The sequence below is a fragment of the Plecotus auritus genome (genome assembly GCF_963455305.1).
Source record: "Plecotus auritus genome assembly, chromosome: 9".
Classification (NCBI taxonomy): Eukaryota; Metazoa; Chordata; class Mammalia; order Chiroptera; family Vespertilionidae; genus Plecotus; species Plecotus auritus.
In genome coordinates this window covers 153,542,764-153,680,140 of record NC_137783.1, presented here as the reverse complement: position 1 = coordinate 153,680,140, position 137,377 = coordinate 153,542,764, and the positions used below count along the sequence as shown (strand labels likewise).

General features: G+C 61.1%; 5 protein-coding genes across 19 annotated transcripts in view; 3 read left to right on the top strand and 2 right to left on the bottom strand.

Moving 5' to 3' along the window:
- CPSF7 (cleavage and polyadenylation specific factor 7) overlaps positions 1 to 8,893 on the bottom strand; it is a 26,645-nt gene extending 17,752 nt beyond the window's left edge. For 4 of the 6 annotated variants that reach the window (XM_080641496.1, XM_080641500.1, XM_080641499.1 and 1 more), the window contains exons 1-2: positions 8,076 to 8,174; positions 7,344 to 7,452 (exon numbers count right to left, since the gene is read on the bottom strand). In XM_080641496.1, the coding sequence (XP_080497622.1) occupies positions 7,344 to 7,397 (54 nt within the window). In that variant the 5' untranslated portion in view covers positions 7,398 to 7,452; positions 8,076 to 8,174. Of the gene's footprint in view, positions 1 to 7,343; positions 7,453 to 7,794; positions 7,813 to 8,075; positions 8,175 to 8,875 lie in introns of those variants that run through there. The other 2 variants (XM_080641497.1, XM_080641498.1) reach the window with 2 other exon arrangements.
- SDHAF2 (succinate dehydrogenase complex assembly factor 2) lies at positions 7,599 to 17,632 on the top strand. Its single transcript, XM_080641502.1, has 4 exons — positions 7,599 to 8,346; positions 11,115 to 11,338; positions 11,452 to 11,561; positions 17,127 to 17,632. The coding sequence occupies exons 1-4, from the start codon at positions 8,311 to 8,313 to the stop codon at positions 17,255 to 17,257; spliced, it is 501 nt and encodes a 166-aa protein (XP_080497628.1). The 5' UTR covers positions 7,599 to 8,310; the 3' UTR covers positions 17,258 to 17,632.
- A 16,166-nt stretch (positions 17,633 to 33,798) lies between these two features.
- Positions 33,799 to 41,399, top strand: SAXO4 (stabilizer of axonemal microtubules 4). The gene is made up of 14 exons (XM_080688497.1): positions 33,799 to 33,826; positions 34,356 to 34,492; positions 34,915 to 35,032; positions 35,283 to 35,436; positions 36,363 to 36,491; positions 37,289 to 37,352; positions 37,935 to 38,047; positions 38,679 to 38,738; positions 38,818 to 38,904; positions 39,290 to 39,394; positions 39,475 to 39,569; positions 40,398 to 40,562; positions 41,025 to 41,106; positions 41,286 to 41,399. Exons 2-13 carry the CDS (start codon positions 34,384 to 34,386, stop codon positions 41,092 to 41,094), a joined length of 1,269 nt encoding a protein of 422 aa, XP_080544623.1. The 5' UTR covers positions 33,799 to 33,826; positions 34,356 to 34,383; the 3' UTR covers positions 41,095 to 41,106; positions 41,286 to 41,399.
- Positions 41,400 to 55,605: 14,206 nt separating this feature from the next.
- Positions 55,606 to 57,602, top strand: LRRC10B (leucine rich repeat containing 10B). The gene has a single exon (XM_080640904.1). It carries the CDS (start codon positions 55,836 to 55,838, stop codon positions 56,712 to 56,714), a length of 879 nt encoding a protein of 292 aa, XP_080497030.1. The 5' UTR covers positions 55,606 to 55,835; the 3' UTR covers positions 56,715 to 57,602.
- Positions 57,603 to 60,082: 2,480 nt separating this feature from the next.
- On the bottom strand, positions 60,083 to 124,193 carry SYT7 (synaptotagmin 7). 10 transcript variants are annotated; one of them, XM_080687236.1, is made up of 13 exons: positions 123,813 to 124,193; positions 99,513 to 99,616; positions 94,865 to 94,944; positions 92,152 to 92,283; positions 91,032 to 91,256; positions 87,126 to 87,443; positions 83,302 to 83,424; positions 78,563 to 78,698; positions 73,316 to 73,586; positions 69,153 to 69,322; positions 68,898 to 69,012; positions 68,205 to 68,404; positions 60,083 to 64,667 (listed from the first exon to the last, which is right to left on the bottom strand). In XM_080687236.1, the coding sequence occupies exons 1-13, from the start codon at positions 123,841 to 123,843 to the stop codon at positions 64,563 to 64,565; spliced, it is 2,010 nt and encodes a 669-aa protein (XP_080543362.1). In that variant the 5' UTR covers positions 123,844 to 124,193; the 3' UTR covers positions 60,083 to 64,562. The 10 variants fall into 10 exon arrangements, with proteins under 10 accessions (XP_080543362.1, XP_080543360.1, XP_080543363.1 ...); XM_080687234.1 differs by having other exon boundaries at positions 87,126 to 87,494; positions 123,813 to 124,192; XM_080687237.1 differs by lacking the exon at positions 92,152 to 92,283 and having other exon boundaries at positions 87,126 to 87,494; positions 123,813 to 124,192.
- Between the last annotated feature and the right edge of the window lie 13,184 nt (positions 124,194 to 137,377).

Here is a 137,377-nt window from a genome sequence, read left to right as displayed (position 1 = left end):
GGACACACTGACTGTTGATATCAATGAGGTTAGCTTGTAAACACCACGTCTAAGACACACTATAATGGAAATGTCAGTATCTTATGCACTTTCAAAATCAAGAGTTACACAAACATTATTCTATTTAATAGGAAATGGAGAATATTTAGGAATAGAAAGCAGGGAAAAGGCATGTTAAAATGAGAACCAAAACATAAAAAATAATGGGAATTACTGGTTTAAATTATTTGATTTACACAAAGATTTAGGGAAGCTCTAAAACTCAGAGTACACAATCCCATCTTTCTAATAACCGTCAAAAAAACATTAAAAAATAAAGTAAAAGGAAGTTAATAACTCTGGGGGAATTTCCCCTCACTAAGTTCTATTTCCCAAGTGACACACAGATCCAGTATTGTACCACGACGCCTACAGAGGAGATGTCTTTGAGCAACACCAGAGATGTTTAATGGTACAAGGACAAGTTCTCTAGAATGTAAGGCTCAGCAGAGATGTATCCCTACCAGGAGCTCCGTCACAGTGAGCACGTACAATATAAATGTCTATTCTGGAAGACAGCGGTCGCCAACCGGTGGTCCGAGGACCACTGGTGATCCGTCAGGTCCGAAGGTCGGCGAGCGCTGCTGTAAGATGCCTTCTGCCTATGTGATACGTTACTGTATGGACTGAATGTCTGGGTGCCCCGCCCCCATACGTTACTGTATGGACTGAATGTCTGGGTGCCCCGCCCCCATACGTTACTGTATGGACTGAATGTCTGGGTGCCCCGCCCCCATACGTTACTGTATGGACTGAATGTCTGGGTGCCCCGCCCCCATACGTTACTGTATGGACTGAATGTCTGGGTGCCCCGCCCCCATACCCCCATACATTACTGTATGGACTGAATGTCTGTGTGCCCCGCCCCCATACGTTACTGTATGGACTGAATGTCTGTGTGCCCCGCCCCCATACGTTACTGTATGGACTGAATGTCTGTGTGCCCCGCCCCCATACGTTACTGTATGGACTGAATGTCTGTGTGCCCCGCCCCCATACGTTACTGTATGGACTGAATGTCTGTGTGCCCCGCCCCCATACCCCCATACGTTACTGTATGGACTGAATGTCTGTGTGTCCCGCCCCCATACCCCCATACGTTACTGTATGGACTGAATGTCTGTGTGCCCCGCCCCCATACCCCCATACGTTACTGTATGGACTGAATGTCTGGGTGCCCCGCCCCCACGCATACGCTGAAACCCTGCTCCCCAGTGGGATGGTATGAGGAGGGGGGCCTTTGGGAGGTAATTAGGATTAGACGAGGTCGTGAGGGTGAAGCCCTCATGGATGAGATTAGGGCCCTTGTAAGAGTCAAGTGAGACACTGTTTGCTCTGCTCTCCATAGTGTGAGAATGTAACTGGCAGCCCACAACCCCGAAGAGGGGCCTCACCAGAACCCAAACCTGATTTTGGCCTTCTAGCCTCCAGATCCGTGAGAAATAAATTTTTGTTGTTCACAGCACCGTTTTTATTATTTTGTTATGGAAGCCCAAGCTGACTAACACTATACATCAAAACCCTAAAACCACAAGAACTCCTATCAAAGTATCTTAATTTCAGATTTTGCAATGTCATTATCTCAGATCTTTTCTTAAAGGATCAGAGAAGTATTTTTCCAGCTAACACTCTAACATTCAAACAACGCTAAAGATTAAGCTGCCAAAATGACAGAGACAGAATTTCAAAGTGTTTCACGGAAGCCACAGCTCATTCGTGCCATTGCTGCCTTTTAAAAAAGGGAATACAGGAAAAACCTACATGAGGTAACTTGTCTAGTTCCCTGAAGAGTCATTTCCTGTCTGAAGGACTCAGGACAGGAAACTCCAATGACTGTCTCCCTTCAATATCAACACAAGAACTGCTGATTCTCAAATGAGACTAGAGGTGAGACTCACCACAAAAATCACTGTTTAAAAAGTATGTTTTTATTGATTTAGATCGAGAGGAAGGGAGAGTTAAAGATGGAAGAAACATCAGTGAGAAATCATCGGCTGGCTGCCTCCTGCATGCTCCCCACTAGGGATCGAGCCCACAACCCAGGCCCTGACCAGGAACCCAACCGGTGACCGCTTGACACGCAGCCTGAGAGCCACACTGGCCGTGCACAGACTCACTCAGGCCTACGCACCATCACACGCTTTTGGAAACCGTCTTTCATTTTCTCAGCTTATCTGAAGTACAAGGGAACATGCACACCAACATAACAGTGTTTTGCTAATGAAGGGGAAAGGCTCTACCTCCTGCGGCATGTGAATAATTTCAAAGATCACAAAGACCCTAAGACAGCGGTCACCAACCTTTCGGACCTCACGGACCACCAGTGGTCTGCGGACCACCGATTGGCGACCGCTGGTCTAAGAAACCCCACGGGGGAGGAGTCTAAACCTTGTGAAAATGTCAGGAAGAGAATGGCGAGAGGAACCTTTCAGGGGCAGCTTAGCAGCAAGAGAAGGAATCAGTCAGGCAAGCACTGGAAGACTGTTCCAGGCAAACCAGGAAGTAAGTAAGGATCTTGCATAAAAATGGGTGTGTGCGGAAAACAGACGCTAACGCTGCAGAGTGCGGGTGGGTAACAGACTGAATGAGGCAGACAAAGCTAGGGCCACGCTGACAAATATTCTGTGTGTAAATATTTTATAGACCTTATGTTCCAAACTATACCAACTCTATATAAATCACTTAATTGTTCCCGTACCAGCTATGGCCATTCACCCCTGTGGTTAAAGACAGAGAAAGCACTTGATCCTCTCCAACGATCTAATCCTTGGAGAGCACTGCTTCATACTAGGTTGCCTTCTTTTTATCAAGAATTTTGAAATGGCACTTAAAACACACCATCTTGGCCGAAACCGGTTTGGCTCAGTGGATAGAGCGTCGGCCTGCAGACTCAAGGGTCCCGGGTTCGATTCCAGTCAAGGGCATGTACCTTGGTTGCGGGCACATCCCCAGTGGGAGGTGTGCAGGAGGCAGCTGATCCATGTTTCTCTCTCATCGATGTTTCTAACTCTCTATCCCTCTCCCTTCCTCTCTGTAAAATATCAATAAAATATATTTAAAAAAACAAACAAACAAAAAAAAAACACACCATCTTGGCTAGTCAGTGGAGTCAAGTTGGAATTCCTTCCATGTAAGGAAGGGATGTGTGTCTAAAAGCTGAAAACAAAAGTTACCACTGGTACGTGGGTAACAAACTAACGTTCAGACTTGGGTAGCTCAGAGGGCAAACGTATGGCCGGGGTGTCCCCGTGTTACGAGCCTCGGCCAGTCAGCTCCTCGCTCAGGGCCCCTCGGAGAACCAGGCTCAGTCCCGGAGGCCCAGCTGCCCGGGTCGCCTCTCCGCTGCACGGAACACCAAGGCTTCAGCAAGTGCAAAGCTGTCCCGAGATGCACGTGGGTCCCCCGGGCCACAGAGCCTCGGCTCAGAGGGGACGGAGCTGTTCCCACGCACAGGAAGGCCTGCTGGGGGTCGGGCTGAGGTACAACTTTACTGAAGAAACAAGCTATCCATTTGCATTTGGATTTAAATCTGCTAGTGACATCAATTCTTTCTCCTTCTGGTTGGAAAACAAGGAACAGATAATGACTTCAAGTTGTTTCTCGTCACCAAGTAAGTGAATGATTTACGCAGTGATGCATTAGGTTAGGCAAACCCTAATTCTACAAATTAACAAAAAAAGAGATAAACAAGCCAGCCTGGCCAGTGTGCCTCAGTGGTTGAGCTATGAACCAGGAGGTTACGGTTCGGTTCCCGGTCAGGGCACATGCCCAGGTTGTGGGCTCAATCTCCAGTGTGGGGCGTGCAGGAGGCAGCCGATCCATGATTCTCATCATTGATGTTTCTCTCTCTCTCTCTCCCTTCCTCTATGAAATCCATTAAAATATATAAAAAACCAAAAAATTTTTACCTAAAGAGGCAGTATTTAATACTGGATGACCATCTCACAAAGAGCTTGGTGTTCAACAGCACAGAACTGTGATGATCTCATGAAGCTTCCTGGTTAACAAGAGAACTAGCAGAATTTTAAATTTAAGTAACAATTCCTCATCTGCACGCTCACCTCCAGCCCCCTTTCCTCCATATCTGAGGGAAGTACTAAAGCCCAGGATTTATTTTTCTCAAAGCGATCTGCTTGCCAGCATTGCTTCTTTTCATTGTAACCAAAGCTAAAAAACTCAGGTTTTATAACTACCGTCTCCACAGTTCTCACCTCCCAGCCTCCGTCCCTGTCACTCTCCATTACCCTCACCCACCAGAAACCCCTCTGGGAGCACACGGATGCTTCCTCCCTTTACCTCGCTAGTCCCACCACAGGCCTCGCAAACGGAAGTAGCTCAATAAACACCTGCTGATGGAAGTGAAGACGAGAACTGGGCCGGCTGCGCCAAGCGCCTGCCTGTCTTTTTTTTTTTTTTTTTAAATATATTTTATTGATTTTTACAGAGAGGAAGGGAGAGGGATAGAGAGCTAGAAACATCGATGAGAGAGAAACATTGATCAGCTGCCTCCTGCACACCCCCTACTGGGGATGTGCCCGCAACCAAGGTACATGCCCTTGACTGGAATCGAACCCGGGACCCTTCAGTCCGCAGGCCGACGCTCTATCCACTGAGCCAAACCCGTCAGGGCACGCCTGCCTGTCTTGCACAAGGAACAGAGAAAACACTCAGGAGAGAGGCAGCTCGCGGCTGCTGTTCCCCAGCTCCTCTCCGCTGCCCAGGGAGGAGCTGTGGGTCTCAGACTCCCTGGGAAGCAGGAGTCTTGTAAGAGGCTTTTGGCAGCACAAGGAAGGGATCAGGGAGTCAGCACCGCAGGGCTCCAGCTAGGAGATGCATTCATTTTCCCTGGGGAGCAAAGTCCCCGGGATGGAGTTTCTGAGCATGGGTCAGTTTGGGGTGAACCAGAACATTCTCAAAGCACTCTAAAGCACTATCTGTCCCGACTGCCTTCACGCTAAGCCGGCTTCTAACAAGTCCGGCCAGACAGAGCTTTCACTCTTTCTTCAGCAGCCTCCGAAGAACACTAAAACCATTTCTGCCCAAAATTAACTCACTGATGGGGGTAAAAAGCACTCCTCCCCCAACCCTCCACAAGACATTAAAAATCTACACTTCCTTCAACTTGCAGAACATCAAATGTTGTCTGTTTGGTATAAATGTCTACTAGATCCCACACACCATCTTTGGCTTATCTCAGACTCAGAAAAAATTCCTTTTAGTAAGAGGTCAGAGGACACCAATTGTTGAGGCCAAGGACTTCCACTCTGACAAAGCAGTGACCTCTGGACAAGGCCGGTGTCTTGTCTCTGACCTACAACTTATACTGTTCAGGAAATAATGAAATTCCGCTTTCTTAGGCCAACTGTGGCTAGACCTACGGTCAGGGACCCCTTCCTGCCCCCTTCCCAAAGAGGCAGCGCTGTTCCCCACCCACAGAAGGGAGCCAACTCCACGCAGCGAGTCTTCTTTCTTTCTATCGTGCATTTAAAAACAAACCGTAACTTGTTGAAAGGTAGTAAAAGTCTGCCTCAAAGTAGCATGGAAAACTCAGGGAAGCAATGGTTTATAAGCTACTTATCATATTAAACCTTTCTTTTTATCTATAGTATTTGACTTGTTTGAAATTAACAAATTTTTTTTCATGTATTTAAATCAATCAACACCCACATGCAGACGCATCCAGTTTACCTGAGACACCAGAAAACGGCTATTAAAAAAAAAGTATAATTGGTGCCGGGCTGGCGTGGCTCAGTGGTTGAGCATCGACCTATGAACCAGTAGGTCACGGTATGATTCCGTCATGGCACATCCCCCAGGTTGTAGGCTTGATCTCCAATGGGGGTGTGCAGGAGGCAGCCAATCAATGATTCTCTCTCTTCATTGATGTTTCCCTCTCTCTCCCCCTTTCTGAATAAAATTATATTAAAAAAAAAAAAAAAAAGTGTAACTGGTGCCCGGCTTGTGTGGCTCAGTTGGTTGAGCATCACCCCATGTACCGAAAGGTCAGTGGTTCAATTCCCAGTGAGGGCACATCTGGGTTGCAGCTCAATTGCACGCGTGTGCATGTATGCGTGTGTGTATGCGTGTGCATGTATGTGTGTGTGTGTGTGTGTGTGAGCGCGTATGCGCGCACGCGTTGCAGGTGGCAGCTGATCGATGTTTCTCTCTCTCCCCCTCTCCCTTCCTTTTTCTCTAAAATCAACAAAAAACATTAAAAAAATGTATAACTGGTGAAGCTGTATAATGGGCCCAAGGTCATTACATTCTTATTTTGTGTTTTAAAATCTCTATGTTAAAAAGGCATAATACTTTTACAAGTTTTGTAAATGTAAATTTATGCCAAGTGGAAAAAAACCAGCATGTATTTCAACCTCTTCTGTTGCCTCATACCCCAGCCAGAGTCCAAGCAGCACACTTTCCTTCTCCAGTTTGTTCTTCTACCCTTTCCCGAGCCCTACTGTGCACCCATGGCGATGCCAAGGGAAGAACCAGCTTACTCGGGTAGAACGGTGCTGCAAACAATCCAGGCAAGACACGAAGTTTTAAACAGAGACTTTGCAACATTCTGAGATGTGACCTCAAGAGCTCAGCATCAAATTTTAAATATGATGATTGTTTCAAGGAAAATCACTGTATAATGTTCTCTGAGGTAACATAAAAGCAGCAACAAATCCAACTTAGGTATGTGAGTGGGTCTACACTTGCTTTTTAACTGTTTGTCCCAAGCCTCTGCCTCTCCCCTAATCTCCCAAACAATTACATTCATCAAAATGCCTTCTGAAGCCTGGAGTCAAGCTAGTTAGAGGAGATGAAAGCAATCAGAATGGAGCTGAAATGAAATGTTAGAGCATCTTTATATTGTGCCTTTGCACTGCCTTATGGGAGAGAGAGGGGACTAACAACTATTTCCCTGCTGCAGCCTGAGACGATCACAAAGGAACAGATGTCAACATTGTCCTATGAACGCTAAGGAAACAGGACTCCGGGTTGTAAGCGTGGTTAGTCCTTGAGGAGACAGACATCCAACGCTGGCTCCCGGGCAGCGCATTCCACAGGTTGACGCACCATGCCATTAAACCTGACTTTTATTTGCTCTTAAATCAAAGCCTTTCTAATGAAGCCTGAGGATTCAATTAACATACAGAATGGTCAGACGACTTGGAAGTGTGTGCTGGAGGGACCCGAAAGAGGCGTGTTCAGGCAGCAAAACCCCCAAGGGCTGGCATAACTTGGAGCCACCGCAAGTGTGCTGGAGGTGGTTCCCGGCTGATCCAGGAGTCCCCGAGCTCTCCACGACCCCTCACCTGATTGAACTCCTCGTCGGCGTATATATCAATCAAGTCCACTCCTTCTGACATGGCTCCGGAAGGCAGGTCGCGAGCCCGGAAAACGGACAAAGTAAGGAAGATGCCACTGCGATATCCAGAAAGAGGCAAGAGTTAGATGGCATGTGGGTCCCGGGTTGGACGGACGGCAATGGTTGCCAACCTCCCGTCTCCAGAGACGCAGCCTCCGGGCACCCGAGCTCGGCCCCACCCGCCGCGCCCCGCCCCGCCCCCGGCCTCGCGCCGCCCCTCGCTCTCCCAGGCCGCCCAGGCTCGCGGGGCTCGCTGCCCATCACCCTCGGGCCCGACCCGAGCCGCGCCGCAGCTGGCCATGGCGCCGCGGGCACGTCCAGGCCTCCGCTCCGAGGGGCCCGCGGGCGGCGCTGCGAAGAACGCCCGAGGCAAAGCCCGCAGCCCCCGCCCGGCGCACCTGCCTAGGCCCCAGGCGGCCCGGGTCCGAGTCCCCGCGGGTCTCGGAGCTCCCGCCGCCCCCGCTCCCCACCCAGGCCCAGTCCTCGCCCCCAGCTAGGCCCGCCCCGCTCCCTCCCGCAGCCCCGGCCCAGCGCCCGCAGCCCCCTCCCACAAAGGCCCGCGCCTCCCTCCCTCCGCCGACTCCCACGGCCCCCAACTCAACCGACCCCCTCCCCGCCTCGGCGCCGGCCCCGAGCCCTCTTCCGGCCCCGCCGGCCCCCGGCCGCGCGCCCCCGTTACCGGGAATATGGCGGCGGAGGCGGCGAGTCCGGACTAGGCCCGAAGCGCGCGAACCGCTCACGGCCCCCCAGATCCCGCCTCCCCCCTCCCCTCCGCCAGGGGCGTCAGACGCACGGCCACTTCCGTCACACGCAGGGAAGTGTCTTCCGGCTCCGGGCGCGTCTTCCGCGAGGCCGGCCTCCGGGAGTTCCAGGAAGTGGCCGGGGGACCGGCTTCCGGTCCAGGTCGGGGGAAAATGGCACTGGCCGCCGTGTTGCCGGCTCTGACGCGGGTGAGGAGCGTGCAGGTTCTGGGGCCCTAGGCGGGCCGCCGCGGACCCCGAGTCTCGTCTTCCTCCGCAGTCTCGCAGGGGCGTCCCGCTGCTGACGGTCCGGGGCGAGGACAGACCCGAGGACAGACCCGAGGAGAGGTCCTTCTTGCAAAATCGGGAGCTTCAGGTCGCTCCCGCCCTCTCCCGCGCCCGCTGCGTGCCTGTCCCGCAGGGTAGTGGAGCTGGAATAGATCAGCCTTCCTGCCAGACCCCGTGCGGATTTCTCCCCTTCCCCAGGGGGCGCGGCCTCGGGGCGCCCCAATCTCAGTTCTTTAGTCTTGCCTGACACCTCCATGATCTCACGTCGCGTCATACGGCCTTTCTTCCTGTTTCATGTTTCCCGCCGTGTACCTGTCTCAGCGCTCCCTTTTGCTGCGCCTAATCCCAGTTTGTAGGTTGGGTCTGTCCTCTCCCGATAGGTCCTCATTTCCCTCCCGGTTTCTTCTTGGACGCCCTTGAACCATTGGTTAAGTGTGTCGATGTCGCATACTTACAAATGTCGCAGCTTTCCTTCGGCTCTTTCCAGTTTCCTGCCATGGTTGTCAGAAAAGGTCTGGTATAATTTCAGCCTCCGTAGACTTCTTTTGTAACTTGGCATGTAATCTCCCCCGGGGAAAGTTCCCAGAGTGCCCGAGAGGAACCTGTTGCTGCTGCTGGTGGGTGGAAGGTTCTGTCTGTCTGTCTGTCTGGTCAGTTGGGTCTATAGTGTTGTTCAAGTTCTCTGCCTCCGTATTGATCTTCTGCCCGGATGCTCTGAGAGGCATTGAAATCTATCAGTGTCGCTGTTTCTCTATTTGGACAATGTTTGCTTCATATATGTGGGTGCTCTGATGTTGATGGTGTGTGTATGTGTCACGGTTGTATCTTCCTGATGAATTGCCCTTTTTATCATCACATCATGCCCTTCTTTATCTCCTGACAGGTGTGTTTTTTTCCCCTGACAGTTTTTTTACTTAAAGTCTGTTTTGTCTGATATGAGTAGGGTCATTCTGCTCACTTTTGCATGAAATATCTTTTTTTTCCCTCCTTTCATTTCAGCCCCTGTGTATCCTTACATCTAAAATGAGTCTCGTGTAACAGCATATAGTTGGGTCTTATTTATTATTATTTTTTAAATCTTCACCCAAGGACATGCTTATCGACTTTGGAGAGAGGGGAAGGAGAGAGAGAGAGAGATACGTCGATGGGTGAGAGAAACATGGATCGGTTGCCTTCTCATACGAGCCCTGACCGGGGATTGACCCTGCAGCCTTTCCATGTGTGGGACGATGCTACAGCCAACCGAGCCACACTGGGGCTTTTTTTTGTTTTTGTTTTTTAATATATTTTATTGATTTTTTACAGGGAGAAAGGGAGAGAGAGTTAGAAACATCGATGAGAGAGAAACATCGATCCGCTGCCTCTTGCACGCCCTCCACCGGGGATGTGCCCGCAACCAAGGTACATGCCCTTGACCGGAATCGAACCTGGGACCCTTCAGTCCGCAGGCCGACGCTCTATCCACTGAGCCACACCGGTCAGGGCTGGATCTTACTGTTGTATCCATTCAGCCAGTCCATGTATTTTGGTTGGGGAGTTTAATACATTTCCATTTAAAAAGCCAGGAGTTGGGGGCTTTCTCCTGCTTGTTCTATGCAGAGCCAGGGGCAGGGGCCATGGTGGGTGAGTGTGGGCCAGTCCAAACGCTTGCCTTTGTTCTCAGCAGCACCCATCTCCTGCCAGCACTTAGATTCAGAGAGAACAAACCCTAGCCCAGGGGTCCTCAAACTACGGCCCGCGGGCCACATGCGGCCCGCCGAGGACATTTATCCGGCCCGCCGGGGGCCGCTGCCTGTCCTGCTTAGCAGCCGACGCGTCCCGGGCCCGCAGTGCGCATAGGAATTTGTTCATAGTTTGTTTTTTTTTAACTATAGTCCGGCCCTCCAACAGTCTGAGGGACAGTGAACTGGCCCCCTGTTTAAAAAGTTTGAGGACCCCTGCCTAGCCCATCCGGCAGCTCCCCGAGAAGTCGGCATGCTGGGCGTACGTCTCAGGCCCCCCTCTCTCCGGAGGGAGGCGCCAGGGGCTGAGGATTTTCTTCCGTTGCACCAGGCTGAGCCCGGGGAAGGGACCGCGATGAAGGGTCGTCACGGCTTTCCCTGCCAGCTTGGATGCAGCTGCTTGTGCTTGCCTGGGGCTTAGGGGCCTCTTCGCTGGTTTCGGGAGTTCTCGTAAAGGGGACCGGAGTTGTTGGTTTCTGGGAGAGGGAGAGCGGGGGGCTGCCCGTCCTGCCGTCTTGCTGACATGAGCACCTTCTCATGGCATCGTGATAGGCTTTGCCTGTCTCTCGATTGGGAGTCCTTGGAGGGTTAGGGTCCGTGCCGACACTGTAGGCTCAGATTTTAACCGTCAGGAGACAAGAATACACACCGCACCGGAAGGGAAGGGAATGCATCGGAGGGAGGGAGGGTGGACATACATCCGCTGGAGAACTTCCGGAAGCGCACTGGTTAAGGACGTTTGCCGTCAGAGCTGGGTTTCAGGTCTCACTGCAGTTACTCTCGGAGTGACCTTGGTCCGTGCCTTCACCTCCCTGAGCCTCGGCCTCTAAGCTGTAAAGTGGGGCCGGTCTCAGCGAAGCTTCTCGAGGACCGGGCGAAATCAAACGCGCTTCGCGCCTAGTGCGTGTGGGGGGGGTGACAGTGCTGTCACTGGATGTTGAAAAGATGTCCGTGGTCTGTTTGTTCCAGAGGCTTGCTCTGTCAAGGCAACACCTCGGGTCTCCTTTGCCCAGCGTGACGTCGTTCAGCCGTTCCTACAGAGGGAACAGCCCGTCAGATTCCCAGAAAGACATGATCGAAATCCCCCTGCCGCCGTGGCAGGAGCGAACCGATGAGCCCATAGCCACCAAAAGAGCCCGCCTGCTGTACGAGAGCCGGAAGAGGGGCATGCTGGAGAACTGCATCCTGCTCAGGTAGCGGCGGGGCTTGGTGCCACTGCTCTTGGGCCCGAGACGACCGGCCTTTTAACTTCTTCCTCTCTCTCTCTCTCTCTCTCTCTCTCTCTCTCTCTCTCTCTCGTTTTCAGCCTCTTTGCTAAAGAATATCTGCACCAAATGACAGAGAAACAGCTGAACCTGTACGATCGCCTGATTAACGAGCCCAGTAATGACTGGGATATTTACCACTGGGCTACAGGTACTGGCGGGGGGGCGGGGGGGGGGGCGGAATGTGAAAAGTGGGCGGACTTGGGCTGACTTGAGTCTGGAATTATCTCCTGGGCAGTTTCCCCCGCTTTATTCATGCAATAGACCTCCACCCAGATGCTGTTCCTTTTCCCACGGTGTGTGACGTTCGTTTGATGGGTTAGGGTTCTTTGCGTGCGAACGTAGACTCCTGTTGGAGAGGGGGTTCAGTGACATCGCACAGGTCTCTGAGGCCGGTTGAAGAAGAACTAGGCCGGGGCTGGAGTGGAGCCAGACGGGGGCATCCCACCCGTCCTCGCACCCTCTGGGCATTCTGTGTGTGTGTTGCCACTCAGTGCGGGTCACGAAGCAGAAGCCGTTCCGCAGGTTCGTGTCCCGTCTGTCCTGGCAGATTTCCTCGGTACTTGTTCTGTCTGCCAGCGAGCGAGGACTGTTGCGTCTCCATCAGTAATTGCGGGTTTATCGCTCCTATCAGTTCTCTCAGTTTTTCTTCATACGTTTTGAAGCTCTGTTACTATGTGGAGACAATGGGATTGTTGTATCTTCTCGATGAATTGACCCCTTTATCACTATACCAGAGGCCCGATGCACGAAATCCGTGCAAGGGCAGGCTTTCCTTCCCCCGGCTGCCAGCACCGGCTTCCCTCTGGCACCCGGGACCCGGGCTTCCCTCACAGCCCCGGCTTCGTCAGGAAGGTTGTCCGGAAGGACATCCGGTCTAATTAGCATGTTATGCTTTTATTATTACAGATTATTATAGATAATGCCTGTCTTTATTGCTGATAGTGGTCCTTGTTCCGAAGTGCCTGATGGTAATCTAGTCACTCCAGCATTCTTTTGATGAGTGTTTGCACTGTATGTGTTTTCCATCTATATTAGTTCTCTGTTGCTATGGAGTCGATTAACACAAACTTAGTGACTTTATTTTTTTTAAATTTATCTTTATTGTTCAAAGTATTACAGATGTCCCCCCCGCCCCATAGGCCCCTCTACCCCACCACTCCCACAAACTTAGTGACTTGTTTATTAGCTCAGGAGCTGTGCCCAGATCTCGCAGTCCGGAAACTCATTCAGGTTGTGGGGCTGAAGTCCCAGTGGTCTTGTTAGCTGTTGATCTCTTTCAGCTCCTGGAAGCCACTCTCAGATCTGTGCCCTGTGGCCCCTCCAGCTCAGCAGTGCAGCCTCCCTCACAAGGAATCCCTCTCCTGCTTCAAAGCTGCCCGACGGCCCCTCCTGTCACCTCCTGGAGAGAACCCTGCTTTTAATAGAGCTCATGTGAGGAGGTCAAAGCCACTTGGATCATTTCCCTGTCCTAAGGCCAGCTGTGCTGCGGTGACATGACCGGTCGTGTTCACGGGCGGGGATCTCACAAGGCTTGTGCGCCGTCCTTTTACTTTAAACGGAGCCTCTTGCAGACAACATAGTCTTTATTTTTTTGTCCAATGTTATCATCGCTATCTGTTCATTGCTCTGTTTTGGTCATTTACATATGATTAATTATCAATGCGATTGCATTAAAATTTACCATCATTTTATTTTCTAGTTCTTCCATCTGTTCTTTGTTCCTTTTCCCTTCTACTTCCATGGGTTTTTTTTCAACGAGTATTTTAAATTTTACTCCACTTTCGGTTTATTATTTATACCTCTCTTTATAATTTTTTTAGCGATTGCCCTAGGGCTTGCAGTCTCCATCTTTAATTAATCACAGTCTACCTTCAAGTAATATTCTAGCACTTCATGTATAATGTAAGAACTTTACATAGCACACGCCGGCTCCTCTTATGTGCTATTGTTGTCATACTTTCTATTTTTACTTACGCTGTAAGCCTGCACTACATTTCTGTTGTTTTACTTCAGACAATTATCTATAGAGCAATTTAAAATAAGGAAAAGGATAGAATATATATGTAAAAATTAGAACATATAGTATCTTATATGTAAATATATGGATAACATAACATATAACATTTATATAATATAGAAATTACATTATCCTATATAATAAAAGGCTAATATGCAAATAGACCGAATGGCAGTATGACCGGTCGCTATGACGCTCACTGACCCCCAGGGGGCAGACGCTCAATGCAGGAGCTGCCCCCTGGTGGTCAGTGTGCTCCCACAGGTGGAGCGCCGCTCAGCCAGAAGCCGGGCTCGCCAGCGGGCTCACGGCTAGTGAGCGCAGCAGCGGTGGCGGGAGCCTCTTCCACCCCCGTGGCAGAGCTAAGGACCCCTTGGGGGATGTCCGCCTGCCGGCTTAGGCCTGCTCCCCCAGTTGGACATCCCCCGAGGGGTCCTGGACTGCAAGAGGGTGCAAACTGGGCTGAGGGAGCCCACCCAGTACACAAATGTCGTGCACCGGGCCTCTAGTATTTTATATTTCCCTTATTTTAATCGCCTCTGAGTTCTTCATTTCTTTATGTAGATCCATGTGTCTATCTGGTATCCTATTCCTGAAGAACTTTTTTTACTATTTCTTGTAGTGTAGGTCTGCTGTTACGCATTCTCTCAGCTTTTGACATGTTTGAACGATATTTCCACTGGCTGTAGAATTATAGGCTCACCATTCTTCAGCACATTATAGGCACGCTTTTGGCGAGGCCGAAGGATGAGCTGTTGGGTGGAGCTGATCTGGTTATTGTGGCTTTGGTTACCCTGTGCCGCCAGCTTCCGGTCAGTCAGTGTTACCGTGTGCCGTTTCCTGGTCTGCCTAGTTTTGGGCGTGCGCTCTGCTGGGTCTTTGGTGCTTTGTATACAATGTATCTTTTCTTTCTGAATGTTCCCAGCGTTTCACCTTTGGCTTCCAGCAGTTTGTATATGACATGCTAGATGCTTGTGTTTGGTGTTCACCCTGCTTTGGGTTCTCTGGGCATGTGGGGTCCAGTTGCACTTCCGTTAGACTGTTCATCTGATGCCATAGTTTTGGGATTCTGTTCTGTGCCTCTCACTCTTTTCCTTTACGTGCATCCGTTTGGGTAATTTGTGTTGGGTGATATCTGTTGACCTGTCCTCAGTTCACTGATTCGTTCTCGACTGTCAGGTCTCAGGATGGACCTGTTGAGGTCATTCTGCGTATTTGCTTATTTTTATTTATTTATTAAGTGTGTTTTAATTGATTTCAGAGAGAGAAGACGGTAGAGAGAGAGAGAGAAACATCGACGTGAGAGAGAAACATGGGTTGCCTCTCACACGCACCCCGGCACCCTGACCAGGGACCGGACCCACAACCCGCACATGTGCCTTGACCAGTGACCCTCGGTGCCTGGGACGACCCTCCAGCTGAGCCATCCGGCCAGGGCTGCTTATTTTTATTTTTAACCTTCCCATTTCACTTTTACAGTTCCCAACTCAGCTGGAGTTCCTCACCGGTTCATAGATTTTTGTCTCCTTTTTCCACGAGGGCCTTTAACATGTTGGTCACAGCGGCCTTAGATTCCCTAACCGTCTGTGGGTCATCCCTTCGTCTGTTTCTGTGGATTGCTTGGTCCCTTCGCCGTGTGTGTGTGTGTGTGTGTGTGTGTGTGTGTGTGTGTGTCTCGTAATTGTGTGTTGAACGTCACACACCGTGAGGAAGACAAGGAAGACTGAGGCGGGCTGTGCTCATGCCCAGAAGTGGCCTGCCTGGGGCCGGCTGTCAGCAGGGGGTCCTGTCAGGCTGCTCAGGAGTGAAGCTCACTTTGGACCTGTTCTTGCTCTGGCTCCCTCCGGCGCACCAGCCTCCTGCTCCCCTGCGCTGGGAGGGGCGGGACTTCCGGGGCCTTTCTCCCACGTCTGTTCACCCTCAGCCTGCAGCCTTCCTGGCATTTCTGTGCCTCAGAGGGAGTCTCCTCCCTGCTTCCCCCCCCTCCCCCATTTACAGCCTTGCTGCTCTCTGCTTGGTGCTTGCTAGTGTGAGGAGCTTCAGTCCCTGTGGCCCTGGGTCTGAGGGGCGGCCTTCTCAGCCCCTGCTCATCCCACAGAGGGGCTTGCTTTTCCCTCACCCTCCCATCAGCCCCTGCTCATCCCACAGAGAGGCTTGCTTTTCCCTTACCCTCCCATCAGCCCCTGCTCATCCCACGGAGAGGCTTGCTTTTCCCTCACCCTCCCATCAGCCCCTGCTCATCCCACGGAGGGGCTTGCTTTTCCCTCACCCTCCCATCAGCCCCTGCTCATCCCACAGAGAGGCTTGCTTTTCCCTTACCCTCCCATCAGCCCCTGCTCATCCCACAGAGAGGCTTGCTGTTCCCTCACCCTCCATCAGCCCCGTGGGCCCCCGTGTGCCCGGAGGAGACAGGGTCTGCTCACCTTCTGGAGGCTTCTGTCTGCCGGCGGCAGGCCTGGGCCGGGCTTCATGCTTTCCTGGCCACGCGGTCCGCGCCCCTCCTCCTGGCCTGCGTCGGGGAGGGAGGCTTTCCCTCCAGCCCCCGTTCTGAACCCAGGCTTGTCAGGAGCATCCTCGGGGTTGAGGGAACCTGTCCGTGGGTGGGACGCCCGTGCCTGTGGCGGGTGCGCGGCGGCTTTGCGAGCTCAGCGTCGAGCCGAGTCTTCGCCTGTGTGTGCTGCCCGCCGCCTCCTCCCGGGCTGGGCTCGGGCGAGCACGTGCTCAGGTCCCGGTTCTCGGAAGGGGCCGCTCCGGTTTCACTCTGCTCCGTGCCTGTGACCTCAGCTCTCTGATGACCTCAGGAGCACTCAGGGGTTTGCCGTCTGCCTGGCTTCTTGCCGGGATGGGGGCAGGGTTCTTTCCCACCGCCAGCACCCTGGGGGGCCCCGAGTCCCTCGATCTGACTTTGGTCATCTGGCCCCTGGGGCGGGCCCTGTGCTGAGTGGGGGACCAGGCTTGGTGTTGAGGATGCTCTCCCGGCGTCGTGTCAGCCTGGGTGGGGGGTGACTCCAGCGCACGCTCCCTCAGCTTCCCCGCGGGGGCTGGGCTTGTCATTTGAACCCTGAGGGTCTCGGGGTGAAGGTGAGCAGCGAGCGCCCTGCCAACCGCCCCCTAGACTGAGGCTGGCCTCCTCGTCTCTGCTTTCCACGCCTTCGTCCCTTCAGATCCGCTCCCGCGGGTTCACGTCCGCTTTGTGAGCCTCCCATCGCCTTCCGACGAGTTCCTTTCTGCTTAAGTGACTTGAGTTACTACTTCTGTCACCCACAACCAAGGACGTTGCCTCTCAGACTAGAAAGAGAAGCACAGTAACCAGAAGCCAACAAACACCGAATGCAGAACAGAGCAGAGCGGTGGCGATAGGACCGGCGAGAGGGCGGGTGGTAAACTCGTTCACAAAGGACCGGACAGGAAAGGTTTCAGCCTCGTGGCCCGGCTCTGCCGTTGTAGCACGAGAGCAGCCGTGAGGGCACGAGAACCCGCAGGAGCCGCTGTCCCAGTCACACCTGTCGCAGGTCCAGGCGCCGTGCCTGCCGCTCCGGGCGCCGGCTGCCATGTGCACTCAGCACTGAGGGGGAGAGAGGAGCCGGCCCCCCCCCCCCCAGGCTCCTGGCCAAGGCCGAGTCTCAAGGCTCAAGATCCCTTTGCCTAACTACTCACTGGCTGACCCAGTTCGTTCTGCCCGCTCTTCTCTTGCAGAAGCAAAACCCGCCCCAGAAATATTCGAAAACGAAATCCTGGCGCTGCTGAGAGACTTCGCTAAAAACAAGAACAAGGAGCAGCGGCTGCGCGCCCCGGACCTCGAGTACCTCTTCGAAAAGCCCCAGTGAGCGCGCCCTGCGTGGAGCTCCGCCCGGGCCTCCGCTGCCGCCGGAGGGTGCTGGATGCTGGCTTCGCTGCCCCTCCTCCTGGGCCCTCCGCTCACGCACCGTCCTGCCCCGGGAGGGCCCCCCTCTCCCAGGACGCTAAATGTTCAGCGTCTCCTTCTGGGCTACTTGTTCAGTCCTAGGCCTCCAGCGTGGTTTAGAGTGTGATACGCCTGAAATGCCTTTCCAATCGCGATTCGCCTCCCACCAGCCACGCTGAACTTCCTTTCCCTGGTTTTTCGGGATCAGGTATTTAAAAAGCAGCGGATTTTGTGTGATTACGTAGATGTGTATCCATTTGACCTATAGCGCACAGTGATTAAAGAAAAACAACATTAATAGTTTTGTGATTACTCCTTCTTAAACATTACTCATGCCCAACAACTGGCTTGAAAATTAGCTAATTAATTAAATATATTTTTTTAAAAGAAAAAAAAAAAAGCCCTAGCTGGTTTGGCTCGGGATAGCGTGTCGGGCTGCGGACTGCAGGGTCCTGGGTTCAATTCCGGTCAAGGGCGCATGCCCAGGCGGCGGGCTCAATCCCCAGTAGGGGGCATGCAGGAGGCAGCTGATGGATGATTCTCATTATTGATGTTTCAATCTCTCTCTCTCCCCCTTTCCCTTCCTCTCTGAAATCAATAAAAATAGTTTTTTACAAAGTGGTTTGTCAGTGTTGCTGGCAGGAAGGCCCGTCTGGGCTCTGGCCGGCCTCTGCCACAGGAGGGCGCTGCAGGGAAGCAAATGTGCCCGCTCAGTGCTTCAGCCAGAGGTGCTGGCAGCGGCCGCGCTGCGGGCCGGCCCAGCGATCCTCCCCTTCCAGCCCAGCGGGGCTTCCTGCCCAGGGAAGCGGATCCAAGAGCCTGGCCTGAGTCTGGAAGGCACAGCGGGAGGAGTGGGTGTGCGTGCGGCGTAACAGCCGACTTCCTCCTCCTCCTCCTCAGGTTTTCTTTCTCTAAAAGGTCACTTTGTGAACAACGATAATCCAATATTGGAGAACGTCTTAAGACGGAAAATCACAATTCCCAGTCCTTGCACAACTACTTCATATAATCCTTAGACATGTGTATAGAGTTCACAAGGTCACAGTCAGCTTTCATTTCCGGGTCACACATAGCCAGTTTTTCTCTATTTCCACAGTCTTCCCATTATTGTAGTTGACAAGGTGACATCAATAGTGTCTTAAGAATGAATTACGTATTTGGAAGTGTTTGGCTCTGGGGCCAGAAGACTTTGGTGTTGCTAGGGGCGGCCGCTAGGGGGCTCGTGCCCTTGGAGCTGTGATTCTGTCGGGAGGGTGATCCTATCAGGATGGCGATGGCGGAGCCCGGGCCTGCCCTGCCCCGGCCAGAGCTGATAAGCAGATGCCTGGTGATCACGAGCTGTGGGTGGGAGGAAGGATGAGCTGTGGGTGGGGCGGAGGGATGAGCTGTGGGTGGGAGGAAGGATGAGCTGTGGGTGGGGAGGAGGGACGAGCTGTGGGTGAGGTTGAGGGATGAGCTGTGGGTGGGGAGGAGGGACGAGCTGTGGGTGGGGAGGAGGGACGCGTTCCCAGCACTGTCGGCCTGCGGGTCCCCTTGGAGCCTCCTCATGGCCCTGCCCACTCCTCAGCTCCTCAGCTCCTCAGCGCCCTGGCTCAGGAGAAGGCGAACCAGCCTGCACCTACGTGATGTCGTTCCTCCAGGCCAGTGGCTCGCGTCCATCTTGTACAGAAGGGGCCTCAGAGAGAGGAGTCTGTTCAAGGTCAGAAAGCCAGTGTCTTGCCTGACCGGTGTGGCTCAGTGGATAGAGCGTTGGCCTGCGGACTGAAGGGTCCCGGGTTCATTTCCGGTCAAAGGCACGTACCTCGGTTGCAGGCCCCTCCCCAGCCCAGGCCCTGCTTGCAGCATGTGCAGGAGGCAACCAATCGATGTGTCTCTCACGTCGATGTTTCTGTCTTTCTCTTCCACTCTCTCTAAAAATCAATGGAAATATGTTCTCGGGTGAGGATTAACCACAACAACAAACAAACAAACTCCCGAGTCTGGTTTAGTCCAGCCTGCCTCCAAGGCTGGTGAACTTGCTCCCGGAACACTTGACTGCCTCACCGCTGGACACAGAAATCTACACTTGGACAAACTGTAGCAAAGGAGCTTGCCGGCTCTGAGGCATGGCCGTGCGTCACATGGGGAGGGGGCAGGACGCGGCCAGGACCTTTCGGGGCGAGCACTCCGTTATGGGTGGCTCAGAACGCGCGGAAGCAGAGCAGCACGGGTGACAAGTTCACACCCTGGCTCCGCCTCTTCCTTGCTGGAGGAGAGGTTGGCCTGAGCCTCGGTTTCCTCATCTACCAGGTGGGACGGTGACGATCCCTCTCTCTCTTTTTTTAAAAAAATATATTTTATTGATTTTTACAGAGAGGAAGGGAGAGGGAGAGAGAGTTAAACATCGATGAGAGAGAAACATCGATCAGCTGCCTCCTGCACACCTCCTCCTGGGGATGTGCCCGCAACCAAGGTACATGCCCTTGACCGGAATCGAACCCGGGACCCTTGAGTCCGCAGGCCGACACTCTATCCACTGAGCCACACCGGCCAGGGCGATGCTCCCGCTCTTAACCAGTGGTCACCATAGGTGAGAGGGGTGCAGCACGCCACGGGCCCCCAGCACACAGCAAGCCCTCGGTAGGTTTCGGGGGTCACCTGTGTCCTAACCACCTGGTGGGTCGGGAAGGTCGCCGAGCTCTGTGCGGGGCAGTCCCATCCGCAGGTAGCGAGCGCGGTGTCTCATCAGCCCGTGGAGGCTGGAGAGAAAACAGACCCTGGTCACGGGACCTTGGATGGAAAAACCCGCAGCGCTCACCTCGGCAGGCAGCGGGCCTGAGAGAAGGCAGAGCAGGGCAGGCGCGAAGACGGATGTCGCCCTGGAACTCGCCGCCGACCCTGGCCATTGTCTCAGCCCCGCTGACGTGGGGAGGAGGGGGCGCAGGCCGTTGGAGGGAGGTCTGGGCTGCTGGCGCTGACGCCATCGACCCTGTAGCCAGCCCTGCGCTTGGAGCTGTTTCCCGGGGCGCTGACCTGTCCTTGTCCCGGTTTTGTCTCACGCAACACACCACCCAGCCGCCGCCACGGCCACCTGCGCCTGCTCGCGCGAACGGGCTCCTTTGCTCCCCGGCTGCTGGCGGGTGTCAGCTCCGAGAGGGAAGGCTGCTAACCTCAGCTGCTCAGTGTCAGGCGCAGGGTGCTATGTAAACAGTTTCCCCTTTATTAGGCATGAAGTCAAACTAGGCCGGCCACGGGGCGTTAAAAATAAAACAACAATTAATCAACACGCAGCCAGGGCCAGCAGCCCCCGAGAGCCCTGGCGAACAGAAGCTGCACTCATGCCTCTCGGTTTGACACATCACCACTCGCTGACCTCATTCCCGCCCGCCCGGGCCCCTGAGCGTCTGGCCCTGCCCGGGCCCATCTGAAGTGGCCTCGCGAGTCCTATCTCCAGGCTCAACAAACTGGGTCAGTCAAGACTGTTCTGCCCTGACCGGTGTGGCTCAGCGGATAGAGCGTCAGCCTGCGGACTGAAAGGTCCCAGGTTCGATTCCGGTCAAGGGCATGTACCTTGGTTGCGGGCACATCCCCAGGAGGAGGTGTGCAGGAGGCAGCTGGTGGATGTTTCTCTCTCATCGTGTTTCTAACTCTCTCTCCCTCTCCCTTCCTCTCTGTAAAAAAATCAATAAAATATATATTTTTTTAAAAAAGACTGTTCTTTTCCCATCGTTTTCTCACTGAGTCATTTGAAGTTGTCAAAATCCACAGCCAAACACCGTTTGCCTGAGCTGTGCGCCTTAGAGGGAGCGTATCCGTCCCGGCCACGGCGGGGCCTCTCTGGCTGGCTCCGGGCACTGCCTGGAGGTCATCTGGTCTGTGTCTTCGCCTCTGGACAGGGTGGCACTGGCACAAACCTGGCTCCTATTCCAAATATCACCAGGGAGCCCTGGCTGCTTTGGTTCAGTGGATAGAGCATCAGCCTGTGGACTGAAGGGTCCCAGGTTCAATTCCTATCAAGGGCACATGCCTGGGTTGTGGGCTCGATCCCCAGTGTGGGGGGCATGCAGGAGGCAGCCGATCAATGATTCTCTCTCATCATTGATGTTTCCATCTCTCTCTCCCTCTCCCTTCCTCTCTGAAATCAATAAAAATATATTTAAAAAATACACTGAGTGGCCAGATGATGATGATCTCTGAATGCATAATCATCTGGCCACTCAGTGTATAGCCTAGATCAGGGGTGGGCAAACTTTTTGACTCGAGGGCCACAATGGGTTCTTACACTGGACCAGAGGGCCGGAACAAAAGCATGGATGGAGTGTTTGTGTGAACTAATATAAATTCAAAGTAAACATCATTACATAAAAGGGTACGGTCTTTTTTTTTTATTTCAATAGTTTTATTCATTTCAAACATTTTAACAAGAAGAATGTAAACACTAATTATTATAATTTGAAACTTCAAAAAATGGAGGAATCATAGCACAATAACATACCTTATATTGAAGATGGCAAAGGCAAAATAAAATTGCCTAACAAAGGAAAGGTACAAAAGCCTTTCAAATTAAACTTAAATATAATAAAATAATTTAAAACTAAAACAAATAGAAAAGAACAAAATGTGTAAACAGTAAATTAAACATTTTCTTTAGTGCAACTTCCAAATGATGCCCGGGATGTAGATGTAGATGGCAATGTAGACTGGGTTGAAAGGTTTTTGGTCTTTAAAACATCAGCTTCAGTGGGAACAGTGTTGTTGGTCTCCTTTTTAGCTAATGCTCTGATCCTGTGCTCTCCAGGGGCGTGTCTCCCTCCATCACCACGATAACGTGTCTCCGCATTCCCAGGGTGATGTCGGGGGACGCGTCCGCGGGCATTCCAAGGAGCCTCTGGAAGATGGAGAGGTTGTTCCTTCTACTGAATGGGGATATAAATCCGCCCACTCAGAAGAAGGAGCTGCGGCCGTGTTTCCCGACGTTGCCATGTTAACACTGCTGCTGGGGAAGGAGCGGAGGGGAGAGCAAGAGAACCCTCTGCTCTTTCGGCTCCGCGGGCCGGATAGAACAGCCGAGCGGGCCGGATCCGGCCCGCGGGCCGTAGTTTGCCCACGGCTGTCCTAGATAATAAAAGGCTAATATGCAAATTGTCCCCTCAACCAGGAGTTCAACCAGCAGGCAGGCCAGCCAACTGCCCATGTCCCCTCCCCCTGGCCAGGCTGGCCGGACCCTACCCATGCACGAATTCATGCACTGGGCCTCTAAAATATATATATATGCATTGAGTGGCCAGATTATTATGCGTTCAGAGAGCATCACAATCTGGCCACTCGGTGTGTATCAGCAGGGAGAGCGATTCCTCTGGGAGGGCGGAGAGCCTCACGTTTACCCTTCAGTCCGTCTGCCGCCGCGGGGGCCGGGCAGGAGGGTGCCGGGCAGGAGGGTGCCGGGCAGGAGGGGGCCGGGCAGGAGGGTGCCGGGCACAGAGCTGGAGCAGCCTCACACGGCAGCAGGTCTCGGGCTGAGCTGACAGCCCCTACGCGTCCAGCCGTCGTGCCTGGGGACGGCGGACCTGCCGTCCGTGGCTGTCAAGTTGGTGCTGATCAGCTTCTAGTCACGCCGCCCGGGGACACCCGTTTCCCGGGAACCCTCTGCACGGTGAGACTCTTCCCCAGGCAGGTAAGGTGACGTGGGGGGCGGGCAGCAAGGGGGCTTCCACCAGGTCCCCCGGAACTGTGCACCCCCACACCCCGCCCAGACTGAGCCTGTTCACTCCTGGCCAGCCTGAGCTTGACCGAATCCATGCACCATCTGTACTAATAGTCACCGAATAGCTTTCTTCAATAAAAAAATTCCCTTTTTTATTTTTATTTTTTTTAAAATATATTTTATTAATTTTTTACAGAGAGGAAGAGAGAGGAGAGGGATAGAGAGCTAGAAACATCGATGAGAGAGAAACATCGATCAGCTGCCTCCTGCACACCTCCTACAGGGGATATACCCGCAACCAAGGTACGTGCCCTTGACTGGAATCGAACCCGGGACCCTTCAGTCCGCAGGCCGACGCTCTATCCACTGAGCCAAACCGGTTTCAGCCCTTTTTTATTTAAACAAATTAGTTTTATAAGGAAACTGTTGATCCTCACTGGAAATGGAACAATTATGTCAACAGCGGCCACGTGCCAAAATTAAAAAGGTAACTGTAAGAACAAATGCATAAAATGTTACCGAGTTTTTCTAGCATTTTGTTATTAAAAATTTCAAACAATGTTGAGTTCTGCAGTAAACACCCCTACATCCAGCACTTCGATTCTGCCGTTAACTTTTTTTTTTAAAATGTATTTTTTATTGATTTCAGAGAGAGAGGGAGAGGGGGAGAGAGAGAGAAACATCAATAATAAGAATCACTGATCGGCTGCCTCCTGCACACCCCCTGCTGGGGATCCAGCCCGCCACCCGGGCATGTGCCCTGACTGGGCATCGAACCAGCAACCTTTCAGGGCACGGATGCCCAACCAACTGAGCCACAACGGACACTGCCTGCCATTAGCTTTTGAACGCTGTTTGATCGATCACACATCTGTCTGTCTGTCCATCCATCTCTCCACCCATAAAAGAATCTACTTTTTTATGTATTTCAGAGAAAATTACTAGCATCAGAACACCTCCCCTAAATCCTTCAGAGTGCAAACTATTAATTAGACTTTGATACTTATGTAAAGTTGTTTGTCTCTTGCTATAAAATATACATGCAATAAAATGCACAAATCTTTTTTTAAAAAATATATTTTATTAATATTTTACAGAGAGGAAGGGAGAGGGAGAGAGAGTTAGAAACATCGATGAGAGAGAAACATCAATCAGCTGCCTCCTGCACACCCCTTACTGGAGATGTGCCCGCAACCAAGGGACACGCCCTTGACCGGAATCGAACCTGGGACCCTTGAGTCCACAGGCCGACGCTCTATCCACTGAGCCAAACCGGTTAGGGCTGCACAAATCTTTTTGTTGTTGTTAATTCTCAAAATGTTTTCCATTAAAGTTTAGAGAGGGTGAGGGGGAGAGGGAACGAGAGAGAGAGAAACATTGATGTGAGGGAGACACATGGATGGCTTGCCTTCTGCACAGGCCCTGACCGGGGCTGGGATTGCCCCGCAACCCAGGTATGTGCCCTTGATCAAAAATTGAACCTGCACCCCTTCGGTGGTCGGGCCGACACGCTAACCAGGGAAACACGGGCCAGGGCTAAAATGCACAAATCTTCAGTACACATTTGCTGAATTTTGATATAAAAAAAGCGCATTTTTAACAACCACACTCCTATCAAGGTACAGAAATTACCGTCACCCTAGAAAGGTCCCTCGTGCTCATCCCATCAGCCCCCACAGCACCCCCCAGGCCTCCCTATCTCTGATCCCCCACGGAAGAGCCTGTTCTGCTCGAGGATTGCATGTAGCTGGACTCGCTCCGTGTGCACTGTGTGCGTGCGCCTGCTTCCACTCAGCAAGGTGTTTTTGAGATTCCTCTGTGTCATCGCCCCATCAGCGTTCACGTTTACTCCACGGCTGACTCGACCACGGTCAGTCCACCCCCCTCCCACCGATGGGCGCCTCAGCTCTTTCCCGTGTTGGGCTATTATGAATGAAGACTAGTGACCCGGTGCATGAAATTCGTGCACATTAAAAGGGGATTAATTAGAGGAAATAATTTAATATTGCTATTTGCCCTTTCTCTATAATAGAAGTGTCAGAGATGAAAGAAAATTAGTAAAATGTATATGAAAACCTTCCTCCTGTCAGGGTCTGGGGCTCACCACAGGACCCAGAGTCAAGTCCCCGCCCACCCACATGCACCTCAAAATTTCGTGAGACCCAGACCCGGCCACCCCCCCCCCCATTGGGCTAGATCCAGATCCAGCCAGTCCCACCCTTGTCAAGCCCCACAGGGCAGGGCACGTAGCCTCAGGTCCCTTGGCCTGGCGCCAGGATGGGGGGTGTGGCCTGAGGTCCCCCAGCCCAGACCGGGGCGGGGGGTGTGCCTTGAGGTCCCCCGTCAAGCCCCGCCAGGTGGGGGGCATGGCCTGAGGTCCCCCGTCAAGCCCTGCCAGGCGGGGGGGCGCAGCCTCCGGTCCCCCAGCCCGGCACCGGGAGGGGGGCATAGCCTCAGGTCCCCCATCAAGCCCCGCCAGGCAGGGGGCGAAGCCTAAGGTCCTCCGGCCTGGCACCAGGGCAGGGCGCGAGGCCTGAGGTCCCCATCAAGCCCTGATGGGTGGGGGGCGCAGTCTGAGATCCCCTGTCAAGCCCTGCCGGGTGGAGGACACGGCCTGAGGTCCCCTGTCCAGCCCCACAGGGTGCTGGGGAGGGCGTAGTCTCAGGTCCCTGCTGATTACTCATTAAGGCTCCTTATGGGAACTTGGCCTCAGCTGTGGGTGCAGCCATCTTTGTGACAGAGTGATGGTCAATTAGCATATTCCCTCTTTATTAGATAGGATACTACAGACAAGTCTTTTTGTGTGAACAAATGTTTTTCTTCCTCTTGGTAAGTATCTAGGCATGGAATTGCTGGGTTGCAGGTAGGTATATGTCTAGTTCAGTGGTCGGCAAACTGCGGCTCGCCGCTCTGTTGACTAATGACTTTGCCGACCACTGCTGTAAGGCATTACCCTTACCCAGAAGTTTTGACTTCAGGTTAAAGACATTAGTACATTATTAAAATGTTTTTTAAGTGTTTTTCCCTAAGGCAGTGGTCGGCAAACTCATTCGTCAACAGCTGCATGTGGCTTGTGAGCTGCAGTTTGCTGACCACTGGTCTAGTTTAAAAGCAGCTGCCGAGCCCTGGCCGGTTTGGCTCACTGGATAGAGCGTCGGCCTGTGGGACTGAAGGGTCCCCGGTTCGATTCCAGTGAAGGGCACGTACCTTGGTTGCGGGTCCTGGTCTCACATCGACGTCTCTCTCTGTCTTTCCCTCTCTTCCACTCTCTCTAAAAATCAATGGAAAAATATCCCTGGACGAGGATTAACAAACGAACAAAATAGCAACTGCCAGAACTTTTTCCAAAGCAGATGTGCTATTTTACACCCCCACCACCAGTGCACGGGAGAGCCAGTTACCCCTGGATCTTGTCAGCATTTGGGGTTGACAGTCCTTCAAACTTCAGCCAGTCTGGGGGGCGGGGACTGGCGCCTTGCTGCGGTTTTAACTTGCCTTTCCCTGACGATGAACGACGGTAAGCACTTCGTTCACATGCTTATTGGCCATTCACGTATCTTCTTCTGTGGAGTGTCCGTCCAAGTCTTTTATCCGTTTTAAAGGCTGCTTGTTGTCATCTTATTATTGAATTGTACGTGTGCTTTATTTATCCTGCACACCAGTCCGGGGCCAGAGAAACGTTTGCAGATATTTCCACCCGGCCTGTGCCTTGCGTCTTCATTTTCCCAGCAGTGTCTCCGATGAAGTTCAATGTATCAGGCCTGACTGGGAATCTCATCGTGAGCTCCTGGGTCACAGGTCAGCGCTCAGCCACGCAGCCACGCTGGCTGGGCCGGTGAAACCTTTGGAGGGGCCCCTGTTCTCCGCCAGCGGTGCACGAGGGTCCCGTGTCTCCACATGCTGCCAGCCCCGAGCGCGTCTTTCTGATGACAAACGTGCTGACGGGCGAGGGGTGACATCGTGTGGTGGTTTTGTTTGCATTCCCTGACGGTCAGCGCCATGGAGACCTGTCCATGTGCCCGTTGGCCGTTTGTGCATTTTTTAAAATATATTTTATTGATTTTTTACAGAGAGGAAGGGAGAGGAAGAGAGAGTTAGAAACATCAATGAGAGAGAAACATAGATCAGCTGCCTCCTGCACACCTCCCACTGGGGATGTGTCCGCAACCAAGGTACATGCCCTTGACCAGAATCGAACCCGGGACCTTTCAGTCCGCAGGCCGACGCTCTATCCACTGAGCCACACCGGTCAGGGCTGTGCATATTCTTTGGGAAACGGTCTATGAAGTCCTTTGCCCGTTTTTAAACGGGGTTATGTGCCTTTGGCTGGCGAGTTGTACGAGTCCCTTATACACTTTGGAGAGCAACCCCTTCCTTCTCCGAGACGTGATTCGCAAACATTTTTCTCCTCATTTCACAGGTCACCTTCCCGATCTGTTGATTGTTTCCTTCGCGGGCAGAAGCTGTGGCGTCCGAGGCGTCCCCTTGGGTGATAGTTGCTTTTGTTGCTTGTGCATTTTGGGGGGTCATATTCACGAAATCATCGCCCAGGTCCACGTGAAGGCGCGTCTTCCCTCTGTTTTCTTGCAGGAATGCTGCGGTGTCAGGCCTTCCATCTGCAGCTCAGCGACAGGCTACGTAAGGACCAGGCCGCGGCTGCCTTGCCACGAGCATCCTCTGAACATCTCAGCAGGCTCCTCACCAACCTGCTTCCCACGTGACGCTGGATTTCATGTGCTACCTGCCTGGGCCACAGAGCGCTCAGACGTGAGGCCCATCACGCCTCCCCATGTCTGTGAGGGCATGTCTGCGGGAGGTTAGCAGCGGGTCCGTAGACGGCGGACAGCAGAGTGCCCTCCCTGCGGTGGCTGGGGGCCCCCCATCAGCTGAGGGCCCGGAGGTCCGATCCTCCCCAGCATCGGACGTCAGCTCATCGCCTGCCTCTGGACTCAAATAGCAACAGCGGCTCTTCCCGGGTCTCAAGCATGTTTATCTTCAGCGGGGACCCCCCCCCCCCCCCCGCCGCCTCCTGGTTCTCAGGCCTTCACACGCAGACGGGAACCCAACCACCGGCTCTCTGGGGCCTCCGGCCTGCTGACTCACCCCGCAGATCTTGGGAGTTGCCCGCCTCCATCATCGCATGAGCTCATTTCTTATCATAAATCTATTTCTATCTCTCCCTCTGTAAACATCCGAGTGGTCCCGTTTCTCTGGAGAGCCCTGACTAACACAGAATCACATCCAAACCTCTCTCCCAGGAAGTGCTCCCACCCCTCAGGCAGCAGGAACAAGAGCCCGGCCTCGGGGGCCCGAAGCGGGACCACCTCCCCGAATGGCCTCCATGTGGGGCCGCAGGGATCCAGGCTGCATCGGCTCTCAGCGCTCGGTCCTTCCATCCCAGCACGGGGTCCCCACCCACAGAGAGTGGAAACCTCATGGCCACTCCTAGTGATCTCAGACTGGGAGCGGCACCCCTCAATCCCTCCCACAGCGCGGGGCGGGGCGGGGCGGGGGGGGGGGCACAGAACTGCCCGCCTGGTCCTTATCGAACTGCGAGGGATTCTGGGAAATGATCAGAAACACTTAGGAGTGCCTCCTCCTGGCCAGCCTGTGCGCTAAGCTCTTAAATACCATTTCCCCCCGAATCCGCAGCCTGAGTGCTGCTGTGACCTCGAGGTGCAGCTAAGGAAATGGCTGCGGGAAGTGAAGGAAGCCGGACACCCCCAGCGCACGGAGGCCGCAGCCTTGACCCCAGAGCTCTGTGCGTCCAGAACCCACCCTGTGGACCCCCCACGCATCGCTGCCCAGCAATCTCCATGCCGTGGGAGGGCCGGGATTGGGTTCATTTTCTGCTTCATCTTATTTCATCTTCCCCGGGAGTCATGAATTTTTAAACCTCGTGCAAGATCAACCAGTTCCCTCAGAGGAGACAGTAAAAGAACAGAACAGGCAGAAACAGAACAGCCATCACATAAACACGTTCTTCCAGGAAATGCAGGGGAAGCGGTGACGCCAGCGGTGGGCGGCGGGGAGAGAGCGCTCAGCCCCCAGGGGCGCCGGTTCCTTTCAGGACAGACAGACAGACGGGCCCTTAGACGGGGGCTCCTTCCGTTCCTGGAGGTGATGCGCAGTGAGCAGGGGTGCCAGGGGCTGGGGGGCCCAGCCTGGCAGTTCTCCCGCCTCCCTAAGGCAGCGGACCTTCTACCGGCCCCAGTCGTCCTGCAGAGAAGCCGGAAAGGGGGAAAACTCACCGTGGAGCCGAAGTCGTCTGGCTCGTCCGCAGGATCCTCCCTGGACCCAGTCTCTTTAAAAATTATTTTCACTGATTTCAGAGAGGAAGGGAGAGGGAGAGGGAGAGAAACATCCATGATGAGAGAGAATCATGGATCGGCGGCCTGCTGCAGGCCCCCCACTGGGGATCGAGCCCACAACCTGGGCCTGTGCCCTTGACCAGGAAGCGAACTGTGACCTCCTGGTTCGTAGGCTGATGCTCAACCCCTGAGCCACACCGGCCGGGCTGGACCCAGTCTTTACACCCGTCATAACCACACCCCGTCCCTCGGCAGTGCCCTTGTACGCCGTGTCCCACCTTCACATTGCTCCACCACAGGGGTGCACCAGGGCCGCTGGGAGCCAGGTGGTCACACAGTGGGGGCACCTGCTCTGGGGGGGGGGGTCTGCAGGTGGCCTCGGAAGAATCTGGGCTCAGAAACAGTGTCCCCGCTGGCAGCATGAGGGGTTTGGTGAGCTCTGTTTCATGGGCCCCGTGGCCTCTGTGGACACATCTGAGGGTCTGGGCTGGGGGGACTGCCCGTGCAGGTCCCGAGGCCCCGGAGGGCCAGGCCACACTCCCCTGGAACAAGGCAGAGGGGAAGGGGCTGGAAAGAGGGTGGGCTGGGGGTCCTGCTGCCTCACCGATGAGGTGGGGGGAGGAGGAGATGGGGGACAGCCATCATTTCAATATCTGTTTGAAGACAGAGTTTTAAGGCCTGAGCATCTCCCACCACAAACACAAAAACCGAACCTCCTATCCCGGACCAGCCGCTTCTTTCCACGGGCAGCAGGGCCAGAGAGGGGCAGTTCGTAAAGGAACGTCACACAGCGCTGTTTGTGGCTAGAGCCAGACCTCAAACCCACGTTTTAGAAGAGGCTCAGAAAGAAGCAGGGGTGTGACCTGGGCTCACCCAGCACCTCCGCCTCCTCCTCTCCTGGCTAAAGGCTAAAGGGGCTCAGCCCAGGCCTTCCCTGAGGCCACACCTGATCCCGTCCCTCTTCCTCCTCCCCCCTCCCCCCTCCCTAGCACCTCTTTTTTAAAAAAAATATATTTTATTGCCTTTTTACAGAGAGGAAGAGAGAGGGATAGAGAGTTAGAAACATCGATCAGCTGCCTCCTGCACACCCCCTACTGGGGATGTGCCTGCAACCAAGGTACATGCCCTTGACCGGAATCGAACCGGGACCCTTCAGTCCGCAGGCTGACGCTCTATCCACTGAGCCAAACTGGTTAGGGCTCCCTAGCACCTCTGCCTCCTCCTTTCCCGGCTAAAGGCTAAAGGGGCTCAGCCCAGGCCTTCCCTGAGGCCACACCTGATCCCGTCCCCCCTCCTTCATCCCCCCTCCCCCCTCCCTAGCACCTCTTGTCTCAGGGCCCAGGAAGCATCACCCTTTGGGCCTGCCCTGGCCTCCAGCACAGGGACTTCAACCGTATCATGGGACCCAGCAACACCACTTCTGGATACACCCCCCAAAGGATTGAAAGCAGGGACTCAGAGCGATGCTTGTACCCCATGTTCAGCCCCGGAAGCGCTGCCTTCTCAATCTTACTGCGCAGGCCTGGACAGAGGTCAGCCGTCTAGCCAGGGCCGTCTGTCCCTTCAGAACCACGTGGTGTGGAGCGCGCCGCTACAGCCTCAGCACTTCCCAGAGGATGTGCCAGCGCCCGGCAGGCCTGGTACCATCCCAGAGCCAAAGCTGCCTCCACCAGCCCGCTCTGGGGCAATCTGGCGGCTGGCTCCCTCCTCCTGCGTCCCCCAGCCCTGTGAAGGCAGCGCATCTCCTGCAGTTCCAAGTCATAGCCGCTGGGTGTCGCCACACAGCAGAAAACCACAGCTGCTGGCCCTGGTGGGAGTTGGGGCTGGGAGGGCCTCGGCCTCTGCAATTCCTGCCCAAGTCTTTCTGGGCTCCCGCCCTGGGGTCCCCAGCAGCTCACAGCTTCCCTCAAGGCGCTAGGGGAGCATTTCACACTTTTCACCACCCTGCCAGCAGGCAACCTGGGCACAGGCCCCTGGAGGCCGCCTTCCCCCGCTGAGCCCTCTCCACCCGGTGCCCAGCCTCAGGCGACAGTCACCCCTGCTCCCTGCAGGCCGGGCACTCCCCACCTTCGACCTGCGGGCCTTCCACATGGAGGCCGCCCCTCATCTCCGGGTGCAGGCCTGCTGCAGAGGGCATTTCAGACCCACCACAGCCCTGCGGTGGGCGCTGTTTCTCCCTTCCCCGTCCCGTGCGGAAACGGGCTCAGGGAGGCGGAGGGGGGTTGCCCAGCCGTGGAGGCCAGCGGCTCATGAGCTCGGACACCCCGGCTCTTGCTTTGGGCTTTCTTTGGCTCCATCCCCTCCTGGGCCTGAGGCCCTGGCTCCCCGAGGGCAGGCCCCGGTGGAATTCCTACTGTGACTTCTGGGCCCAAACCTTTGCCATCGCTTCTCCACAGACACTTTGAGGAACCAATTCCTTCCCTTTGCCCAGGCGAGCCACCCCCCCACCCATGGCACCGATCTTGTGTTTCATGGGTGGGGCCTATGTAAGCCTGGGCCATTGGACTGGGGGCTCCTCGCGGGAGGGCAGGGCTGTGGGCCTTCGCTTCTGCCTGCCACACCTCCCGGGCCCTGGGCCCCACTGAGTCCAGGGTCCCGCTGGGGGGTCAGATGTAGACACAGGCACCCTCCCTGGCAGGCGTAGTCGCCTCGGGGTGAGTGCAGCAAGGGCGCCCCCCCCCCCCCCCGCATTCACACCTCACGCTCTCCTGAGGGCAGGGTGCTCACACCAGCAGGAAAGCAGGTGAAACCTCCAGGGGATTTACAAGCTGAGTGTGGAACTCAGCCACGGTTAACAAGGAGAACCTGGCCACAGAACAGTGAAGGGGCCGGGAGGCTAGAGCGTAGGCCTGCGGATTCTGGTCAGGGCACAGGCCCGGGCTGCGGGCTCGATCCCCAGTGGGGAGCGTGCAGGAGGCAGCCGATCCATGATTCTCTCTCATCACTGATGTTTCTCTCTCTCCCTTTCCCTTCCTCTCGGAAATCAATCAATATATATATACTTTTAAAATGAAGGTAGTAAGCACTTCAACGTCATCGCCTGCTGATGTAACTGAGGTTCTGCCATTCGTGACTCACCTTGAGACGACTCCGGCGGTGGATCTGTGTGCGGGAGACGCTGTGGTGCGGTGGGCTCGTCCCCCCAGCTCCCAGCTCAGTGACGCTGCCTTGGAGTGGGGAAGCAGTCACGACAGGAGTCTTTATAGCCCGGAAATCGGCCAATGTTACCGATCGGGACTCCCAGGCCCGCCTCCCCAGAGATCCAGCTGTTACGCCCTAAAGCGGCGGCGCCAGCGGCCAGAGTGGGCCAGTGGGCCCTCCCGGCGGGGCAGCGGCCTCGGAGTTGGCTCACTCCCGTTTTTGGTCCAGGCTCCGCCTCCGCCTCCGCCAGCTGCGAGGCTCGGCCATTTGTCCTTGGGCCTCACTTTTCCCACCTGCAACATAAGGCCGAGAAGATCAGCTTTAAAAACGGAGGGCTCAGGGGCTGAGCATCGACCTATGTATGAACCAGGAGGTCACGGTTCGATTCCCGGTCAGGGCACATGCCGGGGCTGCGGGCTCAGTCCCCAGTGGGGGGCGTGCAGGAGGCAGCCGATCGGCGATTCTCTCTCATCATTGATGTTTCTGTCTGTCTGTCCCTCTCCCTACCTCTCTGAAAACAATAAAAACATATTAAAAAATAAAATAAGTAAATAAAAACTGAGCCTCAGTTATCATTCAGGTGCGGAGTCCGCACTCTCATCAATCGGCCAGCAGCCCTATGCGGCCGGCAGGCAGCCACAGCCCTCGGAAGAGGAGGAAGTGGGGGCGGGAGGGGATCAGAACCTCATCAAAGGCTACCGATCCCGCTTGAACCACACCCGCAGCTGCTGCGGTTTCTTGGGGATGATTATGAATGTGTGTGGAGGAGCTGGGCCCCGATTTGGCGCTGGCAAAACACAGCAAACGTTAATTAACCCAGAGGCTGAGAGTGGCGTCTGGACCCACCCACATTTGAGTGTCGGCCCCGTTTTCTGATTGCAAGCTCTCCAGCCACTTCGCTTGTCTAACCTCATTGTCCCCCTGGGACAAGAGGAATAATGATAGCGACCTGGAAGAGCTACTGTAGATAAAGGGTGGAAAGTGTCTGCTGAGAAGTGGATGCTCAATAAATGGAAGTGATTGTTCCGGATTATCTTTTATTTCGCGTCCCTCAGAGAACAGCTCTGCTGGGCCGCGGCAGGGGGAGGCTGGCGAGGGGGGAGGCCGAGGAGGCAGGCCCTGGCCTGGACAACTCCTGGCACCCCTCCCCCTCCGGCCAGGTCAGCCCCTCACAGGGCCTTGGCCTTAGAACTGCTTCAGAGGCGTGGGACGCTGTTGCTACGCGCCGGTTGCTAGGCAACCACTGTTACTCCTGGCCAGGCCACCTCCCCGAGGGCCCAGGATTCTCTGGAGTTGCTCCTGCCTCCTCCTGCCTCCTGTAGCCTCTCGCAGACCTCACAGCCATTGCGGAGGGCAGGTGAGGGTGGGGCCAGCTGCGGGGAGGGCAGAGCCAACTTCTGGTGGGAGGTGGGCAAGGCCGCAGGGGTGGAGGGAGAGACAAGGCCCTCGGGGCTGGGAGTGGGCGTCCCGCTGGAGCAGCCGGAGTTCCCACTGGCCAGAGGTTGGCCGGCGGTGCCCAGAGGACGGCGTGTGGGGTCAGGATCAGGACGGGGAGCAGTCAGGTGCCCGTGCCCAGGTGCTGGCTCTACCATCGAGGATGAGCTAACCCTTCATCGCTGGGAACCTGTTTCCCGGCTGTAAAATGGGGAGTTCACACCAAGATGTGAGCAGGTGAACGAGACCCACACCTGAGGCACATGCTGACCATGACGAGTCCTTTCTTCAGTGGGAGGTGTGGGTGGGGGAGAGAGGTGTGGGTGGGGGAGAGAGGCCGGCCTGGGGAGGGGCCAGCAGGTGGGGTTCCATCACCCCCTCTGTGGTCTCAACCGCCCGAGCCGGGGCCCTCGGGCTGCGGGACCCCCAGGCTCTTGGTGTTTCCTTCCTAGGCCCCCGGGGGCTCTGCCCCACAGCACGATGACGGGGAAAATCCCCCTGGGGGTTGCCTCCCCTTACGTGAAGACGAGTTCAGGGGGCTGCACGGACCCCATGAAATTCTACGCCACCACCTACTGCACAGCCTACGGTGAGGGCACCTTTGTGCAGGAGCCCCCCAGGACCCAGGAGGACGGGGGAGGCCTCCGCGGGAGAGAAGCTGCCCCCCCCGCCCGCCCCGCCTGTCACACAGAGTGACCGCAGCCCCCCGTGTTCACACCTGTGCTGTCCGCAGGCCCGCCCCTAGTCCCTGCCCGTGATCCATCCTGTGATTCTGCCACACCGACCTTGGCCCCACCTGTTGACTCCGGGACCCCAGCCAGAGTCCCAGAGGGCCAGGCTTTTTTTCTCTCACACCTGTTCCTGCCCCTGGCTCTGAGCCTTCTCCATCACAGGGGTGGGGGGGGAGGGGAGCCTGGGCCCTGGGGGGAGCTGGCCCTGCCTGGGAAGCCCCGCCCTCTGCGCTGCCACTCTGCTGACCTCGGGCCCTGCCCCCCTGCCCCCCTCTGGCAGGCCGGGAGGAGTTCAAGCCCCGCATGGGCAGTCATAAAGGCACCGGCTACAAATCGAATTACCGGCCTGTGGTCTCGTACCAAGCCGGTCTCCATGCTCCGGACAATCCAGCCATGGGGTACGGTCTGTCTACCCCCCTGGCAGCCCCTGCCCTGCTGGGCCTCGGCTCTCACGGACATCCATGCATGGGGACCCTGAGCCTTGCCTGCCCAGGTCTGGGGCTCGGGGGGGGCTCAGGGCCTGGCTCCTAGCCTGGGGCCCAAAGGACTTGTGAGGCATCCCGGTGGGGGGGGGGGGTCTGAGGGAGGCGGAAAGCTGCTGGAGAGAAGCACCCCAGGGCCGGGGTGATAGCTCCTGGGCACCCTCAGGGAACAGGTCCGGGACGGCTTCCAGACAGTAACCAGCCAGAGTTACCGCCCCCTGGAGGTGCCCGATGGCAAGTGCCCGCTGCCCGGTAGCTTGTACCAGACCAGCTCTGGCTACTCTCTGGAGAAGGCCAGCACGGTACCCACCACCAAGGAGGTCGGTGCCGGGCCAGGGCCCGGGGGTGGGGGCGGGTGGGGGGGCTGAGATGGGGCTGGGCCGGAAGGAGTGGCGACTCCCCCAGCGGGTAGGGCTGCCCTGCTAGGGATCCACTCACCTTTATCACCTTTCCCCTCATCCCCATCGCCCCCATCCCCTCCCCCTCCCCTTTCCTTCCCCATGCCCTTCTCCAGTCACCTCGCCTCCCAACCCCACGCCCAACCCCATTCCCACGGTCTCCAGCATCCCTACCACGGCTCCAGGCCCACACCACCACTCTCCCCATCACGGTCACGTCCACGTTGTCATCGCCACCCCCATCTTCCTTCCTGTCTTTGTCGTGGCCATCATTCTTATCATCGCCATCCCCCCCGGGTGCCCACCCACTCTCCCCTGTGTTTCTCCCACCAATGTCCCGAGCACCCTTCCGTGGCTGAAGGGGACAAGCGCTGGGGGAACTACAACAGGAAGAGGCAGGGGGTGGCGCAGGCGTGAAGGGGCTGCACCTGCAAAGCAGGTCAGGAAAGGTTGCTATGGAGACGTTAGACAGAGACGTGAGGGAGGTGCGTGTTCCGCTCAGCTGCAGCGGTGTGAGGGAGGAGCGTCGCAGGCCCTGCGGACAGCAAGTGCAAAGGCCCTGGGGCCCGGGTGGGGGGTGTCTGGGTGAGGGGGGACAGCAAGGACGCAGGGACTAGAGAGGAGCAGGGGGGCCGAGGGCCTTGTGGGCTGCTGTCGGGACGTGGGCTTCGACTCCCAGTGGGTGGCGAGTACCAGGGGCTCTGAGCAGAGGGCTGGGACCCGACCTCACTGTAGGGGGACCCTGGAGGCTGCTGCGGAGACCCTAGGAGTCCGGGGCAGAATCGGGGTCAGGAAGTGATGGCCACGCCCTCACCAGGCGGGCGATGGGCTGCTCCCCTCTCCCCCAGGTCCGGAAGGTGCATTTTGACACCCAGGACTACGGGCCGCAGGCCATCACCGGGCTGGAGCCCAAGCACAGGCCCCTGCTCCAGCAGCAGCAGAGCAAGGGCTCGGTGGAGTGGGAGAATGCCCGACACGTGAGTGTGTGACCCCAAGGCGGCTGCGGGCTGGGCAGAGGGCTGACCCTCCTCCGCCGCCTCCCGCTGCCTGACTCCCCCCGGGGAAGCCCACGGTGCGGGTGCAGGGCACCGGGAAGCAACAACCACGGGCGAGCAGAGGGGGTGGTCTCCCAGACGGCATCCACGCGGGCCTCCTGCAAGCCTTAGGCAGGCGTCCTCAAACGACGGCCCGCGGGCCACAGGCGGCCCGCCGAGGACATTAATCCGGCCCGCCGGGGGCCGCTGCCTGTCCTGCTCAGCAGCCGACGCGTCCCGGCCCGCAGTGCGCATAGGAATTTGTTCATAGTTTTTTTTTAAAAACTATAGTCCGGCCCTCCAACGGTCTGAGGGACAGGGAACTGGCCCCCTGTTTAAAAAGTGTGAGGACCCCTGCTTTAACCCGGGCTCCCAGCCCCTCCTCCGGACGCCTGAACCGGGCACTGAATTGTGAAGGGAACGCCCATCCCTCCTTCCGTCTCTCCTCTCTTTGGGCCCCTCCGGTCTGGGCCCCTCCGGGGTGCCAGGCCCCGCTGCTCATCACTAGGAGTCCCGTGTGGGCTGGGACTGTGTTCATGGTCGCCGGGAACCGTCTCTGGTGAATTCTGGCGCGAGGAGGCCTGGTCGGAGAGGGGTTCGTGTCCGGGTGTCAGACTGGCCCTCACGGCTCAGGACACAGCCCATGGGTCTGCTCAGAGCCGGTTCCGAGAGCCACCAGCGCCCCCAGCCGCGCCCGGGCCCTGGCCACCTGGGTCCCCACGCCCCGCTCTCCGTTCCAGGGCCCGCGCTTCATGACGTCCGAGTACAATTCCAAGTACCTCCCGGAGCCCTCAAGCCAGCCAGGTGGGCACCTGTCTGAGCTCAGACCTCCTTCCCCTGCGCCTCCCGACCCCCGGCCCCCGGGGAGACCCAGGAGCGACCCCTGGGGGACGGGAGCTGGCACAGCACCAGGAAGGCACGGGGGGTGGGGGTGGTGGGGGAGGAAGAAGGACATTCAGGCAGTTGGGGAACCATCCCCCGGGGTGACCTCAGTGCCTTAGGCTCGCCAAACCCCAAAGGACAGCTGCCACCTTGCAGGGCTGGTTGAACACCCCCAGCCACCCCGCCTGTGGGCCCTGCCCTTCCTCTGCTCCTCCGCTCCTCTCTCCTCCTCTGCCCTGGACTCTGGTTTCCTCCTGGTGCCCAGGATGCTGGGGTTCAGGCCTCCAGATCCTTGGAGCATCTCCCTGCCCGCCCGGCCTCTGAGCCCTGGAGGCCACGTGGCGGGCAGGCGGCCGGGCCTCTGAGCCCTGGAGGCCACGTGGCGGGCAGGCGGCCGGGCCTCTGAGCCCTGGAGGCCACGTGGCGGGCAGGCGGCCGGGCCTCTGAGCCCTGGAGGCCACGTGGCGGGCAGGCGGCCGGGGGCACAGGCGCTGCCTTTTGCAGATCTCCTGCAGAAGAAATCCATCGGGGCCAAGGAGGAGAGCGGCTTCACCGAGGCGTCCGCCAAGAACCCCATCGCCTTCCAGGCGCCCTCCCAGGCGCTCCCCGGCGACCCGGTGAGTCAGGCTGGGCCGCCCTGGAGTCTCAGGGAGACGGAAGCCCTCCGGTCTGGGAACCCCTAGCTTTTTTTTTTTTAATGTGAGCTGCAGAACCTTTTGTTCAAATGCCAGCTGAAAGAGCATTTGTAAAAACTACTCCTTCTTGCCGAAACCGGTTTGGCTCAGTGGATAGAGCGTCGGCCTGCGGACTGAAGGGTCCCGGGTTCGATTCCGGTCAAGGGCATGTACCTTGGTTGCGGGCACATCCCCAGTGGGAGGTGTGCAGGAGGCAGCTGATCGATGTTTCTCTCTCATCGATGTTTCTGGCTCTCTATCCCTCTCCCTTCCTCTCTGTAAAAAATCAATAAAATATATTAAAAAAAAACAAAACTCCTTCGGCCTAACACCCCCACTTTATGGATGGGAAGACTGAGGCCTAAAGAGGAGAAGCCGCGTAGCCAACCGAGGTCACGCAGCACCAGACAAGCCCCCTGCCTACTGGTGTCACTCAGCGTCACGGCCTCCTCTCAGTTCTCCCACACCCGTCCCTTTCCTTTTACCCCAGTGACCCCCATTTGTGCTGAGCCCCTTCAGGGGGGCCGCTGCCTCTGGTGGGCTGACTGACGCTGCTCTGCCGGCCTCTTTCCAGGCCCTGCTTCCCGGCCGGAGCACCAGCAAGGCGGACTTTCTCCCCATGACCCCCCTCCATGTAAGCGGGGCGGGGAGGGATCCTGTCCCCCACAGGCTGGGGCGCCGGGGCAGTTAGGACAGCCGCTCTGTCGCCGCAGGGGGACGAGCTCCTGCCCCAGATGGCCAGGGGCGCCGAGCGGGAGACTGGCTTCAGCCGAGTGAATGAGAGGATTCTGGGCTCCAGAGTAAGCGGCTGGGCTCCCTGGAAGAAAGCACGGGCGGGGAGGGGCGGGGCGGGGAGAGGGCGGGGGGCGCGGAGACAGGTTCTGGGGCCTGGGCTGGCCCTGAGGGTGGGGAGAATCTGGGTATTTGAGCCCCTGGGGAGGGTGAAGGCCTAGGGGCTGGGAAGGGAGGGTGTGTTGGAAACTGAATAGTGTGGCTCAGTGGTCGGCAAACTCATTAGTTAACAGAGCGGCAAACGGTGGCTCGCGCGCCGACCACTGGTGTGGCTGGAGGGGATGGACGGACGGACGGAAGGGCGGGTTGTGGCTGCCGGCCCCTCCTGACCTCCCTCCATCCTGGCCGCCTCCGCCGGCCACCCAGCCACCACCTGTGCTCCTGCCCCCGCAGGGGCCCCCTCCCAGCAGCAGCATGACCCACTGGCAATTCCAGCACCCCCAGCGAGTGCAACAGACCAATGTCTCCCTGCTTGGCCGGGAGACGGTGGGGAACAAGGTGAGGCCTGGGGTACCCCACCCCCACTGCCAAGCCCTACCCCCTTCTGACCTGACAGCCCCCCTCTGCCCCTTCGGCAGGAGCCCACAGGGTACAGCATTAACAACGCCGGCTATGTCCGTAGCCCCTACGACCCCGGCGTGGACAATCCCTACCTGACCTCCTACAACCAAGGGTGAGCCCCTCCGGGCCCAGATCTGCGCTGGGAAGCCGGCCCTCCGGGCAGGGGCCAGGCCGGGCCAGTGATGAGCTCAGCCTGGGAGGAGGCTCAACACGGGGGCAGCGGTGGGCTGTGGGAGCCAGGACTGCAGGGCGGGGGGGCTGCAGAGTTGGGCGGGGGCTGCAGAGGTGGATGGAGGGGCTGCAGAGGTGGATGGGGGGGCTGCAGAGGTGGGTGGGGGGGCTGCAGAGGTGGATGGGGGGGCTGCAGAGGTGGATGGGGGGCTGCAGAGGTGGATGGAGGGGCTGCAGAGGTGGATGGAGGGGCTGCAGAGGTGGATGGGGGGGCTGCAGAGGTGGATGGGGGGGCTGCAGAGGTGGATGGAGGGGCTGCAGAGGTGGATGGAGGGGCTGCAGAGGTGGATGGAGGGGCTGCAGAGGTGGATGGAGGGGCTGCAGAGGTGGGCGGGGGCTGCAGAGGTGGATGGGGGGGCTGCAGAGGTGGATGGAGGGGCTGCAGAGGTGGATGGAGGGGCTGCAGAGGTGGATGGAGGGGCTGCAGAGGTGGATGGAGGGGCTGCAGAGGTGGGGGAGCTGCAGACGTGGGGGGGGCTGCAGAGTTGGGCGGGGGCTGCAGAGGTGGATGGAGGGGCTGCAGAGGTGGATGGAGGGGCTGCAGAGGTGGGGGAGCTGCAGAGGTGGGGGAGCTGCAGACGTGGGGGGGCTGCAGAGGTGGGGGCTGCAGAGGTGGATGGAGGGGCTGCAGACGTGGGGGAGCTGCAGACGTGGGGGGGCTGCAGGGGTGGGCAGAGAGGCTGAAGCCACAACCCCTTCTGTGCTGCAGGTACTTCGAGAACATCCCGAAGGGTCTAGACCGGGAAGGTTGGACTCGAGGGGGCCTTCAGCCGCAGAAACCTGGAGGCTATGCCCTCAACCAGCCGGTCACCCGCATGGAGGCCATCCCCACCCCCACGGAGAGCCTGAGGCACCTGCACCCCCACGTGGGAAGGTAGCCCTCCCTCCCTCCCTCCCTCCCTCCCTCCCGCTCCGTCCCGTCCTGGCTGTTCCCGGCCTCTCCGCAGCCTGGCCTCTCTCCTTCCATCTGTCCTTCCGGGAGGCCCGCTTCCTCTCTCTGGCTCGTTCATCGCTCTGCTGCCCACACGCTCCCTCCTCTCTCTCCCCAGTGACCAGACTCTCCCGCCCCTGCTCCCTCCGGGCTGCGCTGCGTGGGGGGTGGGGGCGGGTGGCAGGAGGGGACTCACAACTGAATGGGCTGTGGTTAAGCCTCCCTCTGACACCTTTCGGCTCAGTCCCTCACAAATGGCCTTTATACCAACCGCGGCCGAGCTGGCAGCAAAGCCGCCGGTGGCCTGGCCGCTCAGGGGGAGCGCTGGCCCCTCGGGAGGCGCAGGCGGAAGCAAAGGCCGGCTCGCTGCCCAACCCGCTCCTCTGGCCCCCTTCCTCCCTGCAGAACCCTGATCTCGACGGACCCCTTCTACCGCCCCCCACCTCACAGCGGCCGCTTCAACACCCCCCACTGAGCCGAGGCCGGGGTAAGGGTTGGGGACCCTCCTGCAGCTGCTCCCCACGTGGGGGTGGCTGTTGAGGGCCAGTGCACCTCCCAAGCCCTGAGTCGAGGAAGCCCTGCAGGGGGACCCCAGCCCCAGAGTAGGGGGTGGGCGAGTGCCCAGAACCACCCAGAGCCCCTCAGGCCTCGTCTTCGTTCCCCCAGCACAGGTTCGCCAAGCCAATGGGACAGGAGCCGGCTGCTGTCCCTGTCCCCACCCCAGAGCCCCTGGGACCCATCCCCAGTTACTTTCCTAATGAAATAAAGAGCAGCAAAGCAGAGCCGTGTCCGTCACTGGGGGGCCGGGTGGGGGCGAGGGCCAGATGAGGGTCAGGGAGGCCCCGTGGGACTCACCGTGGCACTGAGGACGAGGCACCTCACTCTTGAGACTGGGTCTCCTCTCCCGTCGGGGGCCTCCCCTGTGCTAAGTGCTCAGGCAGGTGAGGGAGGGAGGAGGCCCGGAGAGGGCAGGTGGGCGGGAGGGGAGGCAGAGCTGGGGTGGCTGAGAGGCCTCGGGTACCCGGTCTATGGGGGGGGGGGCGGGAGGGGAGGCAGAGCTGGGGTGGCTGAGAGGCCTCAGGTACCCGGTCTATCGGGGGGGGCGGGAGGGGAGGCAGAGCTGGGGTGGCTGAGAGGCCTTGGGTACCCGGTCTATCGGGGGGGTGGGGTGGGAGGGGAGGCAGAGCTGGGCTGGCTGAGAGGCCTCAGGTACCCGGTCTATCGGGGGGCGGGAGGGCTTCTGGGGTCTTCTAGGTCCCACCCTGGAGGGATGGAAGGAGAGGGGAGGATGGGGTGGGGGGCAGGAGGAGCCCGAAGGTCTCTCCAGAGACGGAGGGAGGAGGGCGCATACAGATGGACACGTGGGCACCAGCACGGGAGGGAGGACGGGGCGCCAGGAAGGGCCGGTGCCTCGGGGCAGCCCTCGGTGAGAATGGGAGCAAGGCGCCCCCGGCGGCTGCCTGGCGCCAGGACCCCAGCCCGCAGGCAGAGTCTGGGCCGCCACCCAGCACCCGCCTCTCCAGGCGCGCCTGTGCGCTAGGCCCGCTGGCACCTGCGCCTTATTTTACAAACGAGGAAGCCAGCCCAGGACGGGAGGCAGCAGCAGCCCAGCCTCGGCTGAGGGCGCCCCCCGTACCTTGCAGGCCGGCCCAGCGTGCAGAGGGCTGACCCAGTGGTCCAGCAGCTGCTCCCCCCTCCCCAGCCCTGTGGGGGGCGTCTGGGGAGCAGCTCTGCTGACCCGGGGTCTGGCGTCCCCACAGTCTTCCGCAGCAGGCCTGGGAGCTGCTGTGGCCGGGCTGGGGCTCCCTGTGGCATGTGGGTGGCTCCAGCTGCTCCAGCACGGGGCAGGGAGGAGGGGACACAGTCTCTCAGCTGCAGACCCAGCCAGACTCAGGCCCCGCGACAGCCCCACGCACCATGGCTGAGGCCTGCTGCTCCATGGCCCCCAACGTTGGGGGTGAGTCACCAAACTAGAGGTTTGCCACCTGGGCTGATCCCAACCCAGGCCTGGCCCCCGTGAGCTGGGGAGAGGTGAGGTCAGCAAACCCACCACCCACAGTCACACCCCCCAAAACGCACACAGACCCCTGGAGACACAGGCAAACACAGATGGATACAAAAATCCCAGCAGAGAAGTGTGCACAGACTAACAACCGCACACAGAAACATGGAGACACGAAACAAGCATGTACATGGCCACGGGTTTTCACATGAGCACCTGAGGTGCTTCTGCATGCACACACAGCACATCAACATGCATAGACACAGACACAGACACACAAAGGCACATCAACACGCATAGACACACACACACAGGCACATTAACACGCATAGACACAGACACACAGGCACATTAACACGCATAGACACAGACACACAGGCACATTAACACGCATAGACACACACACACAGGCACATCAACACGCATAGACACAGACACACACAGGCACATCACATATAGACACAGACACACAAAGGCACATCAACACGCATAGACACACACACACAGGCACATTAACACGCATAGACACAGACACACAGGCACATTAACACGCATAGACACAGACACACAGGCACATTAACACGCATAGACACAGACACACACAGGCACATCAACACGCATAGACACAGACACACACAGGCACATCACATATAGACACAGACACACACAGGCACATCACATATAGACACAGACACACACAGGCACATCAACACGCATAGACACAGACACACAGCACATCACATATAGACACAGACACACACAGGCACATCAACACGCATAGACACAACACACAGGCACATCAACACACATAGACACACACAGGCACATCAACACACATAGACACACACAGGCACATCAACACACATAGACACAGACACACACAGGCACATCAACACGCATAGACACAACACACAGGCACATCAACACACATAGACACACACAGGCACATCAACACACATAGACACAGACACACACAGGCACATCAACACGCATAGACACAACACACAGGCACATCAACACACATAGACACACACAGGCACATCAACACACATAGACACACACAGGCACATCACATATAGACACACACACACAGGCACATTAACACACATAGACACAGACACACACAGGCACATCAACACGCATAGACACAACACACAGGCACATCAACACACATAGACACACACAGGCACATCAACACACATAGACACACACAGGCACATCAACACACATAGACAGACACAGGCACATCAACACGCATAGACAGACACAGGCACATCAACACGCATAGACACAGACACACACAAGCACATCAACACGCATAGACACAGACACAGACATAGACACAGACACAGACACACAAACAGCGGGACAGAGACTCCGGACAGACACCCTCCCCACCCACTTCTCATTCCCCGCATCAGTGTCTCCTTACAGCTCGTGTTCCCTGCTCACCCTCCTCTCTGGCCCAGGAGGAGATAGGGTGTCGGGGACACTGGCGCCTGATTACACCCTCTCTCTGCACCCCCCCCCCCCCCCCGCCATGGTCCTCACCCAGTTTCCAGGCCACGGGAGCTGGGGCTGCCTCATGGTTTCCTGGGCTGGAGGTGTGGACCCCACCAAGGGGCGGGGCTGAGCAGCCCCGGTGACCCCTTAGCCCTGTCTCCTCCCCTGCAGCCTCTCTCCGGGCAGCTCATCCGGGCCCCCTGCTTGGGTCCGGGCCCCCCGCTTGGGTCCTGGGCCCCCCGCTTGGGTCCTGGGCCCCCTGCTTGGGTCCGGGCCCCAGCCGAGAAGCCGTGTGAGGACCAGGTGGCCCAGGGCGTGGGGTGGCAGGAAGGGGATCTAGGAGGGGCCAATGCCGAGCCTGGGTGGTTCTGCGCCTCCGCAGGCTGCAGGGCCTGGATTTCCCATCTCCCAGAGGAGCGTGTGGACGCGGAGAGGCGCAGCGACTCTCCCCAAGTCACAGCCGGTGAGGGCAGCGGGCGGGGCCTGCTGGAGGGCTGGAGGGGACCCGAGTGGCCCCCTCGCGCTCCCCTCACACAGTGCCCAGCTTCTGACCAGTCCCCACCAAGCTTCCCCACAGTGGCCCGAGGGCCTCACATTTCAACCTTGACCCCCGGTTGGCCCAAAGCCGGGGTTGGGCCAGTGCTGAGTGGGTCACGGGTGTCGCCAGGCAGGAGGGGGGAGCGCTCCCCGCTGTGGTGCTCAGCTCACTGAGACAGTTAGAGGGACAGGCCTTCGCCACGCCCCTCCCACCCCGTGCTGCCAGGTGAGCGGGCACTGCCAGTGCGGCTTCATCTGGAGGCACCTGTCCCCTTGCCCCTCAGAGACGGGAGCCTCTGGTCCATTTCCTCCCCGGGGCCCAGGCTGCAGGCTGGAGCTGGCCAGGCCAGGGCTCTGGAGTCAGACGTCCTGGGTTCGAATCCCAGCTCCTCACTCTGCAGCAGCTTCCTGCCCGCAGCTCAGACGCCCGCCCGCGAACAGCAGTGCCCACCTGCTGGGCTACACGAGCCAACGTGGAAAGGGCTGAGCTGGCTCACGAGCAGGAGCTGCGTTGCTGCCGGAGCGGCGGAAGCAGACCTAGGTGGGGTGGGGACTCGAGCGAGGCCACGCGGCCGGCGCAGGGTCGGGCCTGTACCGCCTCCTGCTTGGCCCTGGACAGGGCCCTCGGCACCTTCCTGTCTGGGAGAGCCTGGGGTGACCCCAGGAGGCCGAGGCTACCCCCCGAGGGCACCTCTGCCGGGCCTCCTGGACACTGCCTGCCCCTCCCTTCACCTGCAAACCAGGCGAGTCACTCCTTCCAGCTGATGCCAACTGTGCCAACTGTCGCTGCTGCCAGGGCGCCAGGATATGCTGGAAGTCATTCCGAGGCAAATGACGATGATTAGCCTTCGTTAAGCCCCACAGCTCCCGGGGCGGGGCATTTTCCGTGCGCCTGGTCTTTTCAGTGAGAACACACAGGGGCCTCCCTCGGGGGGAAGTTTGGGGACACAGGTGGGTGCCGCGCTGAGGGCATGCTGTGGGGGTGCGGAGCCCCGAGGGCTGACGGGACGGCAGGATGGGGACAGACGCTGGGGGCCACCGCTGACGCACACGGACACGCGTGAGGCTGGCCCTCGTCATGGCACCGTGGCAGCGGAAGCTGACAGGCACCATCTGGCCTGGGTCCCATGGTGACATGCAGAGCCACCGGCTCACGGGCTTGACAGCTGGCCGGCTGGGAGAAGGCAGGGGTCCGTGGGAACTGGCGGCCGGGGTGGCGGGAGGCCCTGGCGGGAAGGCGGCAGGAGGGTGGGTGAGCTGCACGCACAGATGGAGCCCGAAACTCGAAATCCCATCCCCGATTTCCTCTCTGGCCACCTGGAGGGCCACCCATGCCCGCGGAGATGTTCCCTGAACAGCCAAACATGCACGGACGGACAGACACCCCCCCCCCCCAACCGCCACGTCCTCCGTTAGGCTTGGAGGAGGTCTGTTGGGGTCTCCCAGGCTTGCCGCCGATTCTTCTAGCTTTTTCCAGATGCTGCTACAGACAGGGCTCTGCCAGGAAGGCTCTTGCAGCCATAAAACTTCACCCTGGAAGGAACTCTGGAAACCAGGTCCAGCTGAGTCAGAGACGGAGCAAGTCCCCAAGCCCGCCCCCCGCCCCACCGACACACACACACACTTAGTGTGTGCTCAGGCCTCTGCTCCCAGCACAGGCCTTTCCCATCACATCACTAAACCTGGGGCCGGGGGGCGGGGGGGGGGGTGGGGGGCGATGAGGACGGGGCCTGGAAGCTTCCTCGGAGAGCCAGGCATCATGCTCGCAGCCCGTGGTGAGCATGGGGCGTTGCTTCCTTCTGCCGAAGAAAAGGGGCGAGTGTGCGTGTGTGTGTGTGTGTGTGTGTGCGTGCAGGTCTCCTGGCCCTGGGGTCCCCCGATATACCTGGGGCTTTCTCATGCCCCCTCAGGCTCAGCCCAAAGCAGGCAGGGCCGGGACTCCTTTGCCAGCGGCATCCTGCTTCAGGGGTGCCCCTCGGCCCCTCTCTCCCCCTGGCCGGGGAGCCTTCATCGCCTTCTGAGTGGGATTGTGGCTTCTGTGAGGACGCCTGCTTCCCGGGGCGTGCCGCCTCAGCTCCCTGCTCGCCAAGTTCAACGCCGGGCCTGTGGACCTACACCAAAGGCGCCCCTCCCCAAAGCGGCTGTAGTCTCGGCACGGGCTGCAGAGCCTCTGGGCAACTCAAAGCCACGGGTTTGACTTTGTTCCGAGTTTCCCTGGGAGCGCGGAACGTGGGAAGAACGGAGGGGGCCAGTGGGGACCTGGACGCTGTCTAGGGTGGAGCATCGGTTCACACCTCACAGTGGTGACACCCAGGTCCCGATCGCCTTCCTGATGACCCTTCAAGGAGAGGGTGAGCGCCCGTTCCAGGCCGGGGGGGGGGGGGGAGGCGAGCGGGGTGAGCCGGGCACTTTCCCAGGCACGTAATTTAAAGTGTCAAAAAAACAAGTAATCCAGATTTTCTTTAAAAAGGCTTAATGCAACCATTAAAAAAAAATCGAAAAAATACAAAAATAAAAAATCGCCCTAACCAGTTTGGCTCAGTGGATAGAGCATCGGCCTGCGGACTGAAGGGTCCCGGGTTCGGTTCCGGTCAAGGGTATGTACCTTGGTTGCGGGCACATCCCCAGTGGGAGGTGTGCAGGAGGCAGCTGATCGATGTTTCTCTCTCATCGATTTTTCTAAATCTCTATTCCTCTCCCTTCCTCTCTGTAAAAAACTCAATAAAATATATATATATTTAAAAAATCTATGATAAACAAAATATAAAAACTTTTTCTCCCCAAAATATATTTTTTAAAATATATTTTATTGATTTTTTTACAGAGAGGAAGGGAGAAGGATAGAGAGCCAGAAACATCGATGGGAGAGAAACATCGATCAGCTGCCTCCCGCACACCTCCCCCTGGGGATGTGCCCACAACCAAGGTACATGCCCTTGACCGGAACCGAACCCGGGACCCTTCAGTCCGCAGGCCGACGCTCCATCCACCGAGCCAAACCGGTCAGGGCTCCCCAAAATATTTTTATTGACTTCAGAGAGGAAGGGAGAGGGAGAGAGAGAAGGACGCATCCATGATGAGAGAGAATCATTGATCGGCTGCCTCCTGCACGTCCCCCACTGGGGATGGAGCCCACAACCTGGGCATGTGCCCTGACCGGGAATCGAACCGTGACCTCCTGGTTCCTAGGTCGATGCTCAACCACTGAGCCACACCGGCCGGGCCAAAGCATAAACACTTTAAATACAGACAGAATTAGTACCACTGCTCTCTCCTTTTGCCACGGACTCCAATATGGCCCATCACAGCACCAGTACTGATCCATCTTTATTGCATGAAACTATTCTTTGTTTTGATTACAGAGTTTTTTTTTGCCACCCCTTAAATTCTGTGCCTGGGGCAAGGGCCCCGCTCACCTCACTCTACCAGGGGTGGGCAAACTTTTTGACTCGAGGGCCACAATGGGTTCTTAAACTGGGCCGGAGGGCCGGAACAAAAGCATGGATGGAGTGTTTGTGTGAACTAATATAAATTCAAAGTAAAGGAGCGGAGGGGAGACCAAGAGAACCGGACAGAACAGCCGGATCCGGCCCGCGGGCCATAGTTTGCCCACGGCTGCGCCAAGTCCCACTTCAGACTCACTCCTTAGCTGTGAGAATCGAGGTTCGGAGAGGGTGCGTGAGTAGCTCAGGTGGACCAGACGCCCCACAGAACCTGTGGGACAGAGGGTTCCTGCTCACTCCCTCAGCACATGCTGGCTGAGGTGGTGCCATGCAGCAGGCACCGGGCCGAGTACATAGAACATCACTGTTCCTACCCTCATGGAGCTTGTATCTCAGTACAGAGGAAACAGACCTCCAATAACATGAAGCTAGTTAGTTATGTAATTATATAATTGGAAGAGGTACTGTGAAGGAGCAATGTGGGAATTCAAGAACGTATAGCATGGGAGCTTGGCGTGCTGGAAGAGATCTGGAAGGGTTCTCTGAGAGATGGAGGTTTCAGCCGAAAAGGCAAGGGATAAGCAATGGGAGTCAAGCATAGCGGGAAGAAGAGGGACCAGCATGTGCAAAGGTCCTGGGGTGGAACGCAGCTGGTGCATTGGAAAAACTGAGAGGAAATGTCTTGGTCAGTCTGGGATGATTCTGTAACAAACAACCCTTAAGTCTAAACGGCTGAATAAGGTCGTCAACAAATCAACAAACGACAAGTGCTGGCGAGGATGCGGAGAAAAAGGAACCCTCGTGCACTGCTGGTGGGAATGCAGACTGGGGTGCAGCCACTGTGGAGAACAGTATGGAGTTTCCTCAAAAAATTAAAAATGGAACTCCCATTTGACCCAGTGATCCCACTTCTAGGAATATATCCCAAGAAAACGGAAACACCAATCCGAAAGGATATATGCACCCCTATGTTCATAGCAGCACAATTCACCATAGCTAAGATTTGGAAACAGCCTAAGTGCCCATCAGCAGATGAGTGGATTAGAAAACTGTGGTCCATCTACACAATGGAATACTACGCTGCGGTAAAAAAGAAGGAATTCTTACCATTTGCAACAGCATGGATGGACCTGTAGAGCATTATGCTAAGTGAAATAAGCCGGTCGGAGAAAAATAAATATCACATGATCTCACTCATTTGTGGAATCTAATGAACAACATAAACTGATGAACAAAAATAGAACCAGAGACAGAGAAGCATCGAACAGACTGTCCAACCTCAGAGGGAAGGCGGGGTGGTGGAGGGAGGGGTGAGGGGTAAGAGATCAACCAGAGGACTTGTGTGCATGCCTATGAGCATGACCAATGGACACAGAGAGTAGGGGGTGAGGGCATGTGCTGGGGAGGTCAATGGGGGGAAGAGGAGACTCATGTAATACGCTAAACAATAAAGAATTTAAATTTAAAAAATGGCTGATTATGTTAACATTTACTTCTCATTTGCTTCACAGTCTAATGTGGGTCGGAGAGCTCATCTCCACGTGGTGACCCAGGGATCTGGTTCCCGCTCACCTTTGACACAGCAGAAAATAGAAGTGGAAGACTGTGCACGAATGTGGCATGTGTTACTTCTGCCCACATCTGTTGGCCCGGGGCTCCCCCCAGGGTCCAACCCCATCAGCCTGCCAGTGCCCAGGAAGACGTAAATTGGTGACTGTTGGCTGCCCCTGCCCCAGTGAGGGAGACCAGGCCAGGTCAGTCCCTGGCAGTCATGGCAGGACCTGGGTCTGGGGTCTTGGAGCAGAAGATACAGCTTGAACTTGGCCACACGTCTAGGAAGGTGTAAGGGCAGCTGCCAGCTGTGCCCATTGGGGTCTCTTCCAAGAGGAAGGAGCCAGCGTGTCAGAACGCATTTTGGAACATGGAGGCCTCCCAGAACCCATTAGGATGGTCAAGTTTCTGTCCTGGGAATGGAGGCGTGTCCCGGCATGGAGGCGTGTCCCGACATGGAGGCGTGTCCAGGCATGGGGGCGTGTCCCGGCATGGAGGCATGTCCCGGCATGGAGGCGTGTCCCGGCATGGAGGCGTGTCCCGACATGGGGGCGTGTCCAGGCATGGGGGCGTGTCCCGGCATGGAGGCGTGTCCCGGCATGGAGGCGTGTCCCGGCATGGAGGCATGTCCCGGCATGGAGGCCTGTCCAGGCACCAAGTCAGCCTCCCTCCCTGGCCTCTGCTGCTCCAGCTCCTGTGTCGCTGGGAGGGCTGGGGAGGACTCTTAGCTTTCAGCACACCAGCCAGGTCGCTCTCAAGAGCTCTGGTTTCGGGGAACGTGATCCCCAGGGTGTTTGTGGCCTCCAGTTACTCGGGGGTCTGGGGTGCAGGGTGGCAGCGGCTGAGCCAGCCTCGTGAGCTTGGCTGTCTATGAAGGGCTCTGGGCCCATGGTGGCCCAGGCCGTGCCTGTAACTTGCTAATGGGCAAACCCTGAGCCCAGAGCACAGCCCTAGGCTGACCCTGGCCTTGGCGGCCTCTTTGCTCTGCCTTCCTGAGTCTGCTTTGGGGTTCTGAGGCTTGTTTTGTGGGGTCTAGGATGCTCCCAGTTGGGCAAACATGCTGAGTCCTGGGGCTTGGGGTCCAAATGTCCAAGCAGGGCCGTTCTGGAAATCTTTGCAGGATGAGGGCGAGCCCGGGGGCATCCGGGGTGGTTCTGTAATTTCTCCCGGCTGAGCAAGGCAATAAGCCGTGGGAGTCCAGGCTTTGCCACGCGATGGATTGGGTTTGCATCCTGGCCTTGCCCTTGCCAGCTGTGTGGCCTTGATCAAGCTATTTACCTACTTCTTTTTATTTTTATTTTATTTTTTAAATATATTTTATTGATATTTTACAGAGAGGAAGGGAGAGGGATAGAGAGTTAGAAACATCAATGAGAAACATCGATCAGCTGCCTCCTGCACACCTCCTACTGGGGATGTGCCCACAACCAAGGTACGTGCCCTTGACCGGAATCGAACCTGGGACCTTTCAGTCCGCAGGCCGATGCTCTATCCACTGAGCCAAACCGGTTTCGGCTACCTACTTCTTTTTAAAAATATGTTTTTATTGATTTCAGAGACGGGGAGAGACATCAATGATGAGAATCATTGATCAGCTGCCTCCTGTACACCCCCTTTGGAGGGGGTATGGCGTTGAGCCTGCAATCCAGGCCTGGGCTCTTGACCAGAATCGAACCTGGGACCCCTCAGTCTGCAGGCCAACGCTCTATCCACTGAGCCAAACCAGCTAGGGCAAGCTATTTGAGTTGGTTGAACTGGTTTTCTCGTCTGTGGAGCAGGGGAACTTAGCACCTGCTTGGCCGAGGTGGTCAGGAAATGAAGTTCCTTTATCCCACACATACACATGGAGCGTCCTTACTGTGTGGGAGAGGACCTAGATACCGTGTGGCGAGGGGTACGAGTTGGACAAACGCCTTTCCCAACACACACACACACACACACACACACACACACGTGCGCACACACACATACACACACACACACACACACACACACACACACACACACCCCTCTCTTGCAGCAGCAGCCACAGGGATCCTGTTAAGATGTATGTCAGCTCATGCCATTCCTCTGCTCAAAGTCCCCCAGTGACCTCTCACCAAAGGTCAACGTCAAAGCCTTCACAAAGACCCCCACCCCCGAGACGTCCTCTCTCTGCCACCTCCCTGCTGCCTGGGCTTCTTGCGGCTCCAGGGCACCCGGCCCACTCCTGCCGGGGTCTTGGCACTGCCACCCCCCATCCTGGAACACATGTGCCCCGGACATCTGTCTGCGCGGCCTCTCCCTCCCGCCCTCCCAGCCTTCTCCAATGCCGTCCTGCCCTGAGGGCTCCCGGCCCCTCCAGTTTCTGCAGGGCCTCAGTCCGCTCTCCGGCTTGCGTTACTTCCCCACAGCCTGATCGATGCCTGGCACAGCGGGACGTGCCTCTTGTTCATTATCTCCACTGGCAGGAATGAAAGTCCCGCAGAGGCAGGGTTTCGGGGTCTATTAACATGTTCACATTCACAGTCACCGCCCTGGTCCAGCCGCACGAGCAGGGCCGTGCCGTTTGGTGAGTGAATACCTGCACGCAGGCGAGGACTCGCGTTCCGGGGGTGCAGGTACGAGGGGGCATGGCATGAAGGGCATTGGCACTTTCCTCTTTTTTTTGCCAAATGAGGGACTGGGGCGAGGTGCCCAGGAGACCATGAACCCCTGGGAGCTGTGGCATCACAGGGGGTTCCTGCCTCCTGTGTTTTCCGGGGACGAGCGCCCAGCTTCCTGCAGACAGTTAGCAGAGCCTGTGATCTCCTCGGAGCTGGGCTCCCTCCCTCTCTGACCTATCAGAGTCGGCTCTCATAGGCTCACATCCCTGCCCGCTAAGGACCCGCGATGCTAACATTCCATGACCTTGCTCAGCTCTCAGCAGCCACCAGGGTCAGCGGGTGAGGGTGGGGGGCGTGTGGGGACGCGGGAGAGAAGACAAAGGGGACTTCTATATTACATGTGCTGTTTCCTGCCTTCTCCTAGAAAAGAAAGTGGATTTAGAGCGAGGGTGACAAAATGTTGCAGCCGTCAATGCCTGACACAGGCACAGGGGTGTCTGTCACGGAGCTTCGTTCTTTTCTGCGGGTCCAATTTCTCCAACAAAATACAGACTCGGAGGTGGGCAGGGCCTTACAGCTTATGATCAGGGAGGGTGAGGCCATTTCTGGGGACCCGAGGGGCCCGGACTCCGGGCAGGTGTAGCGGGGGAATGCGCGGAGGGTGGCAGAGTCTGGACCCACTCCTATTGCTGTGGGAGCCCCCTCTCCTCCCCTGCGCCCCTCCCCGGCTCTCAGTTTCCTGTCCTCCCGGGGAGTGGGAATAGGCTGAGAGGCCCCGTGCTGGGGATGGAGCTAATTCATTAGTGACGCCTCAGCAAGAACTGGGCGCCCGCAGTGCCAGCGTGATTCATCAGCGTGATTGCCCGCTGCCAGCCTGCGTGGGCCGGAATGCCAGCGCATTTTACCTGTACCCACCGAGATGGACCCGGTGGGAGGCGAAGGTACAGCATTGAAGGGGAGCAAGAAAAAGTCTGGAGGAAGGAGAGGGCTGGTCCCCGCGCCCCGGAACCCAGGTCGCTCTGCCGGGCGGGTGCCGGAGAGGCAGGGCATGTGGCTCCTGCCCGCGCAGGCAGAGCCCGTGAGGGCTGCCTGGTGCTGGAGTGCCAGCTCCAAGCATGTGGTGAGGGGGGCTGCTGGGCTTCCTCCTTCACAGCGGATGTTCCCTCGGGGGGCATCTGTTTGAGGGGCAGCCGGGGTGGGGAGGCGCTCAGCCTTACCCCTCAGCTTGGCTGGGTTTTCCTCCGGGAAGTTCTCCCACAGGAGCAGAAGGGAGAGCTGAATTGGGGCTTGGGCGAGGTCTGGAAGGAGTGAGAAGGCCCTCTGGCTAAGGCTCAGGCCCTCCCATCCCCCAGCTCTGGGGTCTGGACCGCGCTTACTCTGCCTGGGTCCCCTCCCTCCCTCTGAGGTCCTTCTGCATCTCATCCGTTTCCATCCCAAGACAGGGGTCCCGGGCTGGCTCCTGGCGGCAGCAATACCTGCCTCTGTGTCCCCCGCCACCCCGCCACCCCTAGCCCTGTTACCGCTGCTATTGCTCCTTCATCCCACACTTAGATGGAGTGTCTGAGCAAATGAAGTCAGGAGCGAAAGGAGTGCAGGCTGAATAACTTCCTTTCCATGAAACTCCAGAACAGGCCTCACCGACCCGTGATGAGAGAGGTCAGGGTCGTGGCTGTCCCTGGGAGGTGGGAGTCGACGGTAAGAGGCACCTGGGGACTCTGAGTGATGGCAATACTACACGGCTGTTCACATCTGTCAAAGCTCAAACTGTATCCCTGGCCGGTTTGGCTCAGTGGATAGAGCCTGCGGACTGAAGGGTCCCAGGTTCGATCCCGATCAAAGGCATGTGCCTAGGTTGTGGGCTCGATCCCCCTGGGAGGGGGCGTGCAGGAGGCAGCGGATCAATGTTTCTCTTTCATCATTCTCTCTCCCTCTCCCTTCCTCTCTGAAATCAATAAAAATATATTTAAGAAAAAACTGTACACGTATGTGGTCCATGCATGTCACTGTATGTATGCAAAAGATACCTACCATGTACAAGGCCCCGTGCCAGCAGTGGCACACCCCTGCCTGTGGAGCGCCTAGGAGAGGGGGTGTGGCTCTTGTCCTGGAGCCACAGTGAGGATGGAGTGGGGTGGGTCAAAGGGCAGGATGCTGCCCGGAGGTCTGCCCCCTCGGCCAGCCCCAAGGTCACACGGAGGACAGAGGAGGCCGTGCCTGCTCCCCGAGGGCCACTTTCCTCTTGCCCGTATGGGATGAATAAGGCCCTTGGCACCAGGTTGAGAGGCTCCACTTCGGGAACGTTCCTCGCCCGAGGTGCACTGATTGTTCCACTTCCGGGCGGGGTCCGCGGCCAGGAGCACAGGCCGGAGAGCCACACACCACCCGGCCTCAAACCCCAGCCACTCCCCCGCCAGTGGGGTGACCTTGGGCAAGTCACTCAGCTCATCCAAGTCACTCAGCTCATCCAACCTCTCAGAGCCTCATCCCTTCATCTTTAAAGCTGGGGTAAAGAGGGTGCCTGCCCCATAGCACGTCGCCAGGGTTCCGTGCACGGAGTGCTGGGCACCCGCAGGCTCGCAACACCGGGGAGCGAGCCTTCCTGCCTGGAGCTTTGGCAGCAGGGCTCCGAAGGGGCGGGAGAGGCGGTGGCGGGAGCATGCGCAACAGGCAGAGTCCCGGAGGGAAAGTGGTCCTGGTGGGTGGCGCTCAGAGGCGCTTAGGTGCCGGGTGCTCCGGCCACACACAGCCTGAGCATCGCAGGAGGGACAGGCGGGAGGCGGTGTGCGCGCGCACCAGGGAGGACCCTGCAGGGCGAGGCGGGTGTCCCGGCGCGGACGGGGGCGGAGCCAGGCTCCGAGTCCCCGAAAGTCCTCGGATGGGACCCGCCGTGAGAAGGGCCGGGCGGCAGCACTGTTCCGAGTCACTGTCCTGCAGTGACCCTCGCGGGGAAGCTGGTCGCGTGCGGCGGTACCGAAGGGGCCGGCGGTGGCCGCCATCCTCAGTCCCTTCTCCAGAACCACGTGTCCGGAGTCCGGCTTTGCGCGCCGGCGTTTCCTGGCCTTAGGTCCCTTCTTCTCGGACTTGCCGGTCTGGGCGCAAATGACCGCCAACCGAGCGGCTCGCTGCGACGGGCGAGCACCGGAGGGCGGGTCTGTGCCCACATAACGCCCGGCTCGGGAGGCGCGGCGCTGGGGTTCCCTCGGCCCGCGCTGGCCGGCGCCGGGACCCCGGCACTGGTAGCTCCTTGGCCCCGCCCCGCCCCGCCCTCCCTCTGCCTCATTGGCAGCCGCGTCGGGGGTTGCCAGGGCGACGGGTCGCTTAGCTGCGAGTCAGAGCTAACCCGAGCCAGTCCGCCGGCGTCGGGAGCCGGGGAGGCCAGAGGGCGAGCCTCCGAGCGCAGCGCCCCGAGGCTGGGCCCCAAGCGGGTGCCTCCTTTCGGCCGCGCACGGCCCCCCTCCCGGCGCAGGGGCAGGCCGGGGCGGGGGGCCCCCGGAGCCGAGGCGGCCTCGGCCCCGTCGGGGAGACAAGGGGGCGACCAGGGCGGAGCGATGCCGAGCGGCGGCGGCGGCAGTGGCCCCGGTCGGGGCCCGTGACCATGGGCATCGCCGAGTCCACCCTGGACGAGCTGCCGTCGGACGCGGAGGAGCAGCTGCGCCACGGCGAGCAGCAGCTGGAGCTGAGCGGGCGGCGGCTGCGGCGGCTGCCCAGCGCCGTGTGCACGCTGAGCCGCCTGGAGAAGCTGTACGTGAGCGGCACGGGGCTGCGCGAGCTGCCGGAGGAGATCGAGGAGCTGCGCGAGCTGCGCATCCTGGCGCTGGACTTCAACAAGCTGGAGCGCCTGCCCGACGGCCTGTGCCGCCTGCCGCGCCTCGCGCGCCTCTACCTGGGCGGCAACCGGCTGCTGGCGCTGCCCGGCGACTTCGCCCAGCTGCAGAGCCTGCGCTGCCTCTGGATCGAGGGCAACTTCCTGCGGCGCTTCCCGCGGCCGCTGCTGCGCCTGGGGGCGCTACAGTCGCTGCAGATGGGCGACAACCGGCTGCGCGCGCTGCCCGCCGACCTGCCGCGCATGACGGGCCTGCGTGGCCTCTGGCTCTACGGCAACCGCTTCGAGGAGTTCCCTCCGCCGCTGCTGCGCATGGGCCGCCTGCACATCCTCGACCTGGACCGCAACCGCCTGGGCGGCTTCCCGGACCTGCGCCCGCTGCGCTCCCTGCGCGTCTTCTCCTACGACCACAACCCGGTCACCGGGCCGCCACGCGTCGCCGACACCGTCTTCCTCGTGGGCGAGGGCGCCGTGGAGCGCATGGCCGAGCGCGACGAGCCCGTCCCCCGGCGGCCACCCCGGAGGCCGGTGAGGGCCTTCGAGGATGACGAGGAAGAGGACCTGCTCATCGGGGGCGGGGGCTCCCGGGCCCTGGGACCCCCGGGGGGCAGCCTGCGCACCCTGGACGCCGCTCCGGGACTGGGCACCTGAGCCTGTACTCTGGGTGATGGACTTCGGCCGCTCTGGTTGGAGGGGTTCTGGGGAGCTCCGTGGGAGCGGTGGGCAGAGCAGGGGCCACTTTGGGGGAGTTGCCCGGAACAGGCAGGCCTGGGGGCCATCTTCAGGCAGTTCTGGGCTGTCGTCAGACCAGGAAGCATGGGCTCCAGCCAGCCCCCCCGTATCTGTGTGGGGCCCCTGAGAGCGGCACTGACCACACAATAGAGAGGCCAGCGTCCTCCCGGAAACGGGGCCACTGCTGTGGGTGGAACCAGCACCTGGCGGAGTGTGGACGCCCAGGTGCCCACCGCCTCCCGCCTCCTGGAGGTTGGCTCCCCCAGGCCTGCCCTGGGAGGAGGGCCTGGCCGGGGCAGAGGCCTGCAGGGGCCGGTGCCCAGGGCAGAAGGGAAACTGGGATTGGGGCCCCCACACCGCAGTTGCCCTCGCCCCTCCACCGGGGCACACTGGACATACCTCCCTCCCCATCTCCCCCCAATTTGTATGGGGAAGGGGGGGCTCAGGAGGCAGGGTCTGCACCTCGCCTTGAATCCAGTTCTCTGCTCCCAGCTTGTGCCTGGAATCTGGCAGCGAAAGAAGCTTGTCCTCCCTCCCCCGCCCGAGCCTCCCAGCTGTCAAGGTTGACAAGCAGCCACTCTGCCTGGAGGCCTCCTGCACTGAGCGGCGCGCTCAGGGCTGGGGAGGCGGCCTAGCGCCTTTCCCACTGCCTGCACTCTCCATTCCCTTAAATGGGCACAGCCAGGGTGGCTGGCACGGCGCGGGGCATGGGACGAGCACTCTGTGCCTCTACTCCGTCACCAGGGACAGCCTCAAGTGGGTGAGGAGGGGCACCTCACTCTGCCATTCCCGGGGCCAGATCTTTCCCATCCGAGCAATAATGGGCGGGGCGGGCGGGGCCAGGGACACTCAGGGACACTGTCAGGGGCCCGGGGCCCGGGCCCCACGTGGTGGTGGTTTCTTTAGGAAGAGGAAAAAAACTGGCTGCAAGCAAATTACATTTCTTGGAGAAAGAATGTGCATTTCCCCACGCCTGTTTATTTATAAGCCCTGGGGGCACCGGGTCCCACTGCTGCGGGCCCTGGCTCCCTCTGGCACTGCCCTCTGTCCCTGTGCCTCAGCTCCGAGGGACACGTCCGGCCAACTGCCGCCTTCCGTCTGGGGAACGAGCCCAAAGGCTCTGGCTCCTCCAGGCGGCTCCGTCCCATGGGTCTGGCTAGAGCTTACTCTCTGCCTCCCAGCCCCCAGCCCCGCCCCTGCCGTGGCCTTCTCCAGGTTAATGCTCAGGTTCCCGACACCCAAGATGCTCCTGAGTCTCCCTCAAGCTGAGCTGGCCTTCCTCCATTCCTTCCCTGGTACTGACCTCCCCCGCTCCTCCCCCCCGTGACGCTGTTCTTCCCTCCTTCCAGCTCCCTCTTGTCTTTCCTTCTTAGTTTCTTTTTATCTGGGTACGGTTTGACTTTCTCCCCTCATTGTCCAGAAAAAAAAAAAAATTAGAACTTTAAAGAAAGGAAGAAAATGGTAAAGCTCCAAGCCTAGAGGCCCATCTCCCATGAGATGCTGCTAGGCCACCATCACCATGGTGACAGGGCTGATGTCATACAAGGCCCAAAGGTCAGGCCTGGCCCAGCAGTTCTGCTGGCCACTGGGCTGGGCCTGGGTTGGGAGGAGGCTGGGGAGGGTCTGGAGCAGTCAGCTTGCCAGTGAGAGTGACGAACAGAAAGGGGGGAGCTGGGGGGCTGCCTCCTGCTTGAGGAGGAAGAGGGGTCCCGGGCTGATGCAGACGTGGTCCCTCCTAGAGCTCCTCTGGTCCCCACGCTCACCCTGTGTGGCTCCTGCAAGGCCAGTGGGCCTTCTCGGGGCCTGGGAACTTAGAGGAAGGACATGAGGCCTCGGGTCCCACAGGTCGGGTAGGAGTGGCAGCCGGCAAGAACGTCCTCTGACCCCGTGACCCGTGTCATGGCACGGGGGGGAATGCCCCTGGTCCTGGCATCAGAAGGCTTGGGTTCCAGTCCTAGGTCTATTGACTGAGTGACCTTGAGAAAGTCATGGCGCCCCCCGACCTGGGCCTCAGGTTCTCCACCTGCACACAGGAGGGGGGCTTATTTAGATCGACTGCAGCTCAGGAATCCATGCACCCTGTCTGTCTGCCTTCCCTTTATGCAAATCTTAGATGCCGGGAGCAGGGTGCAGCGGCAGCCACCATCACCACGAGTAACTGTTGCACTGTGAGCCCCGGTGTCCTTCCTCTTCCTCTTCTTCCGCTTCCTCTCCTCTCTGGTCTGTTTCCCTGAAACTCTTTCCCTGCTGCTCTCACTCGAGAGCTCCAGGTTGGGCAAAGGCCCGTGATGAGGCCCCTGGGCCACCCTGGGCTGGCCCCTGGCTTTGCTGCTCCACGGCTCCACCATCAGGAGCCCGCTCCTGGGGGAGGTAGAGTTTGCTTAAAGAGGGGGCTGATGCCCAGCTGGAGAGCACTCAGAGGGCCTGTCTCCCTGCGGAAATGGGGGGGACCCGCGTAAGGAGGGGCTGTTGCCAGGACAGCTGGGCAGTACAGCTAGCCCCCCTCGGTGACGAAGAGAGCGCTGTGTTAGGAGTCCTAGGGCCCCTCCCCCACACCTGCCTGCCTGTGCCTCCCTCTGGGGAGCGGGAGGAGGGGGTGATTTGGAGGCCACCTGTAACACCACTGTGTCTGCAGGCCCCGGAGTTGTGCGGGGCCCCGGGGGATGAGGTGGGCGGGAGGGTCAGGAGGGCCTTGAGGAGTTGTGCCCGGCATGAGGGCAGCGGCCAAGGGAGTCGGCATCAGAGCAGGAAGGCAGGCAGTGGGGACGAGAGCAGAGCTGTGGCAGGGCAAGGGGCCGGCCCGGGGAGGGAGGGACTTGCCCAGAAGGGGTGCTGGGCCTCCTAACCCAGTGCTCAGTAGCCAGATCCCCCCTGGCCGTGGCGGGCAGTCAGGTGTGGGTGTGGGACGAGTGGTAGTCCTCAGTCACCTGCTCATCCTCCCTCGTGGACCCTCCCCCCCCCCCCCCCAGCCAGACCTCCTGGCTGGCAGAGCAGCAGAGATGGGAGAGGATGGACCTTTGCCTGGCTTTGTCACGCCACCCCCTCTTCCTGCGCCCCCGTCAGGAGCTTGGGCAAGCAGAACAGGGTGCTTGGGCCCGGGTCCTGCCCAGAAGTCGCCTCCTTGCCTCCCGGGTCTCCCTCACGCCTGCTCAGCATCTGTCCCGACGCTGCCGGAAGACACGGGGGCATCTCGTTCTGAGGATGGACGTTTATTAGCGCGCCCAGGGGTGCCACACGGAACACAGATTGAGACGGGGATCCCTGCCCAGGGGGCTCACAAGCTAAACGAGACACAACAGACACGTACACACAGGACACGAACACAGGGAGTGGGGCCGCTGCCGGGGATGCAGGCGTAGAGGGGCCGTGGGCCGGGGCGCATCGTGTTCCAGCGTCGCCCTTCGGTGTGTCTCCGCGGGGAGCCGGAGAGCGGAGCGTGGCCAGGATGGCCTTGCCGAGCCCAGGAGGGACTCAGGAGAGCGAGCCCCAGAGGGCGGTGGGCCCGGCACGGGGAGGGAAGGGCCAGTCTGTGTGGATGACGAGGGCCCTAACGAAGGGAAGGCAGGAGAACAGGCAGAAAGTCCAGGAGAAGGCCGGAGCCCGTGGCGGGAGGCTGGCCCCTCGGCTGGCCAGCTGTCCCTGCTCCGGGCCAGTTCCCGGGGCCATCTCCCCGCAAAGAGCTCCGGGGAAGGGGCCCTCTGAGCTACTTACCTGACCCTCGGGCCCCCTCCCATCTCTGGGGCAGAGATCAGAAGAAAGAAGAAACCGCCACCTTTTAACTGGCGTTTGCTCAGGGGGCCAGACATGGTGGGAGGGGGGGAGGGAGAAGGTGCGCAGCTTCCCGTGGGGGCTCAGCGCTGCAGGAGGCCGCTGCTGGCCAGGGCCCGGGGGGCAGGGGGCGCGATGGCCCCCCTCCCTCTGGGGTGGACACATGACCACCGAGGGCCCTCGTTCCCTCGTGCCTGTAACGGGGGTAGCACCGTCCCCCTGAGGTGCCCAGAGAGCGGCCCGGTGCTGTGTCCCCTGGCGGCCTGGGGGCGGGCGGCTGGATGGTTATCGCTCCTCTGTGGCCCGCGAGGCAGGCAGGAAATGGCTCACCGCCGTGGCCGGAGGACCCTGGCCCCGGGTCCCTCGGGCTGGGCTGGCCACAGGCTCTTCTGAGCTGAGAGACTTTTCTAACCCGAAAGGACTGAACCCAGACAGGGCGGCGAGAAGCCACAGGTCCAGCCACCGGGGAGGGGGGGAGGGAGGGGGGCCCTCGAGGGCCAGGAAGGAGCTGCTGACCTGAACACGGCGGCAGTGGGGGAGGTCGGGGGCTCCCCTTCGGTCTGTCTGACCCGCCTTGGAGGGTGGCGGGGGTCCCCTGGGACGTGGGGGAGGGGACGTTGGACCAGGTGAGCCACGGGGTGCCCCTAACACGCCGTGCTTTAGGCCTGAGCCTGGAGCGTGGCTGCTCCCCGGGGCAGCGAGGGCTGATGTGCGGCTGAAGGGCCTCATGGCCAAGGTGATGAGATGAGGGGAGACTCTGTGCCCCGGCTCCCCACCCCTCACTCCACTGCCTCTTCCCCTGGGAGGTGCGGGAGGGCTGGGCCCAACGGAGGAAACAGCCAAGGCCCGACTTTTCCACGATCCTTTATTAACCGGCACGGGCCGAGCCACCAGAGCAGGGCCCATCCGCACAAAAATATGGTTTGCAAAGAGGAAGTCTCGCTGGCTTAGAGGGTGCGCGTGGTGGAAAGTTGTATGGTTCTTTTTTCCTTTGCTTTTTCATTTCTCTTGACTGCATTTTTTTTTTTTTTTTTGTGACAGTGGGTTTTTTTGTTTTTTAAATAAAACACTTGCGCTCAAGGACTCCAACACAATACGAACAACGGCTACCAGCCCCCACCCCTGGGCCCCAGCGGGTTGGGGGTCTGGGGCCCCCTTGCGTGTTTGTGGCTGTTTTCCTGGTGTGGGCACGGTGGGCAGGGGCGAGGCCCTGGGCGGTGGGATCTGTACAGCAGTGCCCTGGTGGGGAGACGTCACAAGAAAGGGGACCTGGACAGATAACGACGAAGTCTAGGGGCCCACGAAGACGGAGGAGGCGACGCTCAGAAAGGGGCCGGGGACGCAGCGGAGGAGAGACAGGGGGGGCCCAGGCCGGCCTCGCGCCCTGGAGGCGCCGTGGGGCCTTGTTTCCAGCTGCAGGAAAAACACGCTGGCTGCTCGCGGGGAGCCCCTCCCAGTCCCCCCGAACCCCCCCACCCGCCTTGACCCCAGGCGGCGGCGGCCTCACAACCTCCCCCATGAGGTAGGTGAAGTATTGTTGCCATCATTTTACAGATGGGGAAACTGAGGCCCCGGGAGGGTGGGTGATCTGCCCAAGGTCCTGGGATGGCGGCAGGGCTCCGGTGCCCACCCCCATCCTCGTTCCCCCATTCCCGACCAGCCCCGCCCTCACCCCAGACCACCCGCCCCTCCCCGTGAGTGACAGCGCACCAGGTCCGTGGCCCACCACCTGCGCCCCTCTCCTGCGTCCCGGCTGCGCGTGGGGGGGTGGGGGGGGAACCCCAGGTCAGACTGGGAACAGACACCGCGCGGAGATGCTTTCTGCATGTGATTGGCTGAGAACCCAGTGGGTGGGGCTGGGGGGCGGGAGAAAGGCTGCATTTGCCCCGCCCACTCTTTGCAAATTAGTGCAACCCCTTCCCCTCCCCCCCACTGCCCCGGGCTCTGCAGCAGTAGAGGAGGCCTGGGGCCTGGCTCGCTCACTCGCTCGCCTCCCGCGGGGTGCAGGGGCACAGGGCCCCCTCTGCCTGTCGAGACAGCACCCTCTCTTCGCCTCCCCACAGCCTCCGGAGTCCCCGCCCTCCCGTCCCCACTGGGGGCTGGTCCCCAGCCCGCTCGGCGAGGACGGGGCCCACCCCCAGATTAAGCAAAGCTACCCTAGAGGGACATGGGGGTTTACCAGGGATGTGGGCGACTAGCTGTGTACACGAGCACCTTCCACTCTACAACACGACCCACCGACTGCGCGGGACATTCCTCGGGCTCCAAGGGGCAGGGGTGCGACTCAATGTCAGGAAATTGGATCCGGGAAAAATGTGACCCGTCTGCTCTGCCGCACAGAGCAGAAGGCTCCGCTCAGGGGGCGCCTGCGGAAGGAGGGTGGTCCCCAAATGCCCATGCTGTTGCCACGCTCTGTAAACGGGGGGCCCTGTCCAGAGTTCTCCTTTCCCGGGGTGCCGCTCCTGTCTAGGGTAGGCCTTGGGCCGAGAGCGCGGTCACCGACTGCGGTGTCCTGGCGCCACCTGGCGGTGGGTGCCGGCAATGTCAGCTCCCGGCTCGCGGACCCCCGGGATGAGAAGCTGTCGCCAGCCATCAGTATCAATACCAGGCCCCCTAGGGGGATGCGGGGGCGTAAGTAGGGGTTCACCCGGAATCTGCTGTCGCCAAGGGGCGGAATCTTTAGCAGCTGAGGCCCAGAAACCTCCGAACTCACCACACCCCTCCCCACCTCCTCCACTCACCCCTCACTTGTTCCTCCTCTCTTGGGCCCTGGAATTTTCCCTGCTCCCCTGCCCTGAACTGAGAAGGGGAGCAGGGGGGGAGGGGAGGAGACACTCCCGGAGAAGAACGGGAGACGCAGGAGCAGAGACAGTGACAGGGAAGGTGAGCAAGCAGGAGGATGGAGCGGGGAGGAGTGTGTGTGGGGGGGGTGGGGGTGGGGGCAGGTCTGCACGGACAGGGCGAGATGAAGGGGAAGAAAGTGGGACTCAGGTAGAATATTGCCAACGGGGCTGGGCTATGTGATCTGGGATGAACAAGGGTGTCTCTGGAAGGAAGGGCGCCGGTGGGTCCTGGCGGAATGGGATGCAAACAGTAGGTGCCTAAAAGGTGAAACAATGTTCAAGAGATGAATGACGTCATGGGGGAGGAGCTACTGGAGGACTCTGAGCAGAGAGAGGCCCTGGGGGGGGGGAGGGAGGGGGTACAGCTGGAGGCAGCCCAGTTCTCAGCCCCGCTGCGTCTGCCTTTGCGCCCCACGGGGCCCTCCCCCACCCCTCCTCACCCCTCCCTGCTTCTCCGCTCCTGCCCCTGGCTCAGTGCACTGTCCCCTCCGGCCTCCAGCCCCGCCTCACTTCATGAAAGCCTGCCCTCTCTGCACAGTCTTCACACCGCCGGCCCCAGGGGGACAGGGAGCGAGCCCCCCCCCACACACACACATGCACGCGCGTGCACACACATACACACACATGGTGGACACAGCACAAGTACACAGGGCTGCGGCTCCGGGACCCCCGAGGGGCTCTCTCTATCCTTGGCATTCAGGGCCCAGGCGGCACCTGAACCTGCCCCGGGTCAGGCCTCTCCCGGCCAGGCCGGGGCCAAACACCTCGGCCTCCCCTCTCCTGGGCCTCCCCACTCCAGGCACCGCCTTAAAGAAAACGGGGGACGGTGCCCCCCTGGCGGGCCTCTGGAGGGATCTGCCTGTCCCGTCCGGCTCTCGTGACCTCCCCCACTTCTTTAGTCTCAGCAAGTCAGGAAGGTAAAGGGGCAAAGCAGGAAAATGGCTCCCACAGCCCCTCCCCCAGAGCTGGCCTGGCGGAGGAGGGGGCTGGTGCTTCCTAGAAATGGGGGCCCACGTGATCTCTGGGACCCCTCCCCGGCCGAGCCGGCGGGGTCCTCCCTCGCCCGCGGCAGGGGGCCAGGCCAGGCGTTGTGCATAAGGTGGTGCGGGCATGATGGGGGCCCGGTCCCTCGGCCCCTGGGCCTTCTCCGGCCGCCTCAGGCCTTCAGCTGGTGCCACTGGGCCACGGGCTGCCGGGGCCGCGCGATCATGTCCTTCCAGTGCTTGACCTCCCCAGGCCCGCTCTTCCAGGACAGGTAGATCTGCGGGGAGAGGACGCGTTAGTGGCGCTCCCGGCACCGTCCCTGCCCCAGAGTGGTGACCCTGCCGCCTAGGATCATGGGGACCAAGGGGCCCCCTCGGGCAGTGACAAGCTTACTCGCCAGGCCCCTGCTCCCTGCCCCGCCGGCCCACTTCCTTTGGGAGCCTGGGCCGCAGGCCCTTCGGGGTTGGACGGGGGCCGGCCGGTGGTGCAGGGGACCGCACACTCGTTGGACGAGGAGGAAACGAGGCTCGGGAAGGCGATGCCGGCTCAGAGTTGGGGCCGGACCTGGCCCCAGGCCGCCGGCCTCCCAGGCTCACACGCTTAACACTAGATCGGTGGTTCTCAACCTTCCTAAGGCCGCAACCCTTTCAGACAGATCCTCATGTTGTGGTGACCTCCGACCATAAAATTATTTTCGTGGCTACTTCATAACTGTCACGACCCACAGGCTGAGAACCGCCAGCAGGGTCGCCTAAGACCATCGGAAAACACAGATATTTACATGACGATTCATGAACAGTAGCAAAAGGACAGTTATGAAGTAGCAACGAAAACAATAATTTTATGGTTGGGGGTCACCACCACATCAGGAGCTGTCTTAAAGGGTTGTGGCCTTAGGAAGGTTGAGAACCACGGCACTAAACCGTCACGGAGCAGGAACAGCTGTTTCTAAGTAGAAAAATGGAAGGGTTATGCCACAGAGGCACCTCCTGGCAAACCTCCAGGCCGGGCACGGACTTTCTGGATGATCTATGAGGAGGAGCAGTCACGGTTTACCAGGTGGACAGTCCTCAGGTGGACAGCCCTCAGGGGGACAGCCCTCAGGGGAACAGCCCTCAGGAGAACAGCCCTCAGGGGGACAGCCCTCAGGAGAACAGCCCTCAGGGAACAGCCCTCAGGAGAACAGCCCTCAGGTGGACAGCCCTCAGGGGGACAGCCCTCAGGGGAACAGCCCTCAGGAGAACAGCCCTCAGGGGGACAGCCCTCAGGAGAACAGCCCTCAGGGAACAGCCCTCAGGTGGACAGCCCTCAGGAGAACAGCCCTCAGGGGAACAGCCCTCAGGGTACAGCCCTCAGGAGGACAGCCCTCAGGGTACAGCCCTCAGGTGGACAGCCCTCAGGAGAACAGCCCTCAGGAGAACAGCCCTCAGGTGGACAGCCCTCAGGAGAACAGCCCTCAGGGGAACAGCCCTCAGGAGAACAGCCCTCAGGGGGACAGCCCTCAGGGGGACAGCCCTCAGGTGGACAGTCCTCAGGTGGGCAGCCCTCAGGTGGACAGCCCTCAGGGGAACAGCCCTCAGGGAACAGCCCTCAGGTGGACAGCCCTCAGGAGAACAGCCCTCAGGAGAACAGCCCTCAGGAGAACAGCCCTCAGGAGAATAGCCCTCAGGGGAACAGCCCTCAGGGTACAGCCCTCAGGAGGACAGCCCTCAGGGTACAGCCCTCAGGAGGACAGCCCTCAGGAGGACAGCCCTCAGGAGAACAGCCCTCAGGAGAACAGCCCTCAGGTGGACAGCCCTCAGGTGGACAGCCCTCAGGAGAACAGCCCTCAGGTGGACAGCCCTCAGGAGGACAGCCCTCAGGAGAACAGCCCTCAGGTGGACAGCCCTCAGGAGGACAGCCCTCAGGAGAACAGCCCTCAGGTGGACAGCCCTCAGGAGAACAGCCCTCAGGAGAACAGCCCTCAGGTGGACAGCCCTCAGGAGAACAGCCCTCAGGTGGACAGCCCTCAGGTGGACAGCCCTCAGGAGGACAGCCCTCAGGAGAACAGCCTTCAGGAGAACAGCCCTCAGGGGAACAGCCCTCAGGAGGACAGCCCTCAGGAGAACAGCCCTCAGGAGAACAGCCCTCAGGAGGACAGCCCTCAGGAGAACAGCCCTCAGGAGAACAGCCCTCAGGTGGACAGCCCTCAGGAGAACAGCCCTCAGGGGAACAGCCCTCAAGAGAACAGCCCTCAGGTGGATAGCCCTCAGGGGAACAGCCCTCAGGAGAACAGCCCTCAGGTGGATAGCCCTCAGGAGAACAGCCCTCAGGTGGACAGCCCTCAGGGGAACAGCCCTCAGGTGGACAGCCCTCAGGTAGACAGCCCTCAGGAGAACAGCCCTCAGAACAGCCCTCAGGAGAACAGCCCTCAGGAGAACAGCCCTCAGGGGGACAGCCCTCAGGTGGACAGCCCTCAGGGGGACAGTCCTCAGGGGAACAGCCCTCAGGAGAACAGCCCTCAGGGGGACAGCCCTCAGGTGGACAGCCCTCAGGAGAACAGCCCTCAGGGGGACAGCCCTCAGGGGAACAGCCCTCAGGAGAACAGCCCTCAGGGGAACAGCCCTCAGGTGGACAGCCCTCAGGGGAACAGCCCTCAGGAGAACAGCCCTCAGGGGAACAGCCCTCAGGAGAACAGCCCTCAGGGGAACAGCCCTCAGGAGAACAGCCCTCAGGTGGACAGCCCTCAGGGGGACAGCCCTCAGGGGAACAGCCCTCAGGTGGACAGCCCTCAGGTGGACAGCCCTCAGGGGAACAGCCCTCAGGAGAACAGCCCTCAGGGGGACAGCCCTCAGGTGGACAGCCCTCAGGAGAACAGCCCTCAGGAGAACAGCCCTCAGGGGGACAGCCCTCAGGTGGACAGCCCTCAGGGGGACAGTCCTCAGGGGAACAGCCCTCAGGAGAACAGCCCTCAGGGGGACAGCCCTCAGGGGAACAGCCCTCAGGAGAACAGCCCTCAGGGGGACAGCCCTCAGGGGAACAGCCCTCAGGAGAACAGCCCTCAGGGGGACAGCCCTCAGGAGAACAGCCCTCAGGGGGACAGCCCTCAGGGGAACAGCCCTCAGGAGAACAGCCCTCAGGTGGACAGCCCTCAGGTGGACAGCCCTCAGGGGAACAGCCCTCAGGGGAACAGCCCTCAGGAGAACAGCCCTCAGGTGGACAGCCCTCAGGGGAACAGCCCTCAGGAGGACAGCCCTCAGGAGAACAGCCCTCAGGTGGACAGCCCTCAGGGGAACAGCCCTCAGGAGAACAGCCCTCAGGTGGACAGCCCTCAGGTGGACAGCCCTCAGGAGGACAGCCCTCAGGAGAACAGCCCTCAGGTGGACAGCCCTCAGGGGAACAGCCCTCAGGGGGACACCCTTACACCGCCCTGGGAGTCCTGCAGAGTCCGGAGCAGCAGCTCCATTTTCCCAGGTGAGAGCCTGAAGCTCAGAGTGGCCAGGACCTGCCCAAGGCCACACAGCTAAAGCAGGGGAGGGGGGACGTGCCCTAATGGCTCGCCCTCTGCCGATGGGACCCCGGGGGACACTGCTCCGAGGTCCTTTCCCCGAAGGTCATTTTGGGATCCCGAGCAATCCTTCCTCCCGCCTTTCCACCTGGCTGTCCTGGTGACCGAGCCACAGCACCCCATATCCAACCCCCTCATCTCCAGAGGCCGGGGGGCGGGGTGCGGGGGGACATCCTATGTGGCCCCTTCTCTCCCGCGGCCCAGCCCTGTGCTCACCCAGCTCCCCGCCTGCCTGGTGAGGACAGACCCCGCCGGCCTCGCCCCTACCTTGCCGATGACGTCGTTGCGGCTGAGCCTGTCCTTGTCCATGACCGTGATGACGATGGTGGTCTCCCTCAGCTTCTCCGTGGGGACATCGAAGGCAAAGGACTCGTTGAAGATGGGGTTCAGGTTCCTCTTCATCGTCACCGTCTTCTTCTTCTCCACCCGCTTGTCCTTGTACATCAGCCACACCTTCACGTAGGGGTCTGGGCACCAGGGGGGCAGGGTCAGCCGGCAGCGGGCGGCTTCCCAGGGCGCCCGTCCCCCCCCAGGGCGGCAGCGGGAGGGTCAGGGAGGCCACAGCAAGAGAGGGGTCGGGGCCGCTGGACGGAGGAGCTGGGAGGGGGGACTCGGCCACCCCATTGCCCTCCTGCGCACACGGAGGCGGAAACCCAGCCAGACAGGCCGGGTCTCGCCTGAGGCCACGGACCAGTGGTGTCGGAGCTGGGGTCCGAGCCAGGCCCCCCGCAGTGTCCCTTCTGCATGGTTCTGGGAAGGACAGTCTGAGAGGACGCAGCCCCAGAGGCTGCTTCGCCCAGGGCTCTGGGGCAGAGGAGTGGAGACTGGAGGTGGGTGGGGGGCCGTGGTGGTGGTGATGGGAAGAGTGTGGACCCCGCCGTCCACACCCAGCATGACCGTGTCCCAGAGCCTCCCGCCCCCCCGCTCCCCCCCCGCCCCCTCACCCCAGGAGCCCCGCACCTGACGTGCCCCCGATGTCCATGGCTTTGAGGTTCCGTGCTTTGATGATGTTCACGATGATGGAGTTGGCAGAGGGGTTGTAGCAGAGCGACAGGAGCAGCTCCCCTCGGCTCCCCTGGGGGACAGGGCGGGTGAGCGGGGCGGGGCACCCCTCCCACAGCACGCCTGACCTCCCCCAGACTGAGCGGGACGGGGCCTGGGTCCCATCCCTGACCCGCCAGCCCCCGCCCAGGCCCGGGCCGGGCGGAGCCTTACACTCCCATCGCTGCATGGCTTCAGATCCTTCCAGAAGGTCTGCATCTGGGTCAGGTCCACCTTGTTGAGGGGGATGGACACCTCCCCAATGGGGTCGTTGCGGCTGAAGCGGTCGTAGTCCAAGACCTGGAGGTAGAGGACCCTCTGCACCACCTTCTCGTAGGGGAAACCTGGGGACAGACAGCGCCGTGAGGCCGGGGCCGCGGGCCGGGGGCGGGGCCGGCTCCTGGGCAGAGGGCCCGCCCCTTCCTGCCGCCACCCCGCCTGGGCCCAGGGCCACACCTGCATCGGCCGGCCCTCCCGAAGCCTCAGTGAGAACTGTCATCATCTCCTCGCTTCCCAGTGACAGTTCTCCAAGGCGGATGCTCTCTGGTCCTATTTTTTTTTTTAATATATTTTTATTGATCTCAGAGAGGAAGGGAGAGGGAGGGAGAGATAGAAACATCAATGATGGGAGAGAATCATTGATCGGCTGCCTCCTGCAGGGCCCACACCGGGGATGGAGCCCACAACCTGGGCACGTGCCCTGACCAGGAATCGAACGGTGACCTCCTGGTTCATGGGTCGACGCTCAACCACAGAGCCACGGGCCGGGCTCTCTAGTCCTTTTTATAGATGAGGAGACGGACGCTCAGACGGCTTAAATACTGGCCTACGTCCCACAGCGAATGCAGAGCAGCCTGGGACCACTCACTCACCCGGATCTGAGTCCCTGACCGCTGTGGTCCCCCCAGCCAGGGAGGACCACGCCCAGCCCGGGAGGACCACGCCCAGCCCGGGAGGACCACGCCCAGCCAGGGAGGACCACGCCCAGCCCGGGAGGACCACGCCCAGCCAGGGAGGACCACGCCCAGCCCAGCCCGGGAGGACCACGCCCAGCCTGAGAGGACCACGCTCAGCCAGGGAGGCCCGGGGGGACCCACAAGAGGGAAAAGGCAGAGGCAGCGAAGTGGGAGAGGACTGGACACACATGCCGGGACCCTGCACTCCCTCCGCCTCCTCCCAGTGCATCAGCCATACTCCTGACCTTCCTCAACAGGTCCCACGGCTGCCCCTTCTCCCCTGCCACCTCCCTCACCCAAGCCCGGGCACCTCCCTCACCCAATCCCGGGCACCTCCCTCACCCAATCCCGGGCACCTCCCTCACCCAAGCCCGGGCACCTCTTGCCTAGACAGTCTCAAGAGCCTCCAAACCGCCCTGCCCGCTTGCCCGCTTGCCCCTGCAGCCCGCCCTCCACCACAGCCAGAGCAAGCTCTCAAAAATAGAAACGGCATCATGGCACTCCTGCCTCAGCCTCTCAGAGGCCCCAGGGCACTCAGAATAAAAGCCGAGCGCCCGCCTTGGCTCCGAACCCTCCCACCATTTGGCCCGCTGTCCTCTCCCTCGTCTCGTGCCCACTCTTTGCTCAATGACTGGGCTCCAGCCACACCGGCCTCCGTCCCGCCCCCCCCCAACCCCCCGCTTTCTTTCCTGACATCCCCGATGGGGTCAGGTCCCTGTTTACACTCCAGCACTTTCCTCTCACAGCGCATCACAGGCCGTGCTGGAGACCTCTCTGTCTGTGTCCTTGAGTCTGACTCCCTCACTAGGAAGGGCTCTCTGTCCTCAGCCCCCGGGCCCCAGCAGCTGCCTGCTTCTGGCACGTAGTGGGCACTCGATACCTATTTGTTAAGTGAATCAATCACTGAACAAGTGCCTAAGTGCCGGTGGAATGGCCCGAGGGAGCAACGGAGGGAGCAGCGGGGTGTGCCGGGTGCAGCGGAGCTGAGGCCCCAGGGAGCGGGGGAGGAGCGTGGATGGATGGAGAAGGTGCTGGGAAGCCAGGCGCAGGCCTGAAGCTGGAGCCATTGGACCTCGGGAGGCTTCGCTGGAGGAGGGGCCGGCCTGCGAGGTGCAGGGGGCGCAGACCAGCCTGGAGGCCTGAGGGGATCGGGTCCTGATCCAGGGTCTGAACCGGAAGGAGCGAGGACACAACAGCTTAGCCAGACCGATGGAGAAGGTGGAGGGCTCTGGAGGGTTCTAGCACCTTCCGCCACGGACGCGAGATGTCCAGAGAAGCCCCTGCGAGGAGGGAGCAGGGGCAGCAGAAGACGAAACCGTCCGTTCCGGAACCTCCAGCCTCTCCGTTCCTCCAGGGCCCCTCCTCCTGCTGAGGGGCCTGCACCTGACGCGGGGCCCAGCCCAGGTGACCTGGGCATTCCTCCAGGCGAAACGCATGACGAGTGCTCTGGCAACGCTGGAGGTTCCAAGAGGTCCTTGCGTGCACGTCAGCTCCCGTCAGCACCAGAGAAGGCAGTCTGCTATTTGGCAAACTCCTATTCACCCGTCACAACCCAACTCGAATGGCCCTTCTTCTGGGAAATGCCCTTCACCACCACCAAGGGGCGCTCACACCGGGTTCCTGCAGCTCCTGTCACACAGCCACGGCTTAGTCATTACACGTCTATGTCCTCCATTGGACCAGGGGAGCCTCAAGGGCCATAGTTCTGCTCTGCACCCCCCTCCTCCCGCCTCCCGTGCCCAGGAAAATGCCAGCTCAGAGTTAATGCTCGATGAATTTTGCAGAAGGGACCAATGGATTGGGGCTCTGTCCATACACGTTGCCCCACTAACTGGCTCCATACACCTCCAGATGGCTGAGCCTCTTGCTGGTTGTACCATCTCTAAACTGACCCCCACACATGGATAGGGGCACCCATGCGCTCCGCATCAGTAATTTGCTTAGGGGTGAGCTGGCTGCCGCCTCGCAGAATGGGGGTGGGGTGGGGTGTGTGTGTGCCAGATGGCTGGGGTGCCAGAGAGTCCCTGGGGTGCGCGCTGGAGGTTCTGAGAGCCAGGGCACGGGGTTTGTTCTCACTGGTTGAGCAGGGCTGTGGGGAAAGGGCAGGAATCACTCCCTGCTCACACAGCGGCTTCCTGGTCACTGCGAACCCTCAGAGATGAGAGAGGAAGAAGGGCTGCAGGAGAGAGGAAGGGCATTCGCCCCACAGGCCGGGCGGCCATTGTTCCTGGAGGCGGGGTGGAGCGAGGAGGGCAGCGGACCCAGGGCATCAAGGAGAGGCTGGGGAGGGGGGCGTGCACTGCCCTGGGGTTCAGAAGTGCTTTTACAATCTGCTGACTTCCTGATTTGAAACCAAGGCACCGAGAGGCTCAGGAACCCGCTGGGTCACACAGCTAGTAAGGGGCAGAGCTGGGATTCACACCCAGGGAGCCGGGGCCATAGCCTGCGCTCTGAACCACTCGACCACGGTCGCTCCAGCGGCTCCACCTCGGCACCCTGCGGGCGCCTCCCTTCCTTCCTGCCCTCCTCGCGGGAGTCCTGTGTTGGAGCTGAGCGCCCAGCGGTCCTCCTCAGCCTCTGGCTCTGGGGCCGGCCCCACGCAGTGCTACAGCCTAATCCCAGCTCGACACAAATGCAGCAGGTTAGCTGGGCGAGACACGTGCTGTGTGGGAGTGTGCAAGCGCGTGCAAGCGTGCTTGTGTGTGTGCGTGTGTGTGTGTGTGTGTATGTGTGTGTATCCGAACATGTGCATTTGTGCCTGGGGTCACGTGTGTACCGGTGTGGGGTGATGGAGGAGGAAGACAGAGTCTCTGGGGGGGGCGGGGTCATGTGTGTACCTGTGTGGGGTGACGGAGGAGGAGGACAGAGACTCTGGGTGAGCGGGGTCACGTGTGTACCTGTGTGGGGTGATGGAGGAGGAGGACAGAGACTCTGGGGGGGCGGGGTCACGTGTGTACCGGTGTGGGGTGATGGAGGAGGAGGACAGAGACTCTGGGGGGGCGGGGTCACGTGTGTACCGGTGTGGGGTGACGGAGGAGGAGGACAGAGACTCTGGGGGGGCGGGGTCACGTGTGTACCGGTGTGGGGTGACGGAGGAGGAGGACAGAGACTCTGGGGGGGCGGGGTCACGTGTGTACCGGTGTGGGGTGACGGAGGAGGAGGACAGAGACTCTGGGGGGGCGGGGTCACGTGTGTACCGGTGTGGGGTGACGGAGGAGGAGGACAGAGACTCTGGGGGGGCGGGGTCACATGTGTTCCGGTGTGGGGTGATGGAGGAGGAGGACAGAGACTCTGGGGGGGCGGGGTCACGTGTGTACCGGTGTGGGGTGATGGAGGAGGAGGACAGAGACTCTGGGTGGGCAGGGGCGGCTCCAGCCTCACCTTCGAAGAGGAAGGTCTCGTTCCAGTGGGGGTTCAGGTTCTTCCTCTTCACCTTGGTCTCCAGCTTGTGCTTCTTGTCTGGCAGCAGGTAGATCTTGACGAAGGGGTCGCTGGTGCCGCTGAAGTCCTTGGCCGGCAGCTCCTGGGCCTTCATGATCTTCACGGTGAGCGTGGACTCCTGGAAGTTGTAGCCGACACTGAACTGGATGCGGCCCAGGTTCTCTCGGCTGCAGCCCTCGTGGGCCTCGTCCTCCTCGGAGCCTGGGGAGAGCTGGTGGGGAGAGGCCGGTGGGGTTGGGAGGGTTCTTCTTCCTGGAGCCCCCGCTGCAGCCCCGCACCGTGAGGAGGCCTCTCTGGGCCCCAAGCCGGGCCAGAGCTGGGAGCTGCTCTGTCCCTCTGGTCGCCATGAGGCTGGTGGGGGGGGGGGGGGCGCCCACATCCACACCCGGGTGAGGATGCTCAGACAGAGGGCAGGAGCCTTGCACAGGCTCACAGGGGGAGCAAGGGAGGGCAGAACCGGCCCGGCCCCCCGTCTCCTGAACCCCAGGGCAGTGCATGCCCCACTCCCCAGCCTCTCCTTGATGCCCCGGGTCCGCTGCCCTCCTCGCTCCACCCCAGGCTTCCCCCCGCCTCCCCTGGGCCCCTGAGCTCCCTCCGCCAGCTCCCCCGCCCCCCCCCCCCAACCCAGCCCTGTACGGTGTCCTGTGTTTTGTGAAATACACCAACCAGCAGATGAGGGGACTGTGCACACCTGTGACCTCTCCTCGGAAACTGGGGTTCTGAGGCCGGTGTGGTTTACAAAAGGAGAGGTGAGTTTGGGAAGCCTGATGTGATGGGGTTGGGGGGCCCATGGGGGTGGGCAGCAGAGTTGTTTAAAAGGAGCCTCCGATGCCAGTACACACACCAGGCGAGGACCCCTGGGAGGGAAGACTACCCCGATTCAGTCCCCACCCCTCGGGGGGGGGGGGGTTGACACTTGGGCCGACCCAGCGATGGACAGATGGACCTAGGGCAGCATGGGGCCCATTCCTAGGCCGACACTGAAATGGGAAGGAACTGGGGGAGGGTCTCCCAGCCAAGTCTTCTCAGCTGTGGCTGCTCATTTGGGATATCTGGGGAGGTCTGAGGACACTGCCCACCCCGACCTCCTGGGTCCCACCCCGACCGCACCCCAAACCCAGGGGGCTCACGTGGCCCAGGCACCCTGCCCTAAAAGCTCCTCAGGCGATGGGATGAGAGCCAGGGGCGGGCCCGATGAAACTGCCCAGCCCTGTTGTCTCTCCCCACTGCCCCCCCGGGAGCCTTCTCTTTCCTCCCGGAGAGGTGGCCCCAAGCTCTGAACTCCTAAACAATCTAGGTGATAGGAATACACGTAGGGTGCACCTACCATGGCAGAAGACTCTTACATCACCTTCTTACCGATTCCCAACAACAGCGGGCGAGGCAGTGATCACCGCTCTAGCTGAGGAGACTGGCTCAGAGAGGTTAAGTCGCATGCCCGAGATTGCACAGCAGCCTGAACCCTCTCTGCCTCTGAGGCCCACTCTTCTTGCCACCAAAGCAGGCCCATGTTCCAGGTCAAGGTTGAGCTTCCCCCCAAGCCAGTGAGGACTGGCCAGCCCCCGGGAGATGCATCGGAGTCACAGATAATAATAGTAGCTGCCGCGGGCCTGGCCCTGCCCTGAGCCGGGAGCTTGGCCCTCACACTCTCCGCAGCATTCGGAGGGGGCGGCGCGGCAGTATTCCAGTTTGGTTTGGGGCCCAGGCAGGTCCCTGAGGGGCATCAAGCCGCCAAGCGGTGAGGGGAAGCTCAAACCCGGGTCCGTGCCCGCCGCACCCTGGTCCGGGCTGGAGCTGGATGGGGGCTGAGCTGCCTCTGCTCTTCCTTACGGAGGAAGAGGGCCCCCCAGGCAACCCGCCAGCCCCACCCCCCCAGGCCCTGCGAGTGTGGCTTCCCTCCCCAGACGCAGTTCTCCCCTGGTGCTCCCCGCCTCCTCACACCAGCCCACTCCCTTTGAACCTCAGTTTCCACATCTGCAGAATGGGACTGTGAGACCTAGCTCGTGGGGTTCCTGGGAGGGTTACATGGGTTCAGGTCCCTTCCATAGTCCTGCTGTGTAGTCTGGCCCCTGGCGCTCGGCTGCTCTGGGGCCTACAAAGACCTCTCGCCCCCTCCCCTTCCTCCAAAAGTTGGGGTGAAGTCCCGGTGACTGGAGTCCAGGTGACCCCAGCCCACCTGAGGCCCCGCTGGTCACTTGGCTCTTGGCTCTCAAACAAGGTGGCCTGTGGGGGAGGGGCCAGTGGGCGTCACCATGGATGCAGGCAGTGGCTGTGTGTTTGCTCCCAGCCTTTCAGAGCCATAGCCTGGAGCCCTAATTAACCAGCTGGGACAGCTCCAGGAGCTGTTTCCATGGCAATCAAGCAGGCCACCCCCACCACGCCCCCAGGGAGGTGCTGCTGGAGCCCCTGCTCCAGCAGAGGCATCAAAAAGCATCTGGACTCTGGCGGGGGGGTGGGGGTGGGGTGGGGGGGTGGGGGGGGGTGGAGGGCGCAGAGGAAAGGAGCTCAGCTGGTTAGAACATTGTCCTGATACGCCAAGATTGTGGGTTCAATCCCTGGTCAGGGTACAGATAAGAATCAACTGTGGCTCAGTGGCTGAGCATCGACCTATGAACCAGGACAGCAGTCAGCAAACTCATTAGTCAACAGCGCCAAATATCAACAGTACAACGAATGACATTTCTTTTGAGAGCCAAATTTTTTAAACTTAAACTTCTTCTAACGCCACTTCTTCAAAACAGACTCGCCCAGGCCGTGGTATTTTGTGGAAGAGCCACACTCAAGGGGCCAAAGAGCCGCATGTGGCTCTCGAGCCGCAGTTTACCGACCACGGAACCAGGAGGTCATGGTTCGATTCCCGGTCAGGGCACATGCCCGGGTTGAGGGCTGGATCCCCAGGGTGGGGCCTGCAGGAGGCAGCTGATCCAGGACTCTCTCTCATCATCGATGTTTCCATCTCTCTCTCCCTCTCCCTTCCTCTCTGAAATCAATAAAAAAATTTTAAAAAGAATCAACCAATGAATGGATAAATAAGTGGAACCACAAGTTGATGTTTCTCTCTGTCTCTCTTCCTCTCGCAAATCAACCAATCAATAAATCATTAAAAGCAGCCCTTGGGCAGTGCCAGGGCCGAGAGACTCAGATGGGGGGTGTGTGGCCCAGCCTCCTGACTCTTCCTCTGGCCAAACCATGGGTGCCCAGGCCTTCTCCTGACCCCCAGCTTCGGACAGGCTGGGCCGGGAGCTCAGACTGCCGTTTACTTCCGCCCTGCTCACCTTCATCTTCACGGCTGATGCTACTGACCTGCCTGTGGCCTAGGGCTGGGCAAGGAGGCCGGCCTGCCACCCAGAGGGTCCGCTGGGCCTGGGAGGGGGCGAGGCCTGCACTTCCTTCCTCTGCCCGTGGCTGTGCACCTCCCCCTGGGAGCAGCTCCGCAGGTGGGCTGGCTGGAAAAGGGCCGTCCCTTCTGGGAACCCGGCCACTGGGAGGCTGGAGCCAATTAAGAGCCTGTGCAGGGAGCAGGCCGGCTGTGGCGAAGGCCTGTCCGGAGGAAGGCCTGTCCATCCACGTGAGTCGGGGGGGACAGGAGGGCAGTGGAGAGCTCGGCTCGCAAGGGCCTTGAGGGCGGGGCAAAGGGGGAGGTGAGGAGGCCCAAGGGAGACCAGGGAGATCGGATGCTCTAATCTGCACCCCAGAGAAATGTGGACTCATAGACCCACCTCAGGCCTGCTGCTGGGGAACCTGCGTTTTGTTGTTAATCCTTACCCAGGGGTATTTTTTCATTCATTTTTAGAGAGAGTGGAAGGCAGGGAGGGAGGTGGGGAGAGAGAGAAACATCGATGTGAGAGAGACACATCAATTGGTTGTCTCTGCACGTGCCCCGATTGGGGCTGGGGATCAAACCTGCACCCCAGGTATGTGCCCTTGACCGAAATTGAACCCACGACCCTTTCGGTGAGCAGGCCAATGCTCTGTCCACTGAGCCACACGGGCCAGGGCGGCTGGGGATCTGCATTTTAACAAAGGGCAGTGGGGATGGATGGTTAGAACTGGCCAGAACCCCAAATGGCAAAGGGTGGGGCCTGGGGGCTCTGGGGCCCTCAGGGAGGGCGGGGGCTTCGGGGCCAAGGCCGTGGGCAGGCAACTCTGAGTTGCCCGATGTCAGCACTGGCCAGGGCCTGGGAGCCCACCCAGCCCCTTCCTTCTCACTATGGGGGAGGTGGGGGGGCCTAGTCCAAAGAGGGGAAGTGACCTGTCCCAGGTCATGTCCAGTAGGAACCCCGCTGGCCCCGGGTCCCCACCCTCACACCCTCCCCCAGCCTTCCTGGCGCTTCTGAGCTGCCACAGCTCCCGCCTTTGGAAAGCAGAGGGGCAAATGGTGCTGCCGCCAGGGGGCGCCAGGTGGAGCCACAGCCTCTGCCTTGGTGGAAAAAAAGCAGCGCCCAGAACAGGGGTGGGCAAACTTTTTGACTCGAGGGCCACAATGGGTTCTTAAACTGGACCAGAGGGCCGGAACAAAAGCATGGATGGAGTGTTTGTGTGAACTAATATAAATTCAAAGTAAAGGAGCGGAGGGGAGAGCAAGAGAACCCTCCGCTCTTTCGGCTCCGCGGGCCGGATAGAACAGCCGAACGGGCCGGATCCGGCCCGCGGGCCGTAGTTTGCCCACGGCTGGCCCAGAACCACAGGGCTGAGAGCCCGGCATCGGCAGTGTCCCCACCCAGGGACCACGACCGGGGCCCTGCCTGCTCCCTGGCTCTCTCTGGACCTCACTGGGCCCCGCAGCCATGTGGCTGGGAGGGTCCCTGGATGGGGATCTGAGACCTGCTCCACTGGACGGGGGCTTTGCTCATGGGCTGCCACTCAGAGGAAGGGCACCTTCTGCCCCGCGTCCTCTGTCCGCTCGTCTTCCCTTCCAGGGCCCTGAAAGCATTGCACACGGGTCGCTGTCCTTAGGCCCCTGCCCAGTCCAGAGAGACGGGAGGAGGATGGGCCTTCTTAGTCTCCTTTGACAGATGGGGAAACTGAGGCACGAGAGGCCTCTGTGATGAAAGAGCCGGTCACCACGCTGGGTCCCCGGCCTGCGTGGACGGCTCCCACACTGCCACCCATCTCCACACACGCCCCTCCCCTGCCCGACCGCACAGCCCAGCTCCTGGGCGGGCCGGGCCCCCCCAGCCTTCTCACCATGAGCATCTCGCTGGTGAGGGAGTTGACGAGGTCCGAGACGGAGGAGCGCGGCTCGGTCCGGCGGTCAGACTCATCGTGAGGCGTCTGGCTGGGCACTGGAGTCGTGTTTACCGCCTTCCCTCCTGCAGGCAACCTGGGGGCCGGGGAGTCCGAATGAGCGAGCCTGGCGGTGGGCGGCCGGGGCGGGGCCCTGTGGGCCGGGGGGGCGGCAGGCCCCACTCTCAGCCCCCGGCAGCGGCCGCCTGCAGGCCAGCAGGAACTGTGCTCTTGTCCACGGCAGGCCTGCCTCCCCGCCTCGCTCCAGTGTGAGGTGCCTGGACTGCCCCTGTGGGTGCTGTCTGGGGGGTACGCCCACGCTACCTGTTCCCCAGAAAGCCCCCACCCTCCATCACTGCCTGCATGGTGACTGCTGAGCCTGCCTCCCTCCCCAGGGCTGTGTCCCTGCTGCCCCAGCTGAGGGGGGGGAGCCTGGGCGGGGGGGGGGGGGGCGGTGGCTCGGGTGTCGAGCGCTCTGTCGCTCTCCGCATCATTACCCTCTGCAAACACCCCGGTGCCTCTCCCCCGGACGCCCCACCTGTTTGCCCAGGCTCAGTGAGAACACAGGTGCCCTTTGGACGCCGGACCGACCAGGTGAGGTCAGGCCCCAGTCCTCGCAGCTCTGCCCAGCAGAACTGTCTATGGCGACACATGTTCCGTGTCCACGCTGTCCCTGTGTGGCCGCGGAGCGCGTGAGAGTGGCCAGTGCGACTGGGAACGGGAATCCCGTTGGACTGAAACTCGCTGAGGTGTAAAGGGCCGCCCGGTGGGCAGGCAAGTGGGTCCCCTCGCTCACTCCGAAGGCTGCACCTTCGAGAAGGCTCCCCCAGGGTCAGAGGAAGTCGGGGTACCACCAAGAAGCCCCGGATCTGAGCATTCCACGAGAGGCCCTGTCTGTACCCTGCCTCCGTGCTGTGTCCAGGCAGCCAGGCTCTCCAGCCGACGGCTGGGGGGGAGGCCAGTGGGGGCTCCGGAAGGGGGGCTCGAGGCCCCCAGGGACCAGCTGGAGCCTCCCACGAGGAGGGGGGGCGGCAGCATGGAGGAGATGGGGAGATGGCAGTGTGGGGCTCGGGACGGGCGACGGTAGAACAGCTGAAGAGACGAGAGCCAGACGTGGAGACACAAGCCACGGCCCTGGGTGTGGACCAGCCACCAGCACAGTTGGCCACGACAGGCACAGAGGCATGCACGGATATGCAGGTCCTGGAGGGGCACCAGGGCCCAGGAGCAGGGTGTGCACGCACACACACACACGCACGCACACACATGCACACACATGCACGCACACGCACGCACGCGCACGCACGTAAGCCCAGAAGACACCCAGGGGACCAGGGAGGGAATGGCACAGGCGACGGGCAGGCCGACCAGAGCAGCGCGATGACACACACACAGGGATGTGCACAGCGTGACCCCGAGAGGAAACACGTTTGGGGAGACCCAGCATGCCACGGTGTGCCGGGGAACTGGGACACACTGCAACGGAAGAGGCAGGGGGCAGCTGGATGCACAGCGCACCTGCCGTGGGGACGTGGCCTGGCCTGGACCACACGGAAGCACCCCCCCCCCCACCCGCACCCGGGAACACGAGGGCACTCCTCCCAGAGGCGCGGCCACAGCAGCGCTCACGTGCACGCGCGCGCACGTGTGCACACACTCACACACACATGCGTGGATGCACACATGGACACACAGGTGGACACGTGCTCACGCAGGCAGGCACGGGGCGGAAGAGGAGACTGAAATAGCTGGAGAGGTAAAGTCAGGTTAAAAATAGAGGGAGGAGGAGAGCGGAGACTGACTGCTGGAGGTATGAGAAAGTCGGTTATTTGGGCCACGCCACAGCCTCAGCACAGCTGCAAAGCAGCCTGGGAAAAGATGGTCAGCGCCACTGAAGCTGTCGGAGGTTACGGGGCAGAGACAAGTGCGCAGAGAGGCGGGGGAGAGGCGGAGGGGCCCCTGACGGCCCAGGGCCATCCCTGTGAGGAGCAGATGGGAGGAAGGAGGCAGGAGAGAGAGGCCAAGAAAGGTTAGTTGGAGACGCGTGAAGGCTGCAGGGTGCACAGGAGACCAGGAGGAGCGAGGCGGCCGAGAGGAGAGGCGGAGAGGAGGCGGGGGGACGCACCGTGACAGGAGAGACATGGTGGCTTTGGGCAAGGACAGCGATGGGGTGGTCAGGCCCGGCCCGGCCCGGGGCCCACTGGGGCGGGGGCGGGGCCATGGTGGAAACCATCTGGATCCCAAGAAGCAGTGGTGAAAGGGATGGCTGAGCGTATGAGGCGGGGTGGGTGCAGGGCCAATGGGTGAAGGCGGAATGCAGGGTGTGGGAGCCAGGGCCTCCCCGCTCCCTCCCGGGCCCAAGAGCATTTGGAGGTTCTTGGGGGCCATGGCCTGGAGGCCCACGGGCCGGGAGAGCCTGGATGGGGGCTTCCCAGACCCCAAGAATCCTGGCAGCAGGGGCAGGGACCAACCCTCCCGTCTTTGCTGGATGCACCCCCATCTCCCTTGCTGTTCCCCCTTTCTGCCCGGAGCCGGTGCTCACAGACCCTGGGCTGCACGTCCTCCCCAAATGTCCTCCCCAACAGCAGCCAAGGGCCTCCCACCCCTCGCCCCGGAGACTGGGTGGGAAACGGGGGGTCGGGGGGGGGGGTGGGCCTGAGGCGGAAGCTGAAGAGGAAGGGACAGTTGACTGAAGCCTTCCGTTGCAAGGCCAAGGAGCGGGAGCCCAGGGGTGGGGCCCCAAGGGGCCTGGCGCCCGTGGGGGAAGCAATGCCAAGCTTGGGGGGTGGGGAGCGCTGGGAAGGAAGTGCTGGATCCGGGACACCCTTGCCACCCCCCTCCCCCGCCCCCAGGCATGAGAAATGAGTGTCCTGGAGGGGGTGGGTGTGGCCGGCTGGGACTGGCATGGGTCCGCTGGGAAAGTTGGGCCGGGTCTCAGCGAGGGCCTGGCCCCCGCCTCCACCCCACCTTTCCCGGGAAGGCAAGGGGAGCGCTGATGTCATGATCAGAAGGGACGGGGTGTGAAAAGATGGAGTGAGACCTGAGTGGCAAGGGGTAAAAACAGGCCGTGGGTGGAAATGGAGCCAGGGAATGGGACACGGGGATGCGAAATCGCGTTTCCAGCCTGTATCGCTCCCTCACGCGTCACGCCTTGCCAGGCCAGGCGCTCGGCGGGCTTCTGGAGGGCCCAGCCCCTCTCCCGCAGCCTCTTGCCCTCAGCATGGTCACCCCCATCCCCCACCTGGCCCAGCCCTGCAGCCACAGCCTGGGAAGTGGGGACCCCTGGCGCCAGGCGAGTTGGAGGCAGCAGGCTCTGATGCTCCCGTCCCCCAGGACTTGGGCTCGGGGTGCGACACCATCTGTGTCCCGAGTGAAAGAACGGGTCCCGCTCTCCCCTCCCCCTCTGTGGGGCCGTGGCTTTGCCCACCACAGACATGCACTGTGGGCTCGGACGGGAAGACACGACAGGGATGGCCCCCAGAAGCCACCGGAGGCGAGTGAGCCAGCTGTCTAACTCGGCCTGCCCTCCCCTCCCCACGGGCCCTGAGCAGCGTGGGACGGTCCCTGCCGACCTGAGGGCCTCAGTGAGCAAGCTGCGGGGTGCCCGCCCGCCGACAGGATCTGCCCCCTGCCCCAGCCCAGGGCCGGCCCCTCGTTAGAAGCTCAGCATGTCCGAGCCGGAAGGGCCACCCTGTCCAGTCCTTCACTCGACAGACAAGCACACAGGCCCGGGGCCGAGCCATGCCCCGGCTGGACCGGGTGAGGGCGGCCGCCCCATGCTCACCTGCAGTGCAGGGCGTTAGCCTGACCAGCGGACCCGGCCCAAGGGATGCACCTCTCCCATGAACACAGGTGTGTGGCCTGTCCAGCTCAAGGCCAGGTGACAGGAGGCGGCCACCAGGTGCAGGACTGCCCTGCCCTCTGATGCTGCCAGAGCCCTGGACCTCTCTCTACGCCCCCCTCCCCCCTGCCCCGGCCAGTACCCCACTGAGGTGCTTCTGTGGGAGCTGGACGGTTAAATGCCCAGCCCTCAGCTCAGCCTGTGCTGTGGCCACAGGGGCTGTCCCTGTCCCCACAGGGTCCCGGGGGCCAGCAGCTGCTCTTGGCCCCCCTGCCATCCCCTCCTATTGGTACCTCAGGACCAAGGGCTGAGTTTCCGGTCACCAGGCCTCTCCCCTCCCCCTGCCTCTCCCCACCAGGGACTCCCCTTCCATCAGCAGAGTAGCCGGCCACACCTCTGCCGTGGGGGGGAAAGTGGGGGCGACTATCACCCCAGGAAAAAGGGAGGTTGGGGTGGCGGGGATGAGGGAGAACGGGCTAGCGCCCCTTCCCTAACATCCCCCCCCGCCCGCCAACCACCGGGAAACGGGGATTTCCGGGCCAGGGCAGAGATGGGAGATGAGGGGCAGCGGTAGCAAGCAGGAAGATGGGCAGGAAGGCTGGCTTGCTCCGGGCGAGGGCGGGCAGGCCCGGGGAGCAGGCTTGATCCAGAGTGGTCCCAGGACGGCCGCACTGGCCTCAGACCCAGGGGACACCCCCCGGGGTGGCCGCGTGTGAGGGCGCCGGCCGGGGAGGCAGGCCTCCTGCTCCAGCATCCGCTGAAGGCGCCGCCGCCGGGTCCAGCGGCCGGGTGGCCAAGGCAGGCAGCCCCCCGCCTCCGCCTTCTCCTCTGCCGCCGCCGCCGCCGCCTGAGCTCATACCTCTTGTCCCCCTGAGCGTTCTGGTTCTGCTGGGTTCCTGGGTTTTGCAGGTCAGGGATATTGGCAAAGTCATCCTGTTCCGAAAGCCCTAAGACCAAGGATAGCACCACCATCCGGCCTTCCCTGCCCGGTGGGCAGCCCACCAGCCGGGAACGGAGGAGGCCCCGCGGGCGGGGTGGGGAGGGGAAGGAGAGAGAGACAGAGACAGAGACAGAGACAGAGACAAAAAGAGAGAAGAAAAAAGCGTAAGAAACTGGGCCTGCAGGAGAGAAATCAAACTTTAGCACTGTCAACAGTTGCAGAGCAGAGCGGGGTGGAGGGGGGTAGGAGGGGGCGGGAGGGAGGGGAGGTGTCCGTGGCCTGAGACCCAGCTCGCCAGGGTCTGGAGAGGAACGGGGAAGGGGCAGGGCAGGGGCCTGCAGAGCTGGCATGTGCCTGGGGCTTCCTGAGGGGACCCTGGGGGAGGCTGAGGGAGTGGAGCCCGGGCCCGGGACCCGGCAGACTTCCAAGGTGAGTTCGCCGCCTGCCGCCCCCGAGGCCAGGGGCTCGGGCTCTGACATCGGGGCCCTGGGAGGAGAGGAGGGCTCTGTGCCACCTGCTCCGGGCTGTGCAGGCAGCGGTGGCTCCCAGTGGGGAGGTTCTCAGAAAGCGTGCAAGCTCCGTGGGCCCGCACCCTGGGCTCGTGGGAGCCCCGCACGGAGACATCTCCCGATCCCGGCCAGCCAGGCGTGCGTGACGCCAGGGCCCCCGGACACACAGCCCATCAGAGGGAAACGGAAGTCCCTCCGGCGAACGGCGCAGAGGCCACGCGGGCCCTCTCCGTGTCCCCTTCCCGGAGAGCCGCGGTAACTGCCACGCCGTTCCTGGCAGCAGCGGTCCAGAAGGCACCACAAAGCCAAGACGGAGTTTGGGGAAGTGCAGGAGGCTGGCAAGTCGGGAGAAGTCCAGGCAGGGAGCCCGTGTGAGCGGCGAGGACCGTGTGGAGGCCGCGCAGGCCAGGCAGAGCCGTGAGAACAGACGAGGTGGCGGCGGGAACCTCCTGGAGTGGCCCGTGGCTAGCCACACGGGGCCAGGGGTCAGGGGGTACATGCCGAGTGCGGGGCATTGCCAGGGAAGCACCGGGCACCCGCAGGGCCGCCTGCGTTTCTCAGGGACCTCAGCCGCGTTTGCAGCTTTTCCTGGATGCTTTGTGGCACTCCTCCAGCGTCGGGTCTCTCCTCCCACAGAGGGAGAGGGGTTCGCAGACGGGGCGGGCACGGAAGCGTCTCCAGGAGGTCCAGGGGAAAGATGGTAAGCTGGGGGCATGTTCCGGAGGGAGGCCGATCCCGGGTCCGAGCCCACCACTTCCACCTCCACCTCCACCCTGGAGGGCAGGCGAGTGGCAGGCAGCTGGCTGTGGCTCTGTCCCAGGGGGCCTGCCAACAAGGGAGCTGTGGCCGGTGAGCGAGGCCTCCGGAGGGCGGGCAGGCGGGTGCAGAGGTCTTGGACGTGGGAGCCTGGGGCGGGGAGGAGGTCGGTAGGTGGTCCCACGGCCTTCTCTGTCTTTGTCCTGTGTACGGTCACTCCAGGCTGACACTCGCGCCGGCGTCTGCCTTTGGGGACGGGACGAGTCCTCGCTCCCTCTGGTCCCTGCCCACCGGCACTGTCTTGGAGTTGGTAAAATTCCATTTGGCTGTTTGGGAGCCGGCTGAGCGGGCGGAAGGCGAGCCGGTGAAAACAACACGTTGTTCCCTGGTTAATGCATTTTTCAGATACTCCTTCGGCTCCTCTGGAACACCAAACGGCTCCTCTGCATAGACTCCCGATTTGTCATTCTCTCCAGGTTGCAGGCCAGGCCGCCAGGGCGAGCATGGGGGCCAGGAGGGGAGGTTGGGGGGGGAGCGGGTGGTGGTGGGCGGCCACACCCACGGAGCAGGAGGGACGCCTTCCTCCCTGAGAGAGGAGTGGGGTCTTGGGGGTGGCCCTGGCTAGCCCTCTCACCCTGACCCCCTACCCCAGCCACCAGCGTCTGGGTGAATGGAAGGCCTCAGAAACTGAACCATAAGGCAGGGGTCAGGGGTCAGGGGTCGAGAAACTACAGCTGGTGGCCTGTGTTTGTAGAGCCCACAAGGCAAGAACAGTTTGTACATTTAAAAACGTGATCCAGCCCGGCCGGTGTGGCTCAGTGGTTGAGCGTCTACCTATGAGCCAGGAGGTCGAGGTTTGATTCCCGGTCAGGGCACATGCCCGGGTTGCGGGCTTGATCCCCGGTCAGGGGCATGGAGGAGGCGGCCGATCGGTGATTCTCTCTCATCATCGATGTTCCTCTCTCTCTTTCCCTCTTCCTTCCTCTCTGAAGTCAATAAAAGTATATTTTTAAAAAAATGTGAACAAGACTCCATGTGTCCGGCAAAGCCTCAGATACTTATGACGGCCCTCACACAACTGGCCGGCCCTCTGCGGGGACACGCGTGGAGCCGCGCGGGCAGGAGGAGAGAGGGCAGGGCCCGCTGGCTCTCGGCGCTTTCCCCTCGGCAGAACCGATTCCCTGGGCTCTCCTCATCCTCGCCGGTGCCACAGCACCTGTCTCCAAACAACCTGTAACCCGGAGACCAGCAGGTTCTGCTGAGCATCCTGTCTCCTGCGGGCGTCCCGCGGGGTCCCAGGGCCCCGGGCCGGGGAGAGCCCCAGTGGATGCGCTGCCCGGCGTTGCCAAGTGAGTCCCAGGCAGCATGTCCGGTCAGGTGGGGCCCGGGCCACTGGCAGGAGCATGGGAAGCTGGCTTGGTGCAGCTGCTCCTGTTGGGCGTCTCTGCCAGAGGTAGCACTCCGTCTGCTCGGGAAATTCGGGCCGGGGTCCAGCTGGAGGAGCTGCCCCGAGGGTCCCCACATCGTGCCAGGGAGCTGGGCCTGGAGCTGGGCCTGCCCCTTCCTCCTCCCTTTCTCTTCTCCCAGGTCGGTGTGTTGGTCGCCTGCTCGGGAAAAGTGCTCCCGGGAGAGACCCGGGAGAGGGCATAACCCCCGAGCCTGCAAGGAAGGTCATGTTAGGCCCTGGAGGTGGTGATGGCGGGGACGGAAGCCCAGACCTGCCCTGGGCTCCGAGTGGGACAGGTGCCCGGACGGACGGGGGAGAGGGTGCCCTGGGCCGGGGCCCAACCAGTGAGGCGGGGCAGGGGGCATGTGGCTGGGGCACGGCTGAGGTTAAATGGTGTGTTACTTCTCAGACCCGCATGCTCGCAAGGAGGCTTTGATTTTAGAAACAACGTTCTCTAAAGCTTCGGGAGGGACATCTGACGTTTGACCTCTGGGGAGGGGTCACTGTGGGAGCTGGAGGGCAGGTGGCTAGGAAGGTCGCAGAGGCAGAGGACAGGGCCCAGGCAGGGACGGGGAAGCGAGGGGAGGGAGGGGGTGCGGGAAGGAAGGGGGCAGAGTCCAGTTACAGGGTAGAAGTACCTGGAGGGGAGGAGGCAGGGCCTGACGAGGGGTGGAAGGGGGCCAGGCTGGGGAGCAGGGAGGAAAGAGGTCACAGGAGGAGAGGGGGGTCTGACAGGGAGGCCACGAGCGGCCCCTGGGACTAGCCCAGAAGAGGAGACGGATCTGGGGACCTCAGCAGCTTCTCTAGTGTCTCCACTGACTTTTAGGGGGGACCTTCTCCGAGCCCTGAGACACCAGGGTCCTCCGAGGGGTGGCTCAGATATGAACCCTTCCATGGGGGCTGCAGGCGTGAGCATGAGCTACAGGAGACTGGAGGGGTGTCCGAGTCTGCTTGGCACCTGCCCTGGAGATGTGGGGGAAGAGGCTGGGGTGGGGAAGTGGGGACCGCCGGCTCAAGGGGGGGGGACTTACAGGAAGGACTTCATGTCCAAGCCTCGGGTTCGAATCTGCCCCACCACGTGGTCCCAGCTGCCCGGGTTGGAGCGGCTGCGGCCAGCGGCCGCCCGGTACTTGGAGCCGGCCGAGGCGCCCTGCCGCGCCTGGCCCCGGCCATAGGCCCGGGGGTTGGGGCCGGGCACTGAGGCCGCGTGGGCCTGCAGCTGGCCCAGGCTCTGGCTGGTGGTGGGCTGGCTGGGCTGCCGGCCCCGCTGGTGCTGGCTCAGCGGCTGCTGCAGGCTCTGCTGCCGCATCAGGGTGCGGGGTCGCTGGCATTTCGGCTCTCCCGTGGAGCTGGGGATAGACTCAAGGGTAGTGGTCGTGGACAGGGTGGAGTCCTCGAAACTTGGGGTGGGTGGGGGAGAGGAGAGAAAGGAGAAGCAGGTGAAGGGATCACAGTGGAGAAGAAGCCCAGAGCCAGGACCAGGAGGCCCGGGTGCAGGGCGCGCTCTGCCGGTCCTCGCCAGGCCTCCGTCGCAGTCCTCGCCGCTGCTGTCGCCGCCACCTCCCCCAGGAGGCCCTAAGGCCCCAGCCCGCCCCGAGGGCCCCGTCGCCCCGCCCAGCCCGCCCCCCTGGCCTTGGCTCAGCTTAGCACCCAGTACCTCCTGCCCGAGCAGGCCTCTCGCTGGTCTGAGCGGCCACGGAAGCGTCAGAGGCTGCTGTGTGGTGAAGGCGGGTCCCCAAGGCCCTGTGGCTGCCTGTCATGTTGGAACGGGAGGGGGTGGATGGACCTCCTCCTGCCGTCTCGCTGGGGACCCCAGGAAAGGCTGCCTCTGTCCCTAAGCTCTCCTGGCCGGGAGACACGTGGAATCCAGGCCGTGCAGGGCCGGGGAGGGCAGGCTTATGCTTTGTTCCCGGAGGCAGGGGTGCCCGCGGGCCCCCAGACCTCTGCGCCAGGGCCAGGGCGGCCTCAGGGTGTGGGTCGTGGCGCATCTTCACCCCCCTTCCTGGGTTACCGTTTCTGAGGGCAACTGTTTCCCCTTGGTCTCCTGGGCCATGACTCCTCGTCAGAGGGGGGACCCCGGAAAGGAGCAGAGGAGGCGGGAGCTCCAGGAGCCACCTGTCTGGCCACTTTGCACATTTCTGATGGAAAACAGCGTGGGTGCCCTGTCCTGCATGCATCTGAGAGAGGGCACCTCACGGGCCCACCAGCACCTCAGAGAAACGCTGGCATGGGTGGGGGGCGAGGACAGACCGGAGGCAGGATACGGCCCATCAGAGGCAGGATGAGGAGGTCAGAGACCCGGGTCCAAATCCCCTCTCTGCCATTTCTTAACTTTGGGACTTTGGAAAGGGGAGTCCACCTCTCAGTTTCTTCATCTGTAAAATGGGAATGAGAAATGGTCCAAGCCGCCTCTGTCACAGGGATGCCCCGAGGACCTGCTGAGGCCAGACCCAGGGATGCGCGGTCCAGGCAACGCTCCGGGGCCAGAGGTGGCCGCCAAGGTCTCCGGAGACGGAGGGGGAAGGAGTCAGAGCGCTGGCCTCCCCTGGGCACCCTGCTGTGCGGCCCCGGCTGGAGGTTCCAGCACATCCAAGGGGCAGGGCCAGAGCCTGAGGCCTCAGCCTCCTCTGTCCCTTCCTTCCGACTCCCGATCCCTGGGCTAGACAGGGGCTGGCAAGAGATGGGCTCTCGGCCACTGTTTTTTGTCAATAAAGTTTTACGGGAAACAGCCGCTGTCACTAATGTACGGCCTCTTGGTTTCATTGCGCTTTGCTCTGTGTACTTCGCAGACACTGTGTTTTACAAATGGCAGGTTTGTGACAACTCCGGATTGAGCCGGCCTATCAACGCCTTTTTTTTTTAGCAACAAAGTGTTTTTCAATTAAGGTGTGCACATTCCTCTTAGCCATAATGCCGGTGCACGCGGTAGAGTGCAAGTGTAACTTTTGTACGGGGAACCAATGCACAAGGCGTGGGACTCGCTGTCCCTCATTGCGACGTTCGCTTTATTGCGCGAACGTCTGGAAGGGCACGCGCATCTCCAAGGTCGGCTGCGCAGCTGTCTTTGGGCCACGCCGGCAGGGCTGAGTGGTTGTGAGGGAGACCTGCAAAGCCAACTACTTCCTAGCGGGCCCCTTACAGGCAGCCATGCACCCCTGAGCTGCTGAGGGGGGAGGGGGGCCCCCGGGCCCTGGGAGCCGCGTTCACCACTGCAGTCAGACCTCAGCTCTGCTCACGCCCTGAGCCTCCCTGGGAACCAAAGGACAACAGTTAGCCTGCCCCTGTGGGCCGAGAGAGAGAGAGAGAGAGAGAGAGAGAGAGAGAGAGAGAGAGAGAGAGAGAGAGAGAGAAAGAGAAAGAGAGAGAGAGAGAGAGAGAGAGAGCAAAAAGCAAAACGCTGGGGTCCTGGGGAGGGCAGCCGCCTTGCCAGGCTCAGGCCTGGAGTTGGGGCCACCACCAGGCACAGGCCCAGGCCTGGCAGCCACGCAGGCCCAGAGCTCCCTGGGGGCAGGCAGAGGTGGGGGGTGGGGGGGCGGGGCCGGCCCCTGGGTGGCCGCTGCCTCCTCCTTGCTGACCTCAAATGGTTTCCTATCATCTCCAAAACAAGCCTCTCAGTCACAGGAAACAAAAATCCGTTTCCCCAGGCCCGGAGCCGGCTGGCAGGTGGCCTGGAGGCCTCAGCCAGCCTGGGATCTGTGGCCGGAGCAGCCTGGGAGGGCCGTGCTGGGCCTGCTTCCAGAGGGGGGTGGGGCTGCCTTCCAGACTCTCCTGATGTGGGGGGAGGGGGGAACCTCGGCCTGTGTCCCCTCAGGCCAGAAAGCACACGAGCCCTCAGCACAGGGGGCCTCCGTGCACCCCATGGCAGGAATCACGGGCTTTGTGAAGAGAACCAGGGGGCCCAGGAGCTAAGAAGGGCTCAGGGCTGCTGGCCTCTGCGTGAGAGGCTGCCCCATCGGCTGGGAGCAAGGCAGTTCTAGTAGCCAATTGGAACCTATGTCCCAGCGGATGAGGATGGTTCAAGGGCCTGAGAGCCTGGGGCCACAGAAGGTTCTACAAGCCAAGATGAGAACCAGGCTGCCCCCTGGCGGGAAAGAGGGGAGCGTGCTACCTGCTGAGAGTAGGGGCCAGCCCTACAGCCACTGCCCAGGACAGGCACTGACCGGCTGATGAGGTCGGACAGCTATGAAACAGGGAAGGCAATTCCGCCTGACATCCAGACCACCCTCGTCAGAAACGAGAAGCCAGCTGGGGCTCGGCAACCCAACCTCCAAGAACAGAGCGTCCCGCCAGCCGCCAGCCCGCTGACCAAGCCGGGGACAGCCAGGGGGAATGGCTGAGATGAGGATGAACTCGGTGGGCCTGCGTAACAGGTGGTGCGATGGTGTGAGCAAGACTGAGACAAGCCAATGGAGTGGCCGGAGGATGGTCAGCACAGGCAGGGCTCAACCTCTGGGTCTAGAGCCACCTGCTGGCCGTAAGAGGGAAGGCCCGGTGGGTGGCAGATGAGTGGCATACACACAGGCTGAGAGCGGGCCAGCTCCCCCGAGGATGGGATGGTCCGATGGCTCAACAGCTACGGGCCTGCTGCCCATGGAGGGGTGACCTGGCTGCTGATATGGGGCCGCCAACCGAAGAGGATGGGATGACCCGAGGGCTGAAACGGAGCTGCCCCGGGGGGCAGAAAATGAAATGAGCTGGTCACGGGGCAAAGGGAGAGACTGACGGGGCAGCAGCCACAGGCTGAGAGGCGACACTGATGGCTGTTAGCTGTGCTGATGGCGAGGACGATGGGGGGTGTCTCATGAAGGGATGGGATGAGCCAGGGGCCGAGGACGGCCCCTCTGGGGGCAGCAGCGGGCATGCCAGGGGTCCCGCTGTCCACCCTGGCGGGGGCAGGCCTGAGCACTGGCTCTGGCGGCCGTGGGGCCATCACTCACTTGGACAGGTTGAGCTTCCCTGCGGCCAGGTGGCTCTGCACCGTCCGCCAGCGGCCTCTCCCCGCCTTGCCACCGCTGGCCGGCTCGCTGGGGGCGGTGCCGCCGCTTCTCAAGGCGTCCTCTCCAGGTGGTGGCACCAGCGCCGGCGTCTCCCCCAGCCGGCCTTCCCGCTCCACCGCCAGCCCCGCTGCGGCGGCCACTTTGGCGCCGGACAGGAGGGTGCCACTGGAGGCACGCGCGCGAGGCAGCCAGGCCAGGGGGCACCGGGGGTGGCGGTGGGGGAGAGAGGGCAGGACACACGTGGGGGGGGGGAGGTAGAAGAGGAGGAAAAACAATAACAGATAAAAGGAAAAAAGAGACAGTGAGAGAGGAGGAGGAGAGAGACAGACGGACGGACAAGAGACAGACAGAGAGAGAGAGAGAGACATCAGCACTGCAAGTGGGTTAACAGCGGAGCCTGCAGAGAGGAGAGAGGGGCCGGCGGGCTGGGGGCTGAAGAGCAACGCACCACGACAACGGAGGGGGCCCCTCCCCACCGCCTGGGGCAGGGGCGGTGGGGGTGGGGGAGGGCAGCCACCTCCAACTCTATCCCACAGGACAACGAGGGTTAACGACGGAGGAAGAGCGGGCTGTCCAGGCCGGGAGGCCCCCAGGCAGGGAGAGAGAGAAAGCCATGTTAGTCAGAGTTCATCACCACCACCACCATCACCGCCACCACCTCCGCCACCACCACCGACCACCACCACCAGCAGCCAGGGCAGCAGCGCACAGCGGGGAGGGAAGCCGAGCAACACCGAAGGGGAGGGACCCACACGGGCAACCCCATCCTGACTGCAAGGGGTGGGGCCGCGGGGACCAGCGTGGGGCGGCCGTGTGGCTGCTGGCTGCAGCGGGGACTCTCCTGAGTGGCGGCCCTGGGGGGTGGGGACAGGAGAGGGGTGGGCAGGCGAGGGGGGCAGGAGGGGTTGCTCGTCCCCATGGCCAGCCTGCCCATGGGCTGCAGGGGAGGGGGTGGGGGAGGGGAGCAGGGGGAGGACAGTGAAGGGCCGGGACGGATGGGAGGAAGGAGGGCGTGCGCAGAGACTCAGTACATATGATCAAACCAGGTAAAGTCACTCACTTGAGGGACAGTCGTGGGTCGCCATAAGGGGCGTAGGGTGAAATGTTTAGAATAAACTCCTTGGGAGGGTAGGAGCTCCATTTCTGCTGCACTGTGCTCTCATTGTTATTCCAAAAGTCTCTGTCTAGATCGCTGGAGGGGCAGAGAGAGAGGGGAGAAAACAGGGAGATACAAGAAGAAACAAGCACCGCCAGTCCTGGGGGGCAGGGGGCCCCTGGGCACACAGAGGGCAGGTGGGCCAGGTCGGCTCCTGCGGGAGGAAGAGAGGCGGGCGGGCTCCCAGCGGCGCCCCTGCACACGTGCACGCGCACACGCTCACGGGGCACACACACACACGCTCGCGGGCCGGGCGGGAGGAGCGGTGCCGAGAGGAGGCGAGCGGCAGGAGGGTGGCTGGAGCCTTGCACCCTGGGAAGCTGGTGGGAGAGAGAAAGATGGTGAGAGAGCAGGGGAGAGGGGCGAGGGCCTGGGGAGAAGGCCGGGCGGGATGCAGGGGGAGTGGGAGGCGGAGAGGGTGCTGGGTTCTGGCTGGAAAGAGCTGCAATGCCGATCAGACCCTGTTGCCAACATCCTCTGGCCTCAGTCTCCCTGCCTGTCCATCCCTGCTGCTGCTGTGGCTGCTAAGCCGCCCGCTATCCCCATGGTGCGTGGAGGCCCCAGTTCTGGAACCCCACGTTCTCCCCTCTCCACCTGCATCCACTGAGCTCTGGGATCCTCCTATGGAAGCAGCCTCGGCCCGTCTCCCTATGTGCTCCCCTCCCCCCACCGCCCTGCTCTGGGATCCTCTTATGGAAGCACAGAGAATGGGGGCACTTCTGTGGGAGCGGCCAGAAGGCATGGCCTGGAAACCCCAGGAGCCAAGGACAAGTTGACCTTGACCTCAGTTCTCGACCTCAGACTTGGGGAAACAAAGAGCAGGCCGAGAGAAGCCGAGCTGCCACCACCCGCCCCCTCGGGGCTCCCCGGTGTGGACAGCCGGTCTGTAGAGCACCTTGGGAAGGTGCGGCCAGGGCTCCAAGCCAAACCCAGCGCCTTGAAGGCGCCAGTGATGGTGTACAGTGTTTCCCACACTTCGTTGGCCATGCAGCCCTTGACCCGTGGAATAACTACTAGGAGTGCTCCGAGGACCTCAGTGTGGGGAGCTCTGCTGGAGAACGCATCCCCAGGACTTCTGACGAGCCCCTCCCTTTAAAGGAGGCCCTAGGCCATGGGAGACTGTGCGGGGTGAGCCCTAGGGGCCTGGGGGCACCCAGAAAGGAGTGGTGGCTTCCTTCCCTGGGGCAGAGGTGACAATGCAGGGGGGGGGGCATGGGCTGCAGGAGGGGGACAGCCCACTGTCCCCTCACTCTGTCTTAGGGCCCTGTGGGTGCTGGCGCAGCCTGCAGGGCCTGCTGCCCACCCGCTGCCCACCATCCCCTGTGGCGAATCCCCTCTGCCTCCTGGGCCCTTTCCGGGACTTCTGGCTCCCCCTCCTCCCCCTCGGCCCAGACCACGGCTGCAAACTCAGGGGCCACCCTGAAGGCATCTCAGGTGCTGAGCTAGGGGGCTGGCCCCCTGCTCCCCGCTCCCCATACTGTCCCCCTGCCTCCCAGAAGCCCTGAGCCGGGCTCTGCACTGCCCCTGACACCTGCCGCCTCTGGCTTTGAAGACTGGAGAGTGTGCAACCGAACCAGCTTCAAAGGCTTCCCGCGGCCTCCCCACCCCCAACCTGGCCGCCGCCCTCCACTAACCCCACACACACACCCGCAGCTTCTGTGAAGGCCCCAGACAGGGTCAGAGCTAGAGATGAAAGAGAGGAGGGGCAAGGAGGGGCAGAGGGGGAGCCCTGAGGAGCAGGGGGAGGAAGAAGGGAAGGAGGGAGGGAAAAGGAGACGAGGGGGGGGGGAACTAGGCAGTGGAAGGGGCCGAAGGGAAGGGGGCAGAGCAGGCGGGGGCAGCTTGCCCCTTAGCTGGCAGCTGAGATGGAGGAGCCCTCGGCCCGTAGCCTCCCAGTGAAGGCCTGAGGAAGGGACCAGGGCCATCGGCCAGGGGGCACAGAGCCCCCGGCCAGGTGGGGCAGGGGGGCATCTCCTGGTGTCCCCCAGGGGCCCTCAGCAGTGGGCTGACCCAGGTGGTCCACAGTGGAAGGCTGACCTGCTTACTTGAAAGGCCTCTTAGAGCAAAATGGGGGGTCAGAGGCAACAAGATATTGGCTGGGGATGGGGGGTGGAGGGATGGGGGAGGGGAGCTTCCCTGTTACCAGCGTCCCCTTGAGCAGCCCAGCGCTGGGCTGCACCCCTCCAGGTCACCCCGAGAACACTGACAGGGTCTGAGAAAAGAGTGGGGGCTGGGTGGGGTTGGGCGTGGTGTGTGTGAGGTGAAGGGTGGAGGGGGGGACAAGTCAATTATTCCCCTCGCCCCAAAGCAGCCAGGGCTGAGGTAGGGCACAGTGCCGGGGAACCAGCAGCCAGGGCTGAGGAAGGGCACAGTGCCGGGGGAGCAGCCAGAAATGGGGCTGGGGGCCTGGAGCACTGTGAGGGGCTGGGGGGCACAGGCAGAGGAGGTGGGGCCTGGGGCCACCCCGAGGCACAGGGCATGTGCGGGGTGGGGAGCGAGCACAGCAAAGGGCTGAGGGGGACTGATGTGTGTGGCAGAGGCAGATGTAGGGAGGGGCGGGGGCTCCCCCACCTGGGCTGCCTGCACACCCCACCCCCACCCCAGGGCTGGCACCTACTTGATGGCCTTCTTCTCACTGCGCCCGCGCCCCGAGTCTGGCGTGCCCACCGTCTCCAGGGAGTTCTTGTAGCGCTTGCCCTGCGGAGACAGCACCCCGTCCGTCGCTACTGGGACCCGGGCCGCACCCTCCCTGCCTCCAGGAACGGGCTCCCCCTGGGGAAGCGGGGAACTCCCCCTAGGGTAGTGGGGTATTCCCCCTGGGGAAGCGGGGTACTCCCCCTGGGGAAGCGGGGTACTCCCCCTGGGGTAGGGGGGTACTCCCCCTGGGGGAAGCGGGGTACTCCCCCTGGGGAAGCGGGGTACTCCCCTGGGGAAGCGGGGTACTCCCTCTGGGGAAGCGGGGTACTCCCCTGGGGAAGCGGGGTACTCCCCCTGGGGAAGCGGGGGTACTCCCCCTGGGGTAGGGGGTACTCCCCTGGGGAAGCGGGGTACTCCCTGGGGTAGGGGGTACTCCCCTGGGGAAGCGGGGTACTCCCTGGGGTAGGGGGGTACTCCCCCTGGGGAAGCGGGGTACTCCCCCTGGGGTAGAGGGGTACTCCCCCTGGGGAAGCGGGGTACTCCCCCTGGGGAAGCGGGGTACTCTGCCTGGGGAAGCGGGGTACTCCCCCTGGGGTAGTGGGGTACTCTGCCTGGGGAAGCGGGGTACTCCCCCTGGGATAGTGGGGTACTCCCCTGGGGAAGCGGGGTACTCCCCCTGGGGTAGGGGGTAGACTGGAGCCCAGCCTTGGCAACAAGGTCAGAGGCCAAGGTGAGGGTGTCACAGCAGTGGGGTGCCAGCTTCACCAGTGCCTGCTCTTTGGTTGGCACTTCCTGGGCCTCAATGGGTCCCAAGACCTGCCCCACCCCCTTGACCTGCACCCCATCCCTGACCCCAAGGCTGGGGCCTCTCCTGTCCTCCTGTCGCTCTGGCCAGGCTCCCAGAGCACATCTCCCTCTGCACAGACAGATGGCTCTCCTGGCCGCCTCACCCTGGCCACGTCACACCGGCCCGTCACTGCCCCCAGATGGCGGGGTGGCACCCTGCAGGGCAAGGTTGGCAGCAGCCAGTGACGTGAGCAACGGGGGTGGGGAGAAGGCCCGTGCCCAGTCCTGCCCAGGCTGTGCCCCTCACTGTCGGGAGGCTCCCCGGGGTCCTCGTGCCTGGGGCTGGGAGGCGGGGCAGGGCCTGAACATGCTCCCTTGTAAGAAGGCAGCCCACTGCCTCGGAGGCAGCCCCCCAGAGCTCCTCACCCCAGCCTGAGTCGGGGAGGGGCAGGGCGGAATGCGGGGCACCCCATCCCTGGCTGGCAGCAGGGCCGTGGCTGCAGCGGCGACTGGGCCTGCTGCCCGGAAGGTGAGCGCCATTCACCTTCTTGGCTGCGTTTCTAAATTTAGCTCCTGCAGAGCCTGGCACCATTAGCATTCCTGGCTGCCACCACGCGGCCTCAGTGCGCCCAGGGGCCACAGGTCTGGGCCAGGCCGGGGCTGGTGTGGGTGGCGGGGGGATGGGGCCATGGGAAGGCTGGAGCGGCCCCCGCAGACCATTCTCCCACCGGACACTCGCCTGCCCCTGCCCAGTGGGAACACGCACGCACGCACGCACACACGCTTCTCCACATGCAGTCGTGTGCACCGACACCACAGCCACAAGTCAATGACTCCCCTCGCCCCAAAGCAAACAAGAGCCGCACAGCTGTGCTCCCTGGCTCCCGCCAGCTGCAGCCCCGTCCTGGGCACAGGGCCACCTGCTTGGGGACAGTGGCCGCGGAGCTCCCCGCAGGGTGTGTGTGGAGTGGGGGGGGCCTCATTCACCCTCAGCACCCCTATGTCTCCGGGTGCCAGGGCCTCATGCTCCGTGTTACCCTGGTCAGGTCCCGTGCCTCTCGGGCCGCCTCCCCTTCCTTCCCGAGTTGGTGTGACGTCACGGGAAGAGCCGGGCGCACGCTGCCAGCCCCTCAGCACAGCTGTCACTGCTTTCCTCCCGCCTTCAGCCCCCACCCTGGGAAGTTCACCCCAATGACGGCCTGCATGGCCTCTGGCACTCGGTGTGGTGCCTGGTACCCAGCAATTCTCTAAACCACCAACTGGGAGTGCCCCTCTGGGGTCCCCCATCCTAGCCGTTGCCTTGGAGCCAGAACCTTAAGAGTTAAAAGCGGAGCGGCTGGACGGACCCTCTGGGTCCACAAAAGCTGCCGGTTCTCAGCTCCAGCTCGGACCCCAAGAAACTGCTAGAACCAACAGGGACGGTCAGAGCCTAGAGCCGGTCCATGGTGGCCAAGGGCCCTTCTTGGGGTGACCCTCAGGCAGGAGCCCCACCCCCACTATTCTCCAGCACTTCAGGCGGTGCGAGGCTCTGGGTGAGGAACCCTCTCCCCCTCCCCCCTTCTCCTCTTTCTTCCTAGTATTGGCAGGGAACTTGCCCATTAGCACCCCCTCCTGAGGCCGTCCGCTGTCCCTCCCCAGGCCAGGCACGGCTGGTGTGGACTGGCCCCCGGTTCCCCCAGGACCGCTCCCCCTTCCACAGCTCAGAGAGCCCCCCCCTCAGGCTGCAACTGTCACTGCAGTGGAGCTGGGGTGCTAGGGGGACAGGAATTGGGGCAGAACTGGATTTGGGGGACAGGGGAAGTGCATGGGGGCAAGGATAGAACCCCAAGCAGGGTCCAGGAGACCCCATGCCACCAGCCTGCTTGGCAGGGCGGGCTTGGCAGCTGAGCTGGAAAAAGCCAGCTGGAGATTAAGGAAGTTATTAATGTTTGGAAATGAGATCTGGGCTGAGGGCACCACGTCACTGCTGCAGAGGGGACAGGCGGGCCAGGGAGCCAGCACCTGTGCGGCCCCTTAAAGCCCCTTCCATGGAGCATGGGGACAGCCTGGGCAGGGGGCTCCCTGGCTCTGCAGCCCCGGGCAGAGGGCTGGGGGGGGGGCGGGGAGAGGAGGGGTGGTAGCAGGTTGAGGGCTTGGGCAGCTCGGAGAAAGAAGTCAGGACAGTGTGGCTTGGACTCTGGGGCAAGTTCCTTAGGCTGGACAGTGAATGGGGGGGGGGGGCGGTTGAGGCCCCGGGGAGATTCTGCACCTCTCAGCTGCCCACCTGCCACAAAGCTATTGTCCTGGAACTCCTACCCCCAGATGAGTGGGGCAGGGTGCGGCTCTCACTACATACACAGACACACACACTCACACAGACACACACACTCACACACACACACACATACTACACAGACACAGAGACGCTCACACAGACACACAATTACACACACTGCAGCGCTTGCCAGGGGAAGCTGGGACAGTGGGGCAGAGGCACGCATCTGCTCGCTCAGGGATCTGATGAGATTGTCCACATCTCCCTGTGCGGGTTGCACACACACACACACTCACACACACTCCACCAATACCCTCCAAGTGGATACACTCGGCACAAAGACACGCCCCCCCCCCCCCCCACACACACACACACTCAAGGGCACCAGCAGCACCTGCTCACACACCTTCACCTGCCTTCCAGCACGGACACAGCCCAACAAGACATCCAGGCTGCAGTGTGTGCTCGCCACTCCCACAGCCTCGAGGACACTCGTGAACATAGGCACGTGGCCAAACCCCACCCTCCACCTCCCCTGAAATTCTGAGATGAAGCAGCCACAGGAGATCCAGGAACAATGCGGGGCAACCAGCCTGGCTCCACCTGCGGGGAACAGCCGTCCCGCAGACGCGCGCGCGCGCGCGCGCGCTGCGCGCACGGGGTGGGGGTGGGGCAGGAAGGAGCGGCCTGAAGCTGTGAATCTCAGGAAGGAGTCACATTCCCAGTTCCTGAGCATGCGTTTCCTGCAGGAAGCGTGCTGGCCCCCCAGGGGCGTCTGCTCCTTCTCTTTCATAGGAGCGTGCCCACCGCCACAGCCTCCCGCCTCTGGGGCTGAGCAGGGACCCTTCTAGACCTCACCCTGGGAAAGCCCCACACCTGGGCCGCCTCCAGGCCCACCCTTGGGGGTGTCCCCGGCAGGTCCTCCAAGCCCCACCGCACTTCTGGGCTGGGGCGGCAGGACAGGGAAGGGCTGAGGGTCTCCTGGGGCAGCCACCCTCCCGGCCGCGGGCTGCATACTGCGGGCGGGCGGCTCAGCCCCGCTCCCGCCCAGGCGCCCTCGGTGATGAATGTCCCTCCTGACCATCTCGTTACTTATTGATGCCCGATCCGCTCGTCAATTCCCCAGCCTCGCTAAAGAGCAAAAGGAGCCGCTTGTGCTTGTACAAACCCGGGGAACCTGGATGAATGTGCGGGCGCGGGGGTGGGGCGAAGCTGGCGCAGCCACCTCATTGGCCAGGAGCCTCGGCTCGGCCCCGCCCCGGGGGAGGGGGGAGGGCGGTGGGCGGAGGGGAGGGGGCTCCCATTCTCAGTCCGAGCGTGTGTGCCTGCGGCTCTTTCTGCGGGAGGCGGGCGCGTGTGCGCGGAGTTGCGCGCGTGAGATTGCCCGCGAGACCCGTCTCTCCACGAATGTCCCCAGGTGTGTGGCTCTGGGTGTCCACATGGACCTACCCAGGCCAGCGCAGTGCGCACGTGCGGCGTGAATGTCTATCAGGTGCGCCTGCCTCGGAGGACAGGTGGGCCATCTGCGCGCGCCTCGGGGAGCCTTCACGAGCCTGCAATTGTGGGGGGCGGGGTGCAGGAGCCTCACCAGTTTGCGCTGACACCAGTGGCAGAGGCCGCAGAGGAGGATAGTCACGCTAAGGCTGACGGTGATGATGGCCGAGACCAGCAGGACGTCGCGGGTGGGCGCCCCTGGGGAGGGAGGACACGCATAGGTCAGACCCTCATTGGCTAGGGCCAGCCACCCTCCCTCAGCCCCAGCCCTCAGAACAACCATGCTGCCCGCCCTTCCAGCTGACCCCCACCCTGGGAGCTCTGAGCCCCAAGCTCTGCCCCACAGCCCACCCTGGGGCGCTCTCCCCTCTCCCTCACCTGTAAAATGAAGCAATGGTGCTGGTTGACATCTCTATGGCTCTCTCCCTGCCCCGGCCCTGTGTGAGCCCACAGGCTCCGTATCACCCCCCAAACTTGACACTCTCCAAGGGAGAAGCCAGCGTGCTCCCAGCCCTGCCCGCCTCCACGGCCTCCAGACCCACTAAAACAGCCGCTGCTCCCCCAGGCCTTCCTGCTCAGCGCTCTCCAGCCTGAGCTCGGAGCTACGCTCCAGCCAAATCTGCCCAAAGCGCTATCGGCTCCTACAACCCCGCTGAGGCGTCTGCCCTGTGGGCACTGACAGACTCTTAAGTGTCTGGCCGGGACCCAACAGCCACATGTAGAGTCCAGGAGGAGATCTCTGGAACCCTGGGATCAGCCCTCACCCCCTTAGCCCAGCTTTGCTTGGGCGAAAGTCCACCCAGCCGGGGTCTGCACACCGCCACCCACTCCCTGCGTCGCTGGGCCTGTGGTGGACAATCTCCCGAACGCTCGCCACGGCTTCCATTCTGACGGCTCAGAGGTCCTGTGTGCCGCGGCAGCACGGCCAGGGGTGAACCTGAGGGGGTGCGGGGCGGGGAGGCGGTGAAGGATTAGAAAAGACAGACAGGAGAATAAAGCTGGGGCTAGGTGGGCCGCTGCCCTCTGACTAGAGCAGCCGTGGGCAAACTACGGCCCGCGGGCCGGATCCGGCTGTTCTATCCGGTTCTCTTGCTCTCCCCTCTGCTCCTTCACTTTGAATTGATATTAGTTCACACAAACACTCCATCCATGCTTTTGTTCCGGCCCTCCGGTCCAGTTTAAGAACCCATGGTGGCCCTCGAGTCAAAAAGTTTGCCCACCCCTGGACTAGAGAGACAGCGCCACGGCCTGCAAGCCGAGTCTTTATTTTATAGCCGGATTCCACGAGGCCAAGGAAGGACGTGGGCAAGATGTTTACAACGTTCTCGCGGGCTTCGAATCCGCTCAGTTACAGGCACCCGATCCAGCTTTGTATCCTGGCTGCACCTCCCGCAGCCCACATCGCTCAGCCACGTGGGGCCACAGGTCCGGACCATCAAGTCAAGCTTACAACCGTAGCCTCTGGCTGTAACTGTGCTGGGACTGGCACGTGGCTTTGCCACCAGAGGACCGTGCCCTCTCCTTAGTCCCAGGCTTGAACCTGTCCGAACGCTGTAGCCGCTCCCCACAGGCCTGGACCTCAGGGATGGGAGTCTTCGTGGGCCTGCCCGGGGAGGAAAGTGACAGGTTTCTGTGCAAATGGCGTCTCCTGCTCGCCCTGTGGCTGAGGGCGAGTCACATAACCGCCCCGTGTGCTCCCCTGCGCTGCAGATAAACCTCCTCCCTGCTGTCGCGCAGGGGGTTGTACACAGGAGCCCAAACCAGACATCAGGAAGGCGAAACTTGACCGGAAACGGTCACGTGAGGGAGTCGGGGGTGAGGGCGGCACCGATCACACGCGCTCTGTGAAGCTGTGTGCACTGGGGTGCGTCCGAAAGTCAAGGAGACGCGACTGTTGACGGAGGAGCCTGCGGGGACTCCCAGGGCCAGGGGGATGGATGGTCACGGAGGGCTGATGACAGCTGCCTGTCTGGTCCTGGTGCCCGAGGTTTTAGCTTCTGGGCTTGTCCTCTTGCTTTGCTGTGGGGCCTCAGAGAGAGGGCCCAGAGGTCACCCCAGCTCTCAGCCCTCGGGGCTCCCCGCATCCCCACGCCAGGGCCCTGGGCACCTGGTTCGCTACCTGCTCTCCCTAGAATCCTGCTTGGGCCCCCTCTCTCCCTTCCCATCTCCGGAGCCTCCCAGCTGGGGGAAAAGGCCGCCCTCACCCGTCCCCCATCTATCTACCTGCCAGGCCAACGAAACTTCTCTTGTCCGAGTCCTCAGCCTCAGTCCCCGGACGCCCCTGCAGCCAGTCCACGGTGACCCTCAGGGCCCACAGCTCTCGGGGGCTCTGGCCCCGGCAACCCAGACACCAAAGAACCTGGCCTGCCCTTCCCTCCGCGGGCAGGAGAGCATATTCGCCCAAGTCCTCAGGCCAAACGGGAGGCCTCCATCTCCAGCCCCTGAGGGAGGACGAGGGGGGAGGGGGACGGCCACAGTTCCGCAGGGCAGGTCACCAGGCCCGAGATGCAGGGCTGCGGTGAGGAGGTGGGCAGGGGTGCCTTCTGGGAAGAGGGCCTGCACTTGGCCCGGCTCCCCCCACGGGAACTGGCCCTGCCTCACTGGAAGGGCCTGGGGGCGGGGGAGAGCAGGTGACCCCACACCTTCCTTTGTTGAACTCCCTCCTCAATACATTCCACCTCGCGTGGAGCTTTCTTCAACCGCTCTCTGCTGAGAACCTGCCATGGGCACCGGGGGCAGGCCAGAATCCGGTGATCACGTCTCCGCAAGTCAGGTGCCCCAGGACCGGTGAGCGGCAGGCCGCCGGCCTGGAGCTCCAGACTCCAACACACCCGAGAAAAGACCCAAGTGTGCATACGGCCGCTGCCTCGTTTAAAAAACGATAATTGCATTTAAAAAGAACACAGATTCTGCTAAACTTGTTTGTCAATGGGAGTTGACAAGCCTCTGTTTCTTCACAGCCGTGTGGCCTTGGATCAGTGCCTTCCCCACGGTGTCCATTTCCTCCTTTATAAAGATGAAAATGCTGTCCCATCTCTGGGACTGCTGTTAGCACCCAACAGATCGGTATGATTACTAGGGTTGTTGGTGTTAGTTTTTTCTTTTCTTTTCTTTTTTTTAAAAAAAATATATTTTATTGATTTTTTACAGAGAGGAAGGGAGAGGGATGGAGAGTTAGAAACATCGATGAGAGAGAAACATTGATCAGCTGCCTCCTGCACACCTCCCACTGGAGATGTGCCCGCAACCAAGGTACATGCCCTTGACCGGAATCGAACCCGGGACCCCCCAGTCCGGAGGCTGACGCTCTACCCACTGAGCCAAACCGGTTTCTTGTCTAGGGTGTAAACAGCGGGCCCTGGGGGCGCACAGATGAAGTGACTGCCGGAGGAGGGAGCTATCTGGGAAGGCTTCCCGGAGGAGAGGGTCTGTGGTGTGGTCTGGGGGATGGGGGTGAGGTGAGGGTAGCATATTCTGGGCAGAGGGAACAGCAAGAGCAACGGACGTCAGCGGTATGGCTATCCCCAGTTTACAAGCGGGGAAACGGAGGCGCAGAGGGGTCACGCCCCTTCAGAGAGCGATGGTGGAGCCAGGGTTTGAGCCGGCAGCCTGGCTCGGAGCCTAGACTCCTGCTCTGTGTGCTTTTAGGAACACCTGGGGCTCCCGGGAATTCCTCCAGGGCTACGAGGCGGGAGCTGAGGAGGTGAGGCTGTGGTCCCACAAGTCCTCTTCAGCAGCACTTATTTCTCTGTTTCCCCTCTCGGGGTGTTGCGGACAACTGACAGAAGGGATGTGTTGCTAAGGTGGTGAGCCCCGACCCGGGATCAGGGCCCTGGGACCCCCGCAGCCTGGCGGATGCCATGGTCTTCCAGGCAGTGCCCTCTCCCCGCCAGGCTCCCAGCATCCCTTGCACAGCCCGCAGGGCCGGGGGGGGGGGGGGGGGAAGGCTTGCCATTGCAAATTGCACTGATGCTGTGAGTAAGTGACACGCCGTCCTTGGCCAACGCATGGCGCTGCCATCAGGGGGCAAGCATGTCCTCACCTGCCAGCCAGAGCGGGCCATCCCCAGGGCGTGGAGTCGCAGGGTCTGGGGCTGGACGGAACCTCGGAAGTGACGGGGCCAGCCCATCGGGGAGCACCCCCGCCCCCCGGCGGGGCGGCAACAGGAAGCTGCTTCGCAGGAGACGAGCTCCAGGGATGGGCCCTGGGGAGGGCTGCTGCACCTCATGCTGGCTGAACCCGCCTCCCCAGAGCCTTCCCTCGTGGCCCTAGGCTTGCCCTCCGGAGCTGCTGGGAGCAAGCCGCTCCTTCTGCCACGCGCAGGCCCCCAAATCCTTGCTGACAGCTCTCGTGTCCCCTCCAGCCGTCTCCAGGCAAAGCCACCCATGCCCTTCCAAACCTCCCTCCGATGACATGCATGGTTTCAAGTCCCCTTAGCGTCAGCATATTCACATTCGGGGAAAGAAAATATTGCCGCCCTCGCCAGCCTTCTGACAGCGCCGAGTTCCACGACCTATCCCTGGGCAGAGGAGACAACCTGGGTCCCGGGGGAAGGCAGGGACAGACAAGGGCAGACCGAGGGCATCGGGAGACCCGGGAGGCAGGGGGAGGCAGGAGCGAGGAAGACCAGGCCTCCTGGGTCCCATCCCAGGGGTGTCCTGGAGTGAGGGCCGAGCTCGGGCACACTGCTGCCCCTGAGCCCAGGCCTGTGGCCGGTATGTCAGCTCATCAGAGCTCAGGATTCATGATAATCTAACGGGGACCTGTAGGCTCTGGCAGGTCCTGCGGGCAGAGCCTCTGCTCCTAACCATGCCACCCCCCAAGGAGCTCAATAAAGGCTTGTTGCCCTGCTGAGTGGGGAGGAGTCCCAGGCCGCTAGGAGTAATGGTGATAATAGAGGCTACCATGGAGTAAGCACCTACTGTGTACCAGAGTACAGGGTCCGAGAAGGCAGGGGTCCTGTTCTGTTGTTCCAGGATCCTCGGTGACAGGCTGACACGCGGTAAACATTGGTTGAGTGTTCAATGCCTGTATATGTTATCTCATGTCACCCAAACAAGACGGGAGAGGAGAGACAGGAGGGGCTGCAGGGACAGGGTTGAGAACCTCTCTTACTCACACACACACTCACACACACACACACACACACACCCCTCTTCTGTTCTTCCCTCATGCCCATCTTTGCCTGACAATTCTTTTTTAAAAATATATATATATTGATTTCAGAGAGGAAGGGAGAGGGAGAGAGAGAGAGAAACATCCATGATGAGAGAGAATCATGGATCGGCTGCCTCCTGCACACCCCCCCAGTGGGGATCGAGCCTGCAACCTGGGCATGTGCCCTTGACCGGAATTGAACCTGAGACCCTTCAGTCCACAGGCCAACACTCTATCCACTGAGCCACACCGGCGAGGGCGTTTGCCTGACAAGCCCTGGTTTTTCTAGGCCAGAGGAAGAGCGCCTCCTCAGTGGGAATGCACTGCTCCAGGCTCTCGGCTCCCCTCACACGGCGCCTGCCCTGCTTTTAGGGGGGCAGCGGTTAAGTGCCAGGGCTCTGGAGCCGGCCTGTCTGGGCTCAGATTCTCGCTCTTATTCTTCCAAGCCGTGTGACCTGATCTGTGTGTGCACTGGTTTCCCCACCTGTAAGTGGGGCTCATAGTAGTACAGGCCTCACAGGACTATGGTGGGGTTTAAAGGAATTAGCACCCAGAATGCGCTCAGCACAGTGCCTGATGCAGAGTAAGTGGGCAGTAAGTGCTAGCTATTATCACAGCATTGCCACATCTCCGCGCAGGAGACATCCGGGCACGGAGTTGGCACTCAGTGAGTGTTGAGTGAAATACTGAACTAGATACACATCTCGTTTTCCCCAAAGGACAGCAGAGGCCAGGGGAGGGGTCACGTCTTACTCAATTCTGTGCACCCGCCCCCGCCCAGTCCCTGGCTCATGACGGGCGGGCCCGGGGCTTGAACAAGAGCAGCAGCATCAGTTGGATGTGTAGGGCAAGGAGAGGGGAGGGTGGAGGCAGCGAGGGCTGGGGGTGGGGTGACAGCTGGAAGCAGGCTGGGCTTCAGGTGAGCACTGAAGACCTGATGCCGTCCCTTGCCAGGGATCTGCCCTCACTCCCAATTTTTTTCATCTCCTCAGCAAGCCATGATTTATGGATGAACAGAATCAAACAGGGCCGCTGGCTGCTGGGATGCCCCGGGGAGCTGTGGTGAGGGAAGGGACTTCTGAGGGCAAGCTCACCAGCTACCCGGGGGAATGGGCAGGGAGCCAGAGGGGCAGGCACGCACGCACAGGCCACAGACAGACACCATGGGTCTCTCACACACATGCACATACATGCGCCACGGAGACTCACCCTTGGCACAGACACCCATGCATGCACACATACATACACAAGCCACAGAGACTCCTTGCACAGACATCCATGTTCACACTCACACACATACACATGCATGGACACCCATGCGCGAATGCACACACACACACACACACATACACACATGAGCCACGGAGACTCCTTGCAGATATCCATGCTCACACTCACACACATACACATGTATGGACACCCATGTGCGCACACACACACACACGAGCCACAGAGACTCACTCCCCCGCCATGCATGGTCATACATGGTCATAGCCATGAGCAGATGCCCAGCCCACTCTGCCATCCACGGGGTCTCGGTATTCATGCACTTCCTCTAGCCTGGAATTTTCTCCCTATGCCCAGCATTTGTCTACTCAGATTCTGTCTGTCCTTCTGAGGCAGAGCAGGGGGAGGGAAACCAGGCGTGGAGGCGACAACCTGGGTTCAAGTCCCACCCCTGGCCCTGGCCAGTGACCCTGGAAGGGCCCATGCTGGGCCCAAGTGCTTTCCCTTTAAATGATGATAATAACCCTGGCCTCCCCTGCTGGGGTCCTGTCAGGATCACATAACACTTCACATTAATCGAGCGCACGCCTTTTGTGCCAGGAAGTTGAGCTGCACCATTTTGTGTGATCGCCACGACCTTGTACCACGTCCCTCCTAGTCCACAGAGGAAGAAATGGGCGTGGGGAATTACGGCACCTCGAGCCTGTCCCTTCCCAGCGACAGCGGCTTCCTCGGAGCGGGAGGATGTGATAAGATTCTGTAATACGCTACACGGCACAACCTAGCCACACCCCACTGTTCCCCTGCCTTCCGGAAGGCCAGCATCTCTTACACCTGAGGCTTTGCACAAACTGTTCTCTAGGCCCGGAATGCCCCTCCTTCTATTCTCTACCCTCAGGATCCCCAGACAAAGATGGCCTTCATTCCCTCCCACATTTCCTTCTGCTTCCCCTGTCCCTACGGCAATTCTTTGGGTTAATAATGAGCACTTTCTATGTCTTTCCCCCACTGGGAGCACCGGGAGGGCTGAGACCACAGATCACTCATCTCTGTAGCTCAGGGTCTGGTACGCAGGAGAGGCTGGATAGACAAGTGCTGAACAAAAGCCTGAAGTTATTCAAGGCCGCAGGGAAGCCCACCTCTTCCAGGAAGCCCTCCCTGATGACCTGCACTCACAGCCATCCCTTTCCTCTCCAAACTTGAATTAACTGCCCCTCTGACCACCCTCCCTCTTCTTGGGAATAGTCTTGTTCCCCAAGCAGGGCCAATAGGGCAACATCCTGTCCCTCCATTGCTTGGGGTCTCCCCTGGCCCACCAACTAGGACACAATGCAGGGAAGCTGTTGGATGTGCTGGAAACTTGTGCACCTCGGCGCTTGCCCCGGAGCTAATTAGCTCTTATACTCTTGGCTGGTACCATGCACACTCCCTCTCTCCAGCCTTTCCAAAGCTGTTGCACCGCCACCCCCTCCCAGCCTAGACTGCTCCCCTCTTCTGCACCCCCATATCCCAGGCCCGTGCTCTCCTTCCCAAGGGGCTGTACTCATCGTGACTAACGTACACTCAGCACTGAGTCACGTTCACAGGCCCCAGCACCCCTCTGAAAAGAAACACTCCTATGCTCATTTGACAAAGAAGCAAAGGGAGGCTCAGAAGGGCTGTCTGCCCAAGAGCACACAGCAGAGGAGAGCTAAGGCCAGGGTTGGACCTGGAGCCTGTAAGACCCTGAACCCTGCGGCTCTCACTCTGGTCCGCCCACGGGGAGCTGAGCCTTGACACAAGTCGTTCCAAGGAGCAGGAAGAGAAGAAAGACACCGAGTGAACACAGAATCAAGAGCAGCCAAAACACTGACCAGAGCCAAAACCGGTGTGGCTCAGTGGATAGAGTGTCGGCCTGCGGACTGAAGGGTCCCGGGTTCGATTCCGGTCAAGGGCATGTACCTTGGTTGCGGGCACATCCCCAGTGGGAGGTGTGCAGGAGGCAGCTGATCGATGTTTCTCTCTCATCGATGTTTCTAGCTCTCTCTCCCTCTCCCTTCCTCTCTGTAAAATATCAATAAAATATATTTTTTAAAAAAATTGACCAGAGAGCCATGCCCGTTTACTCCAAGCATTTCAGAGGTCCCCCATGCCCCCCCCCCCCACACCTTTCCCGGCTCCTCCCTCCCTCCACCAGGCCAGACCTTGGCCTCAGCCTACCTACAGGTCTCAGAACAGTCTGGGGGTTGAGTGCCTGACGCTGGCCAGAGCGTGAGCAGAAGAGAAGGGTGGGGTGCCCAGGGCCCTGTCTTTGCTGTGCTGACTGGGGTGCAACTACTATCTCGGAGAGAAAGCAGAGTGATGTTGAGGTGGTTGGGGCTACATCTGCCAGTGGGTCCCCCTCCTAACCCACCTGCTCCCCCCGGATTCTGCACCAGGGCGTATTATGCCTCAGGACCCCCCCCTCCTCCCCCTCCTTTGGTGGCTGTAGGATGATGTCCGGTGGAGAGCAGTGAGAGCTGAAGTCCCAGGTCTCCATACCAGGCATCCCTTCCCGTGCACGTGAGCAGCTGGGAGTGGAAAAAGGCGGGAGGGGATTTACAGGTGCAGAGCCTGCAGCCCAGGACTCGCTGGGCCTGAGAAGAGGAGGGTATGTTTGATGCCTAGCCCACCTCCCTCCCTCCTACCGACCCAACATACAAAAAAAAGCCAGAAAAAGGCATAGTTGGGAGATAGCAACAGAAAACCAACGAGCCAAACTCTGAACCCAGACAGCAGGCAAAGCGCCAGGCCTCCTGTCATGATGAATACCCTGCCTTCTCTCCGCACTGAGACTCCCCGCTTGCTCGAGGCCACCCACCTTGGGAGTGGGGGCAGCTCATGTCTTGCTCCAGGAAAAAAGAAAATGAGATGGGTGGGCAGAAGGGAACAAGGAAAAGAAGGGAACGAGCCAGGCACTCATTTCCCAGGAAAGCTGGGCCTTGGCCCCACTCCCATGCCCTCCCGACAGGCTCTCTCAGTGTCCTTCAGAGAGCCGGCGCCACCCACAACCCCTCCGGCCTCTCCAGGGTGGAAAGGAGGCTGGAAACGGAGGAGGCCCTCGGGGAATTGTTTGGGAAAGTTAAAAGTAGCTGAAAATAGGGGCTTAGGACGAGCAAGCCTCTTCAACCTTGACTGTAATAAAAACAGATAATGCGTGAGCGAGCGAGGGAGAGAAGGCTGGCAGGGGCTGCCGAGGCCGGCTGGATGCAGACGGTTTAGAATTCAGAGGAGATGCTAAATGAGTAAACAGCGAATAAAGGATTTATCCGGATGGGCCAGGAGCTGTTCCAGCAAGAAACTGCACGGGGACATGTTGGGAACCACGAGCTCTCTGACCCACGGGCCTCATGCACCCCTCTCTGCCTCTGCTCTCTCTCTCCCAGCAGAGAGCACGGCCTTGGTAACAATGGCTCACATCTGTTCAGTGCAGAACGGTTCACAAAGTGCTCCGGAGTTTACGGAGGGGTTCACCTCCACGGTCGTGTTTAAGGGAGGTGATGGGGGTGTCTTCTACCTGGTGACCCCCTTCCCGCATGACAGCCACTCCCACCTCCCACAGTTCGAGGCTAAGGGAAGGCTTCAGTCTTTAGCCTCAAATGAGGGGTAGAGGGAGTCCTAGCCGGGTTGCCCAGTGGATAGAGCATCGGCCTGCAGACTGAAGGGTCCCAAGTTCGATTCCGGTCACCAGTAGGGGGCGTGCAGGTGGCAGCCAATCAATGATTCTCTCTCATCATTGATGTTTCTATCTCTCTCTCCCTCTCCCTCTCTGAAATCAAATACAAACATTTTTTAAAAAAAAAAAGAGGGGGAGAGGGAGATAAACCATCTGCAAACCTCAGAAAGCTACTGAGTCCGGAAGTCATCAGGGTCAAAGCCACTCAGGATGAACAGGGCCAGGTGCCAGCTCTGAGCAGGGAGCCCAGGGAAGGAGGGGCTCTGCTGGAGGGCCTCTCCGCCAGGAGTGTGTGGCGGGGGCAGGACCAGGGGCATGTGATGATTAAGTACAGGCCTTGACCACTCGTTACTCCTATGAATAATACATTGTCGTGCCTCGGCCTAAATCAGCATTGTATTGTTATGAATAATACACGGCTGCAAAGAAGCTGGAATGGGAACGGTGCGCAGTATTTTATTCGAGGATCTCGGAGCACTTAAGAGCTCCTCAGGCTGATGCCTCGATTTTACACCCCCCCATCCCCAAGTCACAGGCTCCCCTACGGACCCTGACACCCTCCTGCCTGAGGCTCACAGGCATGAAAGCCACGGGGGCTAGGGATCGTCCACCCTGAGGTCCAGACTCTTGACCTGTGGTTTTGATGACCTGGGGGCAGAGAGACACTTAATCTGTGTCTGCGTGAGAGCTCCTAGGGGCAGATCCTAGAGGTGTGTAGGAAGGAGGTGGAGGCGGGGGGGTAACGAGTGGGAATTCAGTTGTGGGAGTGGTGGAAAAAGATTGCTGGGGATCTGAGTCCAGTCCGGCCACTCACTGTGTCACGGTGGCTGTGTGATCTTAGCAACGAACTCACTTCTCTGGTCCTAAAATCGCCTTGTTAGGGTATAGGGTAGCTGAGATTCCCAATCAGAGGCGCCATTCTACATATCCAGGGATAGCAATCCATTATCTGTCCTGCGCCCTGAGATCTGTCCGTGGTCCTGACACAGCCAGCAGCCCGCTGTCTCTGTCCTTGGTGCTGAAGCAGGACAGGGTCCTGGGACTGAGCCCTCCTCCAGGCCACGGTTCGCATTGCCCCTGGCGAGTAGAATCTAACCCACCGGAAACCCTTTTGGGGTCTCCAGCACAGTGGCCCCACCTTCCACTGTCAATTCCTCCCAGATCAGCCTTAAGCGGAAGCCCCGCCGAGCGACCAACGGACCTAAGAGCTCCCTTTCCCCCAGTGAGGTCCCCAGTCAGCAGCCTAACTTGAGACACCAAGAGCCTCCCCACCCCTGTAAATGCCACGTCCCATTCCCTCACGGGAGCCCGCGACACTGCCCTCTGGAGGCTGGCGCGGGTACTGCGCTCGGAGCAGGTGCACAGAAGGTCCTCGGTGGTGGTGCTGGGCGAATGGGGAAGGAGTGGCAGACTGTCCCGCCCCCACCGCCCCCTCACCCTTCCCGGGGCAATCTGGCGCCTGGAGCTTTCGGCGGGCGCCCAGCATCCGTGCTCCTGGCTGTCTGGCTGTGTCTGATGGCCCTGGGGTGCGATGCTGCCCAGTTCACAGCGAATACAACTGAACCAGGTGAAACTTTCTGCTCCCTCCTCCAAGGCACGCGGGGTATACCTCTTTAAATAAGACCTTTCCTCCCACGGTAGGGCCAGTCCTACTGAGATGAACACCAAGGCCTGTCATGTTCTTTCCCCCGCCCAACCTCACATCTACCCAAATAAGAAGCTTGCCCACAGCCCCTCCCTAAGAAAAAGTGGGGGTGAGAGAAGGCCACAGCTGCAACCCAGTCCTGCCCCCTGACCCCACAGGTGGGGGCTTTTTGAGAAGCAAATCTGCTTGGTGTTTATATAGGACTGCTTCATATTGGCTTCACTGGGTGTAAAAATTCCCCTCCTTCAAAAAAATAATAAAAAAAAAAAAGGCAAAACCAAATAACCACCTGAAGACAACACTCAGAATCACAGCTTCCCTGGAGCCAGGCAGGGAGTGAGGCTAATAGCCTTTAATTACAGTAGATACTCTAGCCAATGCCCCGAGTCGCACACTCGCTCCAGGCCGAGCACGACGGTAAGAGCTCTGCCCACATTATCGCATTCGGCCTTACGACCCCCCCTGGTAGGAAACATCATGATCAGCATCCTACAGATGACGGGCGTAGGGTTCAGACAGGTGAGGGGACCACGCAGGGTGGGCCAGCCGGTGTGTGTGGGGAGCCTGGCGCGGGGACCACACCTGTCGGCCTTCCTCGGCTGGGCCCACCTGTTCGGGAAGCCTCGCTGCCCCGCAGGCGTATCCAGGGCCACCCCTCCACCATCCTCCCATCCCAGAGACGGAGGGCCACGCGGGGGAGACAGCGACACCGCGGTCCTGCAGCTCTTCACAGCCTGCAGAGGGCTTTTATAGCCTCTGTCCAGACCCTCCCTCGCGATGCTTGAGGGCCTCGTTTGAGTTCACAGGAGAGAAAACGAAGGCTCAAGGAAATGAGTGGCTGGCCCCGTCGCACGGTGGGTAGGGAAGCCGAGCCTCCGATGAAGACGGTGGGACTCCCAGCCCAGTGCTATCCGCCCTCCTCCCCAAGGGAGGGGGGGGTGTGTGTCCAATGGGCCTTCATGACCTGAGGGGCTTCCTAAGGCCATGACCTGGGCTACCTCCCTCCTCCTGCTCCCTAGGGCTGCCCGTTGGCTCAGCTCTGACGTGAAGTCTCGATTTCTCATTCTAAATGAAATTTTTTTTTTTCCCAGGCAATTACTTCCTGCTAATTAGGAGGCAAGGCTGCTAGTCCCTGGGCCCTGGGCTGACCCCTTTTCTCAACTCACAGGGGTGGGGGCGGTTATTGAGGTACAGGGTAGCAGCAACAGCCACAGACACTGCCTGGATTGGCCCCATCAGCTGAAGGAGGCCAGGAAACCTAGGCGGGTGGGTGAGGGGGCCTGGCGGAGGCATAGGGAGCGAGGGCCAAGGAACTGGACGAAGGGAAGTGGGCTGCTGGGGAGGGAGGGGGTCTGAAGGGGGAGAGGCAGGGGACATGAAGCTGGAAGGCGCTTAGACATGCATGCAGGGTAAGGGGAGGCCTAGGCTCCGGAGCCGGGGAAGCCAGGAAGATCCAGAGAAATGGGGAACGTGTCATGTAGAAAGGAGAGACCTCAGGAAGCAGAGAGACAAAGGGGGGGGCTCTCCCCTCTGCAGAGGGAGAGGAAGGAAGAAAGCTCCCTGGAAAATGGTCAAGATTCGGGAAGTGGAAGAGGCGGGGGGGGGGGGGCGGGGGGGAGCAGGGGGAGACTGGGAGACTCCAGGAAGGGGAAGGAGAGAGGAAGGGCAGGGAGGAAGGAGGAACTGCTGGAGAAAAGCCCTGGAGAGCTGGGGAGGAGAGCCGGGGAGGAGAGCCGGGAGGACGGCTGGCGTGGCAGCTCTCAGGGCCCCAGGAAAGGCTCTCTCTCTGTCACTGTCCTTGAGCCTCCCCCAATGTCAGTGCCCAGCCAGTTGGGCCTGCCTGCCCTCCTACGCACCCACAGGTACCGGCAGGCATATGGCAGGCCACCAGCCAGCTTGGGCCCGCATGCTCCACTCACTCAGGGCAGCCGGCCCACCTCCTTCTTGCCAACCTGCCACCCCCCTCTCGGGGGCTGAGCCAGGGACACCCCCCCCCCCCGGGACACACGGCTACAGGGCCACGCTGCCCCAGGACGGGGTGGTCCTGCCTTCCCACTTCACAAACACAAGGTCGTGGAGCAAGCACGTGATGAGGCCAGATCCAGAGGGCTCAGGGGCTGAGTCCCAATGGTGGGTCCTGTTCCCGCCTGGGCAGAGCCAATAACAGGAGACAAAGACAGGTCCTGGTTGCCAGCAAGGCAGTCCCAGATCCGTTTAAGCCTGGGGCGGCGGGCGGAAGGGAGTGAGGGCAGCAGGGGCCTGAGGGGAAGCCCAGGCAGTCACCCCGGATGGAGCACGGGGGGCGGGGGGGTGCGCTCCACGTCGGTTAGCGGACACTATGGAGCCTTTACTACGTCCCGTGCTCCAGCCACGTACATGCTACACGAAGGATCTAGTTTACCCCCCAAAAAACAACCCTATGGGGCATGGATTATGCTTATCCATGAGAGGGAAGCAACCCAGACTCCGGAGGGTTGACTACGGGGCCAGGCCCACAGGCCAAGCGGTGCCACGGTGCTGCCAGGTTGCTGGCCACTGCCCCCGGGATGCCTCCATCCTGGCATTGCCGAATGATGCTCAGGCCCCTGAGTTCCCAAGTCCCAGCCCAGCCCTGGGCAGAATCCAGGCCGCAGACGCCAATGGGGTTACAATCCTGGGCTGTGGGGGCTTCCGGCGGCCTAAAGGGGGCAGTACCCTGAGGCCCCAGACTTGAACAAGCTCTGTCCCAGGTGCTGGAGTGGGCGGGCTGGTCCTGGCTCTGCTGGCCTTTTGCCCTCCTGAACTTGGTGTGGCCGCCTGTGTCATCAGAGGGGAGGACCAGACACCAGGAGCGGGTACACACACGGGCTAGCTCTGTGCCGGCCCGGTTCTAGGCAGTGTACATACAAGCCTCCCCGCCGCCCGCCGAGGCAGGCGCCGTCACTCTCCATGCTGCAGACGGGGACATGCGTCCATGAAAGGTAACTGACACGTCCAGGGTCACACGGGAGGCAGAGCTGAGGCCTGAGCCCCATCCCTTTGATCCAGGGCCCCTGCTCTGGCTGTCACCCCACCTCTCTCCCCAGTGACTCGCAGCCCCTGCCTGGGGCCCCACGGGGCCCTGCTATGCCCTCTGCACAGGCACACCTGCCATCAGGTTTCCACATGGAAGCACACGCTCCGTCATGTGTTTGCATGACATGGCGTGTGCTCGCTTCCACACCTGCTCCCGTGCTTCCACAGAGTTGCTGCCTGGAATAGCCATGCTCGCTCAGACATTTCCACAAGCACCCCAGCACCCAGGACAGGGCAGCCCCGGCCGGTCCGCACGCACACACGCACGCACGCGTGCCCTCCGTTCTGGGCACGGGCTGACTCGTGGGGGCCGGGCCACGCCTCAGCACACAGCCACCTGGCAGTGACATGGGTTACCACACCCCTTCACTTCTGTCCCCCTCTAGTGCCTGGTGACTCACACGTCACATCGCGCACCTGCCGGCTCCCCCATCCACGCTGCCTTCCTCACACCTCGCCCTTCACAGAAGTGGCACCTTCTCCAGGAAGGAAGCGGGCACACACACGCTCAGCTCCCACGGCCCGAAGATGCCAGCCGAGCCTGGGGTGGAGAGGCAGAGAGGCACTGACCGGAGGCTCTGGGGACCCTGGAGTCCACGGTGCCTGTCTGAGACTAAGCCCTCCCTTAGGTCTGCATGCCAGAGCTGAGTTCTCAAGACCCTAGAGATGGTCCCCCTTTATCACGGCCAGCTCTGGGGCCAGAGGGGGGACCTGGGGCTCTCTGCCCATCCCTCCCAAGAAGGCTGTGGTGCCATCAGGGCTTCTCTGGCCAAGTTATCATTGCACCCCCACCACCCCATCCCTGGTCCCTGCTCTCTCCTCCCCCTGCCCAGGCATCTTGGAGTTCTGGGTATTTTTAGGCCTCAGCTGACAGGCTGTGAAATCGCTCCCTTCGCACCTCCCCAACGAGGCGGGGGCTGGAGAGGGAGGAATGGGGTTGGGGGGGCACACAGCCAATTCATCAGGCTCCTCCGGGGCTGGCAGGTGCCAAGCAGGGGTGAGGGGTGCCTTCCATGAGCAAGAGCATCCTTCCATGGTGCCTGAGGCAGGGAGAGGAGACAGGGCGGGACGGAGGCGCCCCCACTCCGGGGACCTGGGAGCACAGGTTTTAGGGGACATCTTGAGCACTCAAGGAGGCACTGGGACACCCTCGGAGTCCAGCTTGCAGCCACTCCTAGCTCCCCGCGCTCCCGCCCAGCGATGAGCCGAGAGACAGGCTGGCTTGGGTCCCAGTGGGATAAGGGAGGCACCAGGCTGTGCAGGCCAGTGGTGACTGGGAATCTCACCTGTGTGCTACTGAGGGACTGGTAAGACACTCCGCCTCTCTGGCCTCAGTCCCCCTTTGTATAACAGTGCCAGCGACACCCCCTCCCAGGACGGCTGTGAGGATGAGATGCAGGGAGGAGCCCTGGGGACTGAGGACCCCGCAGGCACTGCCAGGAGCTTCTCCCCGCCACTTCCCGTGACCTGCACAGCCCGCACCCCTCCTCCCTCCTGGGAAGGGGCCCAGAGTTCATCCTGGCATCAGGCCCCCTGGTGCTCCTCGACCCTCTCCCCGAGGGGAGCAAAGCCCCAGCTAAGGAGGGTCGCCCTGGGGGCCACCCCTGTCTTCCTGCTCCCTGCTGCGGGGGGCACACACCCTCTCTATGCACGTGGACCCCAATACCAGCACGGCGAGTGCCGCCAGCGCCTTGGTGTGAGTGAGGTGTTTACCCAGGGACGACCCTACGGAAGTGGGACCCTGTTGGGAATGGGCCCCTGCACCAGGGGCCATGGGCACAGAGGGGGGGGGGCTGCCTAGTTGCCATGGAAACAGGTCGGCTCTGGTGGGGTCTGGCAGCTGGAGTAGGAGGTGTGTGGCTCTTCCAGGGCCCAGTCCTGATGCCCAGGCTGAGGCGTGGGGTGCCGATGCAACCTCAGGGCCCCGGGCCTGTCTATTCGGCTCTCCATCCCTCTGGGAAAAGCTGTCTCTGACCCCCCAGCTCCCGAGGGAGGCCCCCTGGGGGTCCATCCAGGCCCATCTGCCCCAGGCCGGGCCCCTGGCCGCCCCTGACCCTCCACCAGCTTTGGAAGGGCAGGCCCCCGTCCAGTGGCTGCTGCAGACCTCCTGCTGTGGGTGCCCCGGCTCAGCCCTGCGCAGGGGAGAGGCCCTCGCTCTGCGGGCACTGAGGTTCTTCGTGGGGATCTGCTGGAAAGCCACCCACGGTTCCCCACGGCTCTCTTTTAAAGGTTCAATTTTTCTGTTTCAGAACGCCAGGACCTTCGGAATCTGACCCACCCCACCTTTCCCAGCCTGAACTCCTACCTGACCCCAAGGACCGCCCTTCCAGCCACGCCGCTCACTCACCGCTGCCTCGATAGGCCAAGACTTGTCAGACCTCCGGCCTTGGCGTGTGCGGGGCGGGGGGGGGGGGGGGCGGCCCTCCACACCCAATGCCTCGCCCCTGCTCGCTCACGTGGCAAGCGCTTCCGCTTCCTTCGAGACAGACCCACAGCCCTGGCCCAAAGCTCACACTTGGGTCTGCTCACACTGCGTTTGGAATCTCCAACGGACTTTTTTTTGTTTAAGATTTTTAAATTGATTTTTAGAGAGAGAGGAAGGGAGAGGGAGAGCGAGAGACATCAACATGAGAGCAAAACATCCATCAGCTGCCTTGTGCACACCCCCCCCCACCCTGGGGATCGAGCCTGCAACCTGGGCATGTGCCCTGACTGGGAATCGAACCAGCAACCAACCAATTGAGCCACGGGCGAGGGCTCAACCTGATTTTGTGGGGGTTTTTGTTGTTAATCCTCACCTCAGGTATCTTCTCCAGGATCTTCAGAGAGAGTGGAAGGTAGGCAGGGAGGGGGAGAGACAGAGACACATCGATGCGAGAGAGAGAGAGAGAGAGAGAGAGAGAGAGAGAGAGAGAGAGATACACCCACCGGCTGCCTCCTGCACGAGTCCCAACCGGGGCCCGGCATTGAACCCACAGCCCAGGCATGTGCTCGGGGACCTGGAGGGCCCCTGGAGGGCACAGGCCCCGCCTGGCTGGGCACAGGCACCCAGGGCCGGGGAGCCACCCTCCCCCAATGTCTCAAGCTGAGCCCCCTTGGTGTGTGGCCTGACTCTCCGACCACTGGGACCACCGGCCAGGCCTCAAACAGACTTTCAAGGGCAAGTCCCGCCTCCAGCTGTTCCGGTGACACCTGACTAACACTACCTAGGTGATGCCTTCCCTCCTCCTCCTCCACCGGGGCCGGAGCCAGCCTCCTCCTCCTCGGAGCTCCTGGAACCCTCGTCCCACACACCCATCACTTGATTCAGGATAACGCCGGTAACAGCTGCCGCTGGCCGGGTGCCTACTGTGTGCCGGTCTCTCTGCTGAAGACGTTTCCCACGTTCCCTTTCCTCATCCTCCAACCCCCTGGGAGGTAAGAAGCATCATCGCACCCATTTAACAGAGGGGTAAACTGAGGCCACAGTGGTAGAGTAACTTGCTTCAGGGACACAGCAGCAAGTGTCTCTGCCAGGATTCGGACAGACAGCTGCTTGGCCCCAGAGACCTAGCCTAAGCGTGCCAGCCCCTCGCACCTACCCAAGTGGCCCAGCACATAGCGAGCGCTCCGTGAGGGACCCGGAGTGTTGAGTGACCTGAGAGGGTTTCCTTACGCCGCACCCTTTATCAAGCCTGAAGTTCCCATTCCTGGAGAAAGGAAGTGGGGGCTCAGGGCAGACCTGGAGCTGCTCTGCGGGCCAGGATAGTAAAGAGGTGCGCAGGGAGCCCCGATATCAGGACCCGGTGGACCTAGGGAGGCTGAGGGGTGCTGGAGTGAGCACAGGCTGGAGGGGGCCCCAGTGGGCCGGGTTGGGCGGAGTGGGAGGGCGCGCTGTGTGCTGCGGAGCTGACCACTCTGTGGTCCCGCTGACTCTACCCCGTGGTAATGAGCCGGATCCAATTTGTACCCAGGGCCCCGCCGGGAGCAGCTGCCGCGGCAGGGTTTGAAGTAATTTAATTGGACATATTAGCCACACAGCTCGCTTCCGCTCCCCTCGTGCAGGGCCTCACGCAGGCACCCCTCGTGGCCTCCCACACCCCACGCCACCCTACCCATGCACTGCACCATCCAGCGCCGGGGGACCCCCACCTGCTAGGACTGGCCCCTTGATACCCCTCCTCTCTCATTCTCGGGGCTCCTGGGGCTCCAGAACCAGAGGGCCGGCTGGGCTCTGTGGGTCCCAAGTTCTCCCCTTCCTCTGAGGCAAGTGGCAAATAGGGGAGCCCCTGGGGTTGCGGCTCAGACCTCTCGCTCCTGCTCCTCTGCGGGGCAGAATGGGTCCCCCCTTTCCTCCCAAGCGAGTCTGAGAGCCCCCCACTTCCTGCACTCCATGAAGGGCACTGAAGAAACAGGGCCACCAAGATGGGGGCGCAGCCTCACACACGCACGCACACACACGCACGCACACACACGCTGACGGACCCACACGCTGTCATGAAAATACCTGTATCCATCACACCAAAGCTCCAACCCCCACACGCCTGCAGGCCACACAGCCAGGTGAGGCCCTGCTCCCAGCAGATGGAGGCCTCAGAGGCAGCCAAGCCGGCAGGTGGGAGGGCGTGGCAGGGGCAGGCAGGGCCCCTGGAGGGCACAGGCCCCGCCTGGCTGGGCACAGGCACCCAGGGCCGGGGAGCCACCCTCCCCCAATGTCTCCCGTCACAGCTCCCTGTGCACCTCCCGTGCTTCGCGACAAATATGCTCATTAGCTGCTGTTGACAGCGGCAAGGCACGCAGATGAGCGCAGCTATTACGGCGGCCGGTCCAGCTGCCGCCCGCACGCAGGTGCGCGCAGAGCTGGATGCGTCTCCCCTCCGGCCCCGCCCGCCCTTCCCACCCAGTCACCCTGCAAGTGGGCTCCCAGCCCAGCCCCACGGGTGACACCCTCCCACGTGCCCTGCCAGGTGGAAGCTGCAGAGCCCCCCGGAGAAGGCCCGACAGGCCAGCCCGTAGTCCAAGCAACTGGGTCCAGAATTCCAGGAGCCAGCGCTGGGCGCCATCCAGCCCCCTCCACAGGTCCCGCGCTGTCTGCCAACTCTGTTCTGACCCCTGGGGATCCTGTTGGGTGAGACCGAAGCCCTGCCCTCCAGACACAAGTTGGACAGGGCCCAGCCAGGCTGCCCCCGCTGCCTGGAAAGTCAGCGACTTCTATGTCCATGGAACTGGCACAGTCCGCCTGGCACCATTGACTGGGGTTCCCTGGCAAGGCAGGCGGGCACCCGGGCTGGGCCTGGCACAGGCTGGCTCTGGCACCGGGCCAGACCAGCGACTGCCCCAACAGAGAGCTGACCTCACCAGTTGCATGTGCCACCTGCGGGGCACTGCCCGTGGAGCAGGGGGCTGGCTCCCAGCAGGGCGTCCCGTGCCCACCGGGGCGGCCTCGGTGCCCCTGAGGAGGCTGTGCAGCCGGCTGCTCTTCCAGCCAAAGGCCTGCTCCACACTGGCCTCCCACCCTCCACGAGGCTCCCTCTCCACTCTTCTCCCTGCTGTTCCGGCCTCACTCCCCTGGGGGGAGCAGTTATTGAAAACGGTCCATCAGATTCAATGAGGATTCAAAGCCCCTGAGAGAATGGGGGTGGGCAGGGAGCGGGGAGAAAGGGGGGTAACCATCCACGCCTCTGCCTTTCCCTGAAGACCTCCTGCAGCCGCAGGGCCGGCGGGGGGAGGGGAGGGGCGAAGGGGGCAGCCCTCACGGGCACTCTGTTGCCTTCCAGGACCTTTGGGCCGGAGTTTGGGGTCAGCCACGTCCCAGCTGCCCAGGGCCTGTCTTTGTTCCCCTGACACCCACCTGTTCCCGTGCTCCCCGCTGTCCTCACCTGTCACCTGCTGGCCTGTGTGCTCCCACCCCAATCCAGCCTGTTCTAGCCCCCCTTCCCCGACGAGGAGGGGTTTGGAGGCGATCTTCCTCCCCACCACCCCACAGTCCCTGAGCACCCAGCCCATCGGTCAAGCTGTCCCCACAGGGCCCCGCACAGCATGAACCAAGGGTCCTGTGTCCATGGAAAACGCAATAGCTCGGGAGCACGGGCCCCCCTGACCCGAGTCCCACAGAAGCCATCCCTCCCGCCCTGCCCCGCGTCCCAGCCCGGCTCAGCCTCAGGTGCCCCCTAGGTCATGGCCGGTTGGGAGATCATTTGAACTTCAGTCCTAGGCGCTGACCCAACCCCAGATACAGGCCAGGGAGGTCTGGGCCTGTGCAGACGGGGCAGGTGAGGGCTGGGGGGATGGATGGGAAGATGAAGGTGGGGGAGAGTCTGCCAGTGAAATGGTTAGACAGAGCCAGGCCCTTTGGGCCATCCAGCACCCCAGGCCTGGCCCCTTACCCTGAGGGCCCTCACAGCACACGCCTGATCTGTTCTTCCAGCCATACCCCCAATTCCTGCCCCACACAGCACCCAGCAGCCCCTGCCCTAACTCGTGCCCAGTGGCCTGGGCAATCTCGTGGATCCTTCTGCCTCGAGAGAGGAGACCCAGCGTGCCAAGGCCCCCGGCCCATGCAGTGTGCCCCCCGTACCTCCCAGGAAGGGCCTGCCCAGCAGAGTTGCTGTAGGGAGCAGAGCATTAACAGGTGGAGCAGCCGGGACCTCAAGCACTGCTACCCCCAGGGACAAGCTGGCAGAGGGCTGGGCAGGGCAGGCCACCCTCAGGACCTGGTCTCTGTCCCCACACTGCAGTGGGAGCTCAGACTTTGCCTCGCTGGCCCTGCTCACTCACTCGCTGCAAGGTCACCTCTCCCTCCCTCCCTCCCTGCTGCCGTCCTGCCTGCCCACTGCCACGCTGACCCCTGCAGGCCTGGCCCGGGACAGGCATCGGAGAGACACAGGGAGGCCTGGGGACACAGGGGGGAAAGCTGCGAACAGGGAGAGGGCTGCATGGCTGGGGGGGGGGGGGGGCGGCAGAGGCGAGTTTGCAGGCAGAGCTGGGAAGGCCGCGCGGAGTTTGGGCAGAAGCTGACAAGAGTCTTCCTTCTTCCCTGGGCATCCAGCTTTCCCCACCGTCCCTTGCTTCAGCCTCGAGAGATCTGGGCAAGAACTGCCCGGGGACCAGGGCCCCACGTGGGAGGGGAGCTGCGCCTGTCCTGTCCCGCGAGTAAGGACTTCCCCGTGGGCTGGGCCCCACGGTGACACGCCGAGTGGGTGGGCTGAGTGAGGCGGTACCACAGGGACCCGCCGGAGCCCGCTGGGGACAGAGGGCAGCAGGACAGGACAGGAGATGAAGACATCTTCAAGGACTGGGCCACAGGTGTTCCTGGGAGAGGGATGAAGGGGTCAGGACATAAAAGGTGCTGGGCCTGGGGGACCAGAGGAACTGGCCTGAACCCCACAGGGTTTAATTTGCCTGTCTCACTCCCACCTGGTGCCATCCAAAGGGAAGGTGGGGGGACAGAAATAGGGGACGCATAGGCTTGGCTGGGGGAGCAGAGTCTGGGGCGGCCTGGGGTGAGCTGGCGGGGGCGGGGGGGGGGGGGTCTAGCCTGGAACTGTGAGGTTACAGGAGGTAGGCAGGGATGCTGGGGACACAGAAGCCAGAGGGAGGTCTCTGGTCCCTCAGAGTTCCCCAGGGGATTAGGAGCAAAGGCAGAAGCTGCCAGCTCCCACCTCCAGCCGAAGACTGACCCCCCCCAGCCCAGTGCCCGCACCAGAGGGAAGTAGCCCTCAGGACCGCCCACTTCCGGAGCTGCCCCTGCCATGGCACTGGTGGGCCCGCAGCTGCAGTGGGAGTGGGCAAGACAGGGAGGCCCCCTGCCGAGGTGGGAGAGGGAACTGGGGGGAGGGGGGCTCCAGCACTGGGCTCTAGGCCTTTCTCCTAGAATATGCCAAACACAGAAAGTTGGCATCCGTGGAGAGGGCAGGGGTGTGTGGGGAGCGGTGTTGTCATGGTGCCAGGCCTGGGAGGGGACAGGAGGGTTGGAGAGAGGACAAGGGCATAGCCCCAGGCCACTAACCTAACGGAAGAGGGGAGGCTGCCAGCCTGGCTGGGCAGGGGCCGGGGGTGTCCTTCCTGCCTCTCCCCTTCCACCCTCACACCCCAGAGCTGGTCTCTGCCCTAAGCCGTTTGCTTCCCAGAGGGGGAGCCGAGCAGGAGAATGCCCCTGCCCTCAGTCCGAGTGCTGGACGCTGGCAGCCTCCTGGGGGCAGGTGCCAGGGCAGGTCACCTGGGTCCAGATGAAGGGAGGGATCTTCAAAGGCACCGTCCCTCCAGCCATCACCTAGAGGACATTCATCGGTGGGCGTGAGGTTCCGGAGAGGGAGACTGAGTCTCTTTCGCCTGAAACCCGAGTCCTGAGGGAGGGCAACGCCTGGCACCAGGTCTGCCCCGGCGGAGGCAGCTGCAGTGACCGGATGGGGCTGAGAGGCAGCTCTTCAGGAGGCAAGGGCAGACGGAGGCTGCCCCAGAGGGAACCTGCAAAGTGGGGCCGGGGCGGGAGCAGGCACAGCCGGCGCCCACTGGCTGCCCTGAGCTCTAGGTCCCTTCTGTGGAGGGTCTTGGAGCTGCTCCCGCCCCCGAGGCCCCCACTCCCTGGACACCGGCATCAGTACCCCCAGAGACTCCTCTGAGAGCAAGTCCTCAGGCTGGGGTGACGTGCTTTTAGCATCAGAGAAGAAACCCAGAAACTGAGACCCTGCTGCCAGAACTGGCAGCCGACCGGGAGTGCCGGGCCTGGGGTGGGGCACCCCAGGAGGGAGCTGAGACCAGCCTGGGCAGGAGCTGGAGGGGACCTGCCTACAGGTGGGCACTGCACGAGGCGGCATCGGGAGCCAAGGAGGAAATGGCAGGGCAATTGCCCAAGGAAGGAAGGAGGGTTCCTGGCTTAGCTGCCAGGATGCCAGGATGCCGAGCAGACGTGGGCTCCAGGCCACTCCCCAGGCTCCAGCTCCGGAGAAATGCAAAGGAGCGGCCCCTCCCCCACCCTCCCCCACAGGACAGGAGTGAGTTTGGGGTTCTCGGCGTCCCCCTCCCCAGGCCCAGGAGAACATCCCCTTGGCACCCCCACACTCATCCATCTCTGCTCGCCTTCTCTCCAGGTGCTCCAGCCTCCCTCCCATCGCTCCTGCGGTTCCCCAGCCCCCTCCCCTGCGGCTGCACCAGATTCCCGCTTGCCCCCTGGCACCCTCTCAATTCACAGTTGGCACCGCCGATGGCACCGCTCCCCAGTGCCCGCAGCCTTGATCAAAAGCTTCCCGGGATCCTGGTCCTGGGGACCCCTAGCGCGGGCACCTCCCCTTCGGGGCGCTGGTGCTGGGGACCCGGGGATGCCAGAGGCACTGCCCGCTGCCGGAGCAGGCGCCTCGCTCCGCCACGCACGCTGTCCTTGGGCTGCGGGGCGCGGGGGGAGGTCCTTGTGGGGACACTGCGAAGCCGGCGCCGGGCATCCAGCCGGGCAGGGCTTGGACCCCAGGAGGTGGGGGTCCGGGGTCCGAGCCGTGGCCGCTCACGCCCGTGCCCGCGGCTGGGATGACCCTGGGGGAGTCAGCGCGGCTCCGGCGGCCCGAGCTGGGCTCCGAGACGGCGCCCCGCGCTGCCGCCGTCCTGCCCGCCGGTGCGGGGCACCCAGCCCGCGGGGCCGCGCTTACCTGGGCTGGCCGCCTCCGGGTCCCGGTACATGGTCCCCTCGTCGCCGGCTCCCTCCGGGCTTCTCAGAGCCGCCCGTGGCCGCGCGCTGCTCCGCCGCCGCCGCAGGGCATGGGGCCCGGCGACCCCCGGGGGCGGGTCCGAGGGCGGGGGCCGCGCGGGCTGCACGGGGCCGCGGAGCCGGGGAGCGGGGGCCGCCCGCCAGCCTCCCGCCGCCGCCGAGCACGCTGCCGCCGCCGCCGCCGAGCCTCCTCCCTCCGGCCCGCGCTGCGTGTGCGTGCCGGAGCGTGTGTGAGTGTGTACGAGGCGTGTGCGTGCGTGTGTGTGTGTGTGTGTGTGTGTGTGTGTGTGTGAGAGCGCGCCCGGGGCACCGCCGGCGCCGCCCGCCTGCTGCCGCCCGTGCCCGTGCCCGCTGCTGCCCGCTGCCGGCCGCCCGCCGCACTGCAGCCCGCGCCGCCGCCGCCCCGAGCTGCCCCGAGGGCACCGCCGCGCCCCGCGCCCCGCCCGCCCACGGCCCCCGCGGGGAGGGCACCGCGCCCTCCGCTGGGCGCTGAGAGCCTGGGGTCCCGCCGCACGGTGCGACCCGCCCCCGATGGCAGCGGCTTCGAAGCACGCAGGGCCGCGGTGCCGGCCGCCTCCTCCGAGGTGCCCTTTGATTCCGCTCCAAGAGGCGTTGAAATCCCGTCCAGGTTTTCCAGTTGGTGGCGGCTCCAGGGCGTCAGCTCGGGACTCCACACCGCCAAGGTCCCGGGAAGACAGGCTGGTGTGTGCGAAAACCAGGAGTGGAGTTGTTTTTGCCAGGCTGAGCCTGGATCCGCTCCTCTCAGTCCCCCAAGTTTGCACACATATGGAACGGAAAAGTCTAGAATCGCCACCCTTGGTGGGGCCCGCTTACCGCAGTCCCTCAAAAGAAGAAAACAGACCTTGCAGCTGGTGCTCATCCCTCTCCTGCACAGCGCCCCACTCCCCCCACCCCCTTTTCTTGACCTTGCTTTAGTGGGTAGGAAAGTAATCTCTCTTTGACCTTCCAACCCTGGGGCTCCGTTGGCCCGCTCTGCCCCTCTGTCAGCTCAGCTCAGTCCAAATCAGGGGAACCCTAGTTCCTCTTCCTCCACAGAATTGGTGTTTGATTCTGTGGAGGAGAAAGGGGCGGGGGGGGGGGGGCTTCTCCCAAGGGTTTGAAGGGCCTGGAGCCAAACCATTGGTGGTTTCAGGTATGGAGACCTCCTGCACACACCCACACACCTGTTCACCACCACCACCACCCCCCCACACAGGCACACAAACACACCTCCACGCGGGAGAAACAGACACGGGAGTGTCACACAGCACAGCAGCGGCCCCCGTTCAGGAAGCCCCCTCCCCCCCTATCAGCAGCCTGCTCCCCCCTCCACTGAGAATGCGGTTCACAGACAGCCAGGTTTCCCCGAGCCCAGGTTACCCACCCCCACCCTGAGAAATCCACTTAACCGATTTTATCCTGCACGGCTCCCACCCAGCTCACCTCCATCTTCCCACGGCCCAGCAGGCAGCAGCACCCACAGGGACAAACCTTTGTCTCAAGTCTCCCCCAACACACACACACACACACACACACACACACACACACACGCCCCTCCACCCACAGCTCTTCCGGCTGAGGAACAGACAAGGAAATCCCCCAAGCACCCCTTGGTGAAGATTGCTCCCTCGGAGACAGATTTTGTTGGATTGAATGTTCTAATTAAACATGGCAGGAAAAACGGCATTTGTAGGTTCTAGCCCACAATTCCTCAGTGGCCATGAATCTCAGCCCTCGTCCCCTGGGTAAGGGCCCTTACATTGCCTATACCCACAGACAGCCGAGAACCCAGGACTGTCCCACACCCCTTTCCAGCCAACCTCAGAAAGCCAAGCCAACAGCCTGGGACTCAGGGTCTTAGGCTCGGCTTGCTCCCGGGCTCTCCCCCGGCTGCCTCTCATTGTCCTGGCAAAGAGCAAATAGTGCCCCTCTTACCCCCCTGCCTCCCGTCCCCTCCCCCAACCATCTCCCCACCAACGGGCACCACACAGAAAGGTCCCCTGTTCAGGAACCTGCCCCACCCATCAGCCTGCGAGTCCAGAGGGGGAGAGCCGAATTCACCCCTGCAACTCAACAGAGCTCTGTAAGCATCTAGAGGGGAGTCACGGAGTTTCTCAGAGGTGGTGCGGGAGTGGGCGTCTGAGAGGTGACCCAGGGTGCCCCACAGGTGGCAGAGCGGCAGGAACTGACCCATAGGGGCAGGAACTAAAGGCCCCCCGAGCTGACAGCCCAGGGCGGGGCAAGAGCACCAGGGGTGGACCCCTCGGTCCTGACTCCCAGCCTTTGCCAACGCCCCGGGTGAGATGTTGAGATTCACGAGGAGACTTGTGGCTGCTCCTATCAGAGAGCTTACAGCCTGTCCCTTACAAACATAAAACCCCCACCTCGCTCACCCCAGCAGCCACTAGACAACGGTTGTTCCAGAACCTCAGAGCTGGAGTGTCCATCCGACAGACCAGATCCACCCCAGGAGAGACTCTGTTGTGGAAACGGAGGCCCTGAGGCCTGCCTGTCTCACTGACACCCTAAAAGGTGAAAGACACCCTTTCCCGGGGCCTCGGTCCCTTTGTCTACAGGTTGCAGTCCCTGGAAAGAGGAGAGAATGCCGATTTGTGCAGTTCTGTCCCTCACAGCTGTGTGACCCTGGGCGGGCGACTTGACACCTCTGGGCCTCTGTTTTCTCATCCGTACAATGGGGATAATACGGTAGCCGCACGACTTCCTTCCGCTGGGATAAAGGTGAAGCAGATGACACAGTGAAAGCGCTTGGAATGTGACACAGAGCACAGAACGTGTTGCCAGACACTGAATGCCATCGTTGTTGTTTAACCTTAAGCGAGACGCCACATACTCCGCGTTTCCGTGTTTTGCCTGTCCAGGAAGTTCTTCCAGATGTCTAACCTCTGAACCGTCCTGCCGGAGCATCCACGGGCAGTGGGAGCGCCTGCCTTCTGAGCATCACGGAGGACTGGGCACAGGCAGGGAACGGAGCCGGAGTCGGAGTGAGCGGGCCCTCCGAGAAGGGAGATCCGCGTGTGACACCCCCCTGCCCTGCCCGCAGGCCCTGTCCCTGGCAGGCGAGGGCCAGGGCTCTGGTGCTCGGCCTTCCCGCTCCTGTCCCCCTCTCCTTCTGTGAAGCTCTGGCCTCCTGTCCCAGGTTCCCTGATGCGGCTGGCCATGCTGGCAGCCACTGCGCCCTGTGAACCCTCAGGCCTGTTTCCAATCTGGCGCTGCCATCAGGGCCCAGGTGTCCTGGGTCGGCTTCAGGAGGGACGTTCTGTCCCCCAGGGGCAGCTGCCAGGCCCGCACTCTCCTCACCAGGGCGCTTGAGGCCACCTGGCTCTGTTGCTAGGCCACAGCTGGGAGGCAGGGCTCCTGGCTCCCCTCTGGCCTCTACCGGCCACGGTCTCCATGCTCCGTCCCACGCTCCCTAGCCCATCCCCGCGGCCGTGGCTGAATTATTAACACAAGTGCTGAGGGAGCTGTTTGTGCAGCTCACGTGACAGAGCACACGCACCTCTCTCCTTGCCACCATCCATGTGGCAAGAGACACAGGCTGGGCATTTGCCTGACCCGGGAGGGACGGGCTCAGAGACCAGCCGAGCCCGCGGATGTGCCAGGCCGGAGCGAGGACCTTCTCTGCCACCTGTCCCTGCAGCTACCCCCGTCCCCAGGCGTCCCTTTCCTCCCCTGCAGAGGGCAAGCGTCTGGAGAAGGTACAAGCATCAAATTCACAGAAGTCACCTCCCCAGAGAGGAAGTGACCGCAAACTCCCAGCAGCCGCCGCCGCCGCCGTCTCTGTGCCCACCTCGTCACAATGGAGACCGGATCAATGCCTGCTCGTCAATGACCTCTCCTCTCCAGACCCAGGGACCACTGACCCTCGAGGCCCACCCCGGGCCCGCACAGGCCACACTTCTGCCCGCTCTGCTGTGGCGGCCCGATGCTAAAGCCGCAGCTCCGGCCCACAGCATCCGGGAAGGAACCCTGGACTTGAACGCTGGTCCTGCTTCTGCCACAAGCTGGCTGTTTGGCCTTGACTGGTGCCTTGATGTCTCTGGGCCTCCGTTTTATTTCTTTTTTTAAAAATATATTTTATTGATTTTTTACAGAGAGGAAGGGAGAGGGATAGAGAGCCAGAAACATCGATGAGAGAGAAACATGGATCAGCTGCCTCCTGCACACCTCCCACTGGGGATGTGCCCGCAACCAAGGTACATGCCCTTGACCGGAATCGAACCCGGGACCCATCAGTCCGCAGGCCGACGCTCTATCCACTGAGCCAAACCGGTTTCGGCTGGACCTCCGTTTTCTCATCTGAAATAGGGCTAAAGCCCGGCTGGCGTGGCTCAGTGGTTGAGCGCCAACCTATGAACCAGGAGGTCACGGTTTGATTCCCGGTCAGGGGCATGTGCCTGGGTTGCGGGCTCGATCCCCAGGGTGGGGCGTGCAGGAGGCAGCCGATCAATGATTCTCACTCATCATGGATGTTTCTATCTCTCTCTCCCTCTCCCTTCGCTTCTGAAATAAATAAAAATATATATATTTAAAAAATAAAATAGGGCTAAATAATTGCACCACACAGGCCTGTGAGAATATACTGGGGAGAAGGCTAGGCAAAGGCGGATGGTCTGTTCTGACTCCTTGGGGGTGACCCCAGGCTCCGAGCACCCTGCCCACGCTGACCTTCCCTGGCTCTGGGTCCCCATTCCTCGTCCTCGGGTCAGGTTGCAGGGCCAGAAGCATTCTCTTTCCAAAACGCCTTCCCCAGCCCTAGTCACCCCGGCTTTCTCCCTGTAACATCACCCCATCCAGATTCTGGCTCCGAGTCTCTCTGCATGGCCATCCTGACACCCCCAGGTGCTTTGGCTCAGCCCCTCAAACCCTTTGCACCCCGAAAGATAAATCTGGTCCCCCTTCTCCTGGCCAGCCCCTGCTTGGGACGGCCCCAGACTCAGTCAGAATCGTGGCCTCGGGCCTCTGCTGAGACACCCCCTTGGGTGCACTGTGGAAGAGCCTCGGCTTGTCAATTACAAGCTGGGTGACCTGGGACAAATGGCTCCGTCCCTCTGAGCCTCGGATGACCAGTCTGCACCATAAGAATGTCGGTGTTTAATGTTTTTTTCTTTTTTAAATCTATTTTTATTGATTTCAGAGAGGAAGGAAGAGGGAGAGAGAGATAGAAACATCAATAAGAGAGAATCATCGATTGGCTGCCTCCTGCATGCCCCCTCCTGGGGATCGAGCCCGCAACCCAGGCACGTGCCCTTGACCGGAATCGAACCTGGGACCCTTCAGTCCGCAGGCCGATGCTCTCCGCTGAGCCACACCAGCAAGGGCTCCGTGTTTAATCTTAATTTGGCCTTGGATTCCTTTGGGAATCTAATGAACCCCGTGGACCTCTCCTCCCTAGAAAAATGTATATCCAGATATAGACACGGCATTCTGCCCATGATTGGGCGGGGGACGCTTACAGGCTCCAGATAAATACCCCTGTCCTAGGGGCCTCCGAGGTGGGTTCCAGCTCTGCCGGTCTGAGCCCAGTTCTCTGCCCTACTCACCCTCCACACGTCGATTCTCTCGCCCTGGAGGGGGTGGGCTTGTGGTCTATCCCCACATCCCTCCCTCCAGCCTCCACGGCCCTTCCCCCAGCACTCCCTGTGGCTGGAGCCAGCTTGCTGGCCGCTCAGATCAGCTCAGTCCCCCTCGGAGCCCATTGAACCCACTGAACCGGCGTCACCTGCCTTTCAAGGTATTTAAAGGTTCTTTGACCAAATGCTTTTTGATCCTCGGCTGACGCTGACGGGAACCAAGCCGAGCCCTTTCACCAGCAGCCCCTCTGGCCCCGGGATTAGCGAGGAGCAGCTCTTTTGATATTGCAGAAACCTCCTGTGCATTGTTCAAAGCCCGGGCTCCTGTGGCCACATTTCCCAGAGCCCCACGTGGCCCGCTCCCACGGCCACTGCCGCCTCCAGCCATGGCCTAGTTCATGGGGCCTCCTAGCGCTAGAAGGCTCTGCCTGCAGTGGCGGGACCCCAGGCCTGAGCCCGCTGGTAGGGGCTGCTGCAGTCAGACCCACTCCTGCCAGGGGCCCCCCACCTGGTTCGGGTAGAATGGGGTCTGAGTAAGTGTCCCCAGACTCTGGCGGGACACCCCTCTTCTTCCTGCCCAACTGAGGCTGCACCGATGGGCGTGCGGCCCACGGGATCCGTTCACCTGCTTCCAGGGCCCAGCAAATGGGACCCTGAGCCTGAGGCTGGAGAGGACACACAGGCTTAGAAGAGACCCAGGTGCAGGCCTTGGGGGCTGAAGGACAGGAGCCAGAACCCCTTAACTCACGACCTTCACCCACTCTGCCCGCCGGTGCCACTCCCCAAGGGCTGGCAGAAGGCCTGGGGGAGCCCCAGCAGCACAGTCCAGGGCGGGTGGGGGTCAGGGATGGGGATGAGGCATTGGGCTCAGGGCCACCACAGCCCTGTGACGGGCCCCCACTGCCTCCTTCCTTCTTACCAGCTTGGACCTACCCACTCAGAGCGCAGTCTCCAGTGGGGTCGGGCTGGGGCGGGAATGCGGTGCACAGAGGGGGCGTCTGGGAGACCGTGCCCGCGGGAGCTGGTGAATAACGGTGTGGAGAGGGTTTGTCCACCTCCACGGTCGCTACGGAGAAGCACGTCCTGGTGCCTCCGGCTATGGGTATGACACGCTCCAAAAGGAACCCCAACCCTGGGACCCAGGCCCCATCCCTGCGCCCCGGCTGGGGTTGAAGACCGCGGGGCGGGGGTCCCCTTTCTCAGCAGGTGGACGGCTATCAGCGCTGAGAGAGCTGTGACTGCCCAGTTCCACGCGCCCGGCTCTGCGCTTGGAGGACAACCGGAGGGGCCCTGGCACCTGGGGGGCTGGGAGAGTTTAGGTCACCAGGCCCCCCCCCCCCCCCCCCCCTGCTCAGGGCTCTGGGGCTGTTGGACTCTTGGCCCAGCCAGACCCGGCGCCAGGATCCAACCAGCCCCTATAATAATCGTAATAGCAACAGCCACCCTTTATTGAGCTCTGAGGGCTGGCCAGGCCCAAGTGCCAAGTGCACACCACGCATTATCCCGCTAATAGTCGCAGCCGCGGCCGAGGACGAAGTGCGGCTGTGATCCCCGGGGAAGGCGAGGGAGGAGGCTGTGGATCGGAGGGGGCGTGGCTTTCCGGAGGTCACACAGCCAGAAGGGGTGAGGAGAGGGGCAGCTGGGAGTCCCACCAGCACTGGCCAGGCCTGGAGCCCAAGGGCTCAACCACTGGGCTTGCTGCCTTCTGACCGGGAGGAAGCTTCCCTGAAGACGGGCAGGCTCCAGGGCCGCCTCTGCAGCCCTGTTTAGCCGGCTTATGGACGTGGGGGCACAGCAGAGGCGGGGCAGCACTGGGAAAGAGGGACAGGATAGGGGACCACCCCCCTTTCCTCCTGGATCCCCGCTCTTCCCGCTCCCGCCCCTCGCCAACTGTGGGCACTCCCCAAGGCGCTGTCCTTCGCGGCTATCTCCTTCCTCACCCCACACTCTCTCCTGCATGAGCTCATCCACTCCCACGGCCTCGCTTTTGCTTCAGCCCGACTCCTGGCTCTGTCCCTGGGGCCCTGACCTCCCTCCCGCCCAGGCCGAGCATCCGCCTTCGTCACGCAGCATCTCCACGCGGGTGGGGTGAACTCGTTCCTTGAGAGGCAGCCCCTCCCTGGGACCTCACCAGGCCTATGGAGGGCCCATCACTCTCTCAAGCCCAGATCAGTTCCCCAAAGCCTCCCACTGCTCTCCCCCCACATCAAACCCGTTTCCAGATCCCTCAGACCCGTCCTCCGTGGAGCCTCTCACACCCGCATCACAAACTTGTCAGCTGCCTCTCTGAGTCGGACACCGACGGCTTCTCACCCGCTGCCTCGGTGACTGTCCTGGCCAGGCGGCTGCTTTCTCCGTTCCAGCCCAGCGCCCTCTCTCTCACTGTGACTTTGTGGTGATCTGATCATGCTGCTCCCAGCACCACGCCCCAGGCCTTGGGTGGCTCCCCCCAGCCTGCGGAGCCGAGGTAAGAAACGTTGCCTGACACTGAGTCCTCCCAGTATAAGGACCCTGCCCTGCCTCGCCATCTTGCCCGGTGCCCTACCTTCAGCTCAAAACTGCTCCTGCGTTTCCACCCTTCAAAGCCCATCTCAAACACCACTGCCTCCAGGGAGCCCTCCCTGATTCCCCCAGGCGCGTCTGAGCTCTCCTGCTCTGCGGCCTCGCGGTACCTCTTCGGCACGGTGCTGCTGGGATTGTGTACTTCAGGAGTATTTGTGGGCCTCTCCGATCCCGCGTCCTGCCCGCTCCCTCACCCAGGCAATGGATCGGAAGCTCTTTAACGTCAAGCATCGTCCATGACTACCCATCTTCGTCTTCGTTCATTTTTTAATTGAGCCGTTCAGCAGACACGCCACTATGGGCTGGTGCTGCATACACACATCCTCACCCTGGGCTCCGCCTCTGGCTAATTGGCACCCAGTGGGACAGGTGCGCCATGGGGAGGGCGGGATGCTCAGGGCACATTCAGGGGGTGAGTCCGCCCTGGGCAAGCCTTTCTCCCGGTTCCTGAGTGCCCCGCCCTGGCCCAGGCCCTGCGGGGGAATGCCAGCTTGAGTAAGACCAAGCCCCGCCCTCCGGGATTGTGGGTACATAGAACAGTATGTGTACAGGGACGGGTATGAACAAAATGCGGGAAACCGGAGGCTTCCCGACTGCCCAGTCCTCACACCTCTTTCCTTCTTGCGGAAATAAGTTGGGTGGAGAGGAAAGGGCGCATAATGGAGACGGAGGAGAAAGGATGCTGTGGAGGGAGGGCCGTGACGGAGCCTCGGCACTATGTTGGCACGAGGTGGCCCTGCTCCCCACCCAGCGCGGGGGTCTGGGGGATGGATGAGCTCACGGACGTGCAGGCCTCTGGACTCTCAGGAAGGAAGGGCATATGTGCAGCCCGGCCGGCGTGGCTCCGCGGGTGAGCATTGACCCAGGAACCAGGCGGTCACAGTTCAATTCCCGGCCAGGGCCCATGCCCGGGTTGCCGGCTCGATGCCCAGTGGGGGACGTGCAGGAGGCAGCCGATCAAAGATTCTCTCTCATCATGGATGTTTCTATCTCTCTCTCTCTCCGTTCCTCTCAGAAAGCAATAAAAAATATATTTTAGAAAAGGACATACATGCTCTCATTAGTCTCTCATCAGACCAGTAAGCCCTTCTTTCCAGAGCCTGCTCCCCCCTGGGAAAATCGGGTGCACCCCATGACCTCAACTCTCCTGGGCCTCAGTTCCCCCGTCTGCAACGTGAGGGTGTGGGATGAGCTGGCCCGAGCGTCTCTGGCTCTTCCAGGGAGATGCGAAGGGCTCTTGGGGGAGAAAGAACTGGCTAAAGGACAGGGTGGGGGGCACATTGCAGAGAGGGAGGGGCGAATGCAAAAGTGGGGACATTGGCAGGAGCCCGGAGGGGGTACCCAGGGGATGTCAGACACACCTACTATGTGCCAGGCAGACTTCTCATGCTGCATGTACAGTAGGGACCACACGAAGACCCCCTCACCGCCCCCCCCCCCTGCCCTATGGGAGCCAGCAGGGGGCCAGGGGAGGCCATCAGCAGCATCAGCATGTGTCAGGTGGTGAGTGTGGTGCAGGAGCAAGGGCAGGGAGGAGCGAGTGTGTTCTGGAATGCTGGGGACGGTGGCATCTGAGCAAAGAGGAGAGGGAGGGGTGGCAGAGGAAGCCAGGGGAGGCAGGGGAGGCGAGGGGTCGTGGGCGAAGTCTGGGAGCTGGGAGGCCCTGGCGGGCTCTGTGAAGAGGGGGGACGGGAGCTGAGCTGCCGGATGGTAAAAGGATCGGCTGTCGAGGGAGAGGAACAGTGGGGGGGCTGCTGCAACAACCCAGGCAAGGAAGGAGGCGGCTCAGCCCCGAGGTACCGTGGGGGTGCGGTGGGCGGGGTTGGATGGGGATCTATTCTGAAGGCAGAACCAACAGGAATTCTGACGGACGGACGGGAAGTGGGTTGTGAGGAAAAGGGAGGCGGCTTTTGGCCGGAGTGATAGGCGGAGAGGCTGGCCGCAGAGTGGGAAGTTCGAGTCAGAGCAGCATTCCTCTATCTTTTTTGCATTATCTCCCGCCCGCAAGGACGCTTTCTAGAATTTTCCCTTCAACCACTCCCCCCGGAGACTTGAATACCGCCGCGATAATGTACGCGTGCTTTGGCCCTTTGGAGAGTCACCAACGCGTGCAGTATCTAAGGATCGCTGCCCCCTCCCCAAGAACCCAGCGTCACCCCCTTGGGGAGAGGGCGCCCCGTTGTCCCCGGGAGGGCAGGCGCAGCCCGTTCCAGGGGGCGCTGTGGGGGGCACCGAGCTCCAGGCTGGGTGGGTCTGGGAGTCCGTGGCAAGCACATGGTGCTGAAGGTGGGGAGACCAGGAGAGGGGGCCAGGGCAGCGCCTGGGGACAGACCAGTGACCGGGGTGGGCCACCCCACGGTGAGAGGCGCGAGGACAGCAGAGGAGACCCCGCGGGCCGGCCACGCGTCGGGAGGACACGCACACGTGGGGTCAGCGCTGTGGCGGCCACTGGAGCGGTTGCTTGGAGCACTGGTTTTTTTGGTTAATCCCACCCAAAGTGTGTTCCATCGATTTCTAGACAGAGTGGAAGGCGGGGGGAGAGACAGAGAGAGAAACATCGATGTGAGAGAGACACATCGATTGGTTGCCTCCCGCATGGCCCGACCAAGGCAGGGAAGAGCCTGCAACCGAGGCCCATGCGCTTGATCAGAATCGAACCTGGGACCCTCCAGTCCAAGGACTGGCGCTCTATCCACTGAGCCACACTGGCTGGGCTTGGCAGGAGCACTGCTGACAGAGGGGGTAGGGGGTGGGAGCCAGACTGGAGTGGGTTTGAGAGAAACGGGAGGAGAGGAAGGGTGGCAGCGGGAGACAGCTTCCAGGAGGGTCCCCGCAGGGGCGCAGGGAGGTGGGGAGCTGCGGGGACGTGGGGGCCAGGCAGGTGTGCCTTAGATGGAGGGGGAGCCGGGGTCTGTTCCCGAGGGGGATGATCTGGTGGAGGGGCGCCGTGGATGATGCTAGGAGATGCGTGGGGGAGACGCGTGGGGGACCTGCTGCCGGGCCATGTCCTGGAGCGAGCGGAGCTGGCTCTGTGCTGAGGGGCTGGGGCGTGGGCGCCATGACGGGCGGGACTGGGGAGGAAGAGCAAGTGGGTGCAGGTGCGGTGGGGGCAGGGTGCCCACTAATGTGAAGGGACTGGATTGTGTTCTTTTAGAAAAACAAAACAAAACGTTTTTGTTGATTTTTAGAGAGAGAGGAAAGGAGAGAGAGAGAGAGAGAGAGAGAAACATCGATGAGAGAGAATCAGGGATCAGCTGCCTCCTGCACGCCCCTCACTGGGGACAGAGCCCGCAACCCGGGCCTGTGCCCCGACCGGGAATGGAACCGTGACCTCCTGGTTCCTGGGTCGATGCTCACGCTGAGCCCCGCCGGCCGGCCCCGCAGACGGTGGGAAACAAACCAGGCCCCCACCCGAGGAGGAGGGCGGGGAGGAGGGACAGGGAAGGGTGATGAGGGCAGGGAACTTGGCTCTCGGCCCCTTGCCGCCAGGATGGGGGCAGGGGGCTGGCGTCAGATCTGCGGGCCCCACCACTGCTGAGGAAGGACCCCACGCCACCCACACCGCTCAGCTCCCACATGTGCGCCGGGCGCCCTGGCAAGGCTCTCAGGCGGGCAACGGCCGGCCGGGGACACACGCCCAGGGCAGCCCACGCCGGGGCCCCGCCACCCCCAGAGCAGGGCCCACCCCTTAGGCGTGGACAGAAGGGCTGCAGTTGGCCCTCCCAGGCCCCTCCCTGCCGACTTCCAGGCAGCCTGGCCCTTCCTGTTTCCACTCCGCGGCCCCGCAGGCCGTTTCCTCCGGGGTCAGTCAGGCAGGATGCTCTCTCTCTCTCTCTCTCTCTCTCTCTCTCTCTCTCTCTCCCTCTCTCTCTGCAGAGCCCAGCGCTTTCTGGACTTGAGAGCTTCTGGACCTGGGCCTTTGGGACGCTCTAGAAAATTACCCACTGGCCAGCCCCTCCCCGGAGGCTGGAGGCGGGGGCCTGTGCTGAGGCCATGTCATGTGTGTGTGTGTGTGTGTGTGTGTGTATGTGTGTATGTGCGTGTGTGTATGTGACTATGTGTGTATGTGTGTGTATGGTGTGCATATGTGTATGTGAGTATGTGTATGTGTGTATGTATATGTGTGGTGTGCATATGTATATGCATGCATGTGTATGTGTGTATATGTGTGCACGGTGTGCATATGTGTATGTGTATATGCTGTGCATATGTGTATGTATGTGTGCATGTGTATGTGTGTATGTATGTATGCATGTGCGTGTATGTGTATGCGCGCGCGCGTGTGTGTGTGTGTGTGTGTGTGTGTGTGTGTGTAGGGAGGGAATAGGAGGAGTTATGGGGGCCAATGAGCCTTGCCCTCCTCCTCCACGGGGCTGGCCACATGCCATGGAAACGGTGGGATGGGAGCTGGCACCTTGGGAGGGTCTCAGGGCCTGGGGACCTGCTTGGCCTGCCCAGCTGGGGACCTTCCTCCCGGAACCTCACTCACCCCAGCACCCTGCAGCCCGAGGTCGCGAATGGCCTCCCTCACGAGGGGCCGCGGAGGAGAGCTCACGGCCGGAGTGGGCGCCCTGGTCTGCCATGAGATCCGCAATGCCCCTTGCCGGTCCCAGAGGCCGGGCGGGAGGGGCGGCGGCAGCGGCTGAGTGCCGGGGTGGGTGAGGCTGGAGTGCGGGTGGGGGGGGGCCCACGAAGTGCTCAGCAAGCTCGCCCCCTTAATGGCCCCGCCAGCGTCCACCACAGCCGGTCCTCAGGCCTGGCACCGATGCCCGGCTGCCCTGCTCACTCCTGTGTCCTGCAGGCAGGCACCCTAAAGAGCCCGGGCCCCAGGACGCTCCCAGAGCCCATTCCGGGGAGCCCAGAGGGGCAGGCAGTGCCCACAGGCAGGGCCGCGGCTCGGGGTCCCGGAGCCGCCCCTGCAGCTAGGGGACCGCAGTCATCACTCAGCCACGCCCTCCCTGCACTGCGGGAGAGATGGGACAGAGGGACACGGGACCGGCCTAAGGATGCACAGTGACTCATCCCAGGATCATGCTGCCTCCCTGGGCCACGGCCAGATGCCGCCACGTCCCTGCGGGGGCCTCTGGGAGTAAAGGTCAGCCCTTCCTTCGCCCGCTAGTGACGTGAAGCCAGAAGTACCGAGGCGGAGGGATGACAGCTGCTCCCGCACCGAGGCCGCTGCGGGTCAGGCAGGTCTGGGTGCTGGGAATAAGTGCTGCGTCAGGCCACGCCCACTGCCTAACCCTGGGGTCTCACGTTCTTGCATTAAATCCTCGTAACACCCTGTGTGGTCAGTACTGCCACCCCCACTTTACAGATGGAGAAACTGAGGCTCAGAGAGCCTAAGGCGTGA

Bases quoted from the DNA above. Each gene is read 5' to 3' on its own strand.
- SDHAF2 (XM_080641502.1), top strand. From the start codon at position 8,311: ATGGCACTGGCCGCCGTGTTGCCGGCTCTGACGCGG. The intron at 8,347-11,114 runs GTGAGGAGCGTG...TGTTTGTTCCAG, and splicing joins TGTTGCCGGCTCTGACGCGG to AGGCTTGCTCTGTCAAGGCA. The intron at 11,562-17,126 runs GTACTGGCGGGG...CTTCTCTTGCAG, and splicing joins TATTTACCACTGGGCTACAG to AAGCAAAACCCGCCCCAGAA.
- LRRC10B (XM_080640904.1), top strand. From the start codon at position 55,836: ATGGGCATCGCCGAGTCCACCCTGGACGAGCTGCCGTCGGACGCGGAG.
- SAXO4 (XM_080688497.1), top strand. From the start codon at position 34,384: ATGACGGGGAAAATCCCCCTGGGGGTTGCCTCCCCTTACGTGAAGACG. The intron at 35,033-35,282 runs GTACGGTCTGTC...GGGCACCCTCAG, and splicing joins CCGGACAATCCAGCCATGGG to GGAACAGGTCCGGGACGGCT. The intron at 36,492-37,288 runs GTGAGTGTGTGA...TCTCCGTTCCAG, and splicing joins AGTGGGAGAATGCCCGACAC to GGCCCGCGCTTCATGACGTC.
- SYT7 (XM_080687234.1), bottom strand. From the start codon at position 123,843: ATGTACCGGGACCCGGAGGCGGCCAGCCCAG. The intron at 94,945-99,512 runs GTGAGGCTCCTG...CTGTCTCCGCAG, and splicing joins ACTGGTGTCAGCGCAAACTG to GGCAAGCGCTACAAGAACTC. The intron at 69,323-73,315 runs GTGAGGCTGGAG...GTCTGTCCCCAG, and splicing joins CGAGACCTTCCTCTTCGAAG to GTTTCCCCTACGAGAAGGTG.